Raw genomic sequence first — 144,179 nt, forward strand, 5'->3', positions numbered from 1 at the left:
CTGGGTACTGAAGTAATCAGTAAATCGACTTCTCACTTGAAATCCGTCAGACTTGGTAAAACCACCTGTACCTGCTAAAGGAATCATATTTTGTGTAGGGAAATCTTCTACGTCTTGGTATATAACCAGTTGGGAGGGATTTCTATGTATATAATCATCTCTGAGCATGTTATGCAAGCAACAGCACACTACAATGACCGAGTCTACAGTTTCAGGTTTCAGATTTATGGGAGTGAAAAAAATTCTAAAAATCGCACACATAATTCCAAAAGCATTTTCAGATACTCTTCTGGCTTTGCTCAGTCGGTAATTGAACTTCCTTTTATTCGGATCTTCTAACATCTGTGCTCTGGAGTATGGCTTCATTATATGCTCACTTAACCGGAACGCTTCATCACCAACTATTACGTGAGGCAGCAAGATGTTAGAATGCGGGAGAAATTTCGAGGGCGAAAATATAGTTTAATTTTTTACCAAAAACCCCATTTTCGACTTATTAAAAATGCCTGCATCGCCCTCCTTTCCATACGAACCAACATCAATAACTACAAACTTGCAATTAGCATCGATCATTGCAAGAAGTACAATAGAAAAAAATCCTTTGAAGTTGAAATACAAACTTCCCGACTTAGAAGGTGCCACTATTCTCACATGTTTGCCGTCAATGGCTGCAACACAATTAGGGAAATCCCAACGTTTCTTAAATTCTTCAGCCTTTTGGTTCCAGTTTATCTGGTCTGGTGAAGGTAGAAAAATAGGTACAAGTTGTTTTTGTATCGCAGCCAAAACCTTGGGTACAAATGTGCTTATAGCAGAAGGAGAGATGCGGTAACCAAATGCCAGCGATCTAAAGGATTCTCCTGTGGCTAGAAATCTGAAACGAATAGTTATATGTTTATGAATTAGTCAGCACCATTTTACAGAATGTACATTTGCTATTTTTTGAATTTTGTTATATACGTTATTTTGCGGATTAATTTTCGGTTTTTGCGGATTACTAGTTTTTTCACAAAATAATGTATACAACAAATATAATGAGTATTATGTACATTGTACATTCGAGTGGTCCTTATAATGGCCAATATGAAAAAAAAAATTATATAAAAAAAGAATAGAAAACTAGGTGTATATGTAACTTTGTGTTTGATTGCTATAGGAACTGAGTGCAAGAAGCGATGGAAAAGTGTGCGTGATCATTATAGGAGAGAAAAAAAGGAAGGGAAAGGAACAGAAAAAGCTGCTAAAAAAAAGAGAGCTGTTTACTGGGATTGCTTGAGATTTTTAGATGTAGTGGAAGATGAAAGAGACAGTTTTTCAAACATATCCGAGCATGAAGTGACTGGCGTTGGCGATGATCTAGCGAAACCACAGCCAAGGAGGTGGGGCATGTGTGTTTCGCTGGGCGCCGCGGGGTTGACGGACCGCGGCGCTTGCCGAAAGCCGGGGCGTCCACGTCGCCGGCGGATGGATACTGACTTATAAAGTTTGCTAACACCGAGCCAATCGTCCCATTTACGGTTGATTACGTGAATCAACCGGTGACACGAGATCCAATCACGGCGTCTCCGACGAGCGACTCGCTGGAGTGCGTGAGATGAGAATCACAGAAGGCCGACGCTAGCTCCTATATGCTTAAGGCGTCGCGTCGGGTGATTACTTCTCCGAACATCCCTCATGAGTACCTTGACCGATAGATGGTTCGCATCAGCTATGAGCAAAGATGCGTTCCTGGCGGAAGAGATCAAACCGAGCGGATGGGAAAGCGCACTGGCGACTCGCAGGAGTGCGGGAGATGAGAACCACAGAAGGCCGACGCTAGCTCCTATATGCTTAAGGCGTCGCGTCGGGTGATTACTTCTCCGAACATCCCTTATGAGTACCTTGACCGATAGATGGTTCGCATTAGCTATGAGCAAAGATGCGTTCCTGGCGGAAGAGATCAAACCGAGCGGATGGGAAAGCGCACTGGCGTCTCGCAGGAGTGCGGGAGATGAGAATCACAGAAGGCCGACGCTAACTCCTATATGCTTAAGGCGTCGCGTCGGGTGATTACTTCTCCGAACATCCCTCATGAGTACCTTGACCGATAGATGGTTCGCATTAGCTATGAGCAAAGATGCGTCCCTGGCGGAAGAGATCAAACCGAGCGGATGGGAAAGCGCACCGGCGACTCGGTCGGCGGATGGGCGGTGATCTGGATTCAGTCAATCGTTTACAAATGACCCAGCCCGGGAGGGAGGACTCCGGGGTTGTGCGCCGGAACCAACCTCGACGACTGGGTGCCACCAGTGGCAAAACCTTGAACGCACCAGCCGTAGGGCCGGCAAACTCAGTTTGTCGTAAAAATAAGCACAATTTGTTACCGTAAGACTGAAATCACCGAAGAGTGGGCGGAGTCAGGATCCACATGCCTGATCTACGGGCAGGTAACATCTTAGTAACGTTAGGCGGAAGCGAGGAAGCGGGGGCTAAGGTCCATCGCTCCCGTAAGAACTGCTAAAGAAACTGCGGTGACGACGGCGACGGGGGGTTCGGATCCCTCGCTTCTGAGCGGAAACCGACCGCTACAGACAACACGAGGCCACCAGAACTCTGAAGGCGGCAGAGCGAGGACGGATCTGGGGGGCCGCTGGTTACACCGGGCCGGTGTTCCCGCGCCTGCAATGGTGAAGCGCCCGCCGGTTCGGGAGGGAGCCGGCGGGCCCCCGGAGTGGTCTGACCTAGGTTGCTGAAAGGGCATCGAGGTAACCCCGTGAAGACTTACCGGCGCTCACCCGCCTGGCAAGGACGGCCCAACCGGGTCACGACGAGTCAGGCGGATAGAACGACCTGTACAAGTACACACCTGCTACCGACCGCGCCAGGACGAGTCACGTTGAGAAACTGGCTGACTAATCTGGTCCGGGAAAGGGGCAGGCGGGGTACGGTCTTAACGAAGCTAGCCCTAGAGCTTCGGGTTAACTGAACTGTAATCACAAGGGCCCGGGGCAGGTCATCCTTGGTGCTAGCGAAATGACCAAGGACCTCCGGGTTCCCTGGGCCACCTGTACCTTCCAAGGTGGCAACCTGGTGGTTTAGAATGCGCTAAGCCATAAAAGGGTCTGAAATGGGTAGGAAGGCGGGGGGGGCGCTCGAACAAGGCTACACCCTCGAGCGCCCTCACGAAAAGCTCACTCATGACTGTGTGGAATCATGAGGAGCAAAAAGAGCCGCGGAATTGAGGCCGCGGCTGACGATGTCCTGCCCGGGTACAGGATTGGGCGGTTGACGAACGGCCTGAAGGCGTCTTCGCACCCCCGGGCCACCTGAGGGCCCCGTCCCGATCTCAACGCCAGTGGAGGGCGCATCTCCAAACCGAGCCTCCCGGGGTAATAGGAAGCACCTGGAGGTGGTCTCAGAGACTTACCGGTGGCAAAGGGGAAGGGTCATCAATGAAGGAAAAGAGGACTGGCTAGGCAGCTTTCAGCAGACCAGCCATTCCAACAGTAACCCCAGAGATGGGCAGCTTGCCAAATGCAGGTCCTCAAGGATCGCAGAGCATCTGCTTACACATACGACTGCCCGACCGTCAGCTACGAAAAAGATCCGCGCTCAAGGTGCAAGCGACCGTCGAGCTGTGTGGCGTGCGTCCGGCCGACGTGCGCGTGTACCTCGAGTGCTCGCGCCCGCCGGCCGCGCGTTCGCGACATATGTGGATGGCCTCGCGGGGGCTGCTGGGAGTAGCGCCTTAGTAGAAGGGGAGTTATTTGCCTGGGTCGAATCCAGCGCTCGCCGACGCGGTTATACGAAACCCACCGATCTATCTCGTACGAGAGTAGCCGGCGGGGGACCGTCAGCCTGGCGCCAGGGCGCCCTGACGTAACCCGTCGGAGGGATGTTTCCGCGTCACCCAAAGGCGTGAAGGAGCCGCCCTCGAGACATATGGCTAAAGGTGTAAAAACCCCCGAGGTGCTGGTCTTATAACTCCCCGTCACACAGTGGTTAGTAATGGCGTTGGCGATGAAAAAGATGAAGTAGTGGAAGAATGTGTTCCAACCGAGCAAGAGTCAGACCAATCAACTCTTCCTATAACTTCTGTACACACTCCTACTGAACATACTCAGATGTCAAGTGGTCTAAAGACTTCCTCTGATGATTTTAAAATACCAAAATCAAATAAAAGGAAAGAAAATGCTTTTATTAATAAATACTTAAAAGAAAAAAAGGAAGATAGGGATCATTTTAAAAAGTGCTTAGAAGAGCTTACAACACCAGAACCAGAAGAAGACGCAACAGACATGTTTTTCAAAACTGTAGCTGCTACTGTGAAAAAATTTCGCCCAGACCTCACCACTAAGCCAAAAGCAAAAATTTTTCAAATCACAACAGAAATGGAACTTTTGAACCAGCAGTCACTAAATACCGGATTCACTAACATTATTCACGGTGATAGTGAAAATTCCTACCACTCATCTGCAGCATCATCTACATGCACTACACCATATACTTTTACCCCTGCGGACACTGACTCGGAAACTTCCAATTTTTCCAGTCACATAATTAGTGATGCTATGAAGGGAATTTTAGATGATGAAGATTTTTAATATTTTCAATATTTTATAAAATTAATATTTTAATTTTTATTATAATTTTCATTTTTAACATTATTTATAATAATTTAATGATAAGCTACATTTATATGCATATATAACCTTAATACCTTAATGATTTTTTATTATAATTTTCATTTTTAACATTATTTATAATAATTTAATGATAAGCTACATTTATATGCATATATAACCTCATATACCTTAATGATTTTTTTATATGGAGAGTAAGATGATTTAATAAATAATTTTAAAGATTATTTAAATAAAATGAATTATCACTTTTCATAGATCACTTACCTAAGAGTAAGAGCCAATTTTTCCGCAGCAGTTATAGGTGTTTTACTCTGTTGTATGAGGCAGTTGTCAAATCCCCTTCTACAAGGTTCAAAATGTAGGCAAACATCTCACGAGTTACTCGGAAATAACTTTTAAACCGTTGCTCTTCATCGACAAGGTGGTTATTTATCAACATTTTGAAAATACCCTCGTTTTCTCGTTTATTATAAATGTCACTGACTTTCTTTCTTAAATTCCAATGTTCATGGAGCATATATTCTTCATCTACGTCATCGATTGTTAAATGTCGAAGAATAAGCAGTGCAATTAGTTTTTCTTTCTTTCACGACGATTCATTGCAATTGCAAAATTATTAATTAATAATTATAATAATATAATAATAATTAATAATAATATTGTACTAGTAATATTGTATTTACTTAATAAATTATTACAAAAACACTACACACTGATCACACTTCCAGTAGTCAACTGAATTGTTCAACGCGCCACCACTATATTTTATAGGAAAACACTTTTACGCCGCGTAATACGTTTTACGCTCACGTCGACGTGATCGGTTTCTGCGGCGCAAAAACGCGCTCCTAGGAAAACGTACCTTAAGGCAAACTATCCCGCACGCCTCAGCCTCCGCCGATCCAATACTGTACCACCGTACCGGCAGTCGCACACACGCTCCCCTCCTAGTACCCACGGCTCAGAGTACCGGCCACTCATGTTAGCTGTACGTATGTGACCCACTCCCTCACCTGGCGTTTTTCCGTGCCACCAAGATCGCAAAGTACTGACCGCACCAGCAAAAGCCACCACTAACTTTTTTCCCGTCTCAGCTCCCGGTACCATGAGCGAGTAGCAAGCGTTTTGCTGATGCGCCGAAGGGCGGCACAGGACACACAATATTTACTGGTAACGTTTTTTGGTACATCATTATTATTATTCTCACCGTGGCCGGTACTTTTAGGGTATTATTACTATACTATTATATTATTATTATTATACTTATGTATTATGGTACATTATTGTTGTCCTCCCGCCGGTAAGCCGCTCCGTCGGAGCCGTGTGGTGAGTAATGTTTATATTTTATTTGGTAAAATGCATTATTATTATTATTTTTATAATTTACTTTGACCGATTTTTATGCCTTCGGCTTTTTCGGTACCAACTTAAATCCTAAATGTGTTCAAATAAACGTATATATATTTTTTTCCCCCAAATTGAGGTGTTATTATTTCACTGTCGGTTACCTTTCCTATTACTGGGTCAAATGTATTCCCGTTCTTAGATATTGAAAACAAATCCACGGCACTCCGGCTTTCTGGTCTCGATCCGTGGTTGGCGACCGTGAAATGTTCGAGGCGGCCACATGACTCTCGAGAACATGATAAATATGATCGAGCAGTCACAATGTACTTACCTATTTATATTGTATTGTCCTAACTATATCATATGGTTGTGATAAATTACAACATATAACTCAGTAGAGGCCTGAATAATATTATCTTAAAATAGCTAAAATAAGATGCTAATATTTTAAAAAGTTGAAAATATTCTTCCAATTTTCTTCGAAAATCATAATTAAATATCTAAAAATATGCTTTCATATTAATTTATTCAATTAAATTAAAAATATGCCTTTATATGCAAAATAATAAAGTACATAATAGAAATAATACACATAGGTGTATATTTATGAAAACACCAATGTACCTATAATGCAGGTATGCCTTTTCTTGTTCTGATATTTACATGGTTGAATATTGAATAACTTATATAATCAATTTGAATTAAAACACATATTTTATTAGTTATTGTTACCTAAACTATATTGCTTTTAATATTAAATTGTATTTATTAAATATTCACATATGACTTTAGTTGACTTTTACTGATATGGTTTTTTTCTTTTGATCATCCATTAGTTCCCAACTTCTTTCACTGCGTTTACAATAAGCAGTATAATGCCCAACTGATGTCCTCAACCTGCTTAATCCACGTATATGGTTGACTACACCTCTCAGCTCATATGTTGATTCATTATATATTAACACAGGAGGTAAATCAGACAATTTTGTTTCAACAAAGCGTCCTACTTCTGTGCTGTAAGTGGTTTCATCATCTACAAACAAACAAGAAAAAAGGTTAAGTTCTTTTATTTTTATTTATTTTTAGGAAAATAATAAAACCGTTAACTCACTATTCCAATATAAAATTTCTATTATAATATGCATATTTGAAATTATTGGATCTAAACTTTTTATTCCAATACATTCACCATAACCACATACTGAACTTTCTTCACATAAACGATTATCTAAGAACTGCTGCAGGTCGTTTATACTACCATCGGTCGTTTGATATGTAATATAAGTGACAGTTTGACTTAGAGATCGTTTACATTCAGAGTTTGAACATAAATTAATTTCATTTACTGTCGGGTTTTGTTTCAAAACAGCTTTTAGAATTGTTCCTGCTGTTGCATCACAAATAGCAAGAGTTGTATTATACTCTAGTTGTTTTAAATCTGGATTAAGCATATTTAATGGTCATGAAGTTAGCCCCCCCACTTTGGCGGATTCACTTCAAACCAGCGGCAATATTTAGCAAATTAATTGCAAATAATTGCAAATTGGTTTTTAGGATTTGCAAATTTAGTGCACGCTCGCAAACTAAAAAATGATTTGGGGGGGCTAACTTCATGCAGCCCCCCCACTTCGTCCGATCCGTTCCAAACCAACACCAATATTTAGCAAATTAATTGCAAATAATTGCGAATTGGTTTTTAGAATTTGCAAATCAATATTGGAATTTTGGCGAATTTTTTTGCAAATTTTGTCAGCCCCCCCACTTTTTCCGATCCGTTCCAAACCAACACCGATATTTAGCAAATTAATTGCAAATAATTGCAAATTGGTTTTTAGAATTTGCAAATCAAAATTGGAATTTTGGTAAAAGATTCTAAACAATACTATAAAATATCAGTTTTTTTTCTAGTAATTGATATTATTCTTCAACAACTTAGCGATAGGTTCGATAAAAATACCATATCTGTAATGAAAGATTTAGGTTTATTATCCCTAAAGCGATTAAAAGAAGTTGGCCCTGTGCCCCAAGATGCATTCAGTAAAATATGTGATGTCTATGGAATTAATCAGGAGTCTGTAAGAAATGATTACATACTATTGAAAAATGTTATCAAAGATATAGATCTCAATTTACTGACTAAATTACCAGCTAAATTACATGATGACTGTGAAGAATATATAAGAGGTTCAGATGAAAGTAATATAGAAGATGAAGAAGAACGGCAAGATTTAAACAATGTTGGAAGCTTAAGAAATATTTTTGAAATAATTAATAATATGAATATTAAATCGGAATTTGAGCATTTGTACACAATAATTAAAATAAGTTTAACATTACCTACATCTAGTTGTACTTTAGAACGTAGTTTTTCCAAATTAAAAATCATAAAATCCAGACTGCGTTCCACTATGGGTCAAAACAGACTGGAGAATTTAATGATTATTTCATGCGAACAGGATATAAACATAGATGTGTCAAAGGTAAATATGATACAAAATTTGTATTTGTTCTTACTCAATAGTAGTATAAGTGTGCCATTCCTGGCGCAGTGCCATATATAACAATAAAAGTTCAGAAAAACACCCAATATACAAAAAGTTCAGAAAATCGAAATGTAATAATAATTAAAATATTTTTTGCAAAAATCCCCCCAAAATATTTTTTCACAAATCTAATTGTAATAATAATTGAAATATTTTTCTGAAAATCTAATTGTAATAATGATTTAAATATTTTTCTAAAAATCTAATTGCAATAATAATTGAAATATTTTTTTGCAAAATCCCCCCAAAATATTTTTCTCAAAACTTATGTCATTAATAATTAAAATATTTTTTCACAAAATCTGAATGCAATAATAATTAAAATATTCCCCAAAATACAGCATTTCAATGGAAATATTCCATTGAAAACAAACACACATTTCCTTAAAGTCGACAACTAGGGACTTGTCAAAGTATACTCAGATGAGGAAACTCAAGTCGAAAATACACACGATAACAGGGTGGGCGTTTCGCCCCCCCCCCCCCGGCTTAAACGAAAAAAACAGCATTTCAATCAGGTTTATATTCTCTTGTCTTAATCCTTCAAGAATATTTTTCTAATCTTTTTGGTTTTGATCTATAATTAGTTTATTGAGGTGGTTTACAAAGTCATTTCTACATATATTTGTTTTATAATGTCCCCAAGCTAATGTGTCAATACCTTTTTCTAAATTAAACCTTTTATCATCATAAACACTCAAAGCTTTTTTGTTTTGTTTTACAGTAAAGACATCATGTTTCTTAGTTCGAAACATAATTTGTTTAAAATTATTTTGGTTCTTTTGCTTGTAAACAATTTTCAAAATCGTTAAAACATATTTTGTTTTCCACAACATTTTTTTTAACACCTTTGGCTTTTTTAATTTCTTTTTCACTATTGAAGGTTCTATGTGAATATAATTTGGATCTTAAACCTATAAATTCAGACATAATTTTTCCATTTAACTCATATTTAAATTTACCTAAGACTTTTTTGTTAACTAAAGGTAAACCATATTTATTCTCTTGTGGATAATCTGACGTGTCAAAATGACCTAACATAGTTTTCATATCCTGGTAGAAATCGTCAGTTTTTATTTCTAATATTAGTGAGTCTGTATCTGTATACATCAATCTAACTCTATTTCCGTATTTTGCCTTTATTGTATTATAATAAAAATCGTACATTAACAATTTAGACAAATCTAAAACACACATTCCTATATATATTGGTTGTTTGAAATTTATTTTTGTTCTTTTCATATGGACTGCAACTAAATTCTCTGTAAAAATGGTTCTTTTGTCAAAATTTGGTTGTGAAATTAAAAGTTCTAATTGATTTGCATTATTACATAATCTTATGTCAACATGAGATCGAACATTCATCATGGTACGTCCATAAACACTGTTGTTCATTAATTTGAAATACTCTTTTTCAAACTCATTCTTAGCTTGTGCTCTGAGATTAGTATTAAAATCTATATACACTTTTAACCAAGGGGATTGACTAAATTCTAAAACTCTGTGAATTTTCTCTATTTTTAAACCTAATTTAATGTATAATTTTAATGTTTCATAATGTATTATGTATTTTTTCTTGTCATACAAAGTTGTTAATAATTTTGGGAGTTGTTTACCATCAAAATGTCTTTCCGGTGCTAAAGGGAAATCTGAATGTAGATCATGAAGTTCTTTAGGGTAAGTTAAATCGACTTCTAAAATATAACCTTTAGGTGATTCATCAGAAATATTCATTACATTAAAATCCTCCAGATTGTCAATCCATTTGAAATCTCCAGTTTGTTAAATTTACAATATTTTATAATATTTAATAATTTATAATATTCAATAGCGTCTTTAATTATTTTAAGTTTATCTTCATACAATTTAAATTTTTTAACATCATCAGTATTTTTATTATAATCAATAGTGTCTTTAATTATTTTAAGTTTATCTTCATACAATTTAAAATTTTTAACATCATCAGTATTTTTATAAAATTCAATAGTGTCTTTAATTATTTTAAATTTTTTCTCTAACATTGGAGGTAAATCTGATAAATATCTTTCACAAATATGACATTTATTAGATTTATTATAATAATTATTTAATTGTTCTGCATTCAATGATTTCATAGGAACTATTTTATCATATATTTCAGAAATACATGCTTCTTCATTTAACATACATTTATAAAATTCATGAGCTACGTTTGGACCAGAATATTCTACAGGTGGTTTATAATCTCCATTACTATATTTAACATAATAACAAAAATTATTGGGTATATGTTTCTGGTAACAATTAGTAAATGACTCTACATCACTTGGTTCACATGTGTAGATTGGTTGTAGTGTAGTTTCTAAGTCAGCATAAATTGTAAAAGGGACTCTTAACGAATTATTATATTTTTTAAATTCTAAAGTTTTATTATAAGGTTTGGGCAGAACTATTTTCGCTGCTTTATTATTAGAACAATAATGTTTATGTTCATTTAATTTTTTTTCTTCATCGAAACTACTTAAACACATTTTACATAAAAATCTATGATGCCCATTTTTTGTCATTTGTCTTCCACAAAGTGTCCATAAATCCTTAATCCAACAATAATGACCTTTATTCTCTTTATTCTCTTTATCCTCACTTAAATACAACAAATCTATATGATTTGTTTTTTCGTTTGGACTTATTTCTAATGGTACAACTTCGTGGTAATCTTCACTTTTTTGTTCTAGACAGTATATATTAACAGATAAATTGTCAATTAATTTAACAAATTTTGAAACATCTTTGGTACTTACTGGAAATTGTATTTTAGATTTTTTAAATACTTCATCATAATCATGTTCCCATTTTCTATATTTACTTACTCTTTGTCCATCTTTTTCAGCAGGATGTAAGGCAGAGAGTATTGCCCAAAGAAAACATTTGTTGTCTTCATTTTGAACATTTATAACAGCATGTTTATCTCCAATGTCTTTATGTAATTTAATATACGAAGAACCTCTTAAGGAATTGTATTTATTTATATTTATTTCCAAACTTAAAATTTCATGAAGTCTCCATTGTGAATGTTTCATTACAAAATCTTCTATTTCGTTTACAATTTTAATTTTTGCATTTGTATAATATTCCCTTAAGTCAGAATTTTTTGTTAAAATTTTATTTTTGGATTTAAAATTACATTCTTTATATTCCTTATTTTTTTCATCATTACCTCTTTTATATTTTGCATAAAACACAATATTAACTTTTAAATTTTTATTTTCTAATGCTTGTTTAAGTTGTTCTATTAATGGATTATCTAAGCAATTTAAAAACACTTGTACATCTTTTATACCCATATTTTCATTTGTAACAATATAAGTTATACATGTATTTTGTTGTGCTGTTTCTTTAGTTTTAAAAATAGGTAATCTTTTAACATTGTTTATATGACGAATAGACTGCAAATGTTTAGACCAACTCTTGTATTTAATTATTAAATTACAAATGTCACAAGTTTTATCTGTTCTCGGGATTCTCTCTTGTCTTGGTCTTATACCATTGTTTTGATGACGAATAGACTGCAAATGTTTAGACCAACTGTTGTATTTAATTGTTAAATTACAAATGACACAAATTTTATCTGTTCTTGGTATTCTCTCTTGTCTTGTTCTTATATTTGTTGTTTCTATACCCCTGTATGTTCTTCTAAATCGAGGTATAATTGTTTGATCTGGATCATTGTTTTGATGACGAATAGATTTCAAATGTCTAGACCAATTTTTGTAAGTAACTGTTAAGTTACATTTAATGCAAGTTTTGTTATTCATATTATTATGGTTAACGTTTCCTTTAACATTGTTCTCAATTTTATTTATGCGTTCCATTTATTATACATAAAATAATTTTTTTTTACATTCATTTTTTTAATAAAAATAATTTTTATTAAAAATAACATTTAAATAATATTAAGATCCCATACTAAATTCACACATTTTAACATTTCCTAAATCTTGAATAATCTTAATTTCATCTAGATAAAAGTGAGTATAATCACCTGTTGTAATAATTTGTTCATTACCTATTTTACAAAGTTCTAACCAAGTTGGTGAATGTAATACATTAGAAACATAAGGCTTTCCATTTCCAAAATAATCATCTCCTTGATTGATAATGAAAATATTTCCATCAATTGGAATTTCATTTAGATTATATTTAACATTCTCAGAATTTTCATAATATTCAAAAGCACAAAATTTCACATAACATTTATTATTTTTTATACTTTTTTTTATGTTATTTTGCATTAATTTCAAAAAATTAAAATTTTTTAATCTCTCTTGTTTAATTGGTATACCTTTGTATGTTTTATTAAATCTAGAAGGTATGATTGTTTGTTCTCTATCATTGTTTTGATGACGATAAGATTTCAAATGAGTAGCCCAATTTTTACAACCAACTGTTAAATTACATTTAACACAATATTTGTCAGGACGTGTTTTTTTAATTAATACATTCATTTTATTATATATATTAGTTTCTTTAACTAAAGGTTCAATTTTGTTTATTCCTTCCATTCTTTATTACATTCATTTTTATTTTTTTTTTTAAATCAATTTTTTAATAAAAATAATTTTTATTAAAATTAACATTTAAAATTTTGTTTTTTGTAACTCTTCGTTATAAAAACTCCCTTCAATCTCTTCATTGTTTAAATCTATAATTTTATAAGTAATGGGATTTGTGTTTAAAATGTTATTAAGTATAAATATTTCTCTTGTCCAATTATTACTATATTTATTACCAAATGTTTTCTTATATGCTTTTATTCTTACTCTGTCACCTACACTAAATTTAATTTTTGGATTAGGTTTGTTTTTTGAAGAAAATAATTTGTGTAGAACAACATCTTCGTTAGATTTATTTACTTCACAAGGTTTCATACCAATAGATCGATGTATGTCTTTGTAATTATATTCATCGATTAAACTTTGTAAAATATTAATCCATTTTTTAGAATTTGTGACTTCAAAATGTAATCTCATTTTCCCATTTAAGGTTCTGTTAAACCTTTCAATAATTGACGATTTTTCTTCATTTTGGGTGTGGTACATTTTAATTCCATATTCTTGCAAAACTTTTTTGTAATGTTTATTTTCAAATTCCAAACCTTTATCTGCGTGAAGTAATTTTGGTGCTTGATGATTTTGTGTTTTTGCCAGTTTTATTATTTTTTCAAATGTTTTTGAAACACTAATTCCATCTTTCTTTTTGAGTGGTACAGCCTAAGAAAATTTTGAAAACGTATCTATAACAGTTATTATATAAGAATTACCTTCATTTTCATCTGAATAATTTCTCATTATAACTAAATCAACAGCCCATAAATCATCAATACCTTTAGTAAAAATTCTTCTTTTAGGAAATCTTATTCTAACAGGTTTATGAAGTTCTTTAGCCAATACAATTTTATTTGTATTATTTAATTTTTTATTGGGAATATTATGTCCAATTGTAGGATTTTTTATAAATTTACTTTTATTTGTGTTACAAATGAAACATTTTGATGAAATTCTCCATGTACCATTAACTGTTTGAATTTTAGTTGCATCAATATTTTTTGTTTGAATTTTACATTTAAGACAATGTATTAGATCATCACCATTCATTTATATATATATTATTACATTTTAAATAAATTGTTTATAGTTTATTATAAATTCTAAACATAAATGTCCACATATAGGTGGATCGTCATAATCTTGGATTTTGTCATCGGACCACTTAAGATTATCTTCACCTAAATATTTTACAAGTTCTGGTGGAGGAGACATTCCAAATGAATCGAAATAAAATTTTTTATTTTTTATTTTTTTCCATGCAACCCAATGTGATCCTTCTTGAGTAGAATTATTTAAATTTAATATTCCACATTCATTTAACCAAGGTTTAAGAGGTAATTCATCTCTCATGAAACAACCTCTGAATATTTTTATATTACGTCCAAATTGTATTATGTAAAAATTACTCAGTGGTTCGATTTTTAGATTTTTTTTTTTAAATTTTTTCATAAATGATGATTTACTGAAATTGTTCATTTTTTTGATTTTTTTTTTTTTCAATCCAGAACCTTTATTTTCCATTGCTTTATTATGACGAATTGTTTCTTTTTCAACTGCTTTTTTATGTTTGTAATCATTAACACTGTTTACAATTGAAGTTACACCTCCAACTAACGCACTAGCTGCACCTATCCCTGCAAAAATTAATGGTAAAAATCCACCTTTTTTGTCTTTAATTTGTGAATTTCGAATCTCTAACCTTGTTCCAGATTTTTTTTCCTTTGCCTTTTTTAATTTTTCTAATTGAATTTTATCTAAATAATAAATATTTTCTCCTTTAAATATTTTGTCACTTGTAATTTGAAATGTTGCATTAGTATTATTTTTATGAGCTTCTCGTAATTTTTTAATTTGGTAATTATTTAATTTGAAATAGTACATTTTATAATACAAAATATTATAAAATTTATTCACATATTAAATTCATTCCTAAACGTCTTTTTCCTTTCATTGCACATGCAGTTAAAATGGCCGGAATTTTTTCAGACATAGAACACTCAGAATCTTTACATCTTTCCCAGGCTTTTCGTTCTAAAATTTTATCTGCAATATGTCTTGATTTAATGTCCTTATGATTTTTGTAAAAATAATCATGTTCTCTTGCAGCTTCATCTAATTTGTTTATTGGTTGTATATTTTGTTCTTCATTTTTCTCTAAATTTGTAAATGGTCCTAAATAATTATATTTAGGATAATGCATTGGAGGTAAAAATTTACAATTCAAAAAGTCATTAAAAAAACCTGCACCTTTTATAATTTTCTTTGGTAAACTTGAAATAAATGACCATAAATATATTGGACCTTTATTAGGAATGTCAATTACTTTTTCCATTCTTTTAATACAAAAATTAAGAATTTCAAGTTTGTCATCATGGTAATAATTTTTCCCCGCTCTTTCTTCACTAAATATATAATATATTTTTTCTCTTAATTGTTTTATATTATACTCTATGTCATTTGTTATTTCATTTGGTAAATTATTAACATATTATATTAAATATTCAACACCTTTACGATGATCAATTAAATGTTCCATTTTTATTTTAAATAATTTAAGAATACCAAGTTTTTCATTATGAAAACCATAATTTCCTGCTTTTTCTTCAGCTGCAATTAAATGGCATCTTTCATATAATTGTTTCATATTGTCAATCCAATGAAATTCAATTTCGTTATTTGTATAATTCATTAAACCTGCTCCTTTATTTTCTGTTGCTTTTGTAGGGTTTAAAATTTCTGTTGTTGGTATTGTAGGATTTAAAATTTCTGTTGTTGGATTTTTATTTTCTTTTGGTATTGTTGGTGTTTTATTTGAATTCATTTTTTTCCAAATAGGACTAATCATTTTAATGTATTTGTCACCTTTACTTGATTTCGGTTTTCCAGTCGATTTGTCATTATTTTGGTATATTGCATCTGTTTCAATTAATATTTTTGCATAATTTTGGTAATCTTCAGTTGTATAAAATTCTGGTTTTGTAAGATCTGAATGAGTTAACAATCTCCACATACCTGGAGTTAATGTATGTTTTTTTCCGTTTAAAATTATGTCATCAAAGTCAAACATTTGTCGCGGTCGTTATCGCAACGACCGCGGCGTCTCTATCGACGTCCGCGAGATCGCGACCGACAACCGGTCTGGCCGCCGCCTGTGGCACGGCCGCCGGCCCGGCCAGCGGCGGTGGCGACGGAAAACAGCTTAAGCCGAACCGTCGTCGACGAACCCACGCGCGATTATTAATTGTAACAAATTGTGATTCGAACTCTGAATAAAAGGTGCTTCACAGAAGAAGCGTGTGTCGTTATTGTGTTATTAAGTTTGCCCTAACTGTTCCGACACCTACATTGGCGCAGTCGAGGAAGGAGTAAGGTAAGTGCTAATTTTAATAAAAATAATTTTACGTAAATTAAAGTAAATTAGCACATATCGGGTTAAAAGAACCTACAATTTATAGGTGTCCTGATCATACCGGTTCCTAATATTTTTTATTCTGATTTTTTTTTATTATAAATAAAATATTAAGGGCTTGTCCAATCTAAGGTGGTAAATTGTAGCAAAGTTTGCATAATTTAGCGTAATCCCTACAGTGCTAAACTTGGTTTAGGCTATTTATAGATTGGAAAGTACATATCTCTACCAGCGATAGCCCGAGTTACGTAATTTCGTATCCATTACGTAATTTCGTAATTTAATTTAGTATAGATAATAGCAATTAGATTTAATCTCCACAATGGGTGTTAAACGCATTAGTGAGTTAAATATTGTCGATATTAACAGGGAATTATTGAAACGTGGTATTGAGACCGGGGGGTCCAAGGCCGATAAACTCTTAGCATTAGAAGAGTATATTAGGGCTAAGGAAAATATGGATCCAGGATCAGTACGGTTTGGGGAAACTGACGAGACGTCAGCCCAGGTACCGGGAGGGAAAACATCGGAGGCTCTGAGTGGGGAGGATGAGGTCGACTCTGATAAGAATTTGATAAACCACTTCATGGAGCAGATGTTAGATAGACTGGAGGGGTTGGAAGCAACGGTCGACAAGCAGCAACTGACAATCGCTACTCTCAGCGAGAGCGTGGAACGCTTGGAGCGGGAGTTAGCCGAAGAAAAGCTTAGGTCGACCGAACGGGTGGAGCAAGCAAGTTGCTCATGCCGTGGAAATTCCCAACAACCATCAACCAGCGATATGTCCGGGGCAAATCAGATTTGCCCGGACAAAAGTCAAAATCTTCCGGTCAAAACTCAAAGTGTGAGTTTTGAGAGCCGATGGGCGAACATACGGAGCAGATTGACCGGGGAAAACCCGAGAAATCGGAGTGTTTCCGGAGTTTCCGGTAACCGGTCCGGAGTGTCCGGTGAAACGTCCGGAGTCTTCGGTAATCTGTCCGGAGTGTTCGGTGAAGGGTCCGGTAGAAGTCGTGAGGAAGCGTTACGGAGTAGTTTTTCCGGTGAAAAACGCGTGCATTTCCCGGATAGCCTGCTCATTCCTCAAAATGAGTTGAATATGGCCCGTGCGTCGATACCAGAGTTTGCCGGTAAGAGGGAGGAAGACCCGGTGCGGTTTTTGCTCCAGGCCGAGGCAATACTTGAAGAAACTGGTATCCACAAGGCTAGATGGGTGACCGTTTTGGCCCCTCAGCTTAAGGCACAGGCAGGAACATGGTGGGGAACCATGAGAGCGTTGGACTTACCATGGCAAGAGTTCAGGTCTGAACTATTGGAGAAGTTCAACGGGGACGAGTTGCAGTCGAGTCTGCAATCAGAATTGTTGAGCACCGCTCAGACCAAGACCGAAACACTGGGGGAGTACGTCCTACATAAGTACCAGTTGTATCGGAGGTTAAACCTTGGTCTGACAGAAGAAGCGGTGGTGATGACAGTGATTGGGCTCATGCGTGATGAATTTAGAATTCATGCACGTATACAGCGACTGAAATCGTTCAGCGAATTACGAGCGCTTGCCCATGTACTGGATGGTAGCAAGGCCGTAATGTCGGATAAGGCGGGAGTGAGCACCAGCGTACCACCAAAGTTAAAATGGTTGGATAAACGAAAAGCTGAGAGTGCTGAGAAATCCCAAGTGCCGAATCCGAAGCAACGACAATCTTCGGGAGCAGGGTGCAGGGTATGTGGTAGTCATGACCACTGGCAAGCTGCATGTCCAAAAAGAAAGTCGGAGTCGGGAAACGCCAAAACGACCGGCGGGACCGCCGGGTCCCGGCCGGCCAGGAAGTAACCGGCGAAAAAAGTACGAGTCGTCCGAAGAGAGGTAAGCAACGGAGTTCAAGTCGGGCAGTGAGTAACGTTCCGGTACAGGAACCACAAATTACAAGAACTGACCCGAAGAAACGGAACTTCGGAGCGTTACGGACCGGAGACTCGGGAAAGGACCCGAAGAAATCGGGTCAGAAGGGTTCTGAACCGGAGAAATCCGGTACGAACGGAATTCCTCCGGAGAAAAACTTTGGTCACCCGAAGATAACCTCCGGAGTGAAGAGTTGTCCGGTGAAAACCGTCGAGCCTCTAGGAAAACACCGGAGAAATCGCCGAATCCACCCGAGAAAACCCATTGAAAGCGACGTTCCGACAAAGGAACCACAGTTCGTGACAATGGACCGGGTAAATGGTTCGGTGATGGATACGGGTTCCGACCAGCTGGACAACAGGTCGGGAAAATCATTAAGGATCGAAAATGTTCCGGACAAAAGTGAAAATTTCACCGAGGTGAGTAATTTTTCCAATAAAAATGTCGCGGACAGTATTTCAGGTGATGCGGAACAAGATGAGTTAACAAAGCAGTTGTTAATTTGTCCGGTCACATCCGAAGATTTTTCCGAGGAGTTTATTCCTGATCCACGGGAAAAGTGCAAGAGGAGAGACTCGGATACGGACTCAAAGTTTGAGTTGAGAAAACGCTTTTCGGATCTGCGGACCGGAGTGTTAGAGTCTCCAGCCATTGAAACGGTGTCAACGGGGAAAACGAAAGTAACGGATGTTCCGTTACCGGCCATTGAACTAGAGTTTGCACTCGGGGCAGTAGTAGCGCTACTGGACTCCCAAGCGGCGAGGACATACGTCAAACCGTGGGTGGCAAAGAAGTTTGGCCGGAGTTTTACCGAAGAACTGGAGATTGTCCGGATGGCGGACGGTCGGACCCGAGAAATTACGGAGTTTTCCGAATTTCGGGCCCGGATAGTGGATCTGGAGGTAAGCTTTAGGGCCGCAGTGCTAGACAACCTAATTGGAGATGTCTTCCTGGGCCATGATTTCCTCGTGGAGCAACAAGTCGCTTGGGACTATAGCGGTTGCATAATCCACCTGGGGAAAGAAAGACGTGTTTCCGTGAGTTGGAGAAATCCAGTAACTCCGGTCACCGTAGGAGTGGACTTAACAACCGCAGGTTTACCCGAAGGAGAGTACGGTATGCGGGTCAAAGAAGTCCTATGCCAATATCCGGAGGTATTCTCCGGAGAGGTAGGCAGAACTCGGGTGATAGAGCACCAGATCCGTCTCAAGGATCCAAATCCGGTGGCTCTAAACGCTTACGGGTACTCCCGAGAGAAAAACGAGGTGATTGCCGAGATGGTGCGAGACATGGAGGAACAGGGTTTTGTCGAACCGAGCATATCTCCATGGGCTGCACCGGTGGTACTCGTGAAGAAAAAGGATGGTTCACGTAGATTTTGCGTTGACTATCGCCGTCTGAACATGCAGACGGAGTCGGACGCTCACCCGATGCCGGATCTCCATGACATGGTCCGAGGAATGGGTGGAGCGAAGATTTACAGCACCATGGATTTGAAATCAGGATACTGGCAGGTGGGTCTCTCACCAGAGACACGTCCACTCACGGCGTTTAGGACCCAAAGAGGATTATTCCAGTTCAGAGTAATGCCTTTTGGACTTAAAAACGCCCCCGCCACATTCTGCCGCTTGGTAAACGAAGTCTTCCGTGGGTTAGTTGGTAAATTTGTGTTGGTTTATTTAGATGATATCGTGGTATACTCCGAGGGTCCCGATCAACATCTAAACCACTTGCAGAGAGTCTTGGAGCGACTCCAGTCTTACGGTCTGACGTGCCAGCCGAAAAAATGTACATTCGGGGTGACACAGATCAAATTCCTAGGTCACGTCGTGGACGGTGAAGGAATAGACCGGGAGCCGGAAAAACTGACGGCGATTCAAGAATTACCGGTTCCAAAGAAGACTAAAGACGTGTTGCGGGTGTTAGGCGTTTGTGGTTGGTACAGTCAGTTCGTGCCGCACTACGCCGAGATCACAGCACCACTCACGAGTCTGTTGGCCAAAGGGACCAAATGGCGTTGGTCAGAAATTGAGCAAGAGGCGTTCCGGAAGTTGAAGGAGTCTTTGGTGTCCGCACCACGGCTCTGCCCTCCTCTTCCGGGTAAGCCATTCAACCTACAGACCGACGCGAGCGAAGTCGGAGTTGGTGCCGTGCTCTTCCAGCGGGGGGAGAGTGGTGACAGGAAAATCATTTCCTACGCCAGTAAAAAACTAAATCCAGCACAGGGAAGATACTCGGCAGTTGAACGTGAATGTCTAGCCATAGTTTGGGCGGTTGACAGGTTCAGGCCGTATCTTGAGTCTGGTAAGTTTACGTTATTTACAGATAACGCGGCACTCCGATGGTTACAGCAAGCTCGCTGTACCAACAGCAAACTAACGCGATGGGCGCTACAACTCGGGGCTTTCGATTTTGAAATCCGGCACGTGCCCGGAGTAGAAAATGAAGCAGCCGACGCGCTATCCCGTTGTCCGGTGGGACCGAACACAGTGGACGAAGAATCGTTGGAGAACAATATCCACGATCCCCCAGTGATTCGGCCCGGAGTGTCCGGAGAAACTTCCGGAGTCTTCGGTGATCTGTCCGGCATGTCCGGAGGATCCGGTGTGGGTGTCACCCAGTGTGGAGCGATCCAGCCGAAGAGGAGTGACGGAAACGTCACATTGCAAGCTGTCCGAGAGTGGCAACAAAACGACCCGAACATACGGGAGTTAGTTGCCAAACTCTCTGGAGACGGTGCAAGGTTCGGTCGGCTTCGGAAGTTGTACGTCATCCGGGACAAGGTGTTGCACCGCCACCCTCGATCCATCGCGCTTGGAGAAGAGGGGGTGGTCGTCCCGGTAGACAAGGCCCAGGTTTTGCTACAAAGGTTTCACGACCATGAGGCAGCGAATCACCCAGGGTGGAAAGAAACGTACCGAAGTATAAAGAGTCGTTTCTTTTGGGCCGGTATGCGTGAAGCAGTGCGTAATTACGTGCGGGCGTGTGACGTCTGTGCACGGGTAAAACCACTGAATCGCAAACCAGAAGATCAGATATGCACCAGAGTCCCACGGCAACCTTGGGAGGTGCTGAGTATCGATCTTATGGGTCCATACCCACGAACGCAGCGGGGTAAGACAACGATTTTGGTGGTAACTGATTGTTACAGTCGCTGGGTAGAGGCGTACCCCTTAGGAAAGGCGACGACCAAATCGATTGTAGATACATTCGAACGGGAGTTGTTCCCACGGTTCGGATACCCGAGGGCATTATTGTCAGATAATGGCCCGCAGTTCGTGTCCAAGGCAATGGGAGACGCACTCAAGAGGTGGGGAGTGGAAGGATGGACGACCCCAATATACCACCCACGTGCCAACCCGGTAGAAAGGCGAAATCAAGAGTTGAAGAAAGGGTTGCGGACCTTACTCGTTGATAAGCCTCATCATCTGTGGGATGTCTACCTGCCACACGTGTTGTTCTCTGTAAGGAACAGAGAAAACCGAAACACTGGACAGTCGCCGGCCAAAATGATGTTTGGTCGGGAGATCAAGGCCCCCGGAGACTGGCAGCTCGAGTTGGCTGAAGAGTCGCCGGACGACGGCAAAGGTGGTCCGGAGGTGTCCGGAGCAGATCGGAACCCTTCGGTAGAAATCGAAGATCCTCCGGTGGAACCGGATGATGCTCCGGTGGGAGAGAGGGGTTACCCGGTGGGGTCCAGCCCCAAAAGCCCCAGTACCCATATAGCCCCAGAATCCCCGGGAAAAGACAATCTGTCAGTAGGGGATTGGGTATATTACAAAGCGCATCCGCAATCAAGTGCGGAGAAGCGTTTTCACGCGGGGTTCGCCCCGAAATGGTTAGGTCCGGTTAAGTTGGGTAAACCACTAGGGACCGGAGTGTTCTTGACGGAGGGTAAACACCCTACTAAGTTACATGTCTCAGCGATGAAGCGAGCTGTAGGACCGTCAGAGAACACTAACTAATCATACTTTGTTTCAGATGGCAGAACGCGCCAATAACCCCCCACCGAACCGCAACAACCGGCCATCCCGCGGCATGATTGCCGCGCATGTGGAAAAGCTCCGGGCAATGGCCGCGCAGTTGTTGCGGGAAGCCAGGAGGCTGTCGGGCGATGGTCCGGAGGACACGGTGAGCGGTTGGTCGGCCGAACGCGCGGCTACCGCGTCGTTCGGCCGGATACGAGCAAGCCCGACTGCATGGGCCTTGTTCGAGCGGGGTTTCGCCGAGGGACGCCGGTCCACTCGAGCGAACACCCCACAGCCCGAAGCCGCCAGGCCTAGGGCAGGACCGCCCGGACGAGTGCCACCTCGCCGAACAGCGCCGGCGTACCAGCGCCACGACGTCCGGGATGGGCGTGGCCGGTTCAGGCGGCCAGCGGTTCAGCCACAAGCCGACCAGACCGACGAGCGGCCCATGGTACAGCCGCAAGTCCAGCAGCCCGTGGTGCCCCCGCCAACAGAGCCGCCAGCAGAGCAGCAGCTGGCCCAGCAGCCAGACACCCCGGAACAGCAGCTGGCCGCGGTGGATCCAGGCCATGGAGGTGACGCCCGGGGACCCAGTCATCCTCCCCGTGGACTAGGTTGCTCGGTCGCGTCTCGCGGACTCGGGGGGGAGTATGTCGCGGTCGTTATCGCAACGACCGCGGCGTCTCTATCGACGTCCGCGAGATCGCGACCGACAACCGGTCTGGCCGCCGCCTGTGGCACGGCCGCCGGCCCGGCCAGCGGCGGTGGCGACGGAAAACAGCTTAAGCCGAACCGTCGTCGACGAACCCACGCGCGATTATTAATTGTAACAAATTGTGATTCGAACTCTGAATAAAAGGTGCTTCACAGAAGAAGCGTGTGTCGTTATTGTGTTATTAAGTTTGCCCTAACTGTTCCGACACCTACACATTATTGGGTATTTTCCAATCATGTGTCCAATATTTTCTTTAAAATGTATTCCAAATGTATTATTTGGATCTAAAGTTGGTAAATATTTTTGAGCATTTTCCCCTATTATTATATTTGGAGACATAGGAGAATTAATTGTTGTTTTTTTGGAGAACTTTTAGGTGTTTCGTAATCCTCTGTATATAATAATCGTAATACCTCGGGATTACGAGGTTTATAAGGAGTTGTAGGTATTAACATTTTTTGAATATCATGATCTGTTTTAATTGCAACAGCTTTAACATTATTAACAGAAGATTCAACTTTAGACAAGCCTTCTAATATTGGTTCAAAATTTTTTACTTTTTCTTCTGCTGAATGTTTGTCGTGTATAACTCTTTTTCTATAGTTACTTTTTAAATTGTTTTTAACGTTCATTATTTTTTCTAACTTTGCTGGTGAATATTCTTTTCTTGTAATTTTTTTATATTTTTTTCATCTTCATCTTCATATTCATCTTTTTTCAAATTATTTAACTTTATTTTAGAATGTAATAAATCTGACTTTTTAAATGTATTTTTTAAATTTTGTTCAAGATGAATTAATTCTTTAATATTTTCAGGTTCGTTTTCTAAATTAGTTCCTTCCTTAAAATTGTTTTGTGTTTCTGATGGCTCTGAAAATTTGACTTTTTTTTAATTTTTTTTAATTATTTTTCTTAAATTCTTTGGATTTTCTTTAACATTCATTTAATATATAACATATTATTTTTTTATTTGTTTTTCAAGTTTATAGTAGAAACGGTTATTAATCAGATCGATTGTTATAAATCCATAGTCATTTTCCCAACAATCTGAACATAAAGTTTTAAAATCATTTAATGAAATAGTATTACTTAAAAAATCCTCCCAAACATTTTTTATATATTTTGTTGATTTAAATGCAATTAAAAGAGTTAAATTTTTTCTTATATACTGTTTATTTGCTGAACTATAACATTGATTTAAATAAATAACTGAAATGTCTTTTGGTCTTGATCTATTCATATATTCATAAATAGGTTTTTGTTCATCTAAAGGAATGTCATCGAATACAACTAAACTACCACGTTCACATTCGTCTACAGTTATTATGTCTGTACTAGAAATATAAAAATTAATCTCAGGTATACCTTCAAATATTTCTACTAGTTCTTTATAAATTGGTTGATCAATACTTTTTCTATAAATATATAAATTTTCATACTTAGTCCAATGACTTAGAATTATACTCCTCAACACAGTTGTTTTACCATAACCTGATGGACCAAACAACATAAGTCACATAGGTAAATGAAATAAAGATTTATTTTTATTTTTTATTTTATATGGTTTTATTGCAATAAATTCCATTTTTATAATACATTTTTTTTATTTTTACTTATATAAATAATGTATAATATTTTTAAAAAGTATGACCCTTTTATTGAAAGAGTTCAAACTAAAACATGGATACCTACGAATAACATTCAACTTAATACACCTAATAAAGACACAATTTTTAAAATAAATAGTATGGACAGTTTTCTGGACATTAGAAAAACAAAGTTTTTTATGTCTGGTAGATATTTGCAAAAAGATGGAAAAGATTATCCTAAAGATTCAAAAATAGAACTAGTTGACAATTTTCCTCCATTTTTATTCAGTAAATGCACAGCTAAAATTCGTGGTAAAACAATAAATGAAATCGAGTATACAGGAAGAGTAAGTACAATTAAAGGTGTAATAAGATACTCTCTGGATTTAAACGGACCAACTATAAACTCAAGTTTTGTAAGTAATTTTAAAGGTGGAGGTCATTTTAATGTTATGGGTAATTTATCTCAATTTGGCATGCCATTTTTCAAAGACCATCCATATCCTGTTTTCAATTGTGACATGGAATTATGTTTTATTAGAAATACAGATGATGATGCATTATTTAAAAGAGTTGTTGCAGGAACAGAAGATGGTAAAATTATTATTGATGAATTTACAATTAAAATTCCAATTGTAGAATACAATCCTTTGCAAAATGTTTTATTGTTAAAAGAGTTAACTGAACTTTCTCAAGAAAAAAAATATACTTTTAATTTTAAAGCGTGGCAATGTATTGAGGAAAGAAATATATCTGGAAGAACTATAAAAATTGACTTAACATCTCAATATCGAAATGAAAATCCTCCTGTGTTTTGTGGTTTTGGATTACAAACAAACAAATTAAATATTCAAGTTCATGATCCTGGTGAATTTGATCATTGTTATGTTAGAAACTATTGGTATGAAATAAATGGAAAACGTTATCCTGAAGAATGTCAAGATGAAGATTTTAAGAATAATAAATTTTGCCAATCTTATGAGAATTCAATGTCTTATAAATTAACTTACCATAAAAATCAACAAGAACTTCCATTGATGTATAATGATCCAAATGACTTTAAATTATATAGGTCAATATTTCTAATTAAAACAGTTTACCAACCGATGAATATTTCTGCAACTAAAAAAAATATAATTTTACATATTGAGTTACATGAAGATTTACCTAAAGATACAATTTGTTATATTTTTTTCATACGAGATGATGAATTTTTGTTTGACATTGAAAAAGGTACTATTGAAGAAACTTTTAGTGGTTAAAATATACGTATAAAAATATGTTTGTTTGATTGAAATGCTGTATTTTTCGTTTGGAGTAGAGAGGGCGATTCGCCCTCCCTGTTATCGTTTGTATTTTCGTCTTGATTTCCACATCTCGTAAACATCAGAGTATACTCTGTATAAATTCAGACATATAAAAATGTGTTTGTTTTCAATGGAATATTTCCATTGAAAAATATTTTAATGTTTATTCTTTAATTAAATCAAGATAAACAATGAAATCATCATCATCAAAATAAATTTTTTTACCATTTTGGTCTATAATATGTATTTCTATAGTTTGAAAATTTCCTTTAACTGGTATGTACATTATTGGATTAGTTTTTATATAAGGATTAACATCATCATAATAAAAATTATACAAAAGATCTTCCTCGATGTGATTAACATTATTAACAGTTGAAAAAGATTTTTCAATTATGTTGCAATGTACATCTAATAACCGTTTATTTATATTATTAGTTAAGGTTTCTCCAATGTGTTTATATAAATAATTTATATTGTCAATCCCTAAACTTAATTTAAAATTTTTGTCCATTGAAAAATAATCTTTTGTTGTTATTTTAATGTAATCATCATTATTTTCCAACTTCATAATGGAAGAGAATAAGGTATTTAAATGCACAATTGAATAATTTCCTTTTAATTCGGTTTTACTATTTTTTGTAGAAATAATGCCTTTAATATTTTTTATAAAACTTTGTGTATAAATCATTGCTTTCTTTGTACCTTGTAACGTCACGGAATTTTTAGCCTCCTTAATATATTATAATATCCCCGAGCATACCGTTGTTGATAAGTCAACGCACCTTTATTCTTCCCACCATGGGTAATAAAACTAGATATCGCGCGCTAGTGCACTAATGACCGCAGTGTTATGCAATAATTGTTCCCCGATCCCCCCTTTACCATGCAGTGTCCGTCGTCAAAGTGTCGCGGTTGCCCGCCGTCCGTTGCCGCCGGCGCTTTCGTCGCGTCCGCCGGCACGGCCCGCAGGCAATACTGTCTCTATATCCCAATTACTATATAAATTCCCGCAAACTTACGACACTGACCTGCCCCACTCCATCAAGACCCAACACCAAGTTCAGCAACGGCCTGACTGCTTGGCCACCGACGAACTACTTTTTCCAACGGCCAACACGTCGGACGTGCCTTTTCTTCATAACAAATTGGTAACAATCGCTCCGGTCTCACGGCTACCACGGACCACGTGATCGCGCACGCTTGTTCAGCGTCACGTCACCCACGATACGGACGGCAGTTTTTCGATTTTATTGTTGTCTCAACGAGGTCCATACCAGTCATGATGGGCTAAGCCGACCTCCATGGGCCCGATGGGGCGAAGTCAGACCACACCAGCACCGTCGATTTCGTAACTATATCTTTCCCTTGTCCCCCCCCTGAACAGCACGATAGTAGGCGTCGCAAGACATGGCCCCGCTGTAACCTTTCCCCGGTTTAACGAACCACCTGTACATTTTCCCGGCAACCCCGTGAGGGCACACCGTGATTGATACGGTGTGTAGCCTTCTGTGGGCCGGGAAAAGTGTCCCCATGTTTCGTTCGTATATTATATTTCTTTAAATTGTATTTGCCATGTGCCACCTTATTTTATATTATATTTCTTTAAATTGTATTTGCCATGTGCCACCTTATTTTATATTATATTTCTTTAAATAATTGTATTTGCCATGTGCCACCTTATAAATTAATCACTGATGACCCGTAAAAAAGCATTTGCATTACTTATTTTATTTTACCTTATTTCCCCCCATAAATCTTGGGCTTTCATTAGCCCATGCGTGTAATAAAGCCTGTGAGCTCCACCGACGTGACCCTCGGGTCTCACGCGGTGCGGCTCACAGGTCACGACTGAAGTGTTCCCCTTTGGTCGTGGGTAGTTTTTGGTAGGGTAAAATCTACCAAATTCTTACAACCTATTACTGTATAAGCAATATCTGGTGGTGTATACTCAACACCTGATTTTATTTCTATTTCTTTCCCTTTAGGCCATGTTTTATTTAATGGGGAACATATATTTTATAAAATCAAAACCTAAACATTTTGACAAATATTCATCAAAACACAGACCGATTGAGGCTGAAATATTTATAAAACAATCTTTATTTATTTCAAGATTTATTTTAGGAAAATTAGCCACAAATTTAGCTCCAAATGAATTAAATAAATGTTCAATTTCGCTTATTGAATAAATACCTATAAATATTGTACCTAGTGGGATTTGACCATTTCGACCTAATCTAAATGTACAATCTTGTTCTATATTTATATAATTGTCATTAGAGTTAGGATAATAAATTAATGGAATACTACTAACTATGGAAAAAATTAATTCAGTGTTTTGAAAGCCTAAATATTTTTTAAACTTTTCATCCAAACTATAGTAACATGAAGATACTATTTCAATTTTTTTATTAACAAAAGTTAACACTCAAGGATTAATTAGTCTGTTTAATTCTGTAATACTATATTCTCCTTTTTTTTATTTGTATAATTTGATCAAGAATTTGTATTTTACAATCTGTTTCAATATTTATTAAATTTAAACCTTTTAAAAATATAGAATCCAGTCCTATTTTATAATTATTATTATTGTAATATTTTTCTGTTAAATGAATACAACCGTTTTTAACTTTTATAAATACCATTTATAAAAGTAATTTTATTTTTTTATTCAAAATCAATCAAATGCATTGATTTTCCATTATTTATTTTTTTCATTCCTTTATATATAAGATTCAATTTAGTTTTTGAATTTTGATTATACAATGTAATTTGTTCATTTGTAAACACCTCTGAAAATCTATTTGGTAAAAATACTCTAATTTTATTTTCTAATATAGCAGTTATTGTGTTACCATTATTTGTATTAATATAGTCGAAAAATGTTATTTCATATTTTTTTCCTTGTTCTAATGAATCTAATTTTACAAACTCATATTTTTCATTTCCATTTCTTTTATTTATTATAAAAAATTAAATTTTTTTTTTAAACGCGTATTTAAAATTATATTAATTTCCAAATAACGTAACAACGTGTATTATTTACATTAGACGTTCGATGTTATGTTAGACGTTATTATGATGAATAATAATAATTAAATATAAAATAATAACGAACGAACGACTCATGACGAACGACTAATAATAATAATATGTAACTCGACTGATTATTTTTTAACATCCTGTTGTGGAATGTTATCTGCTGACTTCTATACAGTGTGAAGTATACAGCGTGGTATAATTATACTAGTTTAATTTTATTTAAATAGTGTTACATAGTATACATTACATATCTAAGCATTGTGGCGCGGTGGTTAAAGCGTGTGCTTTGAGAGCAACCGCATTGGGTTCAAATCTGCCTGACAATTTTTGTAGCACTGCATTAATTGTTATGTGATTTGTTCCTACTGTGTTTGTTCTCGTAGTGGGATTTGAAATTAGTTGGGGGGCATTATAAAGCCGGCAATTGTAGCGCTTCGGGCGATTGGTGATTTACATGCGAATGTAAGTTGTCACGTGGTGCGGCCTACGTTGTCACCTTGATTTGTATCTACCTCAGTCTTGTTCCAAGGCTGACGTATATAATGTCCACCTCTGACCTTTAAATTCTACAAATAAATACATGTCTAACCCACCGCGCCACAATGCTTAGGTAAAAATAAAAGTATCTCTGTTGTACAGACAACCAGTTAAGAAAAAATAAAATAAAAAAATAAAAAAAGTGCCGCCGTTCTGGATGTCTGTACAACACAGATATTTTGCAAATTTTTTGCATTTTTTGAAGAGTTAAATATTACAAGTCCTATATTTCATTTATTATTTGGTATTTTCACGTCGGATCAGATATGTTTTATATGCTTATCTACACTACATATTAAAAGTTTACCCCCCGGCTTCATATTTTTCATTTAAGTATAACTCCGGGAATATTCATATTAGAATGTTTAAATGCACGACAAACATTTTTAATTTTAATTCTTTATAAGTCCCCCTCATAGTAACATAGTGTAAAATCGTTTTTAAAGATTTTTGGATTTTAATTAAATAATTTCATAAGTATTTTGAAGAATATTCTTGAAGGATTAAGACAAGAGAAACCTGATTGAAATGCTGTTTTTTTCGTTTAAGCCAGGGAGGGCGAAACGCCCCCCCCCCCCCCTGTTATCGTTTGTATTTTCGACTTGAGTTTCCTCATCTGAGTATACTCTGACAAGTCCCTAGTTGTCGACTTTAAGGAAATGTGTTTGTTTTCAATAGAATATTTCCATTGAAATGCTGTATTTTTCGTTTGGAGTAGAGAGGGCGATTCGCCCTCCCTAGTATCATTTGTATTTCCTCATCTGAGTGTCTAAAAACTGTTCCTACAGTTATGTATAAATCCTGATGTAAATAAACATTAATGTTTAAATGCTGTATTTTTCGTTTGGAGTTGCAATGATATCCATATATCATACACAATGAATATTTGTTTTATAGTCAATTAATATGACATATTATTGTAATTATTATTCACTTATGTATAATTTACTAATGTATAAAGTTTAAGTACAAAATGTCATGATAATATAATCATTGTACATATCAAATTACTACTTGTATTTCTAATTATATTCCATTTTATTGCATGCTATTGACTATATTATTCTAAACTATTATACAAAAACGTTGCTTCAACCGTTGCTTCAAACCACCAGCGTTCCTTCTCGACGGGGAATGGTTCGGGTTTGCTCCGACACCAAGGGAAATAAAAGTACCACAAACATTAAGACCATCCACGACCTGGACTTGGACATACAAAAGTCCAGAAGCTTTGATGATTGCAGGGATTTATACACAAGACATAATGACTGCACTTCAGAAACATCTTCTTTTTCCACAAGATATTGAGTCAGCCCAAAGAAACATCGCAAGACAATCAATGGGCTATAACTTTGTTGATCAAGGACTAAGACTAAAAAGTCTATTAGACGAAGATACGATTGGTAATATGGTTGAAAACAAATTACAAAAAATGTGGGGATGGTTCACTTCTTTTGGAACTTTTATATCAAGACTCTTAGGATTATTTGTAATTTGGAGGGCATTTACTACAGCAATAAACACGGGCTTAAATATATCCATACTATATCAAACTTTTGGATGGAGTATAAAATTATTAGCGGGCATATTCTCAAGTTTAACACAATATGTTATGCACAAGGCCCACAATAAACAACATTACAAAGAAGTAAGCAATCCGATAAGCAAGTCACCTAATACAACATTAACTGAAATCCAAAACAAAACCTCAACACAGCATTATCCAAATAACAGTACAATATCACTTTAAAAGAAAGAACTCATATCAGCTATAGACATACAGTACGCATCACGAAAACGTGCGGATGACCGCAGGGCGCCGTGTGTCTGTTTTTCAGTAAACCAGTGGGCCTCAATATTTGATCCATCACAGGTGCGCGCCACTGGCGCGACGGGTACTATACGTTTTGAAAAAAACAACTAACCTGCACCTTTAAAAATGTCCCTGTCTTTTGTTGACTTTAATATCATTAAATACATACACATATTTTATTAATATAAAAATACGAGTTTTAAATTTTATATTTGGCGTGAAACAGTTTGGCCACCACCAACGAGAAATTGCCACTGGGCGCGCGGCGGTCATCCGCACGTTTTCGTGATGCGTACTGTAGTACAATTGGCAATGCTAATATCAACTATCTCACAATCAAACTACATTCAACATCAACTTTTATTACTGTAAAAAAAAAAAAAATATAATAATAATACCTTTTATTTGTATTTCTAATTATATTCCATTTTATTGCATGCTATTGACTATATTATTCTAAACTATTATACAAAAACGTTATATCTTATAATTATTTCATATTATATTCTACTATACTCATTATACTTTATCTTAATATATATATACTCATATATACAATGATAACTTTTTTAACCCCTTAATACAACTATTTAATCTCTAGATTATTAAATCTAACAATGTACATTTTTATTTTATTACTAAATTTCTATTAATTGCAATTTTATATTTCTTACTGTAAAACTATTTATCTCACATATTTTTATATTATATACATTCATTTTTTTCCCTTTTCGTTCACATGTATAATCACTTGCACCGTTATGAGGGCATAACATAAAAAAGACCGGGGTGCATGTAATGATATCCCACCGGCTCATTGTTAGACAGTCTTCTAGCGTCTTACATACGTACACTTTCAGTGCGTAAATGTGTAAAGGACGCCCATGAAGGCAGTTATTATTTTCACGTATCGTCACCATCGTAGTTATGTTTTAATTCAAAGAAGTGTGTTCTCTTTCTTTCTTTATAATTATATACAGATTCTATCTCCCTTTTATCCCTGAAACTCTGTCAACTTTCATCATCAGTGCAGCGCGAAGCAAATACACATTTATCTTCGCAAAAGGTAAAAGGTTATATTACTTACAAACCTAATCTCTCTGTATTGGCAATTTGGTTCTAAAATTCAATCATATATATATTGGTGAGTTTTATAAGGTATTCTATATTCATATATATAATAAACTGGGTTCCTTAGAAGAATAGTTGTGTTCTTCATAGGTAATTTTGTAGTTGCTTGTAACAGAATTCACGACCCCAACAATAATACTTCCTCTGATAGGAAAAGGTAATTTAAAAATATAGGTATACCTTTCTACCTCTTTATTTTTTATTACAGAGTAGAGAGGGCGAACGCCCTCCCTAGTATCATTTGTATTTTTGACTTGATTTCATGTAGGGTCAAGGGGGGTAATTGTAAATAGGGGTAATTGAAAATAGCATTGTTGGAAGTTTTAGTTTTAGTAATAATGACGTATTTGTTGTGTTTTATAGTGGTAGACATGTGTTTCGGAGTTGTGCACTAAGATAATTGATAATATTTTTAGGTTATGTTAATAAATTGTTGTTGTGAAAATCACCTTAATTTCAAACTGTGATACTAACTTGTACCGGTTTTTATTTTTTGCGTTGCTGCTTCAAAATGTAAGTACATTTATACTTATTATACATTAAACTTGAACTTGATACATCCGTGAACATAATAGTTATAATTAATTAATTTAAAATAACTATTACTTAAGATAACTTACAATTTACATTTGCCCCAAATATTTTGGTTACGGGGTTATTGTAAACATTAATTTGGGGTAAATGAGAACAGTAAAATATATTAAAAAAAATTATGTATGGTAGTTAAACAATACCTAAATATTCATGTTCTGATTCCAAGCTTTTACTATTTGATATAAACAAGTTCACAAGTTAATTTTTGAATTGTATTAGTAATATTTATTTTTATTTTAGGGTGAGAAATTATGTGAAAAAACGAAGTGGCCCTAGTTATACTCCAAATGATTTAGAAAAAGCTGTGAATGCTGTTAAAAGCGGAAGTCTTACATATAATCAAGCTTTTGAAGAATTTAATGTTCCTAAGGCAGTAGTTTTTAACCGTATAAAAGGAAGAAAAACTCCAATGTCATGTACAAAAGCTGGTCGGTCTCGTGTTTTCTCTGATGAGATAGAATTAGTACTTGAAAAATGTTTAATAGCTAGATCAAAAATGGGTTATCCATGCGATAAAAATGAATTTAAAGAATTAGTTGGACATTTTATTAAGCAAAGTAATTTTATCACACCATTTAAAAATGGTATTCCTGGAGATGACTGGTATTACGGATTTATGAAATGGCATCCTAAATTATCATTTAAAAAACCTGAACAACTACAAAAAGTAAGAAAAGATGCTAGAAAGCCAGAAGTAGTATACGATTTTTATGAAAAACTGATGGATGTTGTTGTGGCAAATAATATGCAGAATCGCCCAGAGTTCTTTTTTAATGCAGATAAGAGTGGGTTCCACACAGACCCTTCAAAACTAAAAGCAATTGGTGAAAAAGGACAACCTTTTAATCGTATAGTTGGAGGTTCAGGTAGAGAATCAATTTCTGTATTAGCATGTGTATCAGCTGATGGTAAATATTTACCACCATTAATAGTTTTCAAAGGATGTGCCGTTCAAGCTCGATGGACCTCACCTAAAGCCTATCCAGGTATATTATTTATTAACAGATGTTACCTATACATTATTTTTCCAATTTACATATTTTTTTTTATTTGTTTCAGGAACATTTTATGCTGTTAGTAAGAACGGTTGGATGGAAGAGTCTGTATTTTTTAACTGGTTTAGTCAGTGTTTTGTTCATCATGTACAACAACTTCGTCAATATAATAACAATGAAAGCCAAACTGCTCTCCTTTTATTTGATGGGCATTGTTCACACATAAGTATTAGGATATTTTTAGTCATATAAATTGTTTAACTTTATATTAACTGTTATATATATAAGGATGTTTCTTAAAGAATAAAGAATCGTTAATTTTTCTCACATTTATAAATAAAATCAGTTTTATTTTTTCATTTCCAATTGCCCCTAATATATATAAATATAAAAATGATGATGGTTCTCATTTGCCCCACGCCAGGTATTAATATTGGGGTAAATGTAAAAATGAATGATAATTAAATGACAATGTAAAATAATAAACTTATGACAACTAAATAACTATTGCCCCAGAGTTTATTCATATCCAATGCATACAAACTGAAGTATTCATTTACATTTGCCCCAAAAATATTGGGGTAAATGTAAATGTGTGGGGCAATTGTAAATATGCTATAATTTATAAAATAATGGAAAATTTTTGTGTATAGTAATCAAATTATAGTTCTCAGATGTGCAACTCAATGATAATGCTAAAAGAAAAAAAGAAAAATTATCCAAAAAGCCATAGTTTAAAGTCATGTTAAAAACTTGTGAATTTAGTTTACAATTACCCCACTTGACCCTACATGGAATGTGTCTTTATAACATAAGTATTTTGGGAAATATTTTAATTATTATTGCATTCAGATTTTCTTAAAAATTATTTTAAGAAATATTGCATTCAGTTTTGTTAAAAATATTTTAATTATTATTACGTTTCAATTTGTGAAAAAATATTTTAATTATTTATGACATAAGTTTTGAGAAAAATATTTTGGGGGTATTTTGCAAAAAAATATTTCAATTATTATTACAATTAGATTTGTGAAAAAATATTTTAATTATTATTGCAATTAGATTTGTAAAAAAATATTTTGGGGGGATTTTTGCAAAAAAATATTTTAATTATTATTACATTTCAATTTTCTGAACTTTTTGTATATCGGGTGTTTTTCTGAACTTTTATTGTTATATAAGGCACTGTGCCAGGAATGGCATATATATACTACTACTGGTAAGTATACATTTTTTTCATATTAATAACATTATTCTTACTAATATTTATATGTATATAATTTCTTAGTGCAACAACAAGACATCTCCAAGTTTTGTTTTTTATTTTTTAGAACAAAAAAACTTGAATTTGACAACTTGTCACTGGCTACTACTTATACGTACTGACGTTGTATCTAAATATATTTTTTGTTAATTTTTAAAACTATTATTTAATTTTTAAAACAGTTTAAATCGATTCCTGAAAAATTGTATAAATTGGAGAAGTCATGTTGTTGCCCTCAGGTCTTCAATTGATAATGATAATAAAATTTTATATTCAATATAATCTTTATCAATAATATGGGTTATTTTTATTATATAGCTGTTATGACATGTTTTTCCAGTACTTCAGAAAACGAGTACCACAGAATTGATATCTATCCAATTAGTACCATTGACAATAAACTATTGTGCACACAGTTTATGGCCTATCTTCAGATAAAAGATAACAATATTTTAACTACTAGTTTTTAATAATTACAACTACCGCGATTAAGCTACGCAATACCGTAGGCAAGCGTCTCTTATTATTTGAAATAACCGTATTCTGCCAACGGATTATTTAAAATGAAAAGTATAAACGCTAAAATTAATTGTAAAAATTGTATTATACATTTCTGGTAATAAGCACATGAATTATTGAATCAATAATTGCAAAAAAAAATAAATAACACTATCTACACAGTATACATGTAGGTTAATTATATTACTATTGTCTAATTCAAGTATAAAAAAACCATCCCATATAGTCCAGATCATGTTAAATAATATAGGTGCGTTGCAAAAAAATAAGTATTATTTATTAAACAGTTTACCTATTTCATATAATACTCATAAATTATGACCTAACCTATAAATGGACTTACGTACTTTATACACCGTGGACAAGTGGGTAGATAACGTGTTTATTCAATGTTACGGTTTCACTCTTCAGTCTTCGGTGTATGTTTAGTTACTGATCTAATGTAATTATTTGTATCGTATCTGTTTTTTTCTTTGTACCTACATCGAAGTTTTTTTTTGCAAAATTGTTTAGAATGCCTAAAGCTGCAAGTTCAATCAATAATAAAGTAGCCGCATATTTAAAAGAATTTCTGAATGAAACATTTCGAAGCGATGGTAAAGTTTTATACTGTAAATGTTGTGAAAAATCGGTATCAATAGGCCAGCGCTTTCAAGTAAGTCAACATATTTCTACCACTAAACACAAACAAAATAAAGAGTGTCAAAATAAATTTAAGCAACAATTTTTAACATCTTCGCCTTCTACATCTTCTGATGATAATTTGTCAACATTTTATACTGATTTATGCCGAGCATTTATTCGAGCTGACATTCCAATTTTTAAACTAAAAAATCCAGCATTGAAGGATTTTATAGAACAATATACTGGCAAAACAATTCCAGAAGAAAGTACAATAAGGAAAAAATATGTGAATGTAATTTATGAGGAGACTTTAACATCAATTAGACAAAATATACAGGATGGACCCATTTGGGTTTCTATTGATGAGTCGACTGATGCGGATGGTAGATATGTGGGTAATGTTATTGTTGGTAAACTTAGTTCTGAGCCTTGTAATTCGTTTCTTTTAAATTGTAAGCAGTTAGATAAATGCAATCATAAAACCATTGCTAAGTTGTTTAACGATTCAATGAATTTATTATGGCCCGAAGGAGTAAAATATGAAAATGTATTTTTATTTTTGTCTGATGCCGTTCCGTATATGTGTAAAGCAGGTAATGTTCTGAATGCATTTTTCCCTAAACTAATACATGTCACTTGTTTAGCACATGGTTTTCATCGGGTGGCAGAAACAATAAGATCAAGTTACCCTGACGTAGACCAATTAATAGCAACGGTTAAGAAAATATTTCTTAAAGCACCAAGTCGAGTTTTAAAATTTAAAGAATTGTACCCCGATCTCAATTTACCTCCAGAGCCTATTTTAACGAGATGGGGTACGTGGTTAGAAGCAGCTCTGTATTATTGTGAACATTTTGAAAAAATTAAAAATATAATTTCAAGTCTAAATACTGAAACTGCCACTTTATATTATTTTTTTTGTTAAGCAGTTATTACATATTTTAATATTTTTTTTACATATTTCATTAAAAATAAGTACATATTTATGTACATATTTTGATTTTTTTATTACAATAAAATCCGTTCCCTACTCATAATTAAACAAACCTATATAAGTTATTTCAAATAGTATATAGCCATATCTTTATACGATTTAATTGCTAGACTTTAATTAGATACATTAAGTTTTATTTTGCTATTGTATTAATATTGTAATATTTAGAATCCGTTGCAGTTTATTTTGAATACTACACTAAATGTATGATTACCAAATTTGACTCTCCTAAAAACTGTAATATATTATGGACCCACTACATAGTATAGGTATTTCATATTTAATATTTAACCACATATGTAGGTAGGTAGGTATTGTATATTTAATCGTGAGCAAAAATATATAATACCTTTACTACGTAGTAGGTACTTCATATTTTTGCGGTTAATAAATTAAGCGGGGAACGGGAAGAAGTCATCAACGGGGAGGTCCGACGTCTTCAATAGGCGTAAAACTCAAATTTTGAAAAAAAAAAACGTAAAATTTTGGTATTTTACGAAAGAAAAAAATCGAACCCTCCGACGCATGTATTTATGCCTGTATATAGTAATACCCACTCGACGGCGGCGATATCGGCACTCGGCTCTCGGCGTCGTCCCATGGCCCCGGGACCCGTCCCGGAGGAAGTACGGCCGCAGGTGGCATATACATTTAGCGGGGAACGCGAATACGTCTTCGTCCCAGAGGTCGGACCTCTCAAAGGGGGGTTTGAGGCGACCTGCGTCGAACATTTTCGAAAAATTGTCAATAACGTGACGACGCCGCGACCACGGCGACGGATTTCTCCGCCAAGGCTCTCTCCGCGAACGGGGTGTGGCCGCGCGTGGCATAAAAATTTATTGAGGAACGCAAATAAGGGGCGAACGGGGCCCGGAGAATTGTCGAAGAGGGCTAAAACTCGAATTTTTGAAAAAAAGGCAAAAAACGCGCGCGCGGTCTCAAAATCTGACGGGGAACGCGAATAAGGTCCAAACAGGGCCGACCGGGGACCCCCGGGGGGGTAAGACTCGAAAAACTGAAAAAAATTTGAAAAAAATCGAGAAGAGTGATAAGGAGCGTTGATAACGCGGAGACGGCTCCGCCGCCGCCGGGAGACCGCCCGTCCGGGAAATGCGATTTTTTCATTGGCGGTTCACTCAGTACGAAAAATCGACTAGTTAACCGGCTGTAAGTTTTTTACTGCCGTCAAAAACTCCAAATCAAGTAATAAAATTCAAATATTTCGGACGGTCCAACTAATCATATAGCCACTTCGATTTATTTGGGGTCTAGCAGGTCAGTCACCAACCTCGACGTTGGACTTATATGTCTCGGCAACAGGTATGCAACGTTCATTACTGCTGCAGAAACCGCAAATTAAGTAATAAATTACGTGAAAAAAAAATGTAAATCATTTCGGGCGTCATGGATATAGCCGCAGTCTTTTTTGAGTGTCTAGCAGGTCAGTCACCACGAATGACGTTCGCCGTAGTAATAAGGGTAAGCAATCCGACTTCGTCGGATAGCGGACAATTTGCGACGGCCGGGTCACGTCATCAGGTATGCAATACGATTGCGTCGAATCGTGGACAGCGTGCATTACTGTCACCGAAAACGTAAAATTAAGTCAAAAAAATTGTAATACATTTTGGGGGTCCATGTAAATCATATAGCCGTCGTCTTTTTATTTGGCGAAGAGTTTTAACCGATGTCGGAAGCTGCAGTGGTCTTTTGATCTGGTCGACGGTCTCGAGCCGGTTGGTGTGTGATAAGGAGGTCTGGTGATAAGGTTAGGGCCACCGTGGTTCGACGTGGTAGCCCGGGTTATGCCGCTGGAAATTCGAAATTTCGTAAAAAAATCATATAGCCGCTGCGATTTTTTTGGTGTCTAGCAGGTCATTTCTAACCACTGTGTGACGGGGAGTTATAAGACCATTCCCTCGGGGGTTTTTACACCTTTAGCCATATGTCACGAGGGCGGCTCCTTCACGCCTTTGGTGACGCGGAAACATCCCTCCGACAGGTTACGTCAGGGCGCCCTGGCGCCAGGCTGACGGTCCCCCGCCGGCTACTCTTGTACAAGATAGATCGGTGGGTTTCGTATAACCGCGTCGGCGAGCGCTGGATTCGACCCAGTCAAGTAACTCCCCTTCTACTAAGGCGCTACTTCCACAGTCTTCGCGAGGCCATCCACATAAGTCGCGAACGCGCGGCCGGTGAGCGCGAGCACGCGAGGTACCCGCGCACATCGGCCGGACGCACGCCACAAAGCTCACTGGGCACTGATTCCGTTCGGGCGTTAGCTAGGTCGGGTTCTCAGTAGGGCTCGTCCCAGTGACCCGCGAAATGAGATTTGAGGATCCGTTATCCAGAGTACTCACAACGACTCTTTTCCCACTAGCATCGACGTTGGGGCAGTTGTTTACGCTGCCGCGATGCGACCTTTTATGAGTGGTACGGTTTTCTTTTGCCGGATGCCGTGTCCGTACCGAATGTTCGGGTTTGGTGCTTGTAGTTGGATGGGTGTCTCCCAGCCAGACTTTCATCCTGCACGTGTTCGTCCACGAGTTGGCCGGGCCCGTGAACTCTCGGTCGGAGTTGGGCGGGGAATATGCCGGCATGTGGCTGGAGGTCCGCGGGCAGGTAAAATTCGAGGTGCCCTGGTTTCGCGTCTTATCCTGTCTACTATTACATGTTCGAGTGCTTTGGATAACACGAGTAGGAGGCTTATAGGACGGTAGGATTTGGCCTCCGCTGGGTCTTTATCGGGTGATTTCTTGATCACCACGAGCCTGGCCGCCTTCTATGTGCTCGGGAATCTTTTCGCCCTGAGGCAGTTGTTAAATATCGCAGATATGTTGTGCCCGAGCACCGGCCAGGCTTGCCTCAGGATTCCGGCCGTTATACCGTCCATGCCCGGAGCCTTCTTAGGTGCCATCCGCCATATGGCCCCTTTCACCTCCTCAACGTCGCAGGGTTCGATGTGCCCAGGGTTTTCAGACCATTTACTGAAGGAGCCGACTCTCACTCCCGTCTCCGTCCTGGCCGCTATCTGCTCAGGACCTTCGTTATCGTAGCTGTCACAGGGAACCAGGGTATCCATCAGCTTTTCTCCGGTTTCCCTTAGAGACGTGGTGAACGTGCCGTCGCTTTTGCGAACGGCTGTTGGAAGGTTCTCAGAGGGTCTAGTACCACCTGTCTTGAGCCACTTGAAGACGGGGCCCCAAGGTTTCTCGTTCCCCGTCTCCGTCACAAAGTCGCGCCAGGCTTTGCGTCTGGCCCTGAAGCAGTTTCTCTTATGGGCCTTTTTCAGCCTCTTGAGCTTGGCGCGCGCAGCCCGACGCTCGAATGCGTTGCTGGCATTTCTGAGTTTCACCTTCCAACGGCCGAGGGTGCTCAATTCTCGGCCCAGCGTTCCGTTCCACCATGGAGGAGGTCTATGCTTGGTCTCCTGTCTTTTAGTCATGTGTGCTTCACACGCTTCTCTTAGCACGTCTGAGAGCGCTATCGTACTACTCTCGACGTCCGGGCACTCGAGTTCCCTTATCCTAGCGTCTCTTCTGTCGGCTAAGGTCTTTCTGAACTTTTTCCAGTCCGTCCGGCTGCAGCTAAAGCCTTGTGCGTTCTCCCTAGGAGGCCCTCGGGCGCTATTCTGTGTAATGATGTCAAAGCAGATCAACGCATGGTCGCTTGACGTCAGGTCGTGAGTGGCGGACCAGTCCACAACTCTGACGTTGTTAGACGACAGAGTTCCGTCCAGGTACGCCGACCCGCGGTTCCTGAACGTCGGTACGCCCGGTTGATTGTGGACTTTTAAGTTTCTCTGACTTATGAAGTCGACCACGATGTCACCTCGACTGTCCGGTCTGTCGTCATGCCACACCGTGGACCTCGCGTTCACGTCCGCACCCACTAGCACGTCGCCACTCAGTCCACTTGACCAGCCGTGAGAGTGACGGTGGCGCGGTGTTAGCAAGCTTATAAATAAGCCAGTATCCATCTACCGGCGACGAGGACGCCCTGGCCTTCGGCGAGCACCGCGGTCTGTCATCCCCGCGGTGCCCAGCGAAACGCAACAACCCCTTGGTTGAGGTTTCGCTAGATTGTCTAGCAGGTCAGTCACCTCAGTTATCCGGGTAGGCAAATTACGTGAAAACAAAATGTAAAACATTTCGGGCGTCCATGCAAATCATATAGCCACCGTCTTTTTTGAGTGTCTAGCAGGCCAGTCACCTCGAATGACGTTCGCCGTAGTAATAAGGGTAGGCTATCCGACTTCGTTGGATAGCGGACAATGTGCGACGGCTGGGTCACGTCGTCAGGTATGCAATCCGACTGCTTCGAATCGCGGACAGCGTTCATTACTGTCACCGAGAACACAAAAATTAATTACGTGAAAAAAAAAAAAAAAAAATTCAAAATATTTCGGGCGTCCATGCAAATCATATAGCCGCTATCTTTTTAGGGTGTCTAGCCGGTCAGTCACCTCAGTAGTCCGGGTAGGCAATCCGACTTCGTCGGATAGCGGACAATGTGCGACGGCTGGGTAACTTCGTCAGGTATGCAATCCGACTGCGTCGAATCGCGGACAGCGTTCTTTACTGTCGCCGAAAACGCAAAATTAAGTAATACATTACGTGAAAAAAATTGTAAAACATTTCGGGCGTCCATGCAAATCATATAGCCGTCGTCTTTTTTTGAGGGTCTAGCAGGTCAGTCACCTCGAATGACGTTCGCCGTAGTAATAGGGTAGGCTATCCGACTTCGTCGGATAGCGGAAAATGTGTGACGGCCGGGTCACGTCGTCAGGTATGCAATCCGACTACGTCGAATCGCGAACAGCGTTCATTACTGTCACCGAAAACACAAAATTAAGTAATGGATGAAGTGATAGCAAAAGGTAAAGAACGAAAAAAAAAAACGGATTATCACGGCCGCCGCAAATTAACGACAATCCCGGCGGCCGGCATCGAAACCACGACCCGCAAGTCATCTGCACACACGCCTAAACCTAGCTGCCTACCTATTGAGTTGAAAACTGACGTCAAATCTATGACTCTTAAACCATAATGTGCGAAAAAATCTAACCCTCCGACAAGTGGCGGCTCGTGCTATAGGGCACACGGGCACATGCCCCACCTAAAAAATTGAGAAGAAAGAAGAAAAATGTATATTCAATTATTAAAATTAATATTGACTAAGTATTTCTTCCATCATGATATAAGTTGGTACTTGGTAGTTTGAATATTATCGAAAACAATGTTTTATCAAATACGGGTGCTCCTAGATACGGTACGTGTATACTATATATACGCATTGGGCGGCGGGCACAACGAAGTTGTGCCCGGATAATCCGATCAACAGTACTAGATTTCCCCCACTTTTCGACACGAATTAATACGGCATTGCCGGGCACAATCGGATTGTGCCCGAATTCTATTTTTATTACGATTTATAATATTTTGTCGGTTCTATTGCCTTCGTATTGTTAATGTCGACCGTCGCCGGTTTTGAAAACATGATAAGATAACAATTAATTATTATTTGTTCATTCTAATAATTCTGTTAAGTGTGTTTTGTTTATTTTATTAAACGTTTAGTACTTTTGTACTGTCATTTATCACTTTATCGGTGGTATTTTTACTATTTAGTGTATGGTGCATAGTGTATAGTGATTAATACCTAATTAATTAAATATTTTTATCATTTGTCATCATGGATACATATGTTACGGTCGAGCATTTACTGAATATCCACTTTTCAAGTTTACCTCTTGAGAAAAATATTGAAATAAAAAAAGAAGGTAGGCCAATGCCAAATTTAAATATAATACAAATTAAGAAAACAAAGTCTAGAGAATTTAAAAGAAGTTTTAATAAAGACATTTATTCAAAACATGGTTGGTTATGTGGTTGTTCTAAAACGAACCGTTTGTTTTGTTTTCCTTGTATACTTTTTTGTCGTACTTCTGGTGATAAAAATTGGTCACAAAACGGAATAAATGATTTAGCTCATTTGAACGATAAAATTAGTACACACATAAAATCAAGTTTACATTTAAATGCGCATTTAAATTTGAAACTTTTGGGTAAACAAGATATAAGGCAACAACTTTCAAATGCATTTAGGCTTAGTATACAAAAACATAATGAAACTGTAACTAACAACCGTTATATTTTATCTAAAATTATTGATTGTATTAAATTTTGTGGTGCATTTGAACTTGCTCTTCGAGGGCATAATGAGAAGTCAGATTCTGAAAATCCAGGAATATTTCGCGGACTTATTAATTTTAGTTCTGAATTGGATAACACTTTAAAATTACACCTCGAACAGTCTACAGTATTTAAAGGCCTTTCTAAAATAATTCAAAATGAAATGTTGGAATGTATGCTATTTGTTATTCGACAAAATATTAAAAACGAAATAAAAAACGCTGATTTCTTTTCTGTTATATCTGACGAAACGACAGATGTATCAGCACAATTTCAAATGTCCATAATATTTCGTTATATTTTATCCAATGGTACGCCAGTTGAGAGATTTTGGGGCTTTTTTAATCCATCTGGACATGATGCAAAGTCACTATCAGAGTGCATAAAATATAACTTAAAAGAAGTAACAGAAAACCACGACAAATTAATCTCGCAAAGTTATGACGGAGCTGCTGTGATGAGTGGTCGACTTTCCGGCGTTCAAAAACTTATAAAAGATGAATATAAAAATGCACATTTTGTTCATTGTTATGCCCACCAGTTAAATTTAATCTTAAGTCAAGCTACAATGCACAACCGTGATGTAAGAATTTTTTTTTCCAACTTGACTGATGTAACTAATTTTTTTTCTAATTCTCCGCAAAGAGTTGCCGTTTTGGATAAAGTTGTTAACCATAGAATCCCTCGATCATCAAATACAAGATGGAACTTCAAAAGCCGTATTGTTAATACTGTACACGAAAATCGTGAGTTATTAATAGAATGTATGGAAGAGATCGAAAATACATTTAATCAAAATATTGCAATTAATCAGGCGTGCGCTATACGTAGAATGTTAAATGATGAAAAATTTATATTTTGGTTAAATGTTTTTCATTGTTTAATGCCACATGTAAATATATTATATAACCAGTTGCAAAAACGGAAAATTGACTCTATCGAAGTGAAAAATGCCATTTCTCGATTTGAAGAAAATATTCAAAAAGAAAGACAAAATTTCGATAATTTTCAAAATGAAATGCCAGGTGAAGTAACTCAATGTAGACCAAAAAGAAAACGTGATGATGATACACTACTTTCTAGAATTTGTGTTGCAAAAGAAGTCTGTGATATTCTTATTGTCTGTGTTAAAGATAGGTTCGAATATAAAGCTCATTTAAACGCGTCTCTATTATTTATGTCCACTGAATTTCCTTTGTATGAAAAAAGTTTTCCACAAACATATGTTGATGAAACAATTGAAGCTTACCCTTTTTTAAATAAAAGTAAGCTTCAAACTGAATTGGAACTTATATATAAACGAACAGATTTTCGTAGCGTAATAGGTGCTGTTAATTTACTACAGTTTATTATTGATAACAACTTGGAACAAATATTTTCAGAAACATTTAAACTTATACGTATTATAGCAACAATACCTATGACATCTGCAGAAGCAGAAAGATCGTTTTCGACATTGAAAAGGATAAAAACATTTCTTCGAAATAGTATGGCAGAAGAGCGATTAACAGCATTAGCGATGTTATCAATTGAAAAGAAAATGGTGAAACAAATATCAAATTTTAATGAAGAAGTCATCAAAGTATTCATGAAGAAAAAAGACAGACGGATCGATTTGGAATTCAAAAATATAACTACTGTATAATATTGTGTTAATTGTTAAAAGTACTTATAACTTATAACTATATTATAACGGCATAATAATTATATTCAATATTTATTTTTAAACCATAATTTTTTTTTTAATTATTTGTTTTGCAAGATACTTTATAAGAGTATAAGGTTTTGGTATCAAAGGTATCAAAAAAAAATTTTATTTCATTTAAAAAATCAACAGGAATTGATGGTAAGTTCAAAGTTCTCATAGTGGAAAAAGAAGGAAATATTTGTGCCCCACCTTCAACGAACCCCACGAGCCGCCACTGCGAGGGCATATATTCAAGCCTGCATATAGTAATAACGACGTGACGCCGCTAAATTAATAATTGTTGTTTATCAATTACTTATTTAAAAACAATATTTACTAAACGTACCTATACATAAGCAATATCAAACAGTATAGGCATATCATTATACAATATTTAACTACCAGATTTTACTGAAATATATGAAGATCTATTTGTTTATTAATATTGTATTATATGGTATCTGCAGCATTATAATTTTTAATTTCCTCAACCAATCAAGTCACCTAAAAACTTTAATGAATTAAGTGGGTTATATAGTTATATTGTACTATTGTCTATTCAAGTAAAGAACCATATTATCCAGCCCTTGTTAAATAATATAGGTGGGTCGCTCAATAAATGTGTAGATAATAAAATAGTATTAATTAAATATGAATTATTAAATAGTTTAATAGTATATAGTCATATCATAATACAATTTAACTGCCAAAATTTAATTAAATACATAATAAGTTATATTTTGTCTATAAATATAGATAATTTGACTCACCTAAAAACTGAAATATTTTATATTTTATTTTATATTTTTTATTTTATTTAACCACATAGTCGTTTAACATGGGCTCAAAACCTACCTATATATTAGTTTTTTTTTTTATTTAAAAAAGGCTTCAACCCCTGAGGTTATTAGGCTGGCCTACCTATATAGTATCCTCACAATATCATTACCTCAACCAAACTCACTTGAACTGTAATATATTAAGCACAACATAGTATATATGCACGTTAGTTATGTTACTATTGTCTATTCGAGTAATTAATTTATTATGTATTAAATAGTTGATTTCATATAATACTCATAATTAAACCTACCTATATAAGTTGTTTCAAATAGTATATAGTCATATAATTATACATTTTAATTTTCAGACTTTAATTAAATACATACATTTTTATTTTATTTATTAATATTGTATTATTTAAAATCTGTATCATCATTTGTATGCTACAACAAATTTGACTCACCTAAAATCTGTAATGAATGAAGTGGGTACTACATAGTATACATTTAGTTTAGTTATTATAAGATAATAAAAGCATTAGCTGTGTATATTTGTTATATTTTATTAATTTGATTATATGCTAATGATTGAACCTATCAAACGATGCTTAATAAATGTAGCTAATTATTTATCAAATAGTTTAATTGATCACTTAATACTCATAACTAAACCTACCTACATAAGTAATATCAAATAGTATAGCCATATCTTTATACAATTTAACTGCCAGAATTTAATTAAATACATTTAGATCTATTAGTTTATAATAATTATTGTATTATATAGTATCTGCAGCAGCTTTGTATCATACATAAAATTTATAATTAGGAAATTATATTACCTCAAACAATCAACTGCCCTAAAAACTGTAATATATTTAGTACTACCTACATAGTATACAATGTAGGTAAATTATATTACAATTGTCTAATTCAAGTATAAAAGAACCATCCCATATATTCCATAAGTTCTATTTTGTTATTGTATTATTTAAAACCTGTTGCAGACCGTTGTTAATTGCTCCGCGCCATGCGTACTCTACCTAGTGCAATTCGTAACCGATTTTATTCTAACTTAGTTCAAAATCTAAAGGAAGTTAATCCACGCATTTGCATAAAACTCTAATTCAAATCGACCGTAAGTGAAAACCTACACGGTAAAATAAGTGTTAAAACTAATTAGATCGATAATCTATTAAGCGCACGGTTCAAACTAATTAGATCGTTTAACTATCAAGCGTACGGTTCCAGGCACCGCGCTCGCACGCGACCTTGGTACCGTAGATAACATCGCGGCGCAATGCCGCCCAAGTCAAACATATCTATCAACAAGCAGTCCTCCGCAACTAATAGCATACAGAGTATAGACATCAAAGTATATCAATTTGGGATACAATTGATCGTAACTCAGCTGAGGTACAACCTTCTGGAACATCAACATCTCGTGCAATCATTGAAGTCCAACGTTATTTAGAAGTTGCTATACTGCAAAGAAATAACGATCCGTTAAATTGGTGGCGTGAAAATAGTTATAACTATCCGTATCTACACATACTAGCAAAAAGAACACTATGCTGTTTAGGTACATCAGTACCGTGTGAGAGAGTATTCTTAAAGGCTGGATTAATTCTAAATGACCGTCGTTGTCGTTTGAAAAATGATAAAGTTAAAATGCTTTTATTCCTCAACTATAATTCAAATTAAATATTACAGTATTAATTTAAATTCCAATTTAATATCTTAATAATATTAAGATTGTCTTATTTATATATTTTATTTTTACTATACATTTATTATATTATAGTATTTAAATATAATGTTTTTAACAACATACAATTTTTTTGCTGAAAAGGATTTTATAAGGATTATTTCATTATTATAAATATTAGCAAACATTATCAGTTTTATATACTATATGACAGCTTGTTTATTATGTTTTTGTTACTGATATATTTTATAATTATGATTATAAGTTATATCAGTTTTTTTATTTATTATTTGTATGAATAACTTTTAGTTAAATAGTTACTTGATTGATATTATTTTTATGAACACTGTTTTATAATTATTATAAATTTTAAGCTATATTAGAGGTATGAAGCTGCCTAGTGCCTACTAATTATTATTATTTTGAGCCTTTGTGGTTGATATTCTTTATTATTTTATAATTAACTGTATTACTTACTATACCAAAAATTAAAATATTTCAAATAAAAAGTAACAACAATAAGTACTAAGTAGCAATTTTATAACAATTACCACAAATTCACAAATATCAATAACGACAAGTATAACTGGTATAACCAAATAACAATCACAGATAACAACTAACAATAGTTTACAATACTGATAACAGGTTTAACAGACAATAACAGCGGTATAGCAGTAACAGCCAGTAACAGCAGTAACAGTATATAACACGGAGTCAGTAAGGCCAAATTTAAAAACTCAAATAATCAAAATAATCGTAACAGTTATTTTTTTCCTCAAGTAACAGCTTGTTATTGCTACTAGAGTAATAACTGTTATAAATTACTGTTCCTGTTTTTTTTCCCATCACTACTTTAATTAGTCTAGTATCGACTGCCGATGTGTGTGGATAATTTAAAATGCATTGCGCGTATTTTTTGTATGTCTGTCGGTCGCGGACGCACACACGCACATCCACGTCTCGCGTGACACGTCCCCGTTGCTTCGGTCACGTGATCGATGCTTGTGGAGGGAGTATGACCGGTGGCCGACCAAAACTGGTCGCCGCCGAGTCATCATCTCATTTTGAATAGACTACAGTACGCATCACGAAAACGTGCGGATGACCCCCAGTGGCAATTTCTCGTTGGTGGTGGCCAAACTGTTTCGCGCCAAATATAAAATTTAAAACTCGTATTTTTATATTAATAAATTATGTGTATGTATTTAATGATATTAAAGTCAACAAAAGACAGGGACATTTTTAAAGGTGCAGGTTAGTTGTTTTTTTCAAAACGTATAGTACCCGTCGCGCCAGTGGCGCGCACCTGTGATGGATCAAATATTGAGGCCCACTGGTTTACTGAAAAACCAACACACGGCGCGCTGCGGTCATCCGCACGTTTTCGTGATGCGTACTGTATACTGAGTTGAAAACTGGTGTCGAATCTATGACTCTTAAGCCGTTTCGCCGTTCCGGCGAATTACGAACGCGGATTCGACGTCCTTCAAAGGGCGACGTAAACGCGATATTCGCGAAAAAAAATCGAACCCTCCGACGCACATATTTATGCCTGTATATAGTAATACCCACTCGACGGCGGCGATATCGGCACTGCTCTCAAAATTATTTTTTAAAGAGTTACAAAATAATGTTAAGCTGAATGTGTGTTAATGTGAGCAGTAAGTAGGTATATTGAGATAATAAAATATGTATACTGACTTTTGTTATAGTTAAATAAATACATTTTAACTCAAAATTAAAACTTTGGTTGAATGAACTATATAATAAGCCATAACTATCTATCAAATAATAAGTCGGCAATAAGGTTGAGATGTTGAATTAAAAATTGATAAGTACCAATCATAAAACAAAGAAATCCACATGTTTAAGTTGTTTCATACATACTAATAATCTTTCTAACAATAATAACTTTGAAGCGTTGTAAAACTATATTGCACTGTGTTATAGTGAAATCATATGATAATTTAGTAGTAGTAGTAGTAGTAAACGTTTAAGCTTTTTAACTTAAGAACCAGTAGCATCAATTGATAACTTACAATAATTTTTGCAAGCTTCTTTGTAAATTATAATTTGATGTTGAGTCCAATAATGTACTAAGAATGGATAGTATGTATAGATCCTGAATACTTTGAATTATTTTTAAATTCTACAAGTGATTGAACTGGGCATTTATATTTTTCACCTATTTCTTTATCTTTTGACTCTTGTTTAGCTTTTTGTAAGACAGATGTTTTATATAAATTTGGTGGGGAAATACTACCAAACTCCATATCAACAACATTTGCACGCCTCCAATTGCAAGCGAGATCGGTTTTTAATGATTGCCCTATATTTTGACGCTTTATTCCTTTCAACGGCCTTTTTGTCTTATGTCGATGTTTAAGTCCCTTTGTGTTATTTGTTAAAATTGAAACATCTAGCGGGTTTCCTTCATCAGGTTTAGATTCACTCCAACCAAAAAGATTTGCATCACAATCCTTACATTTTGCCTAAAATGTAATGTCATACCTGTTTTCGGAATTCAGGTATGCTTTTCCGCTTTTATAAATAAAATTACAAGGAAGTTTATGAGCCTTTAAAAATTCATCATTTATTATATCTGTCCATTTATATGGTGTTAATATTTTATAATTTCTAGTAGGTAGTATATGTAGGTTCTATCCCAGTTTCTACAATTACAGGGAGATTTAAAAACGGTTATCCACGACTTTCCTCCTTGAACGATCAGATTTGTGGGTGCTTACTACCCCAGTTTTTTACTGTTCCAGGGTGATTTAAAAACGGTTATCCACGACTTTCCCCCTTGGATGAACAGATTTTTGGCTGCTTTCTATCCCAGTTTATACTGTTTAATTTTTTCATCACTGCTAGATATCGCTTTTTGCTTAAAGCAGACTATGGTGTACCAGGAGAACATGTGAATTAAATTTTCATTGATGTATTTGTTCATTCACAGACTGTTTTTCCGGAGAAACTTAAATTTTACTTTTGTTGGTTGCACTGTATTTTTTATCAAAATTTGGTAAACAAATTATTAATAATTTTTAAATATATTCAGTTGCTTGCGATTAGCTGTTTTACCAAGTTGTGTTTTGTAGTTTCTAATTTCCTCGTCGTTTCTTTAATTTTTTTAAAAAAAATGAATTTCCAAAAATGTACAAATGATATCCGGTCATTGGTTAGTCAAATACGATTCAATTCAACACCGGCTTATCCAGAATTCACCGCATTTTCATCAAGGCTAAGATCATTTCAAACATACCCATCAAATACGGGCCAGAACAAATATAAATTGGCCCAGTGTGGTTTCCAGTATCTAAACATCGGGGATGCAGTTCAATGTCACTGGTGTGGGATAATTCTACATAATTTTGAAATTTTTGACGATTGTTTTATAGAACATACTCGTTATTCACCAAAATGTGTATTTCTATTATTAATGAAGGGAAATCAGTATATACAAAAAGTCTTAAGTAATTATTGTAAAACCGATGTTATTTGTAATTGTGAAACCGATCCGGACGACACCATTTGTTAAATCATGTGTTTTTGCTTATAATATATATATTTTTTACATTTTTTGTATTTTTTATCCATGATTTTAGTATTTAATATGTTTACAAACGATAAAAACTCACAGTTCAACGTAGGACTTCTAGCAGTTATATTTCACTTTATATTTATGCTTATAGTGGTCAAAATATTTTTAACTTATAAAAAAATTAACAAAATTATTTAACAATGGGTTCACCAATAATTGTCTGTAAGTCTACTTTTGACATCCGTGCTTTTAGCAAGAAAAATATTACAGTGGGGTTATTAATTAATAATCAGATTTCTATTATTTTGCTATTGGAGTGTAAACTTTCAAAGAAAATTATTACATTAAGTTTGGAAGAATGGTTTACACTTATGTCTGAATCTAATTACAATTCAATTATGAATAATTTACATATCAGATGTAGACGTGTAAAAATAACAGATAACTTTTCATATTCAACCAATGTTAAACATAGTTTAATTACCTTGCATATAAACGACAATTACATTAGTTTGACGAACATTGACTTCGCCCGTCTCAAGCAAATACAAAATTTGATCGATTTGTATATTGTAGAAAAACAGAAACGTTTGTCAAGTTATCAGGTTACATTTGACACAGCTTACGAACTGATTAAAAACGATGTCCGCGGTCTTCCCATCACTTGCCAGAGGAATGAATTTACAAACCAATATATTCAAAACTATGACTTTAGTTATTATTCGCATCTACAAAACGATGACACATCATTTTTACATGAAATATTGCAATTTCATTTTAACACAATGTCTGATATGATATTACAAGACCTATTAGTATAATAAATTATTGTTTTTTTATAAATAAAACTTTTTTGTATACAATAATCAATCTTTTTTTATTTCAGGAGATAACCTATGTAAATAATTAATTTGCCTTGATAAAAAACTTTTATATTTTTTATTATAAAAAGTATAACATATAAAATATCTTTATTTTAAAATATCTGATGATGTTATCCATGAATTTTGGCTCGAATCAAAGCCTAACCATTTGACAAACATTTTATTCCCAACTTTTTTTATGATACGTTCAACGAGGAAAGTGTCTGGATAATCCGTTAACTTAATTTCCTGTTCGTAAAAACCACCTAAGATTTTATTGCCTGTTCCATCTTTTAGTCGATAAGTTACTGGGTTTGTCTGTAAGACTTTTGAAATTGTAAATATTTCCGTTGTCCAATTTGGGGTGTATCCTTTACTAAATGCATGTTTATACTTAGATATTCTTACTTTATCATTAACTTTAAATTTCGGTTTATATAATGTTTTATCATTTATATGGGTATTAAATTTAATTTTGTTTGCGTCCAACCGAGCATCATTGGGTGTACATTTGATTGTTCTATGTTTTGTATTATTATAGTTTTGTATAATTTTTGATATTTTATCATACCAATTCCATGTACCTGTTGCAGTGAAATGTCTATATATATTATTTTTAAGGGTTTGTATAACACGTTCACAAATTGAACACTTGATAACACTGTATGAACTAAAATGTTTAATTTTATATTTTTTCATTAAATTTTGAAATTGAATATTATAAAATTCTGTGCCATTATCTGTCTGTAACAATTTTGGATTAGCTTTTTTCAATATATTAGACATGGCTTTTGTACAATTTTCACCGGACTTATTTTTCAGTGACTCAACCCAAATATATTTTGAATACGTGTCTATAACAACTAAAATATATCTAAAGCCGTGATTTTTTTTAGAATGAGATTGCATATCCATTAAATCAGCTTGCCAGAGGTCATCAATAAACCGTGTTACTACGCATCGTCTAGGAAATATTTTTCTGGCTGGCCGATGTAGTTCATTAGCTATACTATCTAAGGTTACCATTATACTATAATATTTCTCTCACGTAGCTCTTCTAAAATAGATATAATTTCATTATTAACACCAGTATTACCCGCACTTTGTGATGATGCTAAAAGATTTAATCTAGTCACTAGCTCATTTGGGTCGTCATAATAAACTAACTGGGTTTGAGGTATTACATCTTTATATAAACCAGCACCTTTATTATTAGTCTGCGGTGTTGAAGTAAAACTAAACATATTTTCAACAACAGGTTCTGAAATCATAGAACTGTTAGCTGTTGGTTGAAATTCAAACGGAGCATTTCCCATGGTTGTATTATTATGAATATTACTACGTTTAGCGCTCAACCTAGATATATGTTCGTTAAATGGTAATAAGTTAATTTGAGGAGTTTTAGGGGTATTAATTTTAGTTATTTCTTTGTTTAACTGATGATCCTCATTTTTCATTCGTTCGTACAGAGGTTTTACAACATTAATCCATTTAAAGTATCTTGAGGTTTTGGGTTTCCCATCGGGTTTTAAATGAACATGTGTTGTTCTTAAAATATCATAATAAGATTCCATATCTTCTATAGTGTGATTTTTTGGTTCCTTCTCGCATAATAACGACCATAGCCCTTTAGTCCATTTATAGTATTTATTAACCAACTGTAAGTTACCATGACAAAAAGTTACTGTGTGATCTCCTATTTTGTACGAATCACTAGCTTTATCATAATACATACCATACGATTTATCATAACGTTGTATTGTCTGTCGATTATTAAAAAAATTTGAAAATGTTGAATTTAATACATCGTCATCTTCGTCACTAATATGCGAGGTTTCCGTATTTTTTTGATCAGCTGGGTGCGAGTTACATTGATTATTTTTTTCTATACTTGTACTCAATGGTTTAAATGCTTCACGGAAATAGTTTTCAGAATCTATAACGCCCCGTTTCATTTCCATTATTTTTCGTTTAATATTTTTTTTTGATGTTATTAAATTTTCCAGCAAAACTTTTTCTTTATCCATTGTAAATAATAAATACAATTTAACTGTATCGTATGACTACTGATATCACTATGTGGTTAATAACTGCGTACTATGGTATATATATATATTTATAAAGTATTTTATTAAAATAATATTAAGGTTTACAATAATTTTTACAAAGTTCATCATTAAATGGCTTGTAAATTATAATATCAGAAAATTAATGATATGTATGTTAACATAATACAATACTAATTTATCTTATTTTAATAAACGTATGAAAACCACATCTATATCTTCCTTCATTCATTTCTCGAGTCTTATCGATAACCAGAAACCCGTAATCACTGTGGTTCCAACATAAATGGGAAATTTCCCGAAATTTTGAGAAATCCATATCTGCTGACGTATGATCGTTGAATATATGTCGTAAATTTGTATCATCTTGTTTCAGCAGCATTAAAAAGTTTGAGTTATCTCTTACTAATTGTTTTGATATTTTAGAATATGTTTGTGCTAAATAAAATACAGAGCTAGCACCTGAATGTCTTCCAATGCTGAAGTATTCTCTGATTACAGATTGTGGACCACATATTACATCATCAAAAATTATAATAGAATTTTTTTTAGTCAAGTTCGGTTTTATAACCTTATCAGCGCTTGTAAATATGAAAAAATTAGCACCTTGTATATCATCTATAATTTTTTTTAATAAAACATATTTTTCTTGATTGGAGGTTTTCGAGTATAAATAAATATTTTCAAATCTTAACCCGTTTGCGTGTGTGATCAGATTATACATTATATTTGTTTTTCCTGAACCGCTGGGACCAACTAGTATAGCACGTATAGTATCAGGAAATAACGAACCGTGTCTTGATGGTTTTTTAACTGTCCGAACATCCACATTTATAACATCCAATTTATCTTTCTGTTCAATCAAATCCATTTTTTCTTATAAATACGCTAGAATTTTCCAATTTGTAATCAGTTATCGATGACACGTTCAACTCGTAAGTGTAAGTCAGTCAAGACTGGAAAAGGATTTGTAAACTCCCTTATAAATAGTCTCCCGTTTGAAGCCCATGTACCAGGATATCAGTATTGCGGTCCAGGTACGAAATTAAAAAAGAGGTTAGATCGTGGTGATAAAAGAATAAACCCATTGGATGCTGCTTGTCGCGATCACGATATTGTGTATGCAGCGAGTAAAAATTTAGACGATAGACATAGAGCTGATAAAGTGTTAGAAAATCGTGCTTGGGAAAGATTTAAAGCAAAAGATACTCCTAAAAAAGAGAAACTAGTTGCGTATGCAGTAACAAATGCAATGAAAGCTAAAAGAAAAATAGGTATGGGTTGTAAACGGAAACGTGCTATAAAAACAAATGGTATATTAGCAGCGAAGAAAAAAAGAATCTCAAAGAAAAAGAATGGTGGTAAAAGGCTGATTTTAGCACCGAGACAGTCAGGAGGTGTAATTCCTTTAATACCTATATTTGCAGGATTGTCAGCACTTGGTAGTTTGATGTCTGGAGGTGCTAGTGTGTATAATGCGGTTCAAAATAGAAAAAGAAAAAAAGGAAGTGGTTTGAATTCAAACAAGAATAGATCAAGAAAAAAAAAACTGATGATTACGCTACCTGACAGACCGCTTTCGTCTCAGGATATTATAAAATACGTCGGGAAGTTGAAAATCAATCATTTCCGTGGTGTCTTTTCACGTGATAACTTACCTAAAAAACCGCATACGATTGAATGTGGTATATTAAACTTGGATATATCTTCAGGCGACGGAAGCCATTGGGTAGCGTTTTATAAAAATAAGGACAAAGTTGTATATTTTGATAGCTTTGGTGATTTACCACCACCAATTGAATTACAACATTATTTCAGACAGTTCAAAATAGTATACAACTATTCCAACTATCAAGACTTCAATACATTTAACTGTGGTCATTTATGTCTTGAATTTTTACAATGTATGAATCTGTTACATTAAGTTTAACTGGAAATACAACTATATTATCCACGAATTATTTTCCATCTCTAAACGTTTACGAGGATTCAGAAATAGCTTTGTTATCTTTGCAAACATACAATTCATTTCCAAATATTATAAATCTAACTAATAACCGGCTGAGAATAAAATCAATTCCTCCAGATAGAAAAGTAAATATTCAATTTTTTGTGCCAGTCGAATGCTGTGACATAGAAGATATTAACAAATATATGGTAGAAGAGTTACCTCAAGCTAATAAAGTCTACGGAACAAAGCTAACATTCAATGTACGTATTGATCCTATCGATTTTAGAACGTATATAAAATGTAATGGAATACTAAACTTTGAGCATCCGTATAGTATAGCACCTGTTTTTGGGTATAGAAAGAAAGATTGTGGACCGTTTTATGAAGAACATCGATCGGATAAAGCTGCAAATTTAAACACATTTAATTCTATAAAAGTAATGTGTAATATAGCACATGGGTCATTCAACAACCAACTTCAAACCCATTCGATATATGAGTTTTTCCCGAGTGGGAGAAGAGGAACAAAGGTTGTTCAATCTCCGGTAAACCTTATATATTACCGATTAAACAAAACAGATATTAATTCAATTACTGTTCAGTTAGTTGACCAAAACAATAATCCAATTGACAATTTTAACGAAACGTTAACAGTTGTTCTGCATATTAAACGTCACGGATCTCATCATTAAATTTATATCTTAGATTTTGTAATGTATGAGTCAGTTACTTTAAGTTTAACTGGGAATGCTACCATATTATCTGTAAATTATTTTCCACCTATAGGCCTTTACGAGGACTCAGAAATAGCTTTGTTATGTTTACAGTCATTTAATTCGTTTCCAAATATTAATGATAATAATAATAAATTTTCTATACAAGTAGCTGAGAATGAAAACAATAATGATCCTATGATATGTTTTATTACATTGGAAGAGGGTTGTTATGAAATTGAAGATATTAAGCAACGAGTTAAGAAGCAAATAGATACCTATAATAGTAAAAACTTAACCAATTTAACATTCGACATTACGGTTGATCCTAACGATTTCAGATCGTATATAAAATGTAATGGGATACTACACTTTGAGTATCCGCATAGTATAGCACCTGTATTCGGTTTTGAAAAACGAGTATATAACCCATACAATGAAATTCTTCGATCAAAAAAAGCTGTCAATTTAAACACAATTAATTCTATAAAAGTAATGTGTAATATAGCTCAAGGATCATTCAACAACCATCTTCAAAGTCATTCGATTTATGAGTTTTTCCCGAGTGAAAAAACAGGATCTAAAGTTATACAGTCACCACCAAACTTAATATATTACAAATTGAATAAAACAAATATTGACTCGATAACCGTTCAGTTAGTAGATCAAGATCATAATCCGATTGATAATTTTGATGAGGCATTGACAATTGTGTTACATATTAAACGTTACGGGTCTTGAGATGGGATTAAAATTCAATATAAGTCCACTACTTCGGATCAGAACAACTAGTCATAAGACTAAAGTGCTACCAGTAACATCAAATAAAATAAAAAAATTGACAGTGAAGAATAAAAAAATTTTACAAGCTCTGGGTTATCAATTGAAGCAAAATGCCTGAAAGTGATATTTTGGATATAACTTCACAGTACGAAACGGATTCTAAAATTACGAAAATTGAATATCATTCATACGCACCGTATACAACATCATTTAATAATAATGATGAAATACGTATATCAATCCAGCAAACGGATGTTTATCCATACCTACACGAAAGCTTCATTTTTTTGGAAGGAACAATTACTGATCCTACCAAAGTGAAACTATCTAATAACGGTTACTCTTACCTCTTCGAACAAATACGATTGGAAATCAATGGGATAGAAGTAGATAGCGCACGTGTTCTTGGAATCACTAGCTCGTTGAAAGGTTACTTATCCGGTACGCCAGACAACTACAATTGCTATGAAAATGCTGGCTGGAATTTTAAAAACGCAACACAATCGGAAAATGATAAAGGTGAATTTAGTGCTTGCATTCCATTGAAATATTGGTTAGGTTTATTTGAAGACTATAAAAGAATATTAGTGAATTCTAGATTGGAATTAATATTAACCCGAAGTCATAGTGATTTAAATGCTTTACAAGTTAAAACTGGTGCAACTGCTACTGAAGGTAAAGTCGTTTTAAATAAAATTGTCTGGATGGTACCACATATCACTGTTGACGATGAAGAAAGATTAAAATTATTGAAACTTATAGAAAAAGAAAAAAGCCTATTTATCCCTTTTAGATCTTTTGAAACTTTTGAATATCCTGAACTTGGTACCACTAAAAAAGTTGTATGGAATTTGAAAACTGCATCAAAATTAGAAAAACCCCGATTTATCATAATTGGATTACAAAAAGGACGCAAAAATTTGATAACAAAAGATTGTAGTATATTTGACCATTGTAATTTAACAAACGTTAAAGTGTTTCTGAACTCGATAGCTTATCCGTACAATAATTTGAATTTAGATTTTACTAAAAATAATTTCACCTTATTATATAATATGTATGCATCGTTTCAAGAATCGTACTATGAAAAAAGTATTCGTAACCCCATATTGAGTCCTTCTACTTTTCTGACAAACGCACCAATTATAGTCATCGATACTTCGAAACAGAACGATTCAGCCACTGCTTCAGCAGTAGATGTTCAATTGGAAATTGAAGCTTCAGAATCACTAGCAGGTGTGACTGCTTACTGTTTATTAATTCATGATAGAATTGTAGAATATGTACCTTTTACTAGAGAAGTAAGAAAACTTGTGTAAATATAATTAAGAATTAATTTATAACAATAAAAAAACTATTATTTATTAATTTGTAATATTTTCATTAAATATTATTTCAGTTTTATAGTAAGGTTTGATAAAAAATAATTTTGACTATAGTGTAAACATTTGATGTATATACACTAAATAATTTTGTGTAATGAATAAATAGGTTTACAACATGTGTGTAATCTCAGTAATGTGTGTCTCAGTAAATCGGTGACCCCCCGGAGGGATATCCAGATTAAGTCTTAATCATTACGTTACAACACGTCAATGAACTGTAAACATACAGATGTATACTACTAGCACGGGATAATAAGCGATCAGGTTCATATAAAAATTACACAATTGGTTAAGTACAATATTGTTTCAAATGATTTAGTTATACAAGATTCAAAAAATTAAAAACATAATTTTATAAGTTATAACACTAAATTTCAAAATTGAATGATCAAGTATAAAATGCATCATTATTCTATATATTATTTATTTAATTTTATTTAATATTTACAAGGCCAATGTTCAATTACAATATAGAATAACGATATTAACAAAAGTATAATAATATTTACCAATTATAACATATTTTAAATAAATCAATATAACTAAAGTATATAAACATAAATAGACTTCTATATTTAATATAATAGGATCAATAAAAAGTAAAATTATATACATTTTGCTTCATCATCTTCATAGAACCGGCATATTACAATTTTTTAATTTATTATTAAATAATTACAGTATCATAAATCATATTACTTACAATTTAACATAATGAATCTCGACCAAAGTCAATCACAATACAATTATGTATATTATTATTTAATAATAAAAAATAAATAGAAATGAATCATACATAAAAGTTAATGATCAATGTTAGAATATTAAAATATATACATAGTTTTAACAAAAAGTTTGTAACCAAATTAAATAACATACATTTTCCATTTTTACAATTTATAAAATGTTCAATGAATTAAATATTATAACACTTTTAGAAATATTAAATTTGAAAAACAATGATTATTGTTATATTTTGTACATTAATATATTATAATATAAAAATTAAACAATTTGCTTCATGATTAGGTTACTATAGCTCTCTTAATTAATTTTATCATCGATAACGATTTGTCGAATAGCTAATTAGTTAAATGATTTACTATTTATAAAATACGTTTGTAATAAAACATATTCATAATTATTTTTGATTAGTTTAATTTATAATGTCCGTATGGTAAAGTGCAAATACCACCTTTTAATATGACACGTTTATCGTCATTTGCACTCAATACTATTTTTCTGGTTGTTTTGGAATAAACATTATGTTTTGTTGCCTGTATTGAGTTAATATCACAGTATGCATTAATTTGACTAGATTCACCATTTTGTGCATCCAAATGTGAGGAATTTTGTATACTGAACTTTGATAAAATATCTAAATAATGATTGACCGTCATATACTTGTCTCTAACATACTTTTTTACACCTTTTGCCTTTTTGTATTCAATACCACTTACTGTATAAGCATATAATTTGGGTCTTAGCGTTACAAATTGCGTCATAATTTCACTCTTCAATTCGTCTTTAAAATATCCTGGGGTGTTCTTATGTTTATCACTGTAACAAAAGTGACTAATTGGAAAATTAGAAGTATCAAAATGACTCAATAAATCAAATTTTAAATCATTAAAATAATTATTTGTTTTAATACGATATATTAATGAATCGGTATCAGTGTATAATAGTGATATTTTTTTTCCGTATTTATTTTTCATTACGTCATAATGGAAATTATAAATATAGGTTTTCGATATATCTAAAATAGAAAATCCCACGTAGATTGGTTTATCAAATTTAATCTTTTCTTTTTGAAAATGTAAAGACATTAACTCATTGCTATATATAGTTCTATCTATGAAATTAGGTTTTCTCATTAGCCTATGAGCTTTTCGATCATCTGATACCAACTTTATATCCAATCTTTTACGCGGATTCTCCATACATTTCCCATAGACACTATTCACGAGTAATTTCCAAAATTCATATTCAAACTTGTTTTTTGCCAAGACCCTCATACTAGTGCATTTATCAACATAAGGGGCTAACCATTTTGATTGATCAAACTTAATTATTTTATGAACTTTTACAACTTTTAATCCGTTGTGAATTGCCTGCTTTAACAATCTATAATGAACGACATAATTTGATTTATTATTTAAAGTTGTCAGCAGTTTAATAATCTTAGAATTAGGTGGACAACTATTGTGTGGCAAAAAAAGTAAATCGCTATGAATATCATGTAATTTTTCGGGGTAATCCACATCCACTTCCAGTATATAACCAATAGGTGCATCGTCATCTATAGTAGTAACGTCTAATGTCAAATCATTATACCATTCAAAATTTTTGTATGGTAAATTTGCAAGCATTGATTTGCCGTATAAATTTACACAATCAAAATATGCCAAATAAATGTGTGGTTTTTTTTTGTTATAATTAATCCCATCAACATCTGGTAGATTAGCTCTGGCATAGCGTCTTACAGATTGGCATACCCCCCCTCTTATTCCATTCTCCATTATGAGTAACATCAAATAATCTGTTAATCTCTCAAGTTTAACTCCAGTAAAACTTAACATTGCGTCAAACGCAAAACCAGGTGCTGTCAAATAATAAGAGGCGTCTAAATTAAAAGTTTTCAAACAAATATCTCTAAAATTTTCAAATACATCAGCCAGAATCAATATGTCCGTTAATAAATATAAATCACTATATTCACCTAATGTTTTTATATTAAATTTCTCCCAAACATTGCATGCATGCATGTAATCTTTTTTTGAAATATGATCATCTGTTAACGAATTATAAAATTTAATTCTAGGTGGTAATGAGGTATCTTTAAGTTTTGAGTTGCAGTCTACATACTCATATGGAAATACACCTTTCCGAATAACTAAATCAATGTTTTCTAAAGGAAAATGATGGTTAATTTCACGGAATCTTGTTTTATCTTCGGCTAAATTAGTAGCTAAATTAGAGAGTGATTCTGACATGAACATAAAAGTGTCTACAAATTTTACATAAAATTTATCAAAAATTTGCTTACTAAAGGTCAAATATTTTTCACCTGAGTTTGGAATAATGCGTATGTCATTATCATTACAGCCTAAGGTGCGTACAATAAAATGACCGTCATACGATAAATTATGGAAATATACTGGTACAAATGATGGGTTTTGTGCCGAAAAATTACAATTTAAGCATAAAGCCCTTAAATATTTCCCTGTAAGATGTGAGTGGTCTCTAATTTTAAATACGGTTTCATTATTAAATGATCTCAAACATAGTTCACATTTTTTCGAATTAATATATTGACCTTCTTCCTTTTTTGTTAATTTATGCATTGATTTATTAGTATTATATAGATAATACATTTTGGTAGAAATATCAATTATAGTTAACATAAAATGCTTTGATGCATTTTTGCCTCTATAAATTATTGGATTTTTAGGAATTTTAAATTGTTTTACTAATTTTTTTGGGACGATGTTGTAATCAATTTTAACATATAGCCCATAACTCATGGGCTTATGATAATGCGTGTTTTTAGTATTGACCGTTATGATATTATTAGTGGGTTTTAAAAAGCATTCAAAATCGGCATAAATTACAATAGGAATTCGGTCAGCCCGATTATATTTATTAAAATATATAAATTTGTCATCATGTGGATCAATCATTACAGGCTTACAAAGTTTATGTTTTTGGCAGATTACTTTATGCCTATCGAGACCATGCTGCCCCCATGCCTTGTTTTTATTTGGTTTAACATTAAAAGTCGTAAAACATCGCTTGCAAATAATTATTTTACTTTCATGTTTTGTTCTTTGTGATCTAATCAGTCGTGAGAAATTAGCTATGTAACAATAATGTGTTGTTGGTTCATTTGAGAAAAAAAAACAAATCATAATGATCGGATTTTTCGTTATTATTTATATGAAGTGGGTAAATTTGATTTTTATCATCACAACTATAAACATTAACGGATGTTATTAATTTTTTCAAATTTTTTTATTTGATTGATTGGTGTAGGGTAATCAATACAATTAAAATTAAGACCACTTTTTTTTTCCAAAAAATTAAAATATTTAATACTAAAATTATTTTTATTTTTTTTTTCATTAAATTTTGATAAAATTGCATATTTAAAACATCTATTGTCATAATTCATTACGTTTATTATTGCTTTTTTATTATAAATTGATTGGGGTAATTTTATAAATGAGGAACCCCCTAGTAAATTTACTTTATTTGTTCTTAATTGGAGACCATCTAAACTAATTTGTCTCCAAGAAGAACCCTTCAACAGAAATGACTCTTGTTCATTTAATAATTTATCGAACATGTTTTTAAAAAGGGTAGAAAAATTTGAAGTAAAATAACATAAAACATTTGTTGTTTTAAATGCAACATCCCGAACTTCTCCCGTAATTAAATTTTCATATACTAAGTCTACAAATAAATTAAATTTATATGTGGATGAAGAACATAATTCTTTTAGTTTTGATTTTAATGAAGAAGAAGTAGAATTTAAAAATGACAATAAGTCAATAAGGTTTTCGTTGTTTTTATAATAAAAAGTTTTTGAGCGATTATTTTTAAATTTCTCAATTTCTACTAATTTTTGTCCAGTGATGTTTAATCGATTAATTTTTTTAATGCGGTTAAATTTTGGCATTTTTAACAATTAATTCAAAACCGCATTAAAATAAAATATATAATAACGTATTAAAATAAAATATCACTTATGTAGTTATGTATGAACTGTTGATTGAAGTAGATTGACGGTGCAATTGGTTATTGGAAATACTTGTATTACATAATCCTCTTCGGGTTCAGCATATAAATTGCGATTGTCACAGACAGTGACGTATTTTTGGCATGCCAAACACCTTCGTCTTTGACAATACATTTGTAGCACATTTATATCCTTAAACATAACATGGTACGCTTTTAAACTTAAATTTACAAGATTCGACTCAAAATACGCCTGATTGATATAATTGGCACATTCGAATGAGCAAAATATATCGATAATATTATCATCAAATGAATATCGAACTTCCCTCACGACAAAAGCTGAATGCAACTGGCGAAAATATTCATAAACTTCACGTTCACTGTGAGTAAATGGATATTTTGCAATATGTTGTATTGTGATCGGTGGTATATGACTAATTACATTATCGAGGTTGTCGTCAGGTATCATATCTTTGCTAAAAATGAATAAAATGATTATATTTTAAAAATTAAAATGTTATAATTAATTAACTTACAATGAAATATTCTGCTCGCTGCATGCGGCGTTCTTGCATACCAGCTTGTTGAGTATTATTATTATTGATCTAATGAACCCCACTATTTAAGTAACATGGAAAAGCAGATTATAAACTGTATGCCAAAAATCGTTTGATATATCCATCACTTATTCGCACGGCACTATTTTTATTATTAGCACCTTATATGTTAATGTAAACATGAAATGCGATCAAATTTTAATTATAATCATTGATGTACAAAATACTAAAAATAAAAAATAGTGCAGTGCGAATAAGTGATGGATATATCAAACGATTTTTGGCATACAGTTTATAATCTGCTTTTCCACACATTAGCCAATGTCAAATATCTTTTAATTCCTCTGTTAATCGTTAAAAAACAATGTGTATATCAGTTTTTATTTATTACCAACACGGCACCTTATATCTTAATGTAAACATAAAATGCGATCAAATTTTAATTATAATCATTGATGTACAAAATACTAAAAATAAAAAATAGTGCAGTGCGAATAAGTGATGGATATATCAAACGATTTTGGGCATACAGTTTATAATCTGCTTTTCCACACATTAGTCAAAGCCAAATATCTTTTAATTTCTCTGTTTATCGTTAAAAACAATGTGTATATCAGTTTTTATTTATTACCAACACCATGTGTAACAGGCATTGACATGACTATTACTATATATCATAGATTATAATTTATATAAAATAAAGAGACCTAATGTGAATTTCATCAGTTAATTTTAAGCAATACGAGTGCATAGTAATAATGTCCGACATGAGTGTACAAAATTCGGCCGATGAAGAAATCAATGTAAGTACATTATTATAATAATTATAATATATTATTAATATACTTTAATTTAACACCATTTATTAACAATAAGTTTAAAACATAATCATTTAAATTTAGGATCATTATTCATATCGAAAAAATGTGCAAATGCAGAATTCTAAAAAACCCAAAATCACTATGAAAGCTAAACCAAAAAAACAGAAATTAATAATGGTCAACACAAGCGATCAAAATTCAGATGATGAAGAAATTGATGTATGTGCACCGGTATTATTATTATTATTATTATATCATAAACTTTTTTCTTAATTTCCTTACATTACACATCAATATGTTAAAAACATGGGTATATAAATTTAGGAACTTTATAATCATCGGAAAAATGAGCAAATGCAGAATTCTAAAAAACCTGAAACCGTTATAAAACCTAAACCAAAAAAACAGAAAGTAAAATATTCCATATTTTAATAATAATATATTTATCAATTTAATATTGATTTTAGTTTCAGTCGCATTTATTAAAACTGGAACAAGAATATAATGGTTTAACAACTATGGTTAATGAAAACTGCATACGCGTAAAAAAATCAGATGGTGGAAATTTTTGTATCAAAATACCCGAAATCAAAACAGCAAGTGATTATTTGGTTATTCAAAAATACAAAACATCGGACATGGAAAAAGTAGAGTCAAAAGACAGGTAACTATTAATATTTTGTATAAACAGAGTATATTAAGATTTACACTAGGTATCATTAAAATGAATAAGAAAAAAAAAAAAATTAAGTACAATATTTGTAAATTATTGGGGAAACATATCATGCCATAGTACTATTTTATAACCTAAATAGGCACGATGCTTACAACCAAGCAATTTTGTGAATATAGGTATGATGATGTTTCGTCGTTGATACTAATAATATTCACACAGTATGTAAAATATTTAACTGCTCAACAATTGTGTCATCTAGTTTATTTGATAAAATATTTATGATAATATGAAAATATATGCATTTATAATATACAATCATTAATTTGTTTTAATAGATGGAAAACCTCAACGTTCAACGCAAAAACTATGCTGAACGAAAAAGATAAAGCTGACAATACAATAATATCGGCATTTAATAATTTGCAAGATTTATTAATGGATAAATTTATGTGTAACAACAACAAAAAAATTGAATCTTATAAATAATAACTATATGTTTATATTATTATAGTTTCACTAAATGAAACCCGTCATTAATATTTGTGTATTTTTTATTTATTACCAAACGGTTAAAATATTTGTATTCAATTTTATTTTAGAAAGCTTACATTTGATTCAATAATTTATACAATATGATTATATTATGGAAAATATTTTGGTTTATTTTAACCAGTTAACATTTAAGATTATTTATAATATATAATATATTAATTATATTATTATCATTTATTATTAAATAAAGGTATGCATTTGACAAAATAAATAATGTTTATTATGAAGGTATAATCTAATTATTAAATAGTAAGCTTGTCGTATATCATGATTATTTTGGTTTTATTGGCTGGTTATATCAGGCTTTAGTATAATGTCTGCAAACGTTTCGTGATGGATTTGTTGTAATTCAAGTAAAAATGACTTTTCTTCATCCTTCAGGTCATTCATTTTGAAATTATAATCTTTAATATATGTACTGATAAAATCACTTCTAATACAATCAGGTGATAAATATAAAATATCATACTTGATAATTATACATGCATTATTGAAAACAGTCTGATACGCCACTAATTTATTTGATAACTCTATGATATTTGCATTTATACATGTTTCCAATAATTTCAATCGATTTAAATTATCACTGGATAATGTGATTCTGTTATTATTATGATGTAAATTAACTGATTCAGATTTTGCACATATTTTATAATAAAAATTATTATCTAAATGTAATCGTTTTGAATGTTGAACAGTGGATAAAGAACAAACAATTATATTAAAACTATCATCAGATATAAACTTATTCCATTGAAATACATTTAGTATTAGATATCGTTTAGTTACGTTACACATGAATAAAATAATAACAGATAAAGGTTGATCAACTAGGTATCCAATATAAATGTTTTTTTTATTCTGTTGATGTATGCTGAATATTGATTTGACTACTACGGCGTCCATGATGTGTGCAGTATTGATTTAATTATTGAATTCAAGATGATAATATTTTGGTTTGGATTTCAGTATAGTGAATCTTCTATGTGCCTTCAATGTTTGGCAGAGTTGACGTACCTATTGATTGATTTTTATCGATTGAAATATATGTTCCAATTTTAATTAAATTATTAGTACCTTAACAAATAAATAAAATACAGCATAGTCAACACTACTACACTGTAAAAACACAACTAAAATAAAATCAAAAAAAAGTCAAATATAGTGTGTTGGATAACAGTTTGATCACATTATGAAAGTTAAAAAGTGATTATTTAACTAATGATTTTTGTTTATTGATCAATATTTTTTTCAAATCGGTAAACAGATAATTGATAACAATGCACAAACATGTATCAGGTCCGCAATCACAATTTTGATTTGACCACGCACATAAAGTAAAATGATTATTGTTTTTTTCTGTTCCACATTTAATAGCGTGGCTTTTTAATTTTGATAATAATGTATACAATTCAGCTAATTCCTTGTAACAAAAATGTGATGGATGAATTATACCCATTTCTGAAATGTCTCTTTCAATTTCTTTTAATAAGTCCATTGTAAATAATAACGCACAATTCAACGGTTACTAATAAACTGATACAGATTAAGTTGTGCGTTATTATATAACATATTATAAACAGTTATTACAAAATCTAATAACCCGAAAATTGAAACATAATATATTATAAAATTAAAAATTACAGTTTATGAATAAAAACATGAAAAAAAAAAACAAAAAAAATGTAGACCCATGGTATAGTGGACTATGACACTGGGTGTAGTATTAACATACATACTTACCCTAAATTTAAATTTATCAAACTCTACACTCAACGCCTTAGCCCACTAGGCCATGAGTCTACAAGTTATTTAATTACTATTTTTGTATATAAGTTAAAATAATGAAAAAATTAAAAAGTAAGATAAAAATGGAAACAGTAAATATATTTGTATGGGCCAAAAAATAATAATAATCACTTGTTGTGAAACTGAGTAAAATTTGAATTGAAAAAATTAAGCAGTATAAACTGGGATAGAAAGCAGCCAAAAATCTGACCGACCAAGCGGGAAAGTTGTGGATACACGTTTTTAAATCTCCCTGTAATTGTAAAAACTGGGATAGTAAGCACCCACAAATCTGATCGTCCAAGTGGAAAAGTCGTGGATATCCGTTTTTAAATCTCCCTGGAACAGTAAAAAACTGGAAACAGTAAATATATTTGTATGGGCAAAAAATAATAATAATCACTTGTTGTGAAACTGAGTAAATATCTGTTTTTTTTTTGGGTAAAATTTAAATTGGAAAAATTAAATAGTGTAAACTGGGATAGAAAGCAGCCAAAAATCTGTTCATCCAAGGGGGAAAGTCGTGGATAACCATTTTTAAATCACCCTGGAACAGTAAAAAACTGGGGTAGTAAGCACCCACAAATCTGATCGTTCAAGGGGGAAAGTCGTGGATAACCGTTTTTAAATCTCCCTGTAATTGTAAAAACTGGGATAGAACCTACATATACTACCTACTATTTCTTCTTTTAGTTCTTCTTTTATACGAAACTGTTGTAGGACATACAAGTCTAAATTTGTCATATGGCAGAAAAAAATTAAATAACTCTCTATTAGAATTTGTTAATGATACTGATGAATCTGATGTCGACAGTAATGATTCATCTGATGAACTTTCTTCATTATTTGGTGATAATACAATTGTTTTTTCATTAATACCAAGTAGATCCATTAATTTCGTTTGCCAATTATTTCGATTATAATGCACAGCCAAATGCAAGGTTACCGGTGTCATTTTTCCTTCAAGAGCAGTTGAAATTTCATTCCAAATTTTCGAAGAGGCTTTTTTCAAGATACCGTTTTCATTAAACAATTCATTTTTTCTTTTTTCAAGATTACTGAAGACAATACCTAGCTCAATTATTGGTTTTCTACCTTTCTTTGATTTCTCCTAAAATAAAATTGTTTAAAAACTTAGACATCAACATTTTATATTATCAGAAAAAAAAGATATAAAGGTATTTATTGTTGATTTTAAAATATTTTATTTTCTAAATATATTATAAAAAGTCAATCTTCCAATCTATTTTACATATAGTAATAATCACTTTAATGTATACCTATAGTATATTGTGTTAAATATTAATTCAATTTTGTATCATTGTAAATAAACGTGTAATTCCTAATAAATTATGAAAAGTTATTGCTGTAATATTATCAATTTCAGAATAATTTATGCTATATTAACTATTGGATTATTAGGATACATTGTCTGAGCTCACCATATATTTACAATTGGTATAGATGTTGCTACATGAGCCTACTTTACATCAGTAACAATAATCATTGCTATTCCTACAGGAAATAACATTTTTAGATGATTAGCTATTATTTATAGATCTAAAATTAATTTTTCACCATCAACAATTTGATCATTAGGAATGCGGAACCACTTTCCTACTTTTTTTTTAATTGCAAGCAAGCATTGCCAATAAATTGTTTGAGAAAAAAAATGTTATTTTATTATTATAATCATAATAACGCCATGTTCGACGTAAATCCGGCCAGTCTGGCGATTCTATTCTGACCAGCATAGAAGACAATACGACCGATGCGACAAAAGAAAAATGTTTATTTTTAGTCGCATTTGTCGGATTCACGTAGGACATGACATAATAGCCTTATAATAATTACTTACTTCTTATTAATTTCTTACTTATACATTTATTAAAACATAAAAGTACATAATTTATAAGGTAACTTACTGTTTTGTTGTCCATTTTCCAAATGCGGCAAGCAAATTATAAGTAGGTTAATCGTATCAAAAATCTCACGTTGGAAATCGTAATACGAAAACGAATGACCGACAATAAAACCGTTTTTATTCACTTTATCGTTTATAAAATGAATGACGATACAATCATATGTAAATAGCAAGATAACAAGACTAAATATAAACTATTTTAATCATTCGTATAGTCGATATACATATAACTATAGAAAGATCGGAGAGAATATTATTTTAAACATTTAAAAATAGAAATATTTTAAAAGACGGTAGGAAAACAATATTATTGTATTGTATAGTATTGTCTATGTACAAATCGTATTACATTTCCTATAGATACCTTCTTGAAATAATCGACCCAAAATCATTAGTGTGAGGGTGCAGGCGGGGTTTCTTCATGGACATAATATCTAATAATGAATAGTTAAATTGTAGGTATTTGTTTATTATTGGGCTAAATTAATTTAGCTTGGAACGTGGCACTGGCACTGTTCACATAAAAAGGTACTTATCAAATTACTTACATTTGCCAAATTTATTTTTAAAATTCATTATTCCTGAATGTATTGGTTTATTAATTATTAAATAATATTATTCATAAAAATATTATTATTCAAAAATATGTACCTACAAGAGAGTAAATAAAATAATATTTATATGAAGTCTGAACAATCCGTTGCCAGTTTGCACTTTATGATTAGTTGGTGGCTATCAGTGTTATAATATTATTTGATAAATCATAATTTATCGGAAAAAAAAACAATATTATGAAAAAAAACGTTGGATAAATAATACCATTGGATAAAGGTAAAAGGTAAACATAATTGTAATAGGTAGTTCAAAAATATATACCAGGAAACCAATTTACTATTACAAGTTGAATATTAGCTATTTTGTTGCATAGTTTTGGCAAGCACTTTATTGACTTGCCAATTTTGAAAACAAACTTGCTATTACTTGCTAAGTATTCGCTATTTTTTGGCATACCTTTGCAGTTGATTGCGTAAAGTGTGTGAACCAAGTGCATGCACGTGTTATATATTAATTATTAAAATAATATTTTATAAGTCATTAATATTGATGTTATAACCAGGTCCGTGAAGTTAGCGGAAAAAATCGAGCACTAATTTCCGCTATAACACCATTATTTAGTGCTAAATTGGTGCTATTCAACTGTAGCATTTTAGAAATTAGTGCTATGGCCAGTAAAAAGTTATAATGGGGCTTACCATTCTCCGCTAACTTCACGTAGCGGGTTCAACATAAGCACCAAAATCCGCTATAGCACCGAATTTTAGTGCTCAATTAGTGCTATTCGATGGTACCGCTTACAAAATTAGTGCTATCTTTCCCTCCGAGTTATGGGGTTTTCAGTATTTCGTCCCAGCGGGTGCACCATCAGCACCAAAATCCGCTATAGCACCACATTTTAGTGCTCAATTAGTGCTATTCGATGGTACCGCTTTCAAAATTAGTGCTATATTTCCCTCCGAGTTATGGGGTTTTCAGTATTTCGTCCCAGCGGGTGCACCATCAGCACCAAAATCCGCTATAGCACCAAATTTTAGTGCTCAATTACAGCTATTTGATAGTACTGTTTTAAAAATTATTCTCAAATTTTCTACTGAGTAATGATCTGTTTATTATTGTTTCCCCTTATACAATTTTGTAGTTTTAATTTTAATTTATTATTAGTGTCTCATAACTTTTATTCTTATAATTTTTTTTTATTAAATTTGTTTTGTATTTTACTATACAATACAAAATATAACTAACTTGACTTCTATTCGAGTTGTGTTAGTTGTCCAGACTTGTACTGTACTATACACTATTTCACTGAGGTAAGTGTTTTTTATTTTATTACTTTTTGTAAGATTTTCACTTATCATATTTTTATAATAATGATTAATTGTGTATTTATTATGTACTTATTTTAGACAAAACACCTAGAACTTAATTTTTAATTTTGTAAAGTGTTTATTACAAATATATTACAATTAATATGATAATAATATAGTAATAATATAATAATAAGGATGATAGAAAAACATTATACAAAGCATTTCAAAATTCTTTAGTATCATCAGATATAGAAATAGCTGGAAAATCATTTAAATTATGGAAGGAATATGTTCAGGTGATGAAAAGACAATATTTAATAAATACCCACAATGGAGGGATATCAATATGTTACCAATTATTGGAGACAAAAATAAATTTGGTGTTTTGCATTCAGAGAGGCTTCAATGCATGGACACCATACAAATAACTTCAGTGATAAATGCAAACTTGTGTCTTTAATTCGTGATTTTCAGATACAAGTTTACTAGACTATAGTCAATGTTATATTTAATATGCTATGCGTAGGTGAAACAGGTTATATATAAATTTTTACATAATATCCTTTGTAGTTATATTACTTTTAATTTAAATTATATACATATTGTCTGCAGTAGGTATAATAATATAAATTATTTTGACATAAAAAAAAACTTAAAATATGGTTATTGATTGCTTTACCAATAATAATTACCATATTTATTCCGTATACAGCATCAGTACCACTGCAACTGAGGTAGATGATCGAACTTCTTTTATTTTTTTATTGAGATCGTTATGGACCTGTAAGTTATTAAAAAAAAAACAATTAGTTCTTGTTTTTATTTAACTTATATCTTATATTGAAATAAAATTTTTGCACTCACTTCCCAATAAAGATGACTCCTTTTAGCATAGCAAATATAATGTCCTAGAGAAGAAATGCCATTTAATGGTGGATTATAGCCTACAATTCCTCTTAGCATTATAGATTTTTTATTTATTTCCACGATGTTTGGTATTTCACTTAACATGCAGTTAATAAATTCATTTGGACATTTTTGGTTTTTATCCGTTGAACACGAGAAAGACAAAATGTGTAGAGGTCCATAGAATTTTTCATACACTAGATTTCCATTGCACACGTCGTCATCAATGATTTCCTCACATATCTGGTTAGCAGATTCAAATTTTACATACTGGTCGATTTTTGTTTGGAGATGGTTAATAGATTCATCGTGAAATTGAAGAAGTATTGTTGGAAAACTTAACTCATTAATTTTTTTAGGACAATTGTTATTGGTACAAATCTTTTTTTCTATGACAGATCGTATATTTAATTTTTTTACAGCTTGTACTACATTGCAATCACAATTAATACGTACAACGTTATTTGGTAAGTCTTCTGTGGGGAAGATATTTCTTAGAATGCTAAGCCTGGAATTCAATACACTTTTTCCAATGTAATTATTTTTTGTGAGTTCAAGTGCTAATTGTACTACTGATTCAATGCCTCTATCGTTTTCAGTTAAGTTACGAAGGTGTATGCTGTCACAGTATGCAACGCCAAGAAGCTGTAAAAGTGAATCAAATCCGCACGTGTTTGACAATGTATAATTCTTCCCTTTGTCATTTGGGCCAATTTTACCTCCAATTATAGTACCACCATTTGGGAGTAGACCCATTTTTGAAGGACTAAATACATTTTCCAATGGAATAGTCATCCATTCTGTGTCAGGATTTAAATACTTACTTTTTTTTTTCGGTATCACAGATTTAATAATTAAGGGGGGATTTTCAATCAGTTCAGTTTCCAAATCACATTGGATATTTTCCATTGGTTCTTCATCAAAACTACACAAATAATCGACTTCGGAACCAACTGTATCATGTTCACTGTTATTAAAATTGTGTATAACTTCACATTTTTCAGATGAATTATTAATTTTTAACGGACGTCCTTTTCCATACCAATTTTCATATTCATTTAAATTGTTGATCATACTCGATTCTGAACACGGTGAACCTTCTGTTTCATCGTGAATATTTGACTCAGAAGTTTGGAAATACCTCAGTCCCGAAGCCAATTTCATTGACCCTATAGTAAATTGATACCATATATTTTGTAAATTAACAAAAACACATTAAATATAAATTAGATAGAAATAGTAGAAAGAGAAATTGAATAGTGAAAAATGTCAATCAAATATTTAAAAAATTTATTATATTTACTGCATTGATGTATGGAAAAACAATGAATCATCAAATATATATTTTTTTGGGGAGAGGGTGGATAATAAAATAAAAACGTATGATAAAAAAAAAAAAATGCTAGGGGCAACCTAGGTGCAATCACGCAGAATAAGCCAGGAAAAAAATTGTATACATCCAAAACATGTATTCAATTAATGTTTTATAAAAAAACTCCACTTTTGAGTATTGATTGATGATTTCTACATTATGCAGTTTGTTCAATAGAAAAATCAAAATTAAAAAACTATTAATTTGTCTCTTAAAACACATGTTCCTTTTTGATCAGCAAAAAAAAAAAAGTTTATAAATGTTTATCATAATATTAATACTTTACTTTCAAGAAATAATGAATGACATTTGACAAAATCGTCGATCCTTATATTTTTTTCAATTCTTAATCGATTTTTTAATTCATTAATGTGACTTTCAACTGAAGCTGATGAAGCTGTTAAATTTCCGTATCCAAAAGAACTACACATTATAGATGACCATAACGGCAACCTTCATAAATACAAATTAATTGAACATTAATTATATTTATAAAATATTATTGTGCAGATAATTTTGTATGATATTAATTATACATATATTTATTAATTGTTCTCTACTTTGTCATTTGTGAAACAATTTTTAATATTATTTTTTTTCCATTATTTTCCTGTGCCCTTATAGTAAAGAAATTTAACATCTTATCTACATAATATGTAAATAATAAAATATATTTAAAGAATTAAAATAAAAATTATTTTGTTTCAAGAATGTTGATACCAAACAGTTTTTAAATAATTTTCAATAATATTATAATCAGTGTCTATTATTAATTATAATGAAAATAATATAATATAAAAATAATATAATAATGTTATATAATTATAATTAATTTTATTATTAATTTTTTTTTTTTATTATTATTTTTTTTATTTATTATTTATAACATAATAGTATTTTTCTAATAAGTAATATAAATAACCAGAAACTTACTTGTAACACAATTGTTTGAATGGAGTCAATAGCTTTGGTAAATACATTAAATTATCTCTTGAACCACTTGTATTTGCTAAGTCTGTTGCTATAATTAAAATACTTGAAACCCAATTTTTTATTTCAACTAAACAAAACTCATCTAGGTCATCATTCGAGGTTTCTAGTTCATGTGTGCAATCTTCAATTTGTAAATTTACAACACTATTGACAATGGATTGCTGAATCCCAAATGCAAATCGTTGCACTAAAAAATGTTTTGCATCTTCAGATGGTGTATTTTCGTTATTTGATTGCCCTTCATCTTTTGACAACATGACAATAAATATATTTTTTATAATCAATTTTGCCTCGTTTAAATCTGTAGCCATTGATAATTGTCCAATTGCTCTTACATAAAATTCTTTGACCCTCCGACGAATATTTGGCCCATTAAATACTTTCCACAGAGTAACAAATTTTAAAACATGTGCAATATCAACGCGAATGAAACAAGATGGTAATTTGTAATTTTCAAATGATTTATTTAAAAAATTCATACATCTTTGTATGTACATGGAACTTCCTTCACTGCAACCAGCAAATGCCATGCAAACTGCATTTATTAGTGCCATAGAAAAATCTATGACAATTTCTTTAGGTGGTAGAGCACCATTTCTTCGCCACTCTAAGAGCCAATAAGCTATTGCATTCGTATTATGTGCCTCTGATAACATTTGTGCTACTGAAATTTGACCTTCGGATTCATTTGGCAATTTGATTACAATTAGGTAAAGAAAGATATACCTTGATAATCCAGAGGGCCGATCAATTTTCTTCACAACATTACCAGTGGCATCAATAGAAATCTTAGCAGCTCGTTCATTCTTAACAAATGCATTATATACTCTTAGTTGATCTGGAGTCCAATAATGTATAAAAAAAGGTTGCATACCAACATTTTTTATTATCATTTGCCAAGGATCACAGTTTTGCATAGCATTTAACGATAAAACCACATTAGAATCATGGCGACTTTCACAACGTTTTTCACTTTTAGCTTTTCTGATGGTTGCTAATCGAGGAAGTAAAGGACTTTCTTCATCAAATAAATTTTTAGATAATTGGCTTGCTAATTCTTTTCTACATAAAGATGAACTGGAGGATGTATTCAAAAGTTTTTTGGCTATCTCTTGTCTACGGTTACCACCAAAACGCCTTTTTTTTAGATGCTGTACATTATTATTCCCAAATATATATAATGTTATAGTTAAACCAAATATCAGTGGATCTGCTAAATTTGTATGCTTCAGTACCTCTCCACGAATTTTTGTAAAACACTACGTATCTGTACAAATGGCATTGAAATGGAAAAAATATGCAGAACTTTCATTAATTGGAACCTCATGAGACTTAAACGACCAGGCACAATTAAATCTTAGTTGATCATAAATAGCATCAGCGAGCGTATTGGTCCAAATTCCAGGCTTTAATTTATTTTTCATCCCATCATCACGTTGCATAATTTTCCATTCCTCTGCTGATATAAAAACTGTATGAACTAAAGTATCATCATTCTGGGACTCTTGATCTAAGGAGCTGTTTAAGTCAATCATAGCTGGATCAGAATCATTATCATCAAAAGCTGTTTGAATATATTGTTTTTTATTATTGAAAAAATCATCAAAATATGGAGAAAACTTATGAATTCGTGTCCATAGTGCTTTTGGGTGTATACTCCAATTATTGTTTTCAATCAAAGTTTTCCATAAAGAACTTGATGGCACTATTAATTTATTATTTATAATGATTTTATCTTTATAATCTTTCAAAATAGAAGAAATTTCTTCATTTGAAACTGTGGGCTTCTTACCTCGTTTCATTTTATATAATACATATATAATATATTATAAATATTAACACTGTGAAAAATAATATTAAAAAAAAAAATCAGAACTGTAAAAAAATATTTATTCAGTATGTAAATTAATTGGAAAGTCAGTAGCTCAAAATTGAAATATAATTCAGATATTCTAGTGCATTTTTTTTATGTAATATATTATGAACTATGAAGTATTATACTTATAATTTGTATACATGTAAAACAATATTTTTTTGTACAATAAAAGATAATTCACCATAACTGTAAAATTTGTTAACGGTAAATTTACTAGACTCATATTACAATGTACAGTGAAGAAGAAAACTATAATTTCAAATAATTATGCTACCTATGTGTTTTTAAATATAATATGTTGCTTATTCAACAAATTTATTTTCAATTTAGTCCTTTAATTTATTTAATAATAATAATAATAGTATATATTTATATATATTTATTTAGCAACAAAAAGTTTAAGTTATAGAGAACAGATAAATAAAACAAACAAGTTGCAAGCTCATCTAAATAAGCAAAAATTGCCTGTGTGTGACAGATAAGCTGAGTTGATATTATAAATATCAAAGCTAGGCACAAACTAGTTAGTTTTAATTCATATTAACTTTATAACTTAACTAATTGAATTTAATAGTTAATACTTTGCTTATTTATTTAATAATCTAATTTAATTTGTTAAAAATAATAAGTTACTAGTTATTTTTGTAGTTTTCTCTTTTTAATTTATTGAATTTTTTAATTTTTAATTTTGTTAAGCTTTCTAATATTCTAATGACTGACATTCCAAGAAATTAAGATTAATACCTACCTATTTGATACATTTGATCAAATTATCATTTGACATTTTGACAGTTGTTCAATTTAATTCTTCATTCATCAGCAATAATTCAAGTTAGTTACCTACCTAGTACCTACCTACTTAATAATTACCTAATTTATTTAATACATTTGAAAAAATGTTTTTTTAAATTTATATTTTGAACTTAAAAAAACGAACTTCTGACTTTTACTCTAACTTATGTTACTATTTTCACCAAACTAATTTCTATCTAATTAAGTTATAACTTTGACAAATTTCAGAAAGTAACTTATATTCTAACTTGGTTACTTTTTAAATTGAAGTAACTTAACTTTAACTAGTTAAAAAAATTGACTAACTTGCCCAGCTTTGAATTAAGAGTTATATAGAAAATGTGTACAAAATAAAAAACACTAAAAAGGTAGTTAAACAAAATAAAAAAATTCAGGTTATGAACAATTAATATTATAGATACGTATTAAAAGAACAAATTTAATTATTGTGCTTTGAGTTTCAAAAATATTATTATTATAATGTGGAATATTTAAATTACAAGTATTTTTTAATCTAGTATTATACAAATGAGTAGGATGAGATTTGCTTATATTACATTTATATAAATACTATAAAATAACGCTTTCATAAATTTGAACCAAAGTTCCAACTCTAAGCTCATAATATATTAAATTAGTAAGATATAATTTAGGTTTTCCTAATATGATCTTAATCAAAAAATTGATTGTAGTAGATAGTACAGTCATATACGAGGAGTATGTAGACCCTCACATAGAAATTCCATAAGAGAAAACTGATTGAGCCAGAGCAAGATAATTCTAAGGGTTCTGATATCAAGCATATATTTAAGCTATCAAAACTTGAATAGTAATTATTATTTTAATTGTTATTTTTTTTTTATATCCTGGTAAAATGGAGGCTATTAGTAATTTATTACAATATAAGAACTGCACAATAATATTTGCATTATATTTTGAATTATAGCTACGCACATTCTAATTAATTAAAATACTGTAAATAAATGAAATAATAAGATAAAAACAAATCTTAAATAATTTAACAAAATGGATCTACCATTCAATGTACTCATATTCCAATACTCAAAGCATAATTAAATAATATTATTCAAATTTCATAGTCTATGGTAAATTTAATACCTACAAAAAAATTATAATTGTTGTATTATTTTACTTTTTGGAAAAACAAAATGAAATTAGCATTTTAATTTATTTTTTAGATTCTAAGCTGAAAGAAGCGTTCTAAGCGTTTTTATGTTTTTTTAAGTCACTTTTTATTGCAGAAAAAATGCTTCGGTATTATGTAACTTTGATGGTTAATATAAATACACTTTGTTGTAACTTTTGAATAGCCAAATTGAAATAATGTTTAGTACCTATTAAATTTTCTTAATAATTGGAAAAAACAAAAATAATATTTATGGAAAATGGAAATTTTTCCATAAACTCATATTAGACAAAATCAACTTTCTTATTTTCTGTACCTAAATTATAAATGAATGTCCTTATTGAAAATATTAATCTGAACGTTTAATAGACATGATTATATCTAATTATATTATAATTTTGACTTTTTTTGAATTATTCATGTAGGTAGGAAATGTTTTTATTATTTTAATTTTTTTAACATTGCTTTCAACAGATAATCAAATTTAGCTTGATAGAAAAAATGCTTAAGTAGAAAATCGAAGCATTTACTGTCCCAAAATGTGACACAAACAAAATTGGAAAAATATTGAGGTGTAATTTTTTTGATTTGACTGTAGCAAATTTGTGCTATTAAATTCTGTTAAAAAATTTAAGGCAGGAGTATGCAAGTAAGGAGCTATTTTACTATAGGTTTCACATATAACCATTCATAATTCATGTACTTGGACTTCTAATTCAACCATCACATTTTGCACCATAAGCAATGTTGAGGCCAGCTCAACAAATTTCCACCAGGGAAATATTAATATGGTCCGATAACTCAACCAACCAACTAATATATTACCTAGTACCTACATTAACTTAACCTCTAAAAAAGATATCCATAAAATCATTGGTTATAAAAGAATCATGACATCTTGGGGAGTGTTTTGAAATTATCAGATGAAGATTGGACAAAATATTGAGAAATATGGGTTAAGAATATTATTACCCAGCAGTCATCATATGTATTAATTATGTGTTTGTAACCAATAAAAACAGAAATATCTGTCTAGCAGAAATTTCTATAGAATATAAATGTATCAGGACATCTTGTGGAGTGTTTTGAAATTATCAGATCAAGATTGTACAAAATATTGAAAAAAAAGGGTTAGTAATTATTACCCAGCAGTTACCCTATGTATGAATGATGCGTTTGTAACTAAAACAAAAATAAATATCTGTCCAGCAGACATTTCCAGAGAATATAAGAGCATTAGGTATAAGTTTAAGAACCTTAAGAACAATTTTAAAGTGTATCGGACCGATATGAAAGAAATCAGTTCAAAACCAAACATTTGTTAGTCAAACATAACCTAATAAATGAGTAATGTTTGAAAAGATTTCCATTATGGTAGAAATAAGTTGAGCAAGCTATTTAAGTATGGTGCATTCTTACGTGTGATTTGTTTTGAAATACTTGAAAAGCAGAATTATGACTTTGTGTTGAAAATACTGTGTGCAAACGTATCACGCAACAATGCAACATAGACAGTAGAGTAGTTGACATAGCAGTCAGGCCTATAAAAAAAAAGTGCGGCCAGTGAAATAAAAACCTAACCTAATTTAGTAGGTGTTTAATTATTTGTAAATACTAAATAGTAATACGAGCTTCTTTCTTTTGTGTAACTTGGGCCGTGGTTGTATGCACAGACCAGCTGCTGCAACCTGCAGATAGCACTATCATAAATTGTGATAAAACTATGTCTATAATGATAACAGTGGCGATATGCAAGGAGGGATGGGGACAGTTGGGTCGCTTGATAAGAATTGGGTCCCGTGATAAGAAATTATAGTTGATAACCTTTCAAAAGTTTGAATTCTAACCTCAAATAAAAAAAATTACAAATTAATACCAACCACCAGGGATTACATACCAGGGCTATACCAGGGATTTAGCAGTGACACCAATACGAAATAAGTCACGTCAGTGATGTCATGCTAGCGGCACTCGTCGCTACGCTCCTCGGCACCGTCGCTCCGCTCCGCTAATCGAAAATATCCCCCGACTTGCTGTGCAACACCACATCAAGTTAGTCACATGGTAACCACAGAGTAACCGCCGCATAACCACTCATACCATATTTGGACAAGTGCTTATCACTCAATTTTAATAATGCTGATAAATTTGGCTGTCATCAGGTAGGGACCCAACTGCCCGATGCCCTATCAATAACAGGGAGGTGTAGAAGCGCTGTCAATTATTTTATCGTTCTGTACAACCACGGGTTGATGCGCAAATGGTGTATATTGTACAGTACCATTGCTTTTGGGGAAAATAATAATGTATAATATTTGGTATTTTATTTGATGGTATCAATAGGAATTATTATATTATCACTGATAGCATGGCTCAGCATAGGTAACCGATTTATTAAATCTTTCACAATATCTTTTTTTCCCAGAACTATTCATCCTGTAAAATAAACACTACTTATATTACTCTATGATTCTTATTATTATATTATTACTATATAATTAAAATATTAATTGTAATATATTTGTAATAAACACTTTACAAAATTAAAAATTAAGTTCTAGGTGTTTTGTCTAAAATAGGTACATAATAAATACACAATTAATAATAATTATAAAAATATGATAAGTGAAAATCTTACAAAAAGTAATAAAATAAAAAACACTTACCTTAGTGAAATAGTGTATAGTACAGTACAAGTCTGGACAACTAACACAACTCGAATAGAAGTCAAGTTAGTTATATTTTGTATTGTATAGTAAAATACAAAACAAATTTAATAAAAAAAAATTATAAGAATAAAAGTTATGAGACACTAATAATAAATTAAAATTAAAACTACAAAATTGTATAAGGGGAAACAATAATAAACAGATCATTACTCAGTAGAAAATTTGAGAATAATTTTTAAAACAGTACCATCAAATAGCTGTAATTGAGCACTAAAATTTGGTGCTATAGCGGATTTTGGTGCTGATGGTGCACCCGCTTGGACGAAATACTGAAAACCCCATAACTCGGAGGGAAATATAGCACTAATTTTGAAAGCGGTACCATCGAATAGCACTAATTCAGCACTAAAATTTGGTGCTATAGCGGATTTTGGTGCTGATGGTGCACCCGCTGGGACGAAATACTGAAAACCCCATAACTCGGAGGGAAATATAGCACTAATTTTGAAAGCGGTACCATCGAATAGCACTAATTGAGCACTAAAATTTGGTGCTATAGCGGATTTTGGTGCTGATGGTGCACCCGCTGGGACGAAATACTGAAAACCCCATAACTCGGAGGGAAAGATAGCACTAATTTTGAAAGCGGTACCATCGAATAGCACTAATTGAGCACTAAAATTCGGTGCTATAGCGGATTTTGGTGCTGGTGTTGATCCCGCTACGTGAAGTTAGCGGAGAATGGTAAGCCCCCTTATAACTTTTTACTGGCCATAGCACTAATTTCTAAAATGCTACAGTTGAATAGCACCAATTTAGCACTAAATAATGGTGTTATAGCGGAAATTAGTGCTCGAATTTTTCCGCTAACTTCACGCATCTGTTATAACCATCTATAACAATACCGATTTCACCAGCCATGCTTAAAAATAACGTACATGAATAATTTGGTACACCGAAGTCTGTTTGATTGTTGTGGACATAAATCAATGTTGCGAATTCTATAACTTATGTTTAAAATTGTTGCAAGAAATCTATAACACCTCAGTACAAGTTTGACTTTGATCAACCATTCTCAGGGAGTCAACTTCAAGACGTAAAAAAGTTATATACAACAGCTAAATGATTTCAGTTTAAAATATTAAATGTCCTAAATGTTTGTTTAGGATACTAAATACTCGGAAATTCAAATTTTGGATTCAATTAGTAGGTATTTATGTTGAAACTAAAAAATACAGAAACAATATGTATACTTAGGTATATAAGATTTTTTTATATTAAGAAATAAAAATTTAATTTATTAATTTAGGCTTTTTATTAAATTTGGAATTTTTTATTTAACTTTTTTTTAGATATATTCAGTTTTTTTATTCTAATTCGATAAAAATCTATCTTGAAAAATTATTCTTAATTAATAAATAAAAAAAAATGATTCTACATTAAATAAAAAAAAAAACTGGGATAAAAACCGACCATCATGAATTGAAAATCTTATTTGGTTAAAAAAAGTCAAGTCGAGGACTAAAATCTATGTTTTAATTATAAAAATGTAATTTGAATAAAAATTAGAAGCAATTTTTCTAAAGAAGTTTGAAATTCCTAGGTTTAAGTGTGGGGGGCTACGGCGAAGTTGCCCCCCCCCCCCCAAGTAAAAAATTATTTTTGCCATGCAAATTGTGAAAAGTGCATAGCAAATTCTAGCAAATTAATAGCAAATTGCTTAGAGTGGTTTGAAGTTCCTGGGTTAAAGTGGGGGGGCCAACTTCACACACGTGCCGTCGTGACAGCTTTTAACCACGCCCATTGTATCAACGACGTAGCCGCGCGTATTAGTCTCGGGAGAGACGATTTATTCATGTTCAAACCGTTGACTCGTCCGTATCATATCAATATCATATCATATCTTTGCACATTGCACACTATTTGTTTTCTCTTTCTCTGACTCTTGCGCAACAGCACTTTTTCACTAGAATTAATCTCGTGTTGTCAACTTTAGTAAAATAGCAAATTTACCTATTACTAAATTTACATGGGTCAGAGAAAAAAAATCAAATAGTTCACCGACTATTATCAACCCATTTTATAAAACAATCGCGCGCGTTCACTAACTAATTATTAATTAAAGTTACCATTTGCCTTAATGGCTAAATATATTATAAATATATGATTTATATTGATCAGGTTATCACTTGTTATGATTTATTGTGTTTAGGTTATTATGTTCTCACAAAAGAAATTATTATATAGTAATATAGTGAATAATATATTAAATAATACTAGGTATTAAAAATATTATATTATTGTTTGTTTTTATTTTTTTGTTGCTGGTTTATATGATCTGGTTCTTTAATATCACTTATTAATAAGCGTTTACAATACTGAGGATTTATCAATCCTGGTAGTAAACATTCCATATAAAATCTGAAACAACCATTTGAATTCATATTTTAAAATTTATAAAAAAAAAATTATTAAAAGTTATAAATTGTTGTGCGATAATAGGCAATACATACGTTTTTAAATAATTTAACATTTTTTCGGCCCAAAAGTGTTGATCGTAAATTATTTTTTCAACTGAAATCCATTTTTCAGAATATATTACGAAGTAACAAACGCTCCTTCTAGTTATATGCAATTGCCCTTGTATCTGCTAATAATAGTCACATGATTTCTTTAGTTCAGTTATGTTTTCACCGTTTATATTTTTTATACTGCTATACTTAATCTGTAAAATAAAATGAATAAGTTTTTTTTATGTTTTAGTTTTTAAAATGTGTTAAATAATTATAATTATTATATTATGGTACTTTTTTTTCCTTTATCGCATGAATTATGGTATCACAGTCTTTTGCTGAGAATGGACATTTAATTTCGATCAATGAATCATGATAAACCATCTAAAATATTAATTTTATTATAATATGATAATAATAAGGTAGGTTTAATGTTGTATAGCTTGAACTTTTTGTAGTTATATTAGGTACCTGGGCTCGCAGCTAAATAAGGTATTTCAGAATCCACACATAGACCAGCTGGAGAAACCTTTAACCCAAATTTATTTTCAAATTCATTTCTAGCATATTGCTCCATACTTTTTCCATAGTCTAACGCCTTTGCATGTATGTTGTTACCATACAGTAAACCATGAACGGTATTTTTACAAGACGTATGTGGTCTCATTTTACATATTTTTCCGAAGTTAGATGCAGTTATTCGGTTTCGTCGTTCGATATGCCAAAGTTGAGAGTCGGCTTGATTTCTAGTTTCTTTTTCCAAATAAGCTGTGTTAATTATAAATAAATAATAAGTTAACATATACAAAAGATATATTTATTTATTTTATATAATCAGGGGCGTGCCTAGGGGGATGCAAGAGGTGCGCGTGCACCGGGCGCTATTGACCACCGGGGCGCCAAATGCATTTTTATAATCTAAGTAATATTACTAAAATACTCAATATTAATTTTTTTCTCGTCGAACACCACTATCTCGACATAATTAGCATTGCCTTGATTGCCTACTGGTTGACAAATATAGTGTTTTTATTTTTAGCGTTAGTATTTATCTTTTCCCCGAAATGACGACGTCGCTGATCGCCGTCGTCGATAACAACTATATTATTATTATTGTTACTTGATAAAATTAATTTAATAACAATAATAACATAGACTGCGACATATAACAACGACTGGAAGGAGTTGTACGATTTTATTTTGAACCCATGATATCTAGTGTTCAGACGTACAGTGTTCACGTCATAGTGCATATTTTTCATTAGGAAACAATTATTCATTAAAGCCTCAAAGGTAAGTTACTTTTCGTTTAATTGAACAAATAAAAATTTGTAAATAAATGACACCGGTTTAGTATGATACTCAATAGGTGTCCATGATATTGAATTATTTGATATAATTTTACTTATGACTAAAGACCGGATTTTTGTGCAGCTAAAATCTAAAAAATGTGCAATTAAAATGTTAAAATGTGCAAAAACGTGCAATAACAAAATTTTCATTATAGGTACTTCAAATTTTAATTTTAATAAGTAATAAATAATAACTAATAACTGACTTTACAATATTTGATTAAAATAATAATAAACTGACAATATGTATATAACTGACTTTACAATATTTGATTAAAATAATAATAAACTGACAATATGTATATAACTGACTTTACAATATTTGATTAAAATAATAATAAACTGACAATATGTATATAACTGACTTTATAATATTTGATTAAAATAATAATAAACTGACAATATGTATATAACTGACTTTACAATATTTGATTAAAATTTATAATCATGTACATTTCCAAGTTTTTTTCTTTAAAATTATGTCTTCTGTCACTTAATATATGTTTTAACTTATAGTTAAATTATTTAACTATAAAATTGTATATAACACGAGTTGACTACGACGGTCGCGGATAGACTGTAGTACTGTATGTGTACCTATACTGTATATGTAATCGATAATCTATCGACTATCGTAGTACCTTAGTCATTATCTTAATTACTTTGTATTATATCGTTATATATATATAATTATATTGTTAGATATAAAACACCGATAGCAGCATTTATCGATTAGCACCGATAAAATTAATACAAAAATACAAAAATATTTGTATAAAAGTACATTTTTATAAAAAAAACCCGAAACGTGCAATTTTGTGCAAAAACCCAAAAACGTGCAATTTTGTGCAACATAAAACTTTTTTTAAATTAATCTACATCTCTTGATTTGGATTTGTAGCTTGTTTCTATTGAATTTAGAACACGCCATAAAAAGATGCAATTGCACGGAAATCCGGTCTTTACTTATGACTAAAACCAATTTTGCTTTTTAACTGTTATAATTTTTACAATGAATTTACAATGAAATCACTCAAAACAACAAATGTTATAGATACTCATATTCATATACAGTTATAATTGTATAACATATTTATTCAGATAATAATAATAATCAGATATCTAATGACATGCTGTTTTAGTTATAAGTTTTGTTTAGTTTTAGTTCAAAATAGTTTTGAAATTAAATTTAGTTTCATATTGAACCAAAAAAGCAAATGTTTTAGTTATAACTACAAAATTAAAACTTAAGTAGTATTGTGGTATTTTTTTTTTGCGTGTAGGTATTAATTGAATTATTATAATTTGTAAATTTTGACGCGTGTACCTGAGTCAGGTTACCTCCGTCCGCCCTAATTAATTTAATTAATATAATATGTGCCTTTTCCGTAACCCGTATAACGAATAAAATTAGCCTATACACTATAATGTTCGTTTGTATTTTGTTCGTTTTTCTTTTTTGCTCCGGTGCAAGAGCCTTAAATTGTCTTGTTTCACAGTATTTTTCTTAAAAGAGTAATTAATTTTTAAAAATTGCTTTAAATAAAAATATTTTATTAAAAGCAAAATTTAAAATGTGTTAATTTTAATACATACACCCCCGACTCACCCTGATTGCGCCGGGGACGGAACAATAGTTAGCCCGTACGGCCCGATCGCTTTTTACTTCGCGCGCTGTACTCACACACCGACCGACCTGTGTATAGATGTGTATGTGTGTGTAGCGACTCAAAGGAAGTGGACGGGGTCGCCGAGCAAGACCAGAGAGTGCTAGTGTGTGGGTGGGTGTGTAAATGTGTGTGTAATGTGATGTGTATATAATTAAAAGAAAATTGTAACACGTTTTAGGTAAAATGCGTTGCTGTATAATTCACAAATTTAATTTAATAATATTGATAATACACAATATAATATATAATAATACCACAGCGGTACAGATATATAAATTATAATTATAAACGGCGCTGGTTGTACCAAACCGATAATACAAAAAGATATTTATAAAAGTATATATATATAATAAAAACTTACAATACGACGGTGATCAGCTGGCCAGCTATCCTATGGTTTTTAATAATAATTATAATAATAATGACGGCACACACAATGCGTCGTAATAATAATTAAATACAATAATTAAATACAATAATCAAAAACAATAATAATAGCGCCGGCGATTCGCGCCCGACTAAATACAATAATAAAAACGCTGGCGATTTGCGCCACGACAACTAGGTACGGTATAAAAAACGACGGCGATTCGCGCCTATAAAAAGGTAGCTACGTGTCGACTGTTTGCGACGAGCGAACGAACTGATTGCCGCACCGCGCCTGGCCCTTGCTGGACAGTACCTGGTTGCGGTCTAATCTACATATTACATAATAATTAATAATCTTAATAATAACTGTGTGTGGTCGGTCGGTGGGTACATTGCTATTGTCGCGGCGGCGACACACCCAGATACTAAGTTTGATAGATTTATAAAAAATAATGAACAATTAATATATTTTAGACTAAAATGGGCCCCCCAAAAAAATCTGGTGCCACGAATAGAAAAATTCAAAAACAAAAATTGGAAGATAATGATAAGTTGTCTAAGCAAATGAAATTATTTTTGTCGAAATCATTAGAAGATAGTAGGACGGAATTATCCAATGATTTACCACTTATTATTAATTCTCTACACCCTGAAGACTCTCAGGATCAGGAAGATCATGTAGACTTTTCTATTAATGTAGGAAATGATTTGTCTAAACAGACATCAACAAATAAAGATAATGTTTCGGTCGTTTCGGATTTCATAAATTCAATACCCTCCACTTCCTCGGATAATAATTTGGAAAATATTGTGCAAAAACCATTACATTTCAATGATCCGTCTTCTTGGCCTTTCATCAATGATAAAATTAGAACACTTCTAATAGAACAAGGACCTAAACAAGGTAAAAATTCAGATTTTTCTTATTCAGAAAATTTTGAGCAAAGAAAATTTTCAGCAGATTGGTTTTTTAAAACCATCCCGAATGGAGATAAAAGTTGAACGAAATTGGTTAATGTATAGTGATGTTACAAAATCCATTTATTGTTTTCCCTGTATGCTATTTCCTTCACAAAAAATGAGTAAGGCATTACAGTCCCTAAAACCGGATTTAATGATTGGAGAAAACTTAGTCCGAGAATTCCTGACCACGAAAATACATTTGATCATAAATCTAATGTTTTTACATGGAAACGTTTTGAAAAACGTTTAAGAGAAGGAAAAACAATCGATAAAGAATTACAAAAAGAAATTTTAAATGAAAAAAAAAGGTGGAAACAAATTTTAAAAATTATCCTCGATTGTGTTCGTTTTTGTTGTGTTAATAATTTGGCTCTTAGAGGTTCCAGTAATGATATTACTAAGTCTAATTGTGGCATTTTTTAAAACTTGATTGAACTAATAAGTAGTTACAACCCTATTATTGCGCAACATTTATCAAATTCCAATAGAAGAACTACTTATTTATCTAACAAAGTTCAAAATGAGTTCATTTGCTTACTTGGTAATTCTGTCAGAGAAAAAATAATTTCTAATATCAAAGAAGCTAAATATTATTCTATAATTTTTGATTCAACGCCCGACATTTCACATAAAGAACAAATGACTCAAATTGTTCGTTATGTAGTTGAATCCAATGATAAATATACAATTGAGGAAAGTTTTATCGATTTTATAACTACAACTAAAAAAACAGGCCAAGGGTTAGCTGAAGAAATTTTAAAAAAACTTTCCGAAGATGGATTAGAATTTAAAAATTGTCGCGGTCAAGGTTATGACAATGGTGCCAACATGGCTGGAAAAATTAAAGGTGTCCAATCTCGATTACAGGAAATAAATAAACATGCACAATTTTGTCCTTGTACTGCGCATAGTCTAAATTTGGTTGGAGCCCATGCATCTCGAGTTTCAGTCAGAATGGTAACTTTTTTCGGAACAGTACAAAGTATATTTAATTTTTTTTCTAGTTCGACTGCTCGTTGGAACATAGTATCTCAGTTTTTAAAATGTACATTGAAATATCATAGTGATACACGTTGGGAATCGTAGTATAATGCTGTACATTCATTACTTACTCAGTTGAAATATGTTATACAAGCATTACAACACATATCTGAAAATTCAGAATTTGGGGATGGTTTCTCCGGTGCTCAAAGTCTACTTGGTTTAATTAATGTTGAGTTTGTCTATCTTTTGGTTATGTGGGACTCAATTTTAAATCAAGTATATAAAGTTAATATTACCTTGCAAAAATCAAATATTTCTATTTCTAATGCATCAAAAATTGTGATGGGCTTAAAAAATGCTTTGGAAGAAATGCGAAATGAGGGATCAGAAAATATTAATATTTTAGCAAATAATGTATGTAATGAAGCTGAAATTTCAACAATATTTAAATCTATAAGGCCAAAAAAAATTAAGAAAATGAGTGGTGAACAAGCATCTGATTCAACATTTACTATACAACAGGAACTTAAATTGGAGTACAACCAAGTTATGGACACTTTAATTTCACAAATATCTTGGCGTTTTGAAGCATTGTCGAACAATGCTAACGATTTTGAATTTCTTTCTGGGTTCCATCTTAATACGTTGTCGATTGAAGATCTTAAAAAACACGCTGCTGATCTAGTTTTAAAATATAGTTCAGACCTGAATAGTGAATTACTGAATGAAATTGAATGTTTTAAGTATCAAGGAGAAGCGATTATACCTAATTTAAAAATGGCATAAAAACATATGAACTAAGCTCAGTGTATCCAAATTTAGTTATCGCTTACAGACTATTACTTACTTTTCCTGTAACTGTTGCATCTGGGGAAAGATCATTCAGTAAACTTAAATTAATCAAAACATATCTCCGTTCAACTATGACTCAAGAAAGATTATCGAATCTTGCTATACTGTCAATAGAAAATAAAATTTCACAAACTTTCAATTGTGATGATGTTATTTGAAAATTTTGCATCGATCAAATCTCGAAAAATAAGTTTATGAAAATCTAGTCAAGTACTTATTATATTTTAAAAACTTAATTATTATAGTATTTTATTAAGACTATTTACTATAAATCCATTCAAAAGTTTAGTAATATTAAATTAAGAATTAAGATAATATACATTTTTAATACTTGTAACCTAAATAAAAATAATTAACTCAGTGATGCGATTTTTTATTTTGATTAACATATTAACTTAAATACTGTTTACTTCAAACATTATCACCTATTTTAATAACATGTTTATACTATTTCATACTTATAATTTATAACTATTATATCAGCGTTTCCCAAAGTGTGTTCCGCGGAACCCTAGGGTTCCGCCGGACTATCTCAAGGGTTCCGTCAGATGTATATGTGATGTTGAGAAAATTATTTCATATTATATTTGGATTATTTATATAAAAAATATTATTTTATATTATTTAAAAAAAGTTCACCTAAAGTCTAAATAATAGTTATTATAGTATAATATCGTTCTTAAATATTTGTTGTATGTACTTGAAATTGAACAGAATAAAATTATAACACTTATATACCTATAAACGTTGACATTACGTTAACGATGTAGATTTGTAGAATTAGATAAGCGTGTCAACGCGATTGCCAGTAAATTGTGCGATAACTTATAAAAATAACTTATGTGCACGCGTTCGCGTTCGATACGATTGATACATTATATCCGTAATCGTAATGAGTTAAAATTAAGAGATTATGATTCAGTTGGCATATAGTTGTCATACGACATACTTAGTGTACGTTGTTACTCCGTTATTAATTATTATTTATTATAAATACAACATAAGTACAAATAAAAAGTTTGCCATGCATAATTGGCTTAGAACAGGACGGTTGTTGGCCAAAACAACAAGTAATAATATTGATGAGACTGTGGCGTCTTCATCAACAATAGAATCTCAACAAGTTATATTGAAAGATGCTATTCCTAGTTGTTCGGTAAGAAATTATTATAATTATATAATATAATATTATATTATCATTATTATTATTTAATTTATTTTAGATTACTAATGTCATGGAAAATAATTCTCATAGTAATATTTCGGAAAAAAGTATAGTTGTACCTGAAATTATTGAGTTAAAACCTTCAAAAAAGAGAAAATACGATGAATCCTACCTTCAATTTGGATTTATTCCTGTTGGTACTGCAGAAAGACCTGATGGACAATGTGTTATTTGTAATGTAATTCTTCAGAACAGTTCTTTGGCACCTGCAAAACTTAAACGACACCTCAAAACCAACCATCCAAATTTGATGAACAAGGAAATGGGCTATTTTAAAAAACGTAAAGAAGAACATAATAGCAGCTTGTCTGCCTTACATAAATACGCGAAAAACGACAGTGAAAATGCAACAGAAGCATCATTTATTTTGAGTTACAGCATTGCTCGTGCTGGTAAACCACATACAATTGCTGAGTCTCTAATTAAACCATGTATGACTGAAATAGTTCGCTGCATGATTGGAGAAGAGGCTGCTAAGAAAATTGCAACTGTTCAATGCTCCAACAACACTATATCTGATCGGATACATAAAATATCGGACCATATTGAAGATCAACTAATAAACAGGTTGAAAAGTTGTAACATGTTTGCTATTCAACTTGACGAAAGTACTGACGTTGCTGGACTTTCAATACTGCTTGTTTTCGTGAGGTATATTTTTGAAACATCTATCGAAGAAGATTTATTGCTCTGTACTCCTTTGGACACAAATACCACAGGTGAAGAAATTTTTAAAGTCATCGATAGTTATATGAATAAACATCAGGTTGATTGGGTTAAATGTATCGATGTATGTAGTGATGGAGCTGCAGCTATGGTTGGAAAAATTAAAGGAACCGTGACAAGAATAAAAAATGTCGCACCAAAATGTCACAGTAGTCATTGCGTTTTACATCGCCACGCTTTTGTTAGTAAGAAAATGCCATTGGAGTTAAAACAAGTTCTTAACGAGGCTGTATGTATTGTAAACTATATTAAGAGTCGTCCACTCCAGTCTAGACTTTTTAAAAAAGTATGTGAAGAAATGGGTAGTCAGCATTATTCACTTCTTCTTCACACTGAAGTCAGATGGCTTTCAAGAGGAAAGGTTCTAAGTAGGTTGTTTGAACTGCGCGATGATTTAAAGATTTTTTTTTCGGGACAAAATCTGTCTATATCTATGAGTTATGTCGAGTTATTACATGATGACCAATGGCTTATAAAATTAGCTTATCTCGCAGACATATTCAGTAAACTGAATGAAGTTAACAAGTCTTTGCAAGGAAAAACAATAACAACATTCGTGGTCAGAGACAAAAATATAGCATTTAGAAACAAACTTAACTTTTGGATTGCATGTGTAAATGAGAATAATTTTGAATGTTTTCCTCTCTTGATGGATTTTTTAAAGGAAAACGAATCGCAGCTAACAACTAATATTAAAAAAATTGTTATCGAACATTTGGAAAACCTCGAAAAATCATTGTCTCAGTATTTTCCTGCTACTAATAATGACGTTGATTGGATACAAAATCCTTTTGTGAACAAAAAAAAACCTGCAATGTTATCCATGCTCGAATATGAGCAGTTAATTGAAATTAAAAGCATGTCAAACAGAAATTTGAATCTGGATCTTTAAACGAATTTTGGATTGAACTTAAGGACGAGTACCCATCTCTAGTTGAAAAAGCTATTTTTACTCTATTACCTTTCGTAACAACCTACCGTTGTGAGGCTGGATTTTCCTCTTATGCGTATACAAAAAATAAATACAGAAATAGAATGAATGCCGCTCCAGACCTACGAATTCAAGTTTCAGATATAAAACCTAATTTTAAAAATATTATAAATCAAACAATGAAACAGTTCCATTCTTCTCACTAAAAATATTAATAGTATGTATATTTTAAAATCTAATTAATTATAATTTTTTAAAAATAAATATTTGTGATGATTAAAAAATAAATGTTTGTTATTTAAATAAATAAAATTTTCATTGAAAAAATGGGATTGAGTTGGAAGTAAAGACACTAGGGTTCCGCAAAACACAAACTATTTCCTAAGGGTTCCGTGATCCTAAAAGTTTGGGAACCGCTGTATTATATTATATATTATACAGATTTGGTGAATTTCTGAGTTCAAATAAAATGTATAATAATTATTAATACTATTGCATTTGTCAATATTATTCACAAAATATATTCAAAAAAGGCTCTCTCCTTGTTTACATATCATCTTTAGATGTGTTTGTACAATTTACATGTCGACAAAAATGTTTAATGTGAAAAATAAGGTAAATCTGACAATTCTATCTCCGGCTCTTCCCTAATGTTTTTACAAGTATAAAAATATTTTTAGAGGAGGTGGGGGCGCTAGAAATTATTCTTCGCCCCGGGCGCTGATTATGCTAGGCACGGCACTGTATATAATATATATTTTTGGAGTATAATATATTGCAGTTATGGTTTGGTACGCAAGCCTCTTCATTGTTGTTGATTCAAAACAGGGTATATACGTATTATACGTATCTACTTATTAAAACATTTTTTTTTTATGTATGCTTACTTCGATCCACTTCAGATAGACTCTTAATAAACGCATTTTTTTATTTTTTATATCTTCTTCTGATATATTATCCATCAATGGCTCAGTCAAACCATAATCCTCGTTGACGAAAAGCTTGAGCCCACAAGATTTAAAATTAATTTTATTTTTAGGAAATAAAATTCTTGTCTTGTGTTATTATCCCTTATCCTTTTAGCGTCAGATACAAACCGTTTTCCAAATGTTCCTGTTTATATATATATATATATATATGTGTATAATAATAGGGTAAGGTACATTGTTAAGAAATGTATACAAATAATTTAAAAAATAAATATTTAGGTAGTTATTTTGTTTTTAAATTACCTGGACTTGCATTAGTTATAGATTTATGAATTGTACGTAAATATGATTGTGAATTAAATGCAATAACAGCTACCTCTATTCTCGTGTTATATGTGTTTTTTTGAGACAAATTTGTTCTTTTTCCACCAATAAATTTGTTAACCATACTATTAAATTGCTCACATATATTATTGTCAACATTTTTTAAGAGACTCTGGGCATTGTTGAATAAACGTCGATTAGCCATATTAATTTCCCTCATTATACCACAGTTTTCAGCGATGTAAACAAAATTTTGATCTCCAGATTTTGATCCTTTACAAAAATATTTGTTACACTTTCTATAGTCTCCTAATATGTGATAGGGACTGTTCATTATATCATTTGCCAAATCTTAAAATATACGAAATATATTAGCTTCTAAATTGATTAAAATTTTACTGATTCAGTAAATAATATTTATAAAAATTAACACCTGAAATTTTTTGCGTTATAGACTTATTCTCCTTTTTTCTATACTTTATAGCTGTTACAATACCAGTTCTAAATCTCATTATATTTGATAATATAAATCTACGTAGATTTATAGGATATACACATTTTTTTGCAGCCGCAGTAAGTTTTTGGCAATAATTCCTTAATAAATGGTTTCTACATTCGATTTTCTGTATTAAAAAATTAGGAACATACGGCAAAACTTCGTTGAGACGTTTGGTGACAGTACTATCTCCATCGCCTAAATAATATAAGTAGGATAAAAAAGAGAGTTCTGGAACCCCAGCCTGCTGGCTCAGCCCTATACCTGATGGCTCAACCCGTGAAACCCGTTGCTCAACCCATATACATCTATACACCTCTGCTCAACCCATGGGTTGAGCAGATCTATCACATACGTACACGACATTCCCCCCGCTACCCCGCTCTTCAGATACCCCCACCATCAATCACGCACTTGTACGATAATCCCCCCGCCACTCTTCCATATCAATTAGCCGCGGGAAATAATTTAAAAATTTTTTTGCCGAACCGGGATTCGAACTCGAACAGGTCGCTTCCCATACGACAACCACACCACTGCGCAACTTACTCGCTTATGATTAAAATGTAAATTCTATCTCATTTAACTGGTGTTTACGACAATCGTTCACATACGTACGAGATGTATAATTTCCCCCACCACCACCACCACAACCACTATACCTTACAAAAGGCCGCCGCGAACGCGCGCGAGCCCGCCACCGCGTTATCATACCTATGTTATCAGTTATCACATCTATAAATACTTACATACGCACTTACGTACAAACACACATACATACATATATACACGTTATACATCTCAAACAAACACACATTCAAATATATTATAATATAGTCTACATATAATATACATAGGTACTTACATATATATAAACAATTATACACACATCATTATCACAGTGACTTGAACATATAATATTCCACTGATATTTCTAACAATAAACATTCTATAATTTCCCCCCACCACCACCACCACCAACACCACCAACGCTACACCTTACAAAGGGCCGCCGCGAACGCGCACGAGCCCGCCACCGCGTTATTATATCTATGTTATCAGTTATCACATCTATAAATACCTACTTACATACGCACTTATGTACAAACACACATACACATACATACATACATATATATATATATGTACAAACACACATACACATACATACATACATATATATATATATATTCATACATACATACATACATATATACATACATACATACACACACGTCATACCTCTCAAACAAACACACATTCAAATATATTATAATATAGTCTACATATAATATACATAGGTATTTACATATATCTAAACAATTATACACACATCATTATCACAAACCCCTGAACATATTATTATACAATTTATACACTTATTACTTACATATCAATAAAACGCATCATATAAATATGATATAACCATACACATACAAACTATAATATACTATTAAACATTATACAGTACTCTTCAGTTTTCATTCTGAACTTATATATACATACATACAAACACACATACACATACATGCATACATACACACTTACATACATACATACATACATACATACATACATACATACATACATACATACATACATACATACATACATACCCACATACACATACATACATACATACATACATATATACGAACATACGTTATGCTCATAATATAATATAAGGTACCTACAACATCACACATACCTATATACAAATATTATACCATAATATTATATACTTATTACTTACATATCAATAAAACGCATAGGTATATTTATTCATATAAATATGATATAACCATACACATACAAACTATAATATGGTATTACACACTATACAGTACTCATCAGTTTTCATTCTGAACTTATATAATAATATTTACAACACACACAAGCTCAACATATATATTATATACCTTATCATACATAGGTACACGCATGCATGCATAGATACATACATTCATATCACATCACATCACATACACACACACACACACACACGATTCCAGTATTCCATATAGTATACAAACAAGCCACCCAGTCCTTCGTTATACATGAGAATAAATCTCAAACACACACAGACATAAACTTGTAAAAATATTTATTTTCAAAATATACACGTCGGAATATAGGTACATTCGCTTGCATTCACACATTCCTCTCCCCGACAACATACGGAAATATTAATTATAATATATATATATATGTATATATGGTCAATCGTTTAATCGTTTACAGATGATGATGAGTTTCATTCACACATTTCTCTAGCACAACACACTTACACTCATATACCCATAGGATAGTTCATACATATTTAGATACTTACATAGTCGCATATTATATGCATACATACACACATTCATCAGGTATCACAAACACCCAAACATATTATAATATATATGTATATGCAGTATTCATTTATATTTAGTTTATGTACATATATTCACACATACAACATCACAAACACACACACAACCAAACATATTATACAGCTTAGGTACATATCAATATATTAAGACACAAAAGTCATACTTACAAAAAACATAGTCGCAATTACGTAGATGCATTTAAACATTCCAATCCATCCACCCTAGAAAGTATTTTCACCCCCGCCATCCCTCGTCAATTACGACTACAAAATTGTAATTCCTATTAAAATACATAGATCTAACTATTTTATACAGCTCAAAGGATTACTCGACAACATACACAAAATTATATATTTATGACACACAATATTATGAATTTGTGTAACTAGTAGGTATACTGACTAAGGAGAATAGACGATATCGACTCTGAGGGTCTTGGACGTCGTCTTTGAGTATATAGTTTGGTCACTAAATGTAAAAATTATAGTATCCTATTTCGACTTCACCGTTTATATACCTGCTACATTTATTTTAATGTTTGAAATAATACAACATTTAATCTAATATATTTGAATTAAACACAAATATGCTTATACTTACTTTTCATTTTAATATTTTAATTTTTGTGTAAAATAAAAACAACCGTGATATTTAAAAACAAGTTGTAACAATTATAAATATAATAATATAACATATTTATATGTTTCATAACACTTATGTATATAATACGAACTCTACCTTATGTACGATTAACTGCTGATCGATACATTAATATTAAAACACACACACATAATTGCAAGGGCTATGACCAACACACACCATGGATTAGTAAAGCAGTTCACTATACACCTCATATCTCAATACACACTACGACTATGTATGACTACGATACAGTCACATATTATAATAGAATATAGCTTAGGAATATTATATTTGCGAGTATTATTATTATTTGTCAGTGCTTAGTAGACAATAAACCATAATTATAACTGAAATGGAATCCTAGTAATTTAAATATATTATTTAAGATTCTGATATTTACATATCTGCCCCTAACCTATTTATATCTATAGGATCCTACGATTCTCCCTGAATATATTATATTTAACTGCTCGTCCCCCCGATCATGATACAAAGTTTTTTTATTTATTGGTAATAATGCTACATAAGGTTACACCACAGCCGTCTCAATCAACATTCGCCAAACACCCCGCACCAGCACCTACGCAATGTGAGACGTAGATTATTCTAATATTTATAGGAAATTAAATAGTTTATATGAAACAAAAAGACACGATATATAAAAAGTATTTTCAATTATTAAAATAATATTAAGGTTTACAATAAATATTTACAAGGTTCTTACTTATCCATTAAATGGATTATAAAATTGTATCATTATCTGAGTAACATATATTTCTCGGTATTTCGTCATCTTCTAGGTAATAATATATAAAAACGTATATGATGCCTCATCCATATTATATATCCAACGGTATATTAATTTTCATATCTCCTTTATACTTTCGAACCAACGGATACATTATGTATCAAACAACGTCTTGATCAATTGTTATGTAATACATCTGAGAAAAACAACATTCATCAAGACTAGTCATGCATCTACATGTTTGTTTGCTAATAAAACCTTAACTATTGTTAATCAACAATATTGATATATTTTAAGAACGAATGAGAAAAACATACATGTAAAAGCCATTATCACTTGTGTAATATTTATTTTTTACATTATGTATCACACCTACCATATTATTATTACACAATATATACCCCTCTTGATCACTAATCCTTAATCATTAACCTATCACTTATTCAGTATTCTTGATCCCTTGATCCTCTGATCTCGTGTTCTATATTTTTCATACCTGTGCATGAGAAAAACACATACACGAACGCGCATACAACAACTTACATATTATCAATAACCTGACCGACATATATATATATATATATATTAATTCATGCATGTACACGGGAAAAACACACAACATTACCAGTCACAGTCACCACCAACGAAACACTCTCAAAAACATATTTTTTCACGCTTACATATGAGAAAACGCATGTGTGCTTGCACATCAACAACTTACATATCACTCAAGTGGCCGATGCGTATATTTTATCAGCACATACGTACAACAGTCATATCACTTGTATAATATTTTTATTTTACCGTCATACACACACAGGCATATAACACCACCGCCATATATTATTGTATAAGTTATAATATCGGAAAATTAAGAACTATTAACAATATCTCTCATTTCAGCAGATACTTTATGCGGTTTATTACCTAAATTTAGAAATATACAATAATTAACGGCACATCTGTAGTACCTATCTTACCAACATCTTTATCAATTTAACAATTAAAAATTTTCATATTATTAGTCATTTTCCATACAGGCTCATGCTACAATGTGCATACATGTGGGAACATACATACATTCCTGTTATTGTATGTTTATATACACAATACTATCAGGCTAACCTATCCTGAATAATATTACAGATACTTATATTTTTAATCAATCATACATACATTGAAATATTGTATGAGATTACATTAGACTAAAATCATAGCTTATATATACATACATGGATTATAGGTATATACGAGAAAAAATAAATCTCTTTAACTGTTATTATTGTTATTATTATTCGTCATGTGTAGTGAGAATTATAATATATATATATATATATATATATAACAATAAGTAAAAAAAAAAATAATACTAAAAACTATTATCAACCCATCACTTAGTTCTATAGTTACCTACATGGATACGCGATACCTAGTATGATATTATGAAAACCCACATTAAATCATATATACATATTCGATATTACAAACGCCTAAACATATTTTATAGTTAACATAACTATATATACATATAAACATTCATATATATATATAGGTACACATCAATAAGTCATCTACATAATATAGGCATACACATATATTACTTACATAGTATGCACACACTTGTATACCTATATCCTTACATATTTGATATTCTTATATATTTAAACAGTTAGGTTAGGACAGGTTAGGTTAGTTTCCTGTAGGTTAGACTAAAAAAAAAAAAAACAAAAAAAATACAAAAATTAAATTAAAGGTCATGATCCATTATGACTCTTTACTTCATCCTACACTCTGTGAAGGATGAAGTAATCTTTAATCGTATTAAAGGTCAAGATCCATTATGACTCATTACTTCATCGTTCACAGAGTGTAGATGAAGTAATCTTTAATTTAATTTTTGTATTTTTTTTGTTTTTTTTTTTTTTAGTCTAACCTACAGGAAACTAACCTAACCTAGTGGAGGGGTGGAGGGGGGAAATATAGTCGTGCACGTATGCGAGTGATTGTGATTTCTGAATTCGAACCGTACGAATGTTAATTATGAATTGGATGATCTTTAATGTATCTTGAGTTAAACAGTTAACGTATGAAATCATCATATTATGTATAACGGTTTATGATGATAATGATAATAATTATAATATGTGTTTTTAATAAAATTACGATATTTGTATATGGATTTAGTATGAAAATAGTTTATATTTGAGGTATAAATATGCTGATGTTTATGAGAACTACAGAAATATAATATTTCTCATGTGGATGCATCTAATATGATTTTTTAATACGAATATGAAGTTTGTATATATTTTCATTGAAAATATGATATTATTATACAAATATGTGTCCCTATCAATTATTTAGAGTAAAGTCAAATACAATAAAAACTATATTTATATCAGCATTGTAGACTGTTGAAATTATACATTTTTGCGAGATTTTTAATATATACGTATCGTCTTATTCAGATAGTTTTATCAAGATCTGAATAGTGTCTATATGTGTTGGAGTATAAATATGTTTATATTTATGATCAGTATGTATATGTACGATCGAATATAAAAATATAATATTATATTATTATTATTTTATACCTATATAAAACCAAACTATGACTAATTATTTAATATCTACTAGAGATGGCAAGATATATCCTAACTTGTGATGGTAATATACGTGTGTTTTACATTATTTGTGAAGTAAATAGATGAACGGGTATGGTTTCAGCATAAATACCCTCATGTATTTAGCGATAATTGGAGACAAATATATGATTTCTATGTTACATTGATGGAAAATCATAAAAATATAGTGGTCTTGATCGACGTGTTATAGATTTGTGTATTTCAAGACAGGTATAATGATGAAAATCAGTGAAGATTGTAATGAGAGTATAGGTATATTATATTATATAGCTGACGAGTGAGGCTCTATGAATACAGTTTTTATGATGTTTAAATAAAAATAATAACTTTTAGCAAAAGTATCTATGAAAATACCGGTTTTTAAAGGTAATGTATTAGTTATATATACCTATTTTTACAGTGAGATTATGATAATTGAACACATTTTTATTGAATTTATGAAATGTTTACATGTTTTAACATAATATAATGAATGAGTCATAAAACTTGAAATATATCTAATGCGATATGATTGATGGAATGATTTGCAGACTATAGTTATATGTAATTATTGAGATTTTCGATATTTTAGACATGTCCTTGACATAGAAATTATATTTGTATAAGATTTTATCGACATTAATATACCTAATATAATAATTTGGGAGAAATTAAGGTATTTTTATCAATTTTCACTAGAAAAAAATATATATATATATATATTTCCAAGCTTGTGAAGGTAATATACAAGCGATTCCATGATTATTTTACAAAGTAAGCATATAGAATACCTAATACATGAAAAGTATCAGTGATAAGCATCCATGTAGTATAGATATAACTGTATAAATAATAATTAACTCCTATTATTTTGCTGGGCCATCTGTGTAAGATATGCGTTAAAAATAATTGAAATATATATGGTTTACTATATGATATCATAAGTGAAAGATTATCACAGCTTGACGTAGGTACATTTTATTTTGTTTTTGCTAATATGTGATGAAAATAACTATAATATAATATTATCTTTCTCATTATCGAATACCATGGAATTTAAATATGATTTTGTAGGTATTATATTACATTTAATTGTAGTATTAGTATGCACAGCGACGTTGTGATATATTTCATGTATCTACTGTAAATATATAATAATTAATATATATGTTTAAGAATTCAGGTATTAAATAAAATAGGTATATATCGAAAGTATTTTATATAAATTATTATTTGAAATAATCAATCGCGTCTATATGTATGCACGAATGCTGTTTAAGTAAATATGTATGCAAATGTATGTACGTGTGTATGTGTGTGCATGTATGTATGTATTAACTATTATATTATAGTGCAACGATATGTTTCGGATGTTGAGACTTGTAATAATGACTCGTTATAGTGATGGTCATGCATTTAGATACATTTAATAACTAAACTGTATATATGCCTTTGATGGTAATAAACTAGACATGGGTATGATATTTTTTATAATATTACATATTATTTAATGAAATTATGATATTTTTGCCCATTTTTTACTAAAATATTGTGATGTTTCCATAATATGCTTTATTGAAATTTTGATATTTTTACTTATTTTAGCAAGATTTCTGTATTTACACACAGACAGCAATGTTTTTTTTTTTTTTTTTTTATCAAAATCAGTACATTTTAATGTGTATTCACATTGTTGAGTATATTTTTAGGTTTCTGCATAAATTCTACCTACGTATTTAACGAAAAAATGAGTAAATTATAATATATGATCAGGTACTATATTGCATTTAATTGTTGTATATTGGATATCGTTACATCAGTATCCACGGCGACGTTGTGATATATTTCATGTACCTATCTAATGTAAATATATAATAATTAATATATGTTAAAGAATCCAGGTATTGAATAAATTATATACCGAAAATATTTTATGTGAATTATTATTTGAAATAATCGAGTCTATGTATGTATGTATGTATGTATGAATACTGTTTAAATATATAAGAATATCAAATATGTAAGGATATAGGTATACAAGTGTGTGCATACTATGTAAGTAATATATGTGTATGCCTATATTATGTAGATGACTTATTGATGTGTACCTATATATATATATGAATGTTTATATGTATATATAGTTATGTTAACTATAAAATATGTTTAGGCGTTTGTAATATCGAATATGTATATATGATTTAATGTGGGTTTTCATAATATCATACTAGGTATCGCGTATCCATGTAGGTAACTATAGAACTAAGTGATGGGTTGATAATAGTTTTTAGTATTATTTTTTTTTTTACTTATTGTTATATATATATATATATATATATATATTATAATTCTCACTACACATGACGAATAATAATAACAATAATAACAGTTAAAGAGATTTATTTTTTCTCGTATATACCTATAATCCATGTATGTATATATAAGCTATGATTTTAGTCTAATGTAATCTCATACAATATTTCAATGTATGTATGATTGATTAAAAATATAAGTATCTGTAATATTATTCAGGATAGGTTAGCCTGATAGTATTGTGTATATAAACATACAATAACAGGAATGTATGTATGTTCCCACATGTATGCACATTGTAGCATGAGCCTGTATGGAAAATGACTAATAATATGAAAATTTTTAATTGTTAAATTGATAAAGATGTTGGTAAGATAGGTACTACAGATGTGCCGTTAATTATTGTATATTTCTAAATTTAGGTAATAAACCGCATAAAGTATCTGCTGAAATGAGAGATATTGTTAATAGTTCTTAATTTTCCGATATTATAACTTATACAATAATATATGGCGGTGGTGTTATATGCCTGTGTGTGTATGACGGTAAAATAAAAATATTATACAAGTGATATGACTGTTGTACGTATGTGCTGATAAAATATACGCATCGGCCACTTGAGTGATATGTAAGTTGTTGATGTGCAAGCACACATGCGTTTTCTCATATGTAAGCGTGAAAAAATATGTTTTTGAGAGTGTTTCGTTGGTGGTGACTGTGACTGGTAATGTTGTGTGTTTTTCCCGTGTACATGCATGAATTAATATATATATATATATATATGTCGGTCAGGTTATTGATAATATGTAAGTTGTTGTATGCGCGTTCGTGTATGTGTTTTCTCATGCACAGGTATGAAAAATATAGAACACGAGATCAGAGGATCAAGGGATCAAGAATACTGAATAAGTGATAGGTAATGATTAAGGATTAGTGATCAAGAGGGGTATATATTGTGTAATAATAATATGGTAGGTGTGATACATAATGTAAAAAATAAATATTACACAAGTGATAATGGCTTTTACATGTATGTTTTTCTCATTCGTTCTTAAAATATATCAATATTGTTGATTAACAATAGTTAAGGTTTTATTAGCAAACAAACATGTAGATGCATGACTAGTCTTGATGAATGTTGTTTTTCTCAGATGTATTACATAACAATTGATCAAGACGTTGTTTGATACATAATGTATCCGTTGGTTCGAAAGTATAAAGGAGATATGAAAATTAATATACCGTTGGATATATAATATGGATGAGGCATCATATACGTTTTTATATATTATTACCTAGAAAGATGACGAAATACCGAGAAATATATGTTACTCAGATAATGATACAATTTTATAATCCATTTAATGGATAAGTAAGAACCTTGTAAATATTTATTGTAAACCTTAATATTATTTTAATAATTGAAAATACTTTTTATATATCGTGTCTTTTTGTTTCATATAAACTATTTAATTTCCTATAAATATTAGAATAATCTACGTCTCACATTGCGTAGGTGCTGGTGCGGGGTGTTTGGCGAATGTTGATTGAGACGGCTGTGGTGTAACCTTATGTAGCATTATTACCAATAAATAAAAAAACTTTGTATCATGATCGGGGGGACGAGCAGTTAAATATAATATATTCAGGGAGAATCGTAGGATCCTATAGATATAAATAGGTTAGGGGCAGATATGTAAATATCAGAATCTTAAATAATATATTTAAATTACTAGGATTCCATTTCAGTTATAATTATGGTTTATTGTCTACTAAGCACTGACAAATAATAATAATACTCGCAAATATAATATTCCTAAGCTATATTCTATTATAATATGTGACTGTATCGTAGTCATACATAGTCGTAGTGTGTATTGAGATATGAGGTGTATAGTGAACTGCTTTACTAATCCATGGTGTGTGTTGGTCATAGCCCTTGCAATTATGTGTGTGTGTTTTAATATTAATGTATCGATCAGCAGTTAATCGTACATAAGGTAGAGTTCGTATTATATACATAAGTGTTATGAAACATATAAATATGTTATATTATTATATTTATAATTGTTACAACTTGTTTTTAAATATCACGGTTGTTTTTATTTTACACAAAAATTAAAATATTAAAATGAAAAGTAAGTATAAGCATATTTGTGTTTAATTCAAATATATTAGATTAAATGTTGTATTATTTCAAACATTAAAATAAATGTAGCAGGTATATAAACGGTGAAGTCGAAATAGGATACTATAATTTTTGCATTTAGTGACCAAACTATATACTCAAAGACGACGTCCAAGACCCTCAGAGTCGATATCGTCTATTCTCCTTAGTCAGTATACCTACTAGTTACACAAATTCATAATATTGTGTGTCATAAATATATAATTTTGTGTATGTTGTCGAGTAATCCTTTGAGCTGTATAAAATAGTTAGATCTATGTATTTTAATAGGAATTACAATTTTGTAGTCGTAATTGACGAGGGATGGCGGGGGTGAAAATACTTTCTAGGGTGGATGGATTGGAATGTTTAAATGCATCTACGTAATTGCGACTATGTTTTTTGTAAGTATGACTTTTGTGTCTTAATATATTGATATGTACCTAAGCTGTATAATATGTTTGGTTGTGTGTGTGTGTTTGTGATGTTGTATGTGTGAATATATGTACATAAACTAAATATAAATGAATACTGCATATACATATATATTATAATATGTTTGGGTGTTTGTGATACCTGATGAATGTGTGTATGTATGTATATAATATGCGACTATGTAAGTATCTAAATATGTATGAACTATCCTATGGGTATATGAGTGTAAGTGTGTTGTGCTAGAGAAATGTGTGAATGAAACTCATCATCATCTGTAAACGATTAAACGATTGACCATATATACATATATATATATATTATAATTAATATTTCCGTATGTTGTCGGGGAGAGGAATGTGTGAATGCAAGCGAATGTACCTATATTCCGACGTGTATATTTTGAAAATAAATATTTTTACAAGTTTATGTCTGTGTGTGTTTGAGATTTATTCTCATGTATAACGAAGGACTGGGTGGCTTGTTTGTATACTATATGGAATACTGGAATCGTGTGTGTGTGTGTGTGTATGTGATGTGATGTGATATGAATGTATGTATCTATGCATGCATGCGTGTACCTATGTATGATAAGGTATATAATATATATGTTGAGCTTGTGTGTGTTGTAAATATTATTATATAAGTTCAGAATGAAAACTGATGAGTACTGTATAGTGTGTAATACCATATTATAGTTTGTATGTGTATGGTTATATCATATTTATATGAATAAATATACCTATGCGTTTTATTGATATGTAAGTAATAAGTATATAATATTATGGTATAATATTTGTATATAGGTATGTGTGATGTTGTAGGTACCTTATATTATATTATGAGCATAACGTATGTTCGTATATATGTATGTATGTATGTATGTATGTATGTGTATGTGGGTATGTATGTATGTATGTATGTATGTATGTATGTATGTATGTATGTATGTATGTATGTATGTAAGTGTGTATGTATGCATGTATGTGTATGTGTGTTTGTATGTATGTATATATAAGTTCAGAATGAAAACTGAAGAGTACTGTATAATGTTTAATAGTATATTATAGTTTGTATGTGTATGGTTATATCATATTTATATGATGCGTTTTATTGATATGTAAGTAATAAGTGTATAAATTGTATAATAATATGTTCAGGGGTTTGTGATAATGATGTGTGTATAATTGTTTAGATATATGTAAATACCTATGTATATTATATGTAGACTATATTATAATATATTTGAATGTGTGTTTGTTTGAGAGGTATAACGTGTGTGTATGTATGTATGTATATATGTATGTATGTATGTATGAATATATATATATATATATGTATGTATGTATGTGTATGTGTGTTTGTACATAAGTGCGTATGTAAGTAGGTATTTATAGATGTGATAACTGATAACATAGATATAATAACGCGGTGGCGGGCTCGTGCGCGTTCGCGGCGGCCCTTTGTAAGGTGTAGCGTTGGTGGTGTTGGTGGTGGTGGTGGTGGGGGGAAATTATAGAATGTTTATTGTTAGAAATATCAGTGGAATATTATATGTTCAAGTCACTGTGATAATGATGTGTGTATAATTGTTTAGATATATGTAAATACCTATGTATATTATATGTAGACTATATTATAATATATTTGAATGTGTGTTTGTTTGAGAGGTATAACGTGTGTGTATGTATGTATGTATATATGTATGTATGTATGTATGAATATATATATATATATATGTATGTATGTATGTGTATGTGTGTTTGTACATAAGTGCGTATGTAAGTATTTATAGATGTGATAACTGATAACATAGATATAATAACGCGGTGGCGGGCTCGTGCGCGTTCGCGGCGGCCCTTTGTAAGGTGTAGTGGTTGTGGTTGTGGTGGTGGGGGGAAATTATACATCTCGTACGTATGTGAACGATTGTCGTAAACACCAGTTAAATGAGATAGAATTTACATTTTAATCATAAGCGAGTAAGTTGCGCAGTGGTGTGGTTGTCGTATGGGAAGCGACCTGTTCGAGTTCGAATCCCGGTTCGGCAAAAAAATTTTTAAATTATTTTCCGCGGCTAATTGATAGGGAAGAGTGGCGGGGGGATTATCGTACAAGTGCGTGATTGATGGTGGGGGTATCTGAAGAGCGGGGTAGCGGGGGGAATGTCGTGTACGTATGTGATAGATCTGCTCAACCCATGGGTTGAGCAGAGGTGTATAGATGTATATGGGTTGAGCAACGGGCTTCGCGGGATGTGCCATCAGGTATAGGGATGTGCTAGCAGGATGCGGTTCCAGAACTCTCTTTTTTATCCTACTGTTAACAATTTCAGAAACTAATCAACAGAATATTAAGAAAATATAATAACCCAGGGCTTAAATTATACCTTAATATGTACCTACCTATATTTTTTTCATGTTTACGGGCGTTCAAACGTTTAAACAATTTCGATGTTTAACATTAAACATTAAACGGTATTTTGTTTTTCGATTTAACTATTTTTAAACTCAATTTTAAATTTGTATTCTATGTCTAACGCGTTAACAATCAAAAAATAAAAATAAAATATGTTATGTACATATTATTTGTTTGGTAATTAAATTATTATAATAATACATATTATGGGGTTTAATAATGATACTGCGTGGTATAGACTAGTTACTGTTTTAGATCATGCTAGAGATATTTAGACTGAAGGTTAGACATGGTATGGTAGGTATGGTATGGTATGGTATGGTAGCAAGCTATAATGTTATATTAATTGTTTTAACCAGACTTGAATATTAATATATTTACTGTGTGCTACTTTAAGCACTACAAATAAAAATGCAATAGCATAAAATGTATGTTATTTTATTTCAGGTAATGAAATAAAAAATATGTTTAATTGATTCTCATTTGAGAGACATTTTTCTAATAATATAAATGTATTGACTATATATATAATAATATGTAGGTTTATAAAATAGTAGTAAATATTCGAATGCATTTTAAGTGTTCAACATCACTATTAATTGTAAAGAGTATTAAGTGTACCGAAATGAAACTGAACAAAATATTAATGAGCGTCAGTTGAATTACATAAATTATCTGATCACTATATCTATACTCTGTTCAGCGAATGAACACGGTAAGGCCCGACAAAATCGGGTGATCTGTGCATTCTCACATGACACCCAATCGTAGGTGAACCGGTTTGAGGTCAGTACTTGAGGGGGAGGGATGAGCAGAATCTGCGTGTTCTCTCGCTGAATAGTGTTTATATTTAAAAATAAAACAGTAATAAAATATTTTGGAAAATATATAACTATTGCTAACACTGATTGGCTAACTTTGTAAGAACCGTATTTGATTTAGTACAACAAGTTACGTAAGTTAAGAAAGTATCATATTTAAATATATTTTTACGTATAATTTCATTCGAATATATTATTTTAAATAATCTACTGTCATTGATGTGTTCGCTAAAGTGGGAACACATGATGATATTTTGAAATTCAATAAAATTCAGTACAGTTAATGTTTAGGTATTAAACACGTTAAAACAACTATTCAATTTTAATGAAATGTTTCAGTAGAAATAAAAACCACTGAAATAATATTATTATTATCATCATTAAAAAATATAATCCACAGTAGGTAGTGATGTAGCTAAATAGCCTATTCAAGACGCCGTGTAATCGTTCATTATTTCAATAAATTCTTAAAAATCCGTACAAGTACATATGTAAATTTGATGAGAAAATTATAAATTTTAATTGCCTTAATTCAATATTCCTATATTATTGGAATGAAAAACCTAAGCCGGTTGTCGTGTAAACATCGATTTATTTTTAAATACATTGATAACTCCAAAGGGTACCTTTTTAAAATTAAATTTATCAAAAATAAATATGAATAAAAAATTTATATTTTTTATTTAACTATATCGTTACATAAAATAATTCGTTAAAAACTATTGTAAATAGTCTATGACAATCATAATATTTTTCGCTTATCATTATAAACAATTAAAAAAAATAATTTCTATATTTTACATTCTGAGCGAAGCGATGAATGTATTGATTTTACAATGATGTGTGTTTTTTTTTATTTTTTTATTTTTTTTATTTTTGTGTCTGTCATTACCTTTTAGGACAGTAAAAGTGCTTGGATTTTCTTCAACAGTAACTTTTCTGACAGGAAAGTGAATTTAGTTGGTACTTTGGGGGGTCAAATGTAAAAATTTCCCAGTAGTTTTCAAAAACGACGTGAAAAACAAAAGAAAAATTAAGAAAAAACGAGAATTTTGGTTTTAGGTGTAACTCCAAACAAAGACCGTAGGGACATGACATTTTGACTGAATGTTTATAATTGCATTTCCTATACACCATACAATTTTGAAAATAATTTGACTTATTTTGAGCTGTTTACGGAAATTGTCAACTTCCATTTTTTTTAGTTTTTTTTTTCTATAAATATCAATAAAATTTTACCTGTTGAGTAAAAAAGCTTGACAATTTAATAGAAGGCTCCTAGGTTATTGTTTCAAAGGCAGGTGAAAAAAATTAAAATCCTTAGTCACAGTTTTTATTTATAAGCATTTAAAGTTCAAATTTTGACAAAATACGGGAAAATCTCGAAAATTAGCAAATTATTTTGAGTTGAGAATTCATAAAAATTTTTTTTTTTAAATCTTAGATTTGAAAATGTAATATAAGATTACTCATAAGTTTGTCTAACTTTATCAAAAAAAAAAATGTCTACAAGAAACTTAAATTAAATTTTTATGAGCGTCTGAAATTTATATTTTTACAACATTTGATATTCACTCGATTTCTCATTTAACAATTTTCTTATTTTATTGTAATTAAAAAACGAATGACTGTAGATACTTGAAAATTTCACTGAATATTTATATTAGCATTTTCTATACACCATACAATTTTGAAAATATTTTGACTCTTTTTGAGCTGTTTACGGACATTGTCAGTTTTCATTTTTTTGTTTGTTTTTCTATAAATATCAATAAAATTTTATTTGTTGGGTAATAAAGCGTGAAAATTTAATATAAGGCTCCTGATATATCGTTCTAATAGCAGTTGAAAAACATTAAAAATACATAGGCACAATTTTTTTTTATAAGCATTTAAAGTTCAAATTTTGACAACATTTATAATTTATTAATTATTTTGTAGTTAAAAATGTATAAAGTGTTTAACTTTTATGGCTAAGGATTGAAAATTTAAAACAAGGCTCCACGTAAATAGGTTATATATAAATTACTTTATTCACAATAATATCATCAAATATACTTAGTAATATCATAGGCTGACTGACCGTTTTCGCTCAGAATCGTTTTTCTTATACAATGATATTATATCATTGAATTCAAATTTAACACCATCCATTACAGTGACTCACTTGTAACCTACTGTACAGCAGCGCGACATCCACTTACCCACCTTTTTTTTATTTTTATTTTTAATTCCGAGACTATTAAACAACTTTAGAGTACTATTTTAACTCGAAAAATTAGTTGATAAACTCATGACCTTGTAAAGACGACATAATAATTATTCTTATGAAATATAATAAACGATGTTTATTAAGTACTTTTTAACGGGTATTAAAACTATATAACTGTCGTCATTTGGTCATACTGTAATAAAATTGTTTTTACTCTGTAGCAATTAGTCTGTTTGCAACGTTCAGAGGTATACTACGTAAACTATAACTCTCCAAAAACTATTAGACAATAAACCACTTAATAAATTATATAAGCCGTTTGTCTTTTTTTTTCTTTTTTTATGATCAAATTATCTATTGTATCATATTTCGTTTGCATTAAACTCAATTAAATTCATATTTTGTTAAAAACGACATTTTTGTTTCCGTTTCCTACAAATATGAAATAATCATACTTTTGTTCATTTTGACATAGACACGTAGACGCGCGAGCAATATCTTACTAGATCCTCCGAGAATACATAATTTAATTTCATATTTGATTGCTTTTCGATGTGGTTTACGCCTCGAAGGGATTATGTAAGGACAAATTCGAGTAGGTGAATTGTTACGTAGTTATGGATATATATTAAGATCAATAGCCAAGAAAGTTATTTCAGTTTTATTAATTCGAAATTTTAACAAATGCGATATGCATGACAAAAAACATCGTATTAAGTTATAATTATTTTAGTGCCAAATATGCGGTTATTTAATACAAATATAAGTTTATGACAAAATGGATAAATACTAGAATATGTGCAAATTCAAAGCAAAAAAAAATCTAGGGTTAGCGTGTGTTTGATTTTTTGTGAATTTACATTTATATATTATGTATATTTATAGAATGCCAAAAAGTGACATGCATTTATATGGTTGCAGAATTAAAATAGTAATTGTAACACAACTGCACAACTTACTATTGACTTTTTTTAAAAAAAAGTATATAAAATGAATTATAATTTTACCTAAGGATAAAAAAAAAAACAATACATTTATCATTCCACTTACGGAGTCTCGTGAGTCTTGAAAAATAAATGCTTCAACGTCGTCATGAATACATGAATGTTCGTCGTCATGAATGTTAGTTTTTTATAATTTTTTTTTATTACAAGGTATATTATACATAATATGGATATCATTTTTAAAAACTAAAATATTCCTACATTCATTTTATTTATTTAATATCATTATATATAATAAATAAGAATCTAATTATATGAAATTGAGGTTTTTTTTTAAATTGAATAATTTAAATTAAATTCTTTAGGCAAAGTATGTAAAAAATGAATTGGCTAAACATTTTTTTTTTATTATTATTATTTTATTATTATATTTTCTCTGTGAATTGTTTGAAGTTGATATAATTACATCGAATATCAAGTCTAGACGATTGTTTTTATTATTTTTTTCAAGGAAAAACAACTGAAATATTTCCGAAAAATTTTTGAAAATAACACAAGTTTTCTTCTGTGTACGGTTCTAGATTGTGATGATTATCAATGATTTTATAATTACATATAAGATCTCTGCTATGCACCAAGATGATAAATGTAAGACGAGTATTTCACACTTAATATCTGTATTCTGTCTATATGCTTAAGAAAAATATATAATAATATAACTAGATATACATTTAACCTTTATAAATTGTAAGTCACGTAGGTGCTTGTTTTCAACACAAACATTAATTAGCAATATCGACGATACGTGTAACTAAAATCAAGTAGATAGAATTACGCCACTATTTTGTCAATTTCAGTATTCTTTTGATTTTATAATCATCAAATTAGTAGTTAATCGATTTCCCGATGTCCACTAGGTACTTTATTAATGCTACAATATATAAATCATTTGTAAATCTTTACCAAAGCAAGTAGGAATTTATTCATTTTTAATTTCAACATTTTTTTTGTCAAGATTTCTCAAAACACTTTAAACTGGAACTCGAATATTTTAAAAAAAATCGCCACTCTCAATTTTAAAATTTAAATAATAATGAATACTCTGATGTTCGTTTAGTTTATTTAATTATTTTAAAAAACGTCAAATAAATTTATTGAATAAAGCATCTAACCTTTGTTACAAAATAATAATATACTTGGTCAAGTTCTTGGAACAACTATTTCGCATATTGTGTTCAAATGGGGTCATATATGACACCCTCTTGCATTTATAGTTGTATATTATGGGTACATGGTTGGTTGATGGAGCTGTCGTGTCAAGTACTTGGTTTGCAAGTTAAGTGTCATTTGCTTCTGGCATAGTATATTCACTTCAACTATTAGAATGTGAAAATACTCGAAGACAGAATGCTGACAATCTACGTCAATGGTATGAAAAAATTTTGCTATGCCTACAATATTTGCAACGTATTTTTAGCGTTTATACTCAAACGGAGAGCAGACGAATATGATGTATCAATAGTACACGCTGTACACCACATTATTTTTTGGCGTGAAAGACTAATAAATCATTTCGAAATAACATTCCTTATTTTTGGCACGGGAGTTTCAAAAGAATAATTTAACATTCAAAAATATATTACAATTATAATTTATAATATATAATAACTATTTACTACCTAATAGTAATAACACAAGTATATTTTTAGACCAATTGAAATCATAAAAATAATTGTATACACATTTGAAACTAAATCATATCATTACACCATTAATAAATAATCAAAACCATAATATTTTCAAAAACAAGTTTATATTTTTTATAATTATATTACGAAATGGCCTTATATAGTCCTAAAAATAAAATACAAAAAAACGCACAAAAGTGAAAAAATATAACACCAGCATTCACATTATCGTTAATATTTATATTTATTTTAGATTCTGAGCGGAGTGAGGGATCTAGTGGTTTTGCGATGGTGTTTATTTTTCTTTTCTTTTTTTTTTATCCTGAATACGAAATTTCTACCAGAAGGAGTGTTTTGATTTCAACATATCGTATCTTATCTTTTAGCGAATTGGACAAAGATGGTACTTTAAAGAGGTCATTTTTCGATTTTCTCAATGGTTATTTAATGCCACGTGAAAAACCACCGAGAACTTACAAAAAACCGCTAAAAATGGGATTTTAATTTCTAACTCTTTGTTTGTCACCATAGGAACGAGTAAAAATAACTATTTTAGTTATTTCGTTGTAATTTATAATATTAATTCAACTTAAAGGCTATAATAAAATATAATAACAATATAAAATATCTAGACTGACAAACCGGCTCTGCTCAGAATCGTTTTTCGTATAGAATAATATGATATCATTGAATTCAAATTTAATACAATCCATTATACAGTGTCCCTCTTGTAACCTAATGTACAGCAGAGTGACACCCATTTACCCTCTATCTTTATAGTAGGTACGATTGCATTTGAAATAGAAATTAAAGTGTTTAATATATACATTTATGTACTGAAATACCTAATGGAAACTGAAAAAATTGATTTATTCAAAAATTGTGAAAAGCGCATTTTACGGAATATATCTAGGTTTAAAAAATAATATATTATAATAAACCTAACAATTATTTTTAAGAATATTAAAATTTTATAAAAAAAATCATCATAATAAATTCAGTGTTACAGATGTGTGTTTAAATCTTTCAACAAAGAAAAAATACGTTTTTAGAATTACGGTGTGTTATAACTTTTGTTTTATTTAAATTGTTGGGAACTCATACTCAAAAATAATAAATTATATACAGCATATTTAATGTATTCAGAAACTAACAGAATTTAATAAAATATATAAATCATGTTGTTTTGTTTTTAAATTTAACCGATAAATTTACAAAAGATATATTATAGGTAGGTACAATACTAACACTAAAATTACCTAGCATAAAATGTCAAATACTGAAGTGATTTAAAATCACAATTCATCTTGCTCAGCTCAGTGAAATAAACTACGTTATAAGCTATAATTCAATATACAAAAACATATAATATTATAATGTAGAGAGACAATATAATTGTTCCAAGTAAACAAAAATCGTATAATTATTATTAAAACAAGAAAGTTCCCGCTTTATTTATATTGCAAGATTCTATATAATTTGAATTATTAATAATATTGATGATAGAAACCTACAATAGTTTATATAGCTTGTAATTTTTTTTATTTTAATATTGTACAAACATAACCTACTTATGGTAATCGAGTAGCTGATCCAGAAGTAACCCAGGGGAGGTGGTGAATTTTCAAAAATTAAATTACTTTCTTTTAGCCCAATATTATATAAAAAAATAACGTAAGAACACAGCCTAATCGAACGCCCCATTGCCCCTCAACCATTGTACCCGCCACTGCGGTTATCTCGGCTGTACTTTAAGAAGGTCTAGTTGCACCTATGGTCATACCTATCACATAAAAGATAGAAATAAATAAAATAGAGAAATCAGCGATTTTAAATTAAAACAATACTCATCTATCTACGTATTAAATTATCCACGCTTTAAGTCTATTTTGTGGACATTTGTTTTTGTTGGATGATCACAGATGTTATATCTGTTAAATAAATGTGTTAAAAAATTAAATGCCTGTTTTTTTAAAATTTAAAGGCAATTTATCGTGGCATTTAAAAAACGGTTTTAAATAGAGTTCTGTTTGTTACCAACTTTGATCATAAATTTAGCTGGCTTCTGAAATTTTCTCACAAAAAAGTGATATGTTAATTATTAATTGTGTTGTGTTGTAGTCTATAATAGAGTTTGTTAAACAAGTTATGAACATATCGGGTTAATCATATTAAATTGTTCATTTGTAAGTCCTTATATTATTTTGTTTAGCATAACATAGTAACTAGCATAATAGTATAACTAAATTCTGAATTAATAAATGCCACAAAAATCATGAAATTAATATTATGTTGTTTGATTGTTTCTAATATACAATCACTTAAACCATATGTAATAATATAATTTTTTAGTCATCAAATCAATTAAGAATCAATATACATTTTCTTGAACACTGTTATACCAGATTAATATTTTCTAATTGATTTTCTCATATTTTAGTAACATATAATATTAATTATAACTATAAACAACCATCAAAGCAAGCATTGAATCCAAAATCCACATGATTATATAATAATTAATTATCAAATTATTCAACCATGTTTGATCATAGACTATTTAAAAACCATATGGGTACTAAATATTCTTACAATACGTTATATATTATATATTTATCTACATAATATTATGTGAAAAGCAGTATTTAGTTTAAAAGCATTTCTTATAGATAGACGACTAGTCAAAATACAAAGGCGCAGTTGATGGTCAATTTTCTGTATTGTTCAAACTCTGACGTATAACTAACGTACAAGTATTAATACATATTTTATGAAATATAAGACGTGATACTGAAATTCATAATACGTTATTAATATAAAAGAATAAACACATTCAGGATATTGATTAAAATTAAAACACTCAACTTTCATAACGGGGCGGAAAAGAAAAAAAGCAAATTATTATTTATAGGAATACAACAAACTAATATCATATATGAATACTATTTTGTATTTATTGTATTTTTTTAATCTAAATAATTGATCATTTTAAAGTAATAAAAATAGCTACAAAATGTTAGTATTTTGTCATAATTTTACTTAATAGCCAAGTTGGTATTAGCAGCAGGCGCAGGTAATCGATATGTTTTTACTGTTTACTAAGACATCTTGTCAATCGATAACACCTTAAATAATATATTAAATACCTAATATAACTATAATATATTTAATAATAATATGACCATTGTCGATTACAAGCAGAGTGTATCTAATTTAATTAATAATTTCACATACAGTTAAAACGATTATCATGTAGACTGAAATTAAATTTATAACCCTAGCATTATAAAATCTAATTGTATTAACCACTAGATATTTTATTTTTATATAACTATTATAATGGTTTATTGAAAATGTCACTTATTCATTACTCGTTAGTTAATGTGTAATGCATTATTATGTCAAGAGACATAATAAATATATTTAGCTAAATAAGTGTGTACTTTATAAATTATTTTATGACAAACTGTTTTAATGGATAATACCTAAAGTTTTAACGAAACTTAAAGTCTACCTCGGGGCCCGTGGGCTATTTAAAGACTATATGCATTATTAATATTTGAACAGGCAATTTTTTAAATCTCAGCAGAATAATGAATGTATTGCATTTACAATAAATTATGTTTTTTATAATTTTTTTTGCCTGAAAACATTAGTAGATGGAACGTTTCAATCATCAATTTCAAAAGGGATTTCTGGTAAAGATATCAATCTAGTTTGTACTTTGGGAGCAGTGTTGAGACTTATCTAGATATAAAATTATTTATATATTTTATTATGTAGAAAACTTTTGTGACATTTATCTATTGGTTATCTTAGATGACACATTTACGTGTTTAGGTACATTTTATTTAAATCATATTCATTTTTGATAATTAATTTTCATTTTTTTTTTTACTAAAATACTTCTATTAGAAATTTAGAACACTATCCAATTATTATATCATATTACCATATTACTGTATGTACCTATTAACTATTAGTTACTTTGTGTTTACGTAGGTAAAGAAGTAAATTTGTTATTCAAATATAATACAAATTAGTTTTATCTACCATATTATATAAATAAAAGCTAGATTATCTTTATCGGTATCTAAATACTTTAGGAAATCCAGATTCAACGAAATCAATATGATTTTTTTGTTGTAATTCAAAAAAAAATAACCATAGATACTTGAAATGTTCAATAAATGGTTATTTACCCAATTTTAAGGCATGGAAAAACCTTTATAATCTATTTATAAATTTAAAATCGTTGGTTAAAAAAATACTGATATAAAATAGTAATACAACTTGAAAATAGAATATAAGGTTCCTTACACGTATTTCTTACTACAACTTAAAAGTATCTCAAATACACAATTGCAATTGTTTGAATTTTAATTGTTAAAAAGTCCATCAAAATCGAGAAAATGTACAAACCATTTTGTAGTTAAAAATGTATTGCATTTTTAACTTTTATACCCAAGGTTTGAAAATGTAATGCATGGTTTCTCGTGAGTTTTCATTAAAAAGAGTTAGTAAAAAGTTATAAGCATAAAGCCACATTAATTTTTCATAAAAGGTTGAATTAAAAATATTATAAAAAATCCTCAAAATCATTTTTTAGATATATTTTATAATATCATCAACAGCTCAATGTAAATCGGAAAACATAAAATTACTACACAAACAGAACAAAAAAAAAGAAAAATACAAGATTGGTATTTGAAATAATTCCAAAAATACTTAAAAAGCTTCCGAAGAACGTAATTCATAATCCATTTTATATACATAAAACTAATATTATACAATGCTATTTCGCAAGCATCATACCAGATCCATGGAAATAAGCACAATAGTGATCGTGATGTTCATTTCAGTAAAACCACATAATAAGAGTCACATAAATACATAATAGAAACCAACCAATATCACTCCGTCCAGTTAAGATTAAATTCTTAGTGAAACTTTTACTCAATCGCTACTAAACCACTAAAAAAAAAAAAAATACTTTATACGACATTGGTTTCCACAGCATTCATTTGACAATCGGTCAAAATTCACAGTGCCATAAACGTTGTCAACAATGCTCTGAAAGGAAAGAAGTATTATTTCGGGGTGTTCCATGACGTAACCCAAGCTAGTGACAAAGACTGGTACAAAGGATACCTCATAAAACTGTGTTAACAACTACCACTCACCTGGTGTCCACTTATAGAGTTATACTCAATCGACCGTAAATTCGTAATAACGTGTAATTCGTCAAACCTAATGGAAAAGATACATCAGCTGGAGTATTGAACGAATAGCTATTCTATACACGATGACTAATATACCAAATTATTATTGTTATTATTTTTACTACAGTAAGAAGTAGCTAACTATAGCTGATAACATACAGGAATCAATTTACGATATGTATGATGGAATGATATGAAGAAAAATTAAGATCAAAGGTGATAAATTGGTACACGTTAACTATAGGAACGTAATGCAAGACCCAACAACATCCAAATTGTACTGAAACAACATTAATCTCCACAGCAAGGTTCAGAAAAATACCTATCAGAACACACCTTGGATCTTGTCTAAATAGGAAAATCACGTCCGTTAGAAAAAAAAAATCAAAATTTAGGAAAAAATTTGAATAGAACACCAGTACACAACTCCAATTCGACTATTATAGGACGTCTTCTATATGTATGGCTATCGTAAAACAAATTTGAACGAATAGCAATTTACTGTGCCAGTAAGCATAGCATTTATGTGCGTAAGTATACGAGTTTATTTATAAATACTATACAGAGTACAATAAACTCACGTTTAAACTATTTATATAACTACTTTATTTTAAACATTCATTACCTGAAGCCCTAAACCGTTCAATTGTTTATTGACACGTAGTACAAGTATATTAGTATAATTATTGCTGTTGTATATTAACATAATACTACAAATTATAGTACTACGTCAAAATATAATTTTTATGTTAAGTAATATCAAACTGTTATGGAATACGTACAGGCTTTTATTTTTTTAGTAATTTTAGTAAGGTATAGTTAGGTACCGCGATTAATAACAGCAGACAATCGTGCATAATTCCCTATAATTTTCGAACAGAAAGGTTATTTTTATCATTCAAATTATTATAGAGTTTTGTGGCTTATACCTGAATCATTAAGTATTTTATTACTTGACTCGCTTTTAAGCGAAATTATTCACTGAATAATATAAAAAAAAAACTGACAAAAACTACAATTATTTTACTGGATGTATAATAATATGTATATTATTCATGTCAACTAAACAATGTTCATACTTTCTGACAGACAATTAAAAATAAAAATAAAACTTTTAATTTTTATATTAAATCCTCATATTATATTTACATGTTTAACTATACTATAGTCACATACTCACATATAATTTTATTCAAACATTTGTTTGAAAAAAATATAATATATATATGTTTTATACGGTGCTTTACATTACCGTACAAACATGATCCAATACCGTGCAAAATGCATAGCCACCCAATACGGCACACAAAAATAGTATGATACCACACAGCTTTATAAAATTATGTAGTAATTTTGTACACGAAAATAGTACAATACCACACAAATTTATTAAAACCGATTCAAATTGAAATATGAAAACATTACATAGAATTCAATTCAAATCATCCCATAAAATCAAAATATATAATCCAAATTAAAAAATCAAAAATGTCTGTTACCAAAACAATTAATAATAGCATCTATATAGTAGATGTATACTTAATAGAGTGACCATACGTCCCGTTTTTCATACTTTTGTCCAGTTTTATCATAGAGAATCTTCGGAACACTAAAATTCCCGTTTTCAGAAGGGAGACCAAAAATAAAATTTATGAGGTGTCTGGAATTAAGTTCCAGAAATTACTGTGGTACAGTCAAACCAGATGGATCGCACTAATGACTGCTATCGAAAGAGTTTTGCAGTTATAAGAAGTACCACTGAAAGATTATTTCTCAAGCATTAAAAAGAATCCAACGGTTTCAAAGCATTACTCCGAGTGCCCAATTTCCGATTTATGGCTTTTTTTGCCATGTGAAAAATATACGATTAAATTTGTGCGCACTAATGGTATAAACAGTATTTTAAAATCTGTGGTTTTGTCCTATACGTATTGGTGTGGCAATGTGCGACGACCGTTTTATATACCTGTATTACAACTTAGTACTTTAAAGATAAATAAATAATTAATATTTAATTAAACTAATTATATTTTATAATTTTAACTTGTAATTAATTTAATTAATGCAATATTATTATTGGAGTGGAGTGTCTTAGAATGACTCTCATCAGCAGGCTTGTATGTATTAAAAAATGTTCATCTTACATTATTCCGTGAAAAATAACAATTATATATCTACTACACCAGTTGCGCTTGAGTCGTCTATTTGATAATGACTTTTCTGTGTTGTGTATTGTTTAGATGGTGTTTCAAAGAGAAGATGAAAATAGAACAAAAACACTATTTGCTACAGTTTTCCACAGAAACGTATTGGAAATATAGAGAGCGTCCTTATAATGTAACTCTAATGTCGTTAGTGCCTACACATAGTTATTTCGTGACACACAAAGATGTTTGGCAATGATCCGTAAAAAAACATACCGATTGGAAATATTGAATGATTATTGAATGCATATTTGACAGCTTGGCAGAATCTCAAAAATCATATACACTGTAGGTAAAATTATACAAAAAGCCACATACCTACTAGTTTCGTTCACGAGTAATCGTGAAAAAGTTATGTCAGCAATATAAATCTGAGAACGAGTATTATAGGTTGTAGAAAATTATATCATTTTTTTTTTTGAGATGGATCTCTAGATAAGTCTTTTGTCTAGTGTCAATTCAACATGTTAAATATGAGCATATACGCTATAGTGTATTAGAAAAAATAATATAATACAATGACATATCATTGATGGATGTTGTCAGTCTGAATGACACAAATGGTCAGTTTTTAAAAATCGAAGGAAAATGTATTGCGAGCATATAGTTCGGTTATTTTTATCTTTTATATATATTGGCTATATATTATAATACTACTATATACATATATATTAGTACGTGCTCGAGGACAACTATTGTGATCCCTATTTAACTTTAAAACGAAATAATCTACCTCTTTTATTTTAAGACTGGGAGTGTCTGTGACGTTGAGGTATTTTTACTAGGTACTGACTCTGCTCTACCGTTTGGTAATATAGATTAATATATCCATGATAAATTTCCTGCAATACTGACATAGAAATTTATAATTCACGTCTTTTTTTTAATGTGCCTATCCAAACATATTGAATTAGATAGTTTGTAATGGTACCTATACATGGGGACATTAGTACTGGATATTTTGACAATTTTTTTGAATACCTGCATTATAGTACTGAAGAATAATTATGTAATAGTGATTAGCACGTCATATAACAGTGATTCAAAACTATTGAATTAGAATACATGTCTTCCAATAATATTGGTCTTATATATTATGTTACATTATCTTCGTTAAGGTTTGAGGTTTTGATCAAACGGGAATCACTGATTTGGAGAACACAATTAATAATTCAACAATATTTAATGGATTGTTTTAAACAGTAGCTTAAAACGACTGTCGAATATTTGATAAAAGGTACAAGATAAAAAAAACCAATATGTACCTGATATATACAATAAAATCGTATACATCTGAAAATAAATATAATAGTACAATATAGGCATGTGCACACTTTAATTTATATTATTACGATTTAATATGACAACAAATCAAATTTCATAAAGTAATGCTCTTACATCAATTTTAGTTAAGTTATTCATTTATTTTATATTAAGATTGTTAAAGGTATATCATAATTTTATAAATAATACTATATAATGTTCATGTTCACAAATACCATAAGAAAATGTATGAAATCAAATTAAAGATACATGGTATATAACGATGTCGACAGTAATATAATATGAGAAATAAATTTATAAATGTCTTAAGCTCCTAAAATTTGCAAAATAAATCAAATTAATTTTGATGTGATTTAAGTCTGATGAACGTCGATAGTTAAAAAAGTAATAGTTTAAAATTATTTTCATCTCACCGTGATTTCATAATTTGATTATTTTCGATCAAACGGCGTATTTATCGTTCCAATTTACCAACATTTTAAATTAGTTCATTGCAATTTACCATATTTTATGTAGGGTTCATTCATAAGTAGGTACCCCATACTAAAATATACAAATTTGAATGATGATTACTTACTTAACTACTCATTAGTTCGCTATTTTTCTATATTTCTATACTAAGCACTTTCAACAGTCATATTAAACTTTTACAATTTATATAATGTAAAATTATTATGATTCTTAATGTGACATTTAAATTATTTCAACTGTACCTAAGTATTCATTTGTATATGGTATGAATAAACTAAATAACTATTAAAATTACGAATTGTTATTACTTTTAGGTTATAGTAAAATATTATAACAGTAAAATAAAATTGAATATTATTGGTTTATTGATTATAAATCGAAATGATTAAACATTTTTGAATATGATAAAAATAAGAAAATATATTATCAACATTTTTATTTGAATACAATTCTTTTTTTTTAAAATCATGTTTTTATGGAGTGGTTGATGCAACTTTTAAGATGAAAATTATTTATATTAACTATTTTATGGACCGAATTCAATAACGAAGAAGCCACAATGGTTGTGGATTACAATATATTTTATTTGGCTATATATACTTATATGTGAACTATATTAAATATAATATATTATCAGTTATGGACTTGTATTATGATGTCATATGTACATTGTGCGTAGCTGGTTTTTTTTTTTTATTATCAATTTTGGTTTTTTCATTCTTTTATTTACTCTTATTGTAAATACTAGGTAACTTATCTGGATTGACAAAGGCTCACAGTAGTGTACAGTTAATTAATAATTTTCAAATGCAACTTAATGAATTTAATATTAACTTTTCTTATTTCAAAAAAATTTAATAATATACCGTGTTCACTATTTATTCAGTACGTCCTAATATAAATATAGATATTCATTAATTTTATAAGAATCATTTATTCATTTTTATTGTTATGATAGTTATTGACTACTTCCTACAACATTAATCTAGGGATTTCTAATCGCTTTAAATAAAACGACAATATCGTTATCAACATGTACAGTTGAACTACTTTAAAAATAAAATATAAAAATGTATACATTATTAAATTTTCACATATTTTAATTAATTCTCTGGTGTCATAAAATTAATATGATTTCATTCTTAAATATTAATAACGGTAATCTAGTGAAATATATTATAAAATGCGCTTTTTATTGTGTCTAGTTCAGTGATCTGCATGGGTGTAGAGTTTCATTATTATTTAATTAAAATGTCTCAGAAACTGAAATCGTAAATAAAATCTAATAAATATTACGTTATGTCAAGGGGTTATTTTTCCATTTAATTTTTGACATAAATATCTATAGAACGAGTTTACCACTGGGATAATTCGATGGTTTTTTTTTTATATTTTTTGCTCATATACGAATATTTATTATTTTATATTTGAATCACTTTAAAATAAATATTATTATGCTTATTGTAATGTCGTAGACTAACGTTCATACATAGTAAAAGTGTTAAATACATTACAACAAAAAGATACGTTATAGGTATACAGTAAAAAAAATTCCAATTTTATGGCGTACATTTCTTATATATTACTGTGAAAAAAAAACAGTAGATAGATATATCGATTATTTGTAATAATATGATTATGGATATAATTAGGGTGTATGGGACTTAATGCTACAGACTGATGCAGTTATGCATCTAAATCTCTTTAGTCCACATTATATTATATGTTGTAGTACTACCCATAATATTGTTCTGTACACAATAAATGAAATGCAACGTTCCGATGTATACGTAATAATATTATGTAAAAAGTGTTTTCGGCCCATCATTGGCAGGCGGATAAATATCAACCAGGATCGAATAATAATCGTAATGAATTAATATATTACACTTCTATAATTATATTATATTTACTAATTTGTTGTGTTTACTCCTTAAGGTTCGTTTTTTTTCCAGCGTTACACGGGGAAAACATAACCTAAGACATTTGACATAAGTAACATAAACCATATTTGAAATCAATAGAATATATAAACAGTACCTAATAAAAATGTAACTGATTGAGTATAATACTAAAAAAGTGATATATTTTATAAAATGTATTCGTTCGACACTGTGACTTGGACTACGGAATATTGTAAACGGACGCCCATCAAACAAATATCCACCACCCAAAATACGTACACCAAAACAATAATAAAAATAATATTATTTAGAACCACAGTAATTGTTATGGGTAAGCCGAGTATAAAAGAACCTCCCTCTCACCGCATAAAAGGCTCGAAATCGTAGTGGTGGAGGACAAAAGGATAAGTATTGAGTTAGAGTGGGTTTCGGGTTTGACAGTCTCGGTGAAAACGCTGCGTGTATCTGTATACCAATAATAATTGCTCGATACTTTAGGGCGACGGGGATGGGGACGGGGGAGAATGACAATGGGAAATCGAATTCGGTCGGTTAAACTCATTTCTTTTTGAAACAAGTGTATACGATAACGTGGTCGTCTACGCATTCAGCTGAACGGAAAAGTCGACACACCTGTTGAGTGGACGTGATTTTAAAATGGTCTCGTGAGGGGGGGGGGGGCAACTTCCGGACCGTAATACGTATGATGATTAAACTATGTGTATCAGCAATATTGTAATGCGCACCCATCACTCACCTTATCGTATCGTGTCGTGTCCGGACGATGGAGCAATACACTCTGCGTTATCACGTCGGTGGCGGCACGTGAGACGGTGTGAGAACGAAATCAAATCAATTTCAAATGAAAATAACGTACGAAAACAGAAACAAAAAACCGCCGAACGGACCCAAAAACGATGCCGGTCGCGAGGTCTGCCCGCGTGGGTGGGTGCCCGGTTTTCCGGAAACGTTTTGGGGGGTTTCGGTTTTTTTCGACGTCCGGATATATGGGGTGGGTGGTCCGCGTGTGCGTGCGATATTTTTCCCGCGAAACCGACGCGGCGTGACGACGCCAACACCCGAACTACTGACGGCAACGTTCGGTGGCCGACACGCGGGTTTCGGCGGCGGCGGCGGCGACTGAGAAACGGCGTGCGAGAGGGCTAGAGAGAGAGAGAACGCTCGCGCGCGTGCGCGCGCGCGCCCATGCCGCCGACCACCGACACGGCATGAATCGCCCGCGGACGCGCCGAACGGAAGGGCGTACGGTCGTCGAAATCGCCGGTACAAATCGTACCCACAATGATATTATAATATTATAAATGTGGGTTTCCACTACATACGACGTGTACGTATTTACGTGCATATATGGTCCGGATACGTTCGCTATGAACGGTCTCCCGAACGTTGTTTCCCAGCGGTTAATATGGTTTAGATCGGTTATTAGGATTGGTAACATATTAGTTACCTCATATATATTCTTATGTTATCAATATTGTTATCAATATTGTTATCAATATAGAGCCGTGTACACGTGAAAAGTTGAACTGGATCCAACTTCATGGTATGAATGGTCAAGCCTGTGGTAAGAACGTATGACACCCTGGTATACCAAAAGCTCACCATGTATACAAACCAATCATAGAAAAGTATTTTTATGCACGTACGCGTACACGCATCTAGTGGAAACCCGCTTTTATTAATATTCTCGCGAGTGAATTCTATTGGTTATTTTTTTCGCCGAAAGTCACCGCGGTACGAGACTGAACCGTTATATAATCAGTTGTGTGGGTACCCACCTTTATCCTGATACGAACCCAAATAATATGTGTACGCGGCAAGCCGGATTAAAATAATCGTGTTCGATATTTTTGTTCGATTTTGGATCAAAATCAAATCGTGTAATAACGAAGGACGTTGAGAAAAATATTATTTTTCTTTTGCTCGGGATTTTGAATAATTTCAACAAATTATGATTACTTAATTAGGTCAGTCAAAATGTCCATATTCAAAAATATTTATGCATTTATGTCCTCGATACTAATGATTTAATGAAAACATATTATGTGACAGTATGATTTTGGGATTTAGTCACTGCGCATACATCAGCGCAACTAAGTTCAAAATTGGCAGCAAAAAAAAAAAAATCTAACCACAATCATTTATTTTTTAATTTTAAATATTTTTCTCCGATCGGTCATCATGTTTAGTATCCAAGTTCTAGAACAACATACTAAAAAAAATGTATCTAATGACGGTCTTAACGTTGGAACGGAAAATAATATGTTAAGATGCATCAAAAACGTGCTTATCGAGTGTACCTTAGTAACCTTATTCATATCGTTTTGAAATTTAATGTCTTATTTTAATATAAGAAAAAAAAATATAATATAATAATTAATAGGTATGTGACATGTGTTTATTACGCGTTACTAGTGCCGAGTGTCCGTTTTGTTAACCCGCAAGAGATTAAACTGCTATATACTCGGGGTCGTTGTTTGTCGGTAAAATTGTTTAAAGAATTGCTCCATTAAATAAGGCCGTAAGATGGATAAAACTCTAAAAGCTTATATCATACAAAACCTGTGTGGAATAAGACTCTCCATTTTTTTTCATAAATCATCTGTTCTATTGGTAATATCGAGAGTTCAATTTGTTTTATGCTGCAAGCCGCTTAAAAACGCATTATTTTCGGAACGAATAAAATATTCGGGACGACAAGAGTGAATTTATGACATTTTTTTTTCACCGACGTGATTACGATTTGATGTTTTACCGAGAATATAATACGTTTCGAGTTGGTTGGCCAAAATTGTACGATTTTCTCATTCAGTACAATCGATCAGAGCAGTTGTGGCATAATATAAAACGACTGTCTATACGCATTGAAAGCTTTTTACTGAATAATTTTTGAATTGTCAAGTGTCAACGTGCAAAATCTTGTTTTTTTGACAGTAACATTTATTTGATATGTTAACGATTTTCAATTACATATCAAGCTTAAAAACTCATTAATAATGCTTATATAATCAGTAAACACTTTTCTCTGTAACCGTGATTTATATTCAAAGTTTAATGATTATTTTCACTAGGTAATGTATTATTGATGCCAAAATGGATTTCGGCACAATTATACCAGAAACGTATAAATCGTTAACTACTTAAAACCCATATTACAAATGCATAAAATTGGATAAAATGTAACCGGAATGAATCGGATGAAATCATATCGAAGTATACGATGGTAGTATAGGCGACCGTCGGTCTAGAAAAAGGGTGACTAACAGGTCGATTGCGGTATAGGTTTGAGTGCAACACCCTTTAGTCATTTCTTGATTTTTTTAAACTTGTTTTTTTTAGATTCTGAGCCGAGCAATTTTTTCGTAATTTATTAAATAAGGGTTATTCGATATCGATTGTGACGTCCCAGAAAAACTCGATAACAAATCCATTTAAGTTGACCACCCTTGGTATAGAAAATATATAGGTAGAGGATACTGAATATAATAATAAAAATAGTAGGTATAATCATAAAATTGTTTAAAATATAAAAAATGTTTATTTTTCTAATCGAAAATGAAAAGAACGTACCTAACTGAAAATCTGTTTAAATTAAAATAAATCAATTTTATGCGTAAGGAATTTTATCTTTAAGGAGATATTAATCATTTATCGATTTTGTTTTAATAATATCGTTTGTTGTTTTTCATAGAAAAACAAATCCCTACATAGGAACTTTTCGAGTAAGTCTTACTAAGCTTGCGCAAAGGTTTTCCATTAAATTAAATCCCACTCGTATTAAGTCCTAAGTTATCTCAATAAATCTGACATGCTTGTTGGAATCTCATTCCATACATTCTATACCAGATTAAATCAGCTCAGGATAATCATATTTGTATACAACTTAATATCTACCTATGCAATATTATTTTAACTACCAGCTACACAGTAGCCATAATAAATTGTGCTAAGTGTTCTAAAAAATAAACATCAGCGAAAAGATTACGTGTACACTGAGGTATATGTTTTAATTATCTATGATAACACAAACTACTTATCAATGATATTTAGTCGACGCAGTTGAATATCAGTTTAAAACGATACATTGAATTTGATTTATGTTATAATATTTTAATGAAGCTTAGTAGGCATAGTGCTTATACATAAAGGATATTACGGTAATCGATATTTTATTTCGTGTATATTGAAATAAAATTCTTTAATAAGATATTTTAATTAAATACCTCATTTTAATTGTATGTACTAATTGTCTGATAACACAACTAATATATTTTATACGAAATGAGAATTGTTAGATAGCTTCTTGTGGGAAAAAAGCAATTTACATTTAAATATTTAGACTATCAAAATCCCACTCTGGAATCTAAACTATAACGACATATTATCAAAACATAATATCTTATACAGCTCGAGAATAATATCAGCATGTATTATGCCTTATATGTAATAACAATAAATTTAGTTTTTCTAATACTTTTTTTTTGTTTTGAAAATAAATGATTTGATAAATAATAAATGAATCATGAATTATTTACTTAATTTATTAATTTATTCACAAAACAAAGGATAAGAAAGTATTGTTACAAGCTTTCAATTCATTAATTTTCATATATGTTATTTTCGTATAAATTCAGTAAAAAAGCAAAAATCGTTTATAAAAAAAAAGTCCAACATCGGATTTAACTCAAGTGGTTTACCTAAAATGGGAGCTTATCCGTCATGTAAAGAATATTACTTTTTTTAATTTTTCGAATTTAAACAAATTGGAATATAAGTATCTAAGTATATCGCTAGCCTGCTGCCTGATACAGTCTAAAAAATAAATATAATATTTATGCCCTACAGGATTACATATTTAAGAAATAGTTTTTAAAATCAGTTATATCAGTTGCACATATTTTTTTATATTTTATATCATGAATTTTTCTCGGGTAAGCCTTAAAAAACTATATATTGTTTTTAGAATTCTCTTTTCGTTTTTTATCTTTCTTAAAAATATTCAGTGGTCAGATTATGTTTATATATATTTATATAATTTAATATAAAAGTCTCAGAGTTTCGGTTGGTAAGTGTAGGTATATATCAAACAATACCATATTATATAAACGTTAACTCTTAAACTGACGAGAAAAAAATGTACATTAAAAATTATTACTTGCTATTTGATACTGTATAGTTTTATGAAAAATGAAAAAATACCTATATAATTTTAAATCAAAATATTGAAAATGAAGTTTGTTATTTTAATCGAATAGTATCAATTAAAAATCTGGAATATTAACAAAATCAATTATATATATATATACAAACGACTAACCATACAATATTGATGTTTAAATAAATTTAAACGCAAATAATGTCTCAAAGAACATGAAAATTACGTACAAAACGTAATACCTAGTAAAATATACAAAATAAAACAATTTCTGTGCCCTGCTTATTACGAACTTTAAATGATATTCAATTTCTATATGTTGAATACAAATATTTATTTTTCTCCATAAAAGCTCATTAAAGGTATATTCGGGAGCTCTTTTAAACATTATAATAATATAATTTTACTTAACTGTGGATAAAAAAAAAAACCTCTCTTTATATAGTACATATATACACGACATATTTGATTAACATTGTAAGGGTAAATTCATCACAATAAAAAAGTTCAATTTTTATTTCTTTTTTGTAGACCAATATTTTAGGTTTATGATTTCACTTTGGGTATCATTATTTTCTCATGTTTTAAACAACTAATACTTTATGTCAGAAATTTAACTGGTTAAAAATTAAATCATTGTAAAATTGTTTTTAATATTTTTACTGATACACTTTCCCTAACGGCATATGCGGAATTGTATTTTATTTCCAATGTTAAGTACAGTTCCAGAAAAAGAGTGTACAAATATGAAAATACACACACATTTGATTTTTTCAAAAACTAATATCTTTTTTACTTTTCCTGAAATAAAAATTTGAATTTTGAAAAAAATTAAATCTTTATTTATTTATTTATTTCAATTAATCAATAAGTAAAATAAAAAAATTAATTTTGGATTCAGACCATTAAATTATAAATCTTTTGACACATTGTTTTAATATTTAGTAAAGTAAGGAGAAACCTAAAGAGAATTTAATACAAATTAAAAACACTTATAATTATTATTACTATTATTATTTATCACCAAACAATTTTATAACATTTTTTAATTAATGCAATTTATCTGATATTATATAACGTGCATTCCTTATATTAGGTATGAGGAAAGTGCTTCACTGAAAAATTAAGTTAAATTAAATAATTTGATTAAAATGTACGAAAAAAAAACACAAGTTACATACATCTTGAGTTTATCCCTTACTCGAAATAAGCGGTTTATTCAAATAATCTACAGTTTTTAATCAAAGTGTATGTCTTTGTACATAATTTAAAAATCTAACTTTACATTACACAAAAAAAACTAATAAGTAGCACGAAAATAAATGTTGACAATGATTATGATAATGATTTGAGTTGAGTATTTGTGAATCCTACTTTTTAACGGACGAAATAGGATAATTTTACATAAGTATTGGTTTTATATAAATTGTATAGTTAATAATTATTTATAATCGCACTACCAACGAGTTTAAATAAAAATATTTTGATTTTGTTGTCATTTGAGATTCTAATTGAAACGAAAAGTGTAAAAATAATAGCTTGGTTTTACAAGATGTTTTTTTTATATTAAATATATATATATTTCTTTACATATTTCTGTTAGATTATTTTATAGTAAAAGGAGTAAAAGTTTCAAATAGCTTTTGATCTTTCGTTTGGAAATTTCGTCCAATTAATACTTAAAATAGGTTATTATTTTCTTTTAACTAGTGTTCAAGGAATTAAAGACATTGAAAAAAAAAATATATTACCTAATAGATATCGATATTAAGATCAATTTTTTGTTGTTTGAAATAGTACTATACTGGAAATGTGAGTATTAAATATTAAATGTTTTTAATTATACTTATCAATATTATCCTAGCCATTAGGTTTATTATCAACTGATTGAAATGTATTTAACTATTTGAGCTTAATCTAGAGCATATGTTTTTTTTATCTATAATGAATATCATCCATAATTGTTAAGATCATTTGACTATTTTTTTTATAGAGCTTAAAATTAGAAATTAAAAAAAAATGTTTATGTTTATTTAATATGAAACATTAGTAGCTTGGTATTTAACGATTATATATAACATAATATTATTATATTATATTATTTGTTCACATAAGATTCATTACTAAATACCTAAATTTACGATCATTAATTATTTTTATGAACAACACAAAACTTGAAAAACTTCCTATTATAGTAAAACAATAATAAACTATATACACTCAGTAACGGAGTTTTTTTTTTAGAACGATAATTTATCATTATATACATTCATATTCTTCATAATAATAATATATTACTATAGGATAGAGCAGCGGGTAGTCGAATGTCCAAAATGCAGTCTTAATGTATTCAGTATACCATGTTTACCTTATTTAAATTAAGTACAAAAAAAAAAAATACTTAATTATATAACTAAAAATTATTATTATTATTATTGTTCGATAGGTATGCGTAAGATGTGGATGGATTATTACAATATAACATTAGTCATTACACATACAGTCTATGGAATTATCGAATAATAATATGCAATGTTTAACAACTAATTAAATAAATATCCTACTCGAGTATGTATACTAAATACCTTCGTTGAATTATATCTCTTTTAGTTTTTGAGCAGAAATGAAAAATATATTAAAATAGTTTTATAACGATGTGATACATTTATTTATTTTTTAAAAACACTTTGCAACATCCCTTTTGTATGTTGCATGGTAAAATCAAGTAATGCGTAATGGGTCCGTCATTACTATTGATCAAAACAAAGCTACCTAGATTAAATAATTTACAATGATTGATTCATTTTTTTATGAAACAAACTTTAAGAGTTTAAAATTAAATCAAAAAGTTTAAGGTACATAGCAAACGTATATATGTTAAATATAAAAAACAAATTATAATTCGATGATGTAAATTTTTCTAAGATTTGAAATCATCGTGGAAATTGCATAGCTAGAATGAATAACTGAAACATTGAAAACTTACAATAATGTCTTGAATGTATCTGACTAGTATAATTTTGGGAGGCATTTTTGAAGTACATTATGAAAGGTAGAAATTTAAAAAAATATTTTTCAAAAGAAATGCTATAAATTTAAAAATTATGGCTATTGAATTGTTTAACTTTGACGATTCCCAATTTGTGTATACTATTATAGTATACACAAGTACCTACCTATGTGATTATGGATATTAAATTATTTTAATAAAACTGTTTTTGTCGTATAATATAATATATAAAATTATACATTTCGAAATATTATTTATTCTTCAAATGCTTTGAATATGCTGTTATTATTATTTAATATTTGTACACAGAACATGTATAAATTTACCAGTATTGTAAAATTATCTTTTATTTGCTAGTCACAATCACTGTTGTCTATAATAATATGTCAAAGTCTATTCAGTTGGACTAATTGTTAATTTATTGTTTTCAATAAGCTATAAAAAGCTACGAGAGATAAGATAGGTATGTAATTAAATTATGCAAATAAAACCCTGTCCAATACGCATCATTATACTTCTACTTTATACTGCGCGTAGCTCAATCATTGATTTTGATTCCTTATAATATAATTCAATTAATTGTTATTAGGCGTCCTTTTTGGTAGCTCTTATATAATATGTTTGTAGTTCCTTAGAATTTAAAGCAAGGTTTGATTTGATTTTCCGGAAAAGAAATTGTATTATAAATGTCGGTGAATTTAGCATGTTACGCTGCGTTTTCATTAACTCGTTTTGTTGTGACTTACCTATTGTTGTCTTATTATACACGGAGAAAAGCTTTTGTTTTTGTTTTTCTATTTGCATCTGTATTATTATTTATTTTTTGTAAAGTGTATACAGAAATGTGTACAGACAAGAGTCGTGTGAGTCCAAATCCAACGGTTGTATTTCGGTTAATATAATATCATGTATGTGACAATTACTGAATTACGAGGTAAATATAATAATATAACATCATATAATATACTACTGTCATAATTAATTCGTATAACATATAAAGTTCTTACATGGATTGCAAGATCACACAATGAGACATGAGTGGCCAGTTACAATTATAGTCATAATATCGGAAGTGATTTTTCGTTAGGATGTGTCCCTTGTTGGAGACAATTCGTTTGGTGATTATTTCTTGACGAGTTAGTTTAGTGCGGTGGTTTTCAGTTATTATATCTCAATTCAATTTTCGTAACCTATTTAATAATACAAGAATTTATCGAAATGTTTCATTATGTTTCTGTTTAATGTTGTTGGTATCGTAATCATCACCTAGTATTTTCTTGGTCAGAAATAATTTCTATTGTTATTTGGTTAACTTGTTCGATGATATGGTTTTGAAGTACATTTTTTGATAATAAACTAAGTCACTGTAAGTATTGTAGTAATAAGTTTATTAAATTTGTAAATTAATGATAAATTATATTATCATTGTCCTGCATGTTAGGGCTTTAAGCCAGAAATAAATTCTATGCGTATGAGTACAGTCAGATATGTGCACAATCAGTATGGGTGCAGTACATAGACTTTAATCATACAAATAGTTATATTTTTATAAATGACAATTTTTGAAAATAATTACAAATTAAATAAATATATTATTGATTAGGTACTATTAGGGACACATACCACGATAGGGTACCTATAGTAAGTTTTTCAATTATAACTTGAATGTTTTGTAACAAAGAAATTCTTTGAAACTTTGTAATAGTTGAGGCAATTAAAAATATTTTGTTCAACTAATCCAATATAATTGTTGAGTGTAAATAAATATCTTAAATCATTTAAATTGTCCTTAATACTATTGTAAAAAAAATTGTAATTTGTCGAAATCTTATTTAAAATATATTTGCTTATCAATATTAGTGTTTTTATTTTGAACTTATGAACACCTTCTTGTACCTAATTCAGTACAATGTACGATTTTAGTGTTAGTAATGACTTTGAGTACTTTAATTTCTCAATTATTATTATCTAATATATTTTATAATATTGTGGTAATACAAAGGGAATATGAATACCCTCTTACCGATCCAATACTGTTTATTCCACGAACATGGTCAAGTACTATTCAATTATATTTTCTACAAACATATTACATTATAAGAAACTGGAATTCATTAAGTTAAAAAAGTAAATTAGGTTTATTGCATTTATGAAAAATTGTCCGATGACAATAATTTGTGGAGTTACCACACTTTTAAAAAACATATGTATCATATATATAATTAAATATTTAATTTATTACCTACTGTAAATTATTAAACCCTGCAAATATAATATTTATGATTAAAAATCTAAATAACAGAATAATAAACAGGTACGTATACAGAAATATTTCATGAGGGGGGTTGGGGTTAATTGTTGAAAAGAAATGGAAAATTTTTTTATTGTTTATCTTACATTAGTATTGCATACCAAATAGATTGTGTATAGTATATTAAATTAAATACATAATAAATCAATGCATAGTAAAATAGTTTTAAGAAGCTCACGTTTAAAAACAATTTAAAAACAAAATGTTCACCCAATATAACATGACCCTCAGAATATATCTTATCAGAATCGATATCGGCTCGAAAAGTTCTATATATGAACTGTCCTCAAATCCACCATGCCGGACAGTAAAATATTTTGCACTATTATTACATTGTTACATAATAATAATATGTTACTGTGAATGTCCGCAATTGGTGAGGGCTGTCAGTCACCGGTTAATGTCTCGTCGTACACTTAATGTGAATTGTTGGCATATCGATTAGATTTGTACTGTTTGTAAACATTCACTAGGTAGTGAATGTCGACATTTATATAACGATATTGGTAAATGTTGATAATGTCGATATTATTTAATCTGATCTAATCGTACAATCTAGTATTCTAGTACATATCGATATATAGCAATAAGGTATTGTACAAGTTTATAATTGTTATTACCTCGCCCAACTATAAAGAGAGTGGTCGGGTGAGGTACCTGCAGGATAGCCGCCATGCTATGTTGCCTCGCTAACATTTAGTATGATATTGTCATTCAACGTAGTTACGGATATATTATTTTATTGTATACGATTGACTTGCAAAATAACCAAAAAATTTTTGATCGTAGTAAAATGGATCCCCAAAATATTTTAGCTGTAGTATTAGATGTAGTAAATAATGATTTTTATAAATTAGCTGCCAAAAATGGTGTTATAAATCAATTATACACCAGGAACCAGTTTTCAGTAGGTATGTAAGGACAATTTGATATAAATCACTGATGTACAAAAGGATCAACAAATTTCGTCAAGGCAGGCTATTCTGCATCAAATTCGTCAATTGGTGGGCAAGAGTATATACTATGTAATTTCTACGGTAAGCTGGTATTGACTCAAAAGTAAATAATAATCATATAATATGATAGAAATATATGGTATTATAATAATTAAATATTAATTCCCACTTCCTTGTGACCACCTTTTTATAATTTACAAAATCTCATATAGGGTTATTTTTTCCGTGGTTATTTTTTCACGGGGTTATTTATTCGGGGGTTTTTTGTCGGGGACTAAATTCCAAGGGTGATTTTTTTCGTGGTTATTTTTTAGTGGTACCACAGTGGCCGCATGCAACACTGATTGTACTTTAGCCTTTGTCACGGCTTTTGGAGAGTGTCCGTTCTGGTTTCACCTATTCTGTGGTTTTAGGATTTTCTGTTGTTGAGATGGCTGACAACAGTTCCGACAGATGTGTGATAATTTTATCAGTTTTGTCTGCTGGTTTACTTTTGGTAACGTTGTCGTAGTCAATATGATAGGTGGGAAGATTGCCCGTAGAAGATGGTCGGGTAGGCGAAATCATTTTTTTGGGGTATAGGGTTGGAAGAGAGGTGGATTGAGTTAGTGAGGGTTGCTTTGGAGTGAGCTGGTTTTTGATGAAATTCATGGCGACTTGTGGAAGTTGTTCTAAAGAAAGTCACTGGTATTTATAATGCTTACTGTACCGACCAGTAAACACAATGCAAGTGATCGCCCGTATTGTGCTTACTCTCAGTACGGTTTCTTTCGTATCTCTTCCTCTATTTCTGTTACGGAGACGTGGGTTATGACCGCTCTGGTCTTCTTCTTTCCGTGGATGTCATTGTCAAGCATTTAGAGCGAAACGGTAGCTTGTAAGTTGCATTATAAGTGTATGCGTTAGGTAGTTGCGTTAAATTCGCGTGGTGTTGAGGGCGCACTGATTATGACGGCGTACATTTGCCACTTTGTGATTGGCCGAAGTCTTTATGTTGGTCTCGAGAAAAACCTTTTTATGTAGTAACTGATATGCTCCGTAGCTCCGTTACAATGGTTTTTCTATAGTTTAGTTTATAAAAATAAATAATTAAATACATTTAACTAAAATAAAGAGTAGTACATCAATTATTAGTGATAAAAGTATAAATAAAAATAACAAGGTATTATTAATACTATAAGTTATGAAAGGGTGTATAATGTAATTTATATCGGTACAGCCAATTTTGTAACGACTACGTTGGTTATTGATTCCGCGGGCTACTGTTCATACTACTTACCTATCGATTTTTCTGAACCTTGAATTTAATAAACTATATAAATATTTAATATTTAAAATTATTAACTTAAAAGTGTTTGTAGTTAATTCATTGAATAACTTACCCACCTATATCATGTAAATCATTATTATTATTATGTAAGAATATGATGAATAACTTCAACATAAAGTTTGTAGTTTAATTTTAAGAACTCTTATGAATAATTCATTCCAAATATAGAGTAATAAAAAACATTTACATTATGTTAACGCTTGACTGAGATTTTATGAATAATTTCAATTTTTCTTTTTCAAGTAGGTAATCTGTAAAATGTACAAAAACTAGGTAAGCATCAAATATAATATGCAGAAGGGAACATTTTTTTTTAAACATTTTAAAAACTTCACAAAAATGTACGAAGTTCATCATTGTCGGATCAAGTGGTGTATTTACGGGGGGGGGGGGGGGTAGATCCCCCTTGACCTTTTTTTTTTTTAATTTTTTGGAAAGTTAAATTTTTTCATTTTCAGTATTTCTCAATATGATATTACTTTTAAGTACCTATGTGAAATATGTCTGTTTTCTAAATGTCCTAGCCGGTAACTGTACCGCTCTGATATACTAATCGCCACTAAGCGGCAAATGCGACCATCGGACAACAAAAACGTATACCTCAATGGTAGTATGGCGTACTGTATTTTTTACTTTTTTACGAATTATTTTTCATGCATGAGTGCTTATAATAAACCCGATAAACAGTCGGTAAATAAAACAAAATTACCATGAAGTCCGTGGATTTACCACAGGGTGCGGGGTGGTTTATTTTTAGTGAATGAAGTGTAGTTAGTGACTGAAAAAATTGTATTGGGTTACATTATGCTTTAGATGTTTGTGATAAAGAGTTTTATCCAAATATTCATGAACGCTTGAAAATATTTTGTAATTTTCGTCCTTGCCTGTATCAACTGCTACACCTGAACGATGTTTTTCAAGTTTGAAGAGGATTTAGTCTTGCCTAGTAAATAGTATGACAGAAGTAAATATTTTATCAATTTTCCTATTTAATATTGAAATATAATTATAAATTAGTGATTATTATATACTTTGTTTATTAGAACCGACTGAATGTGTTGGCTTTATTGACATGTCACCGGTCAATACAATAATCATGCCATAGGGGTTATCGATGAACTGAGCATCTAAAAAAAATAGAGAACTCGATTTTGTATTATAACTAATTTTTTTGTTCATCGTATTAAACACGAGAGTGGTGCTAGTACGAATTTATAATAAATGCTATTAGGTATACTACATAATTTGTGTTAATTCTTAATTCGATTTGATCCACACTAAGCTCAATAGGTAACAAGTTAGAGGATTTTAAAATGTATATTATGTACATGTTTATTGGTGTATTATTATATATTTCATCCCCCCCCCTAGCAAAATTCCTAAACACGCCTCTGGTCATATTATGTTTTTACGATATACGTGAAATTATTAGAACAATAGATATCAAAACATGAGAAAAAAGTTAACTATTTTAATTATTATTATTATTATTATGACATAGTTATTAGTTACCTATATTATTATTTAAAAATCCGTAAGTATAATTTTACTCAATCGCTCTATACATTTTACGTTTTTAATAATCGGTAAAGTAATATTACTGTACCAAACAACCAAAAAAAAATTAAATTCTATGTGACAGTAATATAATATATTTAATATTGTATATACTCTATATGAATATATATATATTGTAATATTGACTTAATTTATATCTTACTAGAATATTGCTATAAGAACATACGTTGATAAAATTATAAAATCAGATAAAAAAGTATACATTATTATATTATTGGATATAATTAGTGTTTCATTTATACCTAAATTTAAAGTCATGAACAGGTTTATAACGTATGTATATATATATATATATTATATTATATCGACGTGAGCTTATGACAAACGATGGAGACTCAATAGTCAACTAACGTCTAACAAAGACCAAGGTAAAAAAAAAAGTCATGATTAAAACGACAAATTCCCATATTATATATATATTAACAAATAATTACAAGCTGTCGAAAATAATTGAAAATTTTTCCAAAAATCGATATACGTGTATAAATAAACATCGGACAAAAAAATAATCGAATTCGGGAAATCAAGGGGCAAGAAACGGATACGAGTATAAAGTAGTATGGATAGAGTTATAATACGCGTGTTATTAATAGGGACACGAGAAAAAAATTACTCGTCTATATATTATTATTATTGTCTAGAGCAATATTAAGTCCTTCGCTTTCCACCCCCGAAAAGTGACGACCCGTCAGTTTTGATAGTTGTTTAACTATTTTGACCACGCTAATGCCGTATAGAAAACCGTGTTGTACCAGACCGAATTACGGGGATGGAACTGGGCTGTGCCGGTGTCGGTGAATGACAGGAGGAACACAATATTATATAGGTACGTAGGTAGGTATAATAATAATCAACAAAAAATAAAATAAAATAAAAATACTTTTCATTTCATTTTTTTTATATTTCACTTGGCCAGTCTTAAATAATTGATCAGCCGACTGGCCGGAATCGATATACTGCGGCTGCGACGTCGGCGACATGTGAGGTAGGCAGCAGAGGTCGCCAAAAACAAGGGCACAAATCGTGACGAGTCGTGGTGGTGCACGCAGAAGGGTTGTGTCCGCAATACCTACCCCCCCCCCCCCCGGGCGGTGCGCGCGTGCGGTGGTGCAGAACGTATCACGTAACGTGCACCAATAATTATTATTCATGCGGCGGCCGATGATTGAAGGACTCGGTGGCGCCGTCGCTGCCGCACCAGGTCAGCTGTAATCAGCAGAGAATCGAAAGCGAACCCAAATCACAATCGTTGTTTGAAAAACGATACCGTTTTCCGGTCGAGTCCAGAAGTGAAACGAACTTGCCCCGAGAACGCCCGCTCGCCAGCCATATCACACTATAATAATATTTATAATAACACGAACTTTCAACACCGTTCGCCGTTATTCCGCGGAACAACAACTTTCGAGTGCAATAATAATTCGCGGACACGTCCGGGCAACAGGCGAATGGACGACGGACACGATACCGTGATCGCATATTCGTACAGAAATAGTTCTACCGAAGCGTCAGTGTTGTGCCGTGTGTTGATTGGTCGTAAGCGTATATTTTACTTTGATCGAACTGCGAATACGGTCTTAATGTCTGCAATTTTAAAAGTATTCTACGACATTATTGTGTCTACTATATATTCATTGCAATTGTACCTGCATAAAACGGTACCATTTTCACAAGCCCGAAAAGACATTGGTAATACCTTTTCGGTTTAGACTTAATAAATTGCTTTCTGAGTATAGTAATTTGTATCCGGCCATAACCCTATGCATGACTTTTGAAAATGCGATTTAACATAAAGTTCAGTGACAAGGGCCATTAGTTCTACGTTATAAACGTAAGTTTATACACACAATATGTAAAATTAATTGTAAACATTTTTTTTTCTATAACAATACGTTATTGATTAAACTTTACGTACCACTGTTCATTTACATTTATAATTATATGTCAATCATCGGATGATTTTATTTTCGTTATTGATAATCGTACATTTATAAGTTGAAACTAGATTCAACTAAGACAGTTATATTATATTGTATTATCACATTTTCGGTGAAAATAAAAGAATGATATACGAAAAACCTACACTGATGCACACGCTGAAGAACATTAATGATTTGTTCGTATGGAAAACATACATCTGAAAAATGAATTTTCTCTATATTTTAATACACATACAAAAATGTCATTGTTAAAATATCCGAAAAATAATAATATAAATAATACTCGCATCATATTATTTTGATTAATTATTGTGGTATGGCGCGGCGCGTTGGCTGCAATCAGTCGCGCGACGTGACTGAGAGTAAGTAACGGCCGCTGCCTGTAGTTCCCGGATGGGTGACCACCCCGCGGGTTTGTAGTGCGAAAAAACCTTGCCACACATACAAGTTTTCCAACAGTACCAACCCTACCAACCTTGCAGGCTAATGACCTCAATTGTCGAAGCCGCTTACTCCAATAAAAAAAATTATTATTATTATTAAGCTTTTAAATCAAATTGAAAAACAGCTATACCAAACATTTATATTTAAAATTTTTTTTTATAGATTTAATAAAGCACAGTTATATATTATTTTGTGGTACTTATCTTTGAAAAATATCATTAACCACTATAAAAACAACATCATTCGATATCACATCAATACGACGACCATATAGATATAGTTGATATTATTTTTTTTTTCAAAACAATTTGATGGGAATTACTTTGACTGAATTAACGTTTAATTTAACTAATGTGAAGTTCAAACGTTTTCTAATATAACTTCAAAGTGAATCTAATTTTATCAAACTATTGGATCTCGAACAATTCGTCTCTTAGTAATTAATTTATTCTGTATTATGATGAAATTGTTCCTTTTATGTTATACTATTCAGAAGTTACCAAAGTTAAATCAATATTGGAGATTGGGTTCTTCTAAAAAAGAGACTTCTTATCCAAAAAACAACGTAATCGAACTTATCACCCTGAGTCAAGTCTAAAGTTATTAATAAAAACTTGTATAATAAATATTTATCTTTGCATTCACTGATTATCTAATCATCTGCTACTGTTGTAAATATTATGTTAATAACTAATACGAATATTGATAATTAAAGTTAAATAAAAAAAAAAAACTACCTTCATAGGTAATGTACATAAACACAAACAAAATTAATGATTGTTTTACAAGTAATATTAATACGTAATTTTAAATTAATAGTTTTAACAAAATTTCAAATATTTTGCATTTAAATCTGGTAGCTGATACGTGATACCTAACTAATAATAATTATTAACAATAGCGTAATCGAACGTAGTTGGCTGTATTGCAGCTGTAGTAATAATGGAACGAATTTAATGAGTTTAATTCATGGAAACCGTAAACAGGACGGTCTCAAACACACACAATCACATTCTAATAAATGAACTAACAATGAAATTTGGATTACTTTGATCATGGTATAATATGGTGATGGTTCGTGTTATAGACATTAGACACTATAAGTTGAGAGTCGCGACACTACCCGTTATTATAATAATGTGCAGTATCGTAACAATTCAATAATGCTTTGAAGGAACACAAAACAAAAAAGTTGTTTACATTTTGTCTTTTATTATTTTTTGGTTTTCATTCAAGCTTGTTGAATATTATAAAAAATATTTTTTTTAATTTCGAAAATACTCCATGAGTGCTATATAATTCCGATTCAGTTAAAATCGTAAAATATGCAAAATTTAAATTTAAATTTTTAATTCTCTAATAGGTACGGATTTCGTATTTAAAAAGTAAAGTAAAGTCCTTGGACCACTCAAAAAATAATGTATTTTACATTTAGATCTTAATTCCAAGTAACAGTGCAACTACTACGTGTTTAATATGAAATCAGTTGTATAATATTCGTTTAATTTTTAACACCTTTATAGATCTGTACAGGCGCGCACTCAGGATGGTTTAGAGAAGAAGGGCTTACACATTATCCTACTATAGATCATCTGTATTATAGTACTTACATAGTTATATGTAGGTATTCACTTTTCATAATAATTATAAAGTCGAAACAGTGTGTGGTCCAAGTTAATCAACAACCATTATTAATTATCTATATCTATATCAATTAAAGCTATATTTTTATTTTATACATTTAACTAGGTTCATAAAAATAAGCA

At 31.1% G+C, this 144,179-nt stretch overlaps 6 protein-coding genes across 9 annotated transcripts; 5 read left to right on the forward strand and 1 right to left on the reverse strand.

Annotated features, from left to right (window-relative positions):
* Positions 1 to 32,853: 32,853 nt before the first annotated feature.
* LOC132953441 (uncharacterized) lies at positions 32,854 to 34,356 on the forward strand. The gene is made up of 3 exons (XM_061025867.1): positions 32,854 to 32,858; positions 33,350 to 34,095; positions 34,169 to 34,356. The coding sequence occupies exons 1-3, from the start codon at positions 32,854 to 32,856 to the stop codon at positions 34,354 to 34,356; spliced, it is 939 nt and encodes a 312-aa protein (XP_060881850.1).
* Positions 34,357 to 43,199: 8,843 nt separating this feature from the next.
* LOC132953442 (zinc finger MYM-type protein 1-like) lies at positions 43,200 to 47,872 on the forward strand. Its single transcript, XM_061025868.1, has 3 exons — positions 43,200 to 44,513; positions 44,613 to 45,338; positions 47,522 to 47,872. The coding sequence occupies exons 1-3, from the start codon at positions 43,200 to 43,202 to the stop codon at positions 47,870 to 47,872; spliced, it is 2,391 nt and encodes a 796-aa protein (XP_060881851.1).
* Positions 47,873 to 60,235: 12,363 nt separating this feature from the next.
* On the reverse strand, positions 60,236 to 62,180 carry LOC132953443 (uncharacterized). Its single transcript, XM_061025869.1, has 3 exons — positions 61,943 to 62,180; positions 60,645 to 61,810; positions 60,236 to 60,562 (listed from the first exon to the last, which is right to left on the reverse strand). The coding sequence occupies exons 1-3, from the start codon at positions 62,178 to 62,180 to the stop codon at positions 60,419 to 60,421; spliced, it is 1,548 nt and encodes a 515-aa protein (XP_060881852.1). The 3' UTR covers positions 60,236 to 60,418.
* Positions 62,181 to 65,170: 2,990 nt separating this feature from the next.
* LOC132953437 (uncharacterized) lies at positions 65,171 to 66,761 on the forward strand. 4 transcript variants are annotated; one of them, XM_061025861.1, is made up of 5 exons: positions 65,171 to 65,287; positions 65,387 to 65,536; positions 65,630 to 65,716; positions 65,773 to 65,969; positions 66,317 to 66,759. In XM_061025861.1, the coding sequence occupies exons 1-5, from the start codon at positions 65,243 to 65,245 to the stop codon at positions 66,465 to 66,467; spliced, it is 630 nt and encodes a 209-aa protein (XP_060881844.1). In that variant the 5' UTR covers positions 65,171 to 65,242; the 3' UTR covers positions 66,468 to 66,759. The 4 variants fall into 4 exon arrangements, with proteins under 4 accessions (XP_060881844.1, XP_060881845.1, XP_060881846.1 ...); XM_061025862.1 differs by having other exon boundaries at positions 65,387 to 65,524; positions 66,317 to 66,753; XM_061025863.1 differs by lacking the exon at positions 65,630 to 65,716 and having other exon boundaries at positions 66,317 to 66,761.
* A 22,610-nt stretch (positions 66,762 to 89,371) lies between these two features.
* Positions 89,372 to 90,502, forward strand: LOC132953444 (uncharacterized). The gene is made up of 3 exons (XM_061025870.1): positions 89,372 to 89,689; positions 89,849 to 90,121; positions 90,191 to 90,502. The coding sequence occupies exons 1-3, from the start codon at positions 89,372 to 89,374 to the stop codon at positions 90,500 to 90,502; spliced, it is 903 nt and encodes a 300-aa protein (XP_060881853.1).
* Positions 90,503 to 91,592: 1,090 nt separating this feature from the next.
* LOC132953445 (zinc finger BED domain-containing protein 5-like) lies at positions 91,593 to 93,411 on the forward strand. The gene is made up of 2 exons (XM_061025871.1): positions 91,593 to 91,724; positions 91,792 to 93,411. Exons 1-2 carry the CDS (start codon positions 91,593 to 91,595, stop codon positions 93,409 to 93,411), a joined length of 1,752 nt encoding a protein of 583 aa, XP_060881854.1.
* Positions 93,412 to 144,179: the final 50,768 nt, after the last annotated feature.

The sequence above is a fragment of the Metopolophium dirhodum genome, unplaced genomic scaffold, assembly GCF_019925205.1.
Source record: "Metopolophium dirhodum isolate CAU unplaced genomic scaffold, ASM1992520v1 scaffold4, whole genome shotgun sequence".
Lineage (NCBI taxonomy): Eukaryota > Metazoa > Arthropoda > Insecta > Hemiptera > Aphididae > Metopolophium > Metopolophium dirhodum.

Coding starts and splice junctions, on each gene's coding strand:
- LOC132953441 (XM_061025867.1), top strand. Junction 34,096..34,168: donor CTCACCTAAAGCCTATCCAG/GTATATTATTTA, acceptor TATTTGTTTCAG/GAACATTTTATGCTGTTAGT.
- LOC132953442 (XM_061025868.1), top strand. CDS start 43,200: ATGGATACATATGTTACGGTCGAGCATTTACTGAATATCCACTTTTCA. Junction 44,514..44,612: donor AAAATATTGCAATTAATCAG/GCGTGCGCTATA, acceptor TTATATAACCAG/TTGCAAAAACGGAAAATTGA. Junction 45,339..47,521: donor AATTCAAAAATATAACTACT/GTATAATATTGT, acceptor CGCAACTAATAG/CATACAGAGTATAGACATCA.
- LOC132953443 (XM_061025869.1), bottom strand. CDS start 62,180: ATGTCAGAATCACTCTCTAATTTAGCTACTAATTTAGCCGAAGATAAA. Junction 61,811..61,942: donor AAAAGATTACATGCATGCAT/GCAATGTTTGGG, acceptor CTTTTAATTTAG/ACGCCTCTTATTATTTGACA. Junction 60,563..60,644: donor CCAAATTATATGCTTATACA/GTAAGTGGTATT, acceptor ATCATTATTTAG/ATATTTTATCAAAGTTCAGT.
- LOC132953437 (XM_061025861.1), top strand. CDS start 65,243: ATGTCCGACATGAGTGTACAAAATTCGGCCGATGAAGAAATCAAT. Junction 65,537..65,629: donor AAATTGATGTATGTGCACCG/GTATTATTATTA, acceptor ATATAAATTTAG/GAACTTTATAATCATCGGAA. Junction 65,717..65,772: donor CTAAACCAAAAAAACAGAAA/GTAAAATATTCC, acceptor TATTGATTTTAG/TTTCAGTCGCATTTATTAAA.
- LOC132953444 (XM_061025870.1), top strand. CDS start 89,372: ATGACTCAAATTGTTCGTTATGTAGTTGAATCCAATGATAAATATACA. Junction 89,690..89,848: donor CTCGAGTTTCAGTCAGAATG/GTAACTTTTTTC, acceptor TTACTTACTCAG/TTGAAATATGTTATACAAGC. Junction 90,122..90,190: donor CAGAAAATATTAATATTTTA/GCAAATAATGTA, acceptor AAAAAAATTAAG/AAAATGAGTGGTGAACAAGC.
- LOC132953445 (XM_061025871.1), top strand. CDS start 91,593: ATGCATAATTGGCTTAGAACAGGACGGTTGTTGGCCAAAACAACAAGT. Junction 91,725..91,791: donor ATGCTATTCCTAGTTGTTCG/GTAAGAAATTAT, acceptor AATTTATTTTAG/ATTACTAATGTCATGGAAAA.